A 144,179-nucleotide genomic window follows, 5' to 3' on the forward strand; every position below is an offset into this window, starting at 1 on the left:
CTATTCTAGGGACAACTGGGATCATACTGGCAGGAACTGGGAACAACTGGAACAATTCTGGCAGCAACTGGGATCATTCTGGGATCACAGTGGGAGCAGCTGAGTCCATGCTGGCTTTGACTGGGATCACACTGAGGGTGACTGGAATCATACTGGGATTCACTGGGAGTGGCTGTGAGCAACTAGAATCATGCTGAAAGCAACTGAGAGGAAGTAGGAGTGACTGGGGACATGCTGGAGGTAACAGGGAGAGTCTGGGAGTCACAGGGATCATACTGGACACTACTGGTGTCCTGCTGGCATTGACAGGGAGAAACTGGGATCACACTGGGGGATCACTGGGATCATACTGGGAGTGACTGGGATACTAGTGGGATTATAGTGAGTGTCAGTAGACCCAGACTGAGTGTTACTGGCATCTACCAGGCCCATGCTGGGAGACAACTGCGCACATACTGGGAGCAACTAGGAATGACAGGATACATGCTAGTGACAACTGGGATGTCCTGGCAGTGACTGGGATAAAACTGGGGGCAGCTGAACCCCACTGAGGTAACTGGGAGTGCCTGGCAATGACTACGATAATGTTCAGGGCAACTGGGGTATACTGGGAGTGCCTGAGACCTTGCAGGTGGTGACCGGGAAAACACTGGGAGCCACTGGAAATGTGCTGGGGATGACTGGGACCATGCTGGGGGAACTGGCGAAAAGTGAGAGTGACTGGGGGCCTGCTGAGGGAGACTGGGATCATACTGGGAGTTACTTGGACTATACTAGGGACAATTGGTAGAACTGGGAACACACTGGATGAAAGTGGGAGCAACTGGGACCATGTTGGGAACAAATTGCATCATAATGGGGAATGACTGGGAGTGCCTGGGCTCATACTGGGAAGAAGAAAGATCCTGCTAGGAGTGAGGGGAAGTGATGAGGATCATCCTGGGAGTGACAAGGAAACTGGAAGCACACAGGGGCAGCAACTGTGTTCATACTGGGAGCAGGGCTCCTTGACAGGACGGATGCAGGGGCCAAACCCAACAAGGTGAGGTTTAACAACTCCAAGTGCCAGGTCCTGCCCTTTGGCCACAACAAGCCCTGCACCACTACAGGCTGGGGACAGAGTGGCTGGGGAGCAGGCAGGCAGAAAGGGACCTGCAGGGACTGATGGACAGCAGGTGAGACATGAGCCAGCAGTGTGCCCAGGTGGCCAAAAAGGCCAATGGCTCCTGCCTGGATCAGGAATGGTGTGGCCAGCAGGAGCAGGGCAGGGATTCTTCCCCTGTGCAGAGTACTGCTTGGGCAGAATCTCAAGTGCTGAGTCCAGTTCTGGGGCCCCCAATTTAGGAAGGACATGGAGGGGCTGGAGCGTGTCCAGAGAAGGGCAACAAGGCTGGGGAGGGGTCTGGAACACAAGAGCTTTCAGGACCAGCTGAGGGAGCAGAGGTTGTTTATCCTGGAGAAGAGAAGGCTCAGGGGAGAAAAGGCAGTGTCAGGGCACAGGCTGGACTTCATGATCTCCAAGGTCTTTTCCAACTTTGTAGATTCTGGGATTCTCTGAAAGCAGCCTTGGAGCAGTTGCAGGAGGAGCCCTGGGCCTCCTCTTGAGAAGTTCCAGCAGCCCAGGGGTCCCTCAGCTTCTCCTGCGAGCCCCAAAGCCCATGCTGTCAGTCCTGCAGAGCCTCTGCAGGTCCTCCTTACTGCCCAGAACAGGGAGCCCCAGAGGCAGACACAGCAGCCCAGATGTGCCCCCCTGGCCTGGGGTGCCTCTGGCAAGGGAGCAGCACCAGGCACTGCAGGAGCCTGCAGACAATTCCTGCAGCACTTGTAGGATGATCCTGCTCCCCAAGGGACATTCCCATGGGGGCAAGTTGGGAACTGCAATGGGGAGTGGCACCAGAGAGGAAGGGGCAAATAGGGAGGGGCTGTTTGCAGGGGAGGGAACAAGCCTAGGCAATAGGAAGAAATTTGTGCCAGAAAGAGTAAAGAAAGCAAAGGTGAAGCAAAGGAAATGCTCAGGACAGTTTGGAGGTGGCTGTCAGGCAGCCCTGGCTCTGACCAACAGCATCTGCAGTGGGACAGGAAAGTCCCAGCTGATGGGAACAAACTTTCTGGCTGACTGCAGAGGCCAGGACAAAGCTGAGTGGTTTCCCTGGTGTCCCCCAGCCCTTGCTGGCCCCAGGGACTGATGGCATTTGTGCTCCCTCAAGTTCATGTCCCCACACCAACAGCATGGGGGTGCTCCCACCTGCTGTGTGCAATGCAAACAGGGGCTCCTGATCCAGTGCTGCCATGTCTGTGCCTGCAAGGATGGGGCACCTGCGTGAGCTGGGGGAGAGGCCAGGGCTGCAGAGGGGGGATGTTGTTGGCAGGTGCATGAGGACGCTCTGGGACGCTGTCCTGGGCTGTGCAGCGCACTGGGGATGGATCAGCCCCTGCTCTGCTGCTCCTTCCCATCTGCCCCAGGGCCCTTGCAGAGCCCCAGCTGTGCTGTTTTCCCCCAGCCTGCCCACGGCCAGCCTGGGGCTGCTCACGGGGGGGTTAATGTATTGAGCATTTGCCTGGGTGTGTTCTTGAGAGAGCCTGGGCAAGGAGCCTGGAGCCCCCAGGGCCTGGCCTGAGGTGTCAGCACTGCCCCAGCAGTGCCCATGGCCTGTCCCTGCTTCAGCCCCGGCACTGCCACCCCCAGGGCTGCGCCCAGCCCCGAGAGCACTCAGGCCCTGCAGCAACACCAGGGCCACCAGGTCAGCGGGGCAGGGCCACGGCAGCAGCACTGGCAACACCAAGTGCTGCAGCTGCTGCTGGGCACAGCTGCTGTGCCAGCACTGATCTGCCCCCCAGCTCTGCACACAGACATTGCTGCTGCAGCTCCAGAGAAGGCAACAAAAGGGAGATGTCTGGTGAAAACTCTTCTCAGAGATCCTTTAGTTCCTCTAAAGCCACCAAGAGCACAGCCCCTCATTGACACAGTCTGTGGCCACTTGGAAGTTGGAGAGAAACAAAATGGGAAATTGCACAAACAATGACATTTCTTTGTGGAAAATATGAAATGCCTAAAGAAAGAAATAGAACCTCTGAAACCAAGAAGTATCAAAGATTCCCTTTATTACAACTGAATTTCAGATACTGGCCTGCAGTTTAATGTCCATGAAAGCATCCATCATTAGTCTCCACACTGTAGCTTTGAGCTCCTGGTTCCTCAGGCTGTAGATGAGGGGGTTCAGGGCTGGAGGCACCACCGAGTACAGAACTGTAAGTGCAAGATCCAGGGATGGAGAGAACATAGAGGGCGGCTTCAGGTGAGAAAATGTGCCAGTGCTAAGGAACAGGGAGACCACGGCCAGGTGAGGGCGGCAGGTAGAAAAGGATTTGTGCCATCCTTGGTCAGAGGGGATCCTAAGCACGACCCTGAAAATCTGCACATACGAGAAAACAATGAACACAAATCATCCAAATCCTAAACAGCCACTAACAGCAATAACCCCAAGTTCCCTGAGTTGGGATTTGGAGGAGGAGAGCTTGAGAAGAGGGAGGATTTCACAGAAGAACTGGTCCAGGACATTGCCCTGACACAGGGGCAGGGAAAATGTATTGGCCATGAGCAAGAGAGCATAGAGAAAGGCACTGGCCCAGGCAGCTGCTGCCATGTGGGCACAAGCCCTGCTGCCCAGGAAGGTCTTGTAGTGCAGGGGTTTGCAGATGGACACATAGCGGTCATAGCACATGATGGTCAGGAGAAAATATTCTGCTGAGATGAAGAAATACAAAAAAAAGACCTGTGCAACACATCCTTTGTAGGAGATGTTCCTGGTGTCGCAGAGGGAATTGTGCATGGCTTTGGGGACAGTGGTGCAGATCATGCCCAGGTCGCTGAGGGCCAGGTTGAGCAGGAAGAAGAACATGGGCGTGTGCCAGTGGTGGCTGCAGGCTACGGCACTGATGATGAGGCCGTTGCCCAGGAGGGCAGCCAGGGAGATGCCCAGCAAGAGGCAGAAGTGCAGGAGCTGCAGCTGCCGTGTGTCTGCCAGTGCCAGCAGGAGGAAGTGCCTGATGGAGCAGCTGTTGGACATTTGCTGGGGCTGCACATGGGGACCTGTTCATGAGGAAAGGACAGTAAAGAGTTAGAGGAGATGTCTATAACCAAAATCAAAGCCATTTCCCGTACACCCTCTTCTGTAAAATGCATGGACACGCTTCTCTGTTTAAGAGTTCTGAGGTTTTCTTTTTAAGCTGCCTTCAAGCCTCTCCTGCTATTTCAGGATATCAGAAACCCTTGGCATTTCTGCTACCCTTGGTATAACAGAGTGAATTCCCTGAGGCAAGATAATGAGTGGAGACAGGAGGGAGAAGGTCTCACTTGATTGTGTTTGGAGTTTCTCTGGGCTTTCAATTTCCTCAAATGGAGAGCCCAGCTCCACATTTATAGCCAATGTCTCACATTGCTCATTTCACCAACCCAGCAGCATTTTCAGTGTCACAACACCTCTGCCTTTCCCATCAATCTTATAACTCAAGAGATGCTCTAGGACAGGTTTGCATCCTGGATTGAAGCTCCCAGCTTGGACTGAAATCTCAGGGAGACTTCCAAGTGTCCTTATGATGGCACTGGATTGAGAGAGATGCAGCTCCTTCCCTGGCTGCACTGACAGCATTGCCCAGAGCCAGGCACTGGGGACAGCGTCACCCTGAGCCAGCTGTGTCCCCTGCCAGAGCCCCCAGGGCCGGTCAGCTGCTCCCAGCCCTGTGCTCTGCAGAGGGAACTCGGCCTGGGGCTGCAGAGCTGCCCCACAGCTCTGCTGCAGCTCTGCCTGCACAGGAGGGGCTGCACGCCTTGGAGCCCTGGCCCTGAGGGCAGAGGCTTGGCTGGGGGCACAGGAGGGAGGGGGCTTGCTCAGAGGGAGAGGCTGCACTGGAGGGGATCCTGTGGGCATCTCTCAGTTCTCCCTTCCACAGCATTGCTGGGTTTTATTTTCTCTCATTGCCTGGTCTTCTCTCTGCTTCCTGCAGATTTTCCTCCTGCAGGTGTTTCCCTGTGCCTGATCTCTCCCTGCCAGCACTCACAGACCCCAAATCTCTGGGCAGTCTCCTTGGCCTGACAGAACCCTGCCTGTTTGCAGGGCACTGGCTGGGGGCAGGTTCTGTTTGCAGCTTGGAGAAAGGACAGCTCAGGCTGAGCCTGATTGGTCCAGCAAAGGTGATGCTCATGCTGTCCATGGGCAGAGTGGAAGAAAGCACATTAGGGATCGCCTAATGAACACTAAAGAGAACAGTTGGGATGTCTCAGGCACATTTAAAATTTCATAATTAATCATTCATAATCAATATTTAATATTTATTCCCTCCATCCCTGGATTACCGAATATTAGGAAACTGAAGTCTTTGGAAATGTCCTCATTTTTTACACTCCTTGTCTTGCAAATAGTCTATGACTAATCAGAATCGCTCAGCATGTAAGAGTTTGATGAGTATTTCACCTCCCCAGCACCAGAAGTACTCAGAGTTGTACTCACCGAGTCTGTAGGCATTGGGATGTTCCAGCTTGAGGAGATGGCTCCAGGAGATGCAGCTTCATTGTCCTGCAGCCAGAGGTTCCTGTGCCAAGGGCCGGCAGTGATTCTGCCCCAGGCCCTTCTCAGCACCTTCCCAGCCCTGATTGATTGAAGCTCTCTGTGCCTCTGTGCTGTACCCAGGGTGGCTGCAGGCAGTGCCCCAGCCCTGCTGGTCTGGCAGAAAAGCTGCTCATCAAGAGAAATGTGCTTTTGAAGCTCTTCTTGGTTACCAGGAGCTGCCTCTGTGCCAGGAGCCCAGCCCAGCTCAGCAGCACACACACAGCACCAGGATTTTAATGAGCCTCTGGGGCTTTGTGCTCAGGCCCTGACCATCAGTCCCTGAGAAGAAGCTGAAGAAACCTCTCCAGAACTCCAAGTCAGAATCCAACTCCAAAGTTTCTTGGACTTTTAATGGGTCCCACTGAGGGACACGACTGAGAAAGTGTCCCCAGGCCCCAGGCAGAGCAGAGAACTGGAGGCAGTAATGACAAGTGAGAACAAAGAGAAGCCAAGTCTTGGTGCCCTGGGCCACAGCAGGGTCTGTGCCACCAAGGGCTGTGAGGAGACACCTTGTCCTGAGGCACTGGGGCCTCCTGGCACAGCCCCAGCCAGGCTGGGCACTGTCAGCCCCTTGTCCTGCCCTCAGCATCCCCCCCTAGCCCACATCCACGTGGCCTCAGGGATCTGCTGGAAGGGGTCCCTGGGGAGCCTTGCTCAGGAATGGCCCTGGGGGCTCCTGAATGCTCCCTGCAGGGACTGCAGGTTTTTCAAAGGACTTTGGGTTTGGCTTTTGCCTTGGAGTCTCTGAGAGGTTTGTGCAATCATGGCCTCCAATTCTCTGCTTTAATTAGTCCCTGGAGAGGCTTTGTCAGTAACAACACTCAATGGGGCTCATTAATGCTTTAAGGTACTCACTTTTTTTAAGGTACTTGGTGTTTCCTTTTTGATACAGACTCTGTGAGAGGTTTGTGCAATCATGGCCCCAGTTATCTGCTTTAATGAGTCCCTGGAGAGCTTTGTACTGACACTCAGTGGGGCTCATTAACGCCTTGAGATACTCAAGGTCTTCAGGTACTTTATAGATTTAGGAATACTTTTAGGTACTTTTAGAAATTTTCCTTTCCACACTGAGTGCCCAAGCGTTTTTTGTGCCATCCTGGCCTCTAGTTCTCTCCTCCAAGGAGTCCATGAAGATCCTCTGTTGGGTATCTTCCCCCTTTCTGTTTTACAGCAAAGATGGAACAGAAAGAATTTTGTAAGACTTTCTAAAAGCATCCAAAGAAACATGGGACAATTAACAAGAAAACAACAACAACTAAGAGAATTAATAGTCCTGTTTTAGCTCGACATCATCCAACCGTTGAGTCCCTTGGATTGGAAGAGTTTTTTGAACCCGTCTTTGTTTTCCACTTGAAGCTTCTTGAACCCTTCCTTCAGTACCTGAATGCTCTTATGGATTGTCTCGTTGTGGCTAGAGAGGTTCATGTAACACATCCCTCAGAGTCTACACTGCCATACCCATGTGCCCAGAGTAAAAACTCTATCGCTGTTCTGCAAGGTGACATGTCTGATGGTCTCTATGTCTGAGAGCAGGCCACTCAATGTGAGGGAGGTAGCATTGGTTTGCTTACTTAACAGGCACCCAGGATGGTCTGATTGTCCTAAAGCTTTAGCTGCAGCCACCCAAGGTAGTCGAAATTGGGGGTGCTACCATCCAATACCTGGATTAAAGTTTTCAAAGTCATCTCTTTGATATCATCCAGTACTTCTCTGGGGATACCTGCTGCTTGATCATCTGGTAGGCTGTGTTGTCCTTCTCCAGCTAAATGGTTGATTGTCAATTCCACCCTTGCCTCATTATTAGCATAGTCTGCTATTAATTGATTTAGTAAACACTTCCATCTCCCTTCCAACAGGGTGTGTTCTGTAGGTGACAACAACATGGTCATAATATATTTTAAATGATAGGGGGTTAAGGCATGTGCTGTAAACATGGCCCTCATTAGGCCATTAAAACAAGGTAAGTCCTTCCTATGGTCTTTAGCTGCCCTACACAGATCCTTGATTTTCCTGTAAACCAGTGGCTGAAACCTGGGATTCTGCCCCCTTCTTTCATAACATACGGGGGCAACGAGGAATTTCGAGACTATTTTCCGGTCTCCTTCCTTAACTGCTTTTTTCCAGATCCTTTCCTAGGGATGTTCAGGGGTTGAGGGGTGAGGTGGCTCTGGGGAATCCAAACTGTCTTCTGGGGAGGAAGAATAGCTTGGAGCAGAAACATTCAGATTAGAAATAGTGTTACAGTTGGGCTTAGTATCTTTGATCATGGGGGTATATTGTTGCCGGAGAATGGAGCAAAGGACACTGCTATTTTGTCAGGTGTTGGGAGGAAGGGCCTTGATCTAGGATGGCGGACTTCCAGGCTGGCCTTCTGGAGGCATGGGCCAGGTGGAGGTGGAATGAATGAAAGTGGGGTCGTGACCTGCAGTCATGGGGGTGGAATCTGGACGTTCATTCAGAGTGGAAGAGAAAGTTGTGGTACGCGGAAGTGGAGGAGCCAAGATGGAGGGAGGACAGCCAGGCTCAGGGGCATCTGGAAAAATTTTTAATTATCCACTTCATGATTGATTTTTATTTGTTCTTTGAAGAGATTTAGTGATGATCAGTGAGAATTAACTTAAAGCATCCATATATGCACCTTTCTACTTTGGACATCCAGCTGCCCATTTTTTCTCCGCCTTAGGAGGAACAGCCACTGGAACACCCCAAATCAGTTATGGGATGTGGATGTGTATTGTAAAAACACAGTGGCAAAATGGGCAGTAATTGTCCTGCGTTTCCCCAAACCTACCTGCAATCCTACGCAGGTGAAACTGTCGTTGTGTCTGTGGATCCTTGCCAAGGTCCCTCAAATCAATGATGACTCTGCTGGCACAACACAATCCAAAGTCCCAGGGAGCACTGGCCTATCCATCAGCTTAACCCCAGCTGACATGACTGAATGTCAGAGTCCCTGTTCGGGCACCAAATGTCTCCATGAGGGTGGCTGTGACAAACCTTTCTGGTTCCCCAACTTAAAGGCTAGGGTGGTGAAAATGAAAATAAGCAGATGCTGGGGAAGACGAAACAGGAAAGCCTAAAATATATGATTGCCTGGCAATACGTTTCGAAAATATGGAAACTATAAGTGAGATTGAAATGAAAGCAAGCTTTAAGATACCTTAGTTACTGAACGGCTGGAAAACAATGGCATGGCTGGCTGCAGGTAATCCCCTTTTGATGAAACAACTCCCTCTGCTTGCAGACAGGTCCAAGGGTCAGAGCAGACCCTAGTAGTTTGGCAGAAGGGGTCCAAAGAGTACTTTCTAGGGTTTAAAATGTAACACAGTATGGTAATGTAATTATTCTTATAGGCCGTATGTAAATGCTATAAGATTTGTATCTTGTACTAGATCGGTTAGTGAAAATTAGAACATGCAGCACAGAAGAAGATTTATTGTATTGTAATGGGAACTCCCCTCCTCTTTTGGGCACAAAATTTGCGCGCCTCTTTCAAGCTCTTCTTCTGGACCTGCTCTGAGCTGTGGCTGGCAGCTCCAAACAAGGCCCCTGCACCCACATCCTTTGCAATAAACCACAAGTTCCAAGACCTGGCTTCAGAGATTGCTCATCTTCATCCATCCCAACCATCCTAGCCCTTGACACTCCTAGAAGCAGGATCAATGGAGTTGCCCAAAAAAGAACTTTAGTAACAGGGTGAAAAACAATAAACATGGAGAAGTTGAGCACAGTATGAGGGGTGGGATTCAAAGACCTGAGATAAAGGTGAAGCAGCAATATATACAGTTGAGGGTAGAACACTCTAGAACAATCACCATATAGGGGAAACAAGTAACCAATAGGGGAGGAGAACTTGGACAACTTAGCATAACAACACTAAAGGCTTATGAGGGAACTCTCAAGCTCACCCTAAGTTAAACAAATGGTTCCCAGGGCTTGAAACTCACACCCCGTTCTTCTGGGGTAAAATCTGACTGACTCTGAGTTACAGCTGGGCCAACTCCCACACTGCTGCTTTGCACTGGTCCTTTGGGACCATGCGGCCCAACAGAGCCACAATGATGTCCTTGGTTCCATGAGGCTCCAAAGTGTCACATTGGTCCCTTGGATCCATGGTGTTCTGCAGTGTCACAATGGCCCCTTCATTTCACAAGGCTCCCAAGTGTCACATTGGTCTCCATAGGAAGGAAACCACAGAGGCCCCGTGTTTCAGAAGCTGATGAACAGCAGCCACCAGAGGCCAAGGCAAGCCTGACCTGTCTGTCCAGGCAGGTCTGCTTGGAGCAACCCTTGGATATTTGAAATTATGAATGTGGAGTCCTAATTTAAAACATTTGTGCCTGGAAAAGAGGGATGGGGTTTTTTCACAAAAGAAAAGCACAAAGCCCTTTCTATTGTTTGGAAAACAGGTGAGTACTGCCCCTCAGGAGTCAAAGACCAGCCAGACTTGTCTGTCCTGGCAACTTTTGTCTGGCAGCAATCCTTGGATACACAGAAATTTAGAGGTGGAATCCTTATTTTGGCCATGGATATCTGGAAAAAATGGACAGTTGTTTTCCATAAAAAGAAAAGCCCAGAGCCCCAGTATTTCAGGGACAGATGAGAGTGGCCTTCCACATTCCAAGGTCAGTCATACCTGTCAGGTGACCCCTGGAAGGTCAAGGCAGCCACACCTATTTCATGTTCCCTTGGTGCCACAGGGCCCTGCAGTGTCACAATGGTTCTCTTGCTTCCATGAGGGTTTGCAGTGCCACAGTGGTTCTCTGCTTCCATGATGCCCTCAGGTGTCATAATGGCCCCTTGGTTACACAAGTCCTTAAGGATCTTAATGGTCTCCATGGTTCCACAAAGCTCCACAGTGTCACAATGGTCTATTGGTTCCATGAAGCCTTGCTATGTTCAATGTCCCCCCCCCCAAAGCTTCCACAAGTTCCCACAGTGTCACAAAGGCCCCTTCCCTCCATGAGGCCCCGCAGTGTCATAATGGTCTCCATGATTCCATGAGGCCTTGCAATGCCACAATGCTCCCCATGGATCCACAGTGCCTCGCAGGATCACAATGGCCCTTTAGCTCCACAAGGCCCTGAAATGCAGCAATGGCCTCTTTGTTCCACAAAGCCCCGGTGCTTCACACTGGACCCTTGGGACCATGCGGCCCAACAGAGCCACAAAGATGTCCTTGGTTCCACAAAATCCCACAGTGTCACAGTGGCCCCTTGGATCCATGGTACCCTGCAGGGTCTCACTGTTCCCGTTGGTTCCACAAGTTCTTACAGTGGAACAGGGTCCACAAGGGCCTGCAGTGTCACCATGGCACATTGGTTCCACAATGCTCCCCAGTGTCACAATGGTCTCCCTAGGAAGGAAACAAGTGAGCCCCAGTGGTGCAGGGTTATAGGTGGCATTTGAGTCATAGTAAAATATATGTATTGTATAGGTGGTCTTGCCCTGAAAAGTCCCGGATGTTCTAATTGGGCTACTTCCGAGCTGCCCATGGCTCTCCAGATCAGCGCGGCGGCTCTGTGGGACCAGAGCTGTGCGTCAGCACCATGCCCCGTGCAGCTGCACCAGGCTCAGGAAACAGAGGGGCTCGAGGGTGCCGGTGCTCTCCGCCTGTCTGGAAGAGACCGGCGGACAGACTACAGGGCAAGGGGCCCTACGGGCCGGTGAGCTCTGAGCTCTCGAGGCAGTTGTGCCCCATACCCGTCACATGCTGGGGCAGAGCGCAGGAGGCTCATCACCACGGGGGCAGGGTGATCTTCAGTCAGGCTGACAATGGCCATTTGCAGCCCAGCGTCCACAGGCTCACAGGATGTGAGTCTCTGCAGCATGGCACTCACCACGGCTTGCACCTGGAGGAAGTGGCATGGGGAAGACTTGGAGTGCTGTCCAAGGGAGCACCTTGCCCAGCTTCCCCCAAGAAGTGCTTGCCTTCCCAGCCCACTGTGATGGGGCTGAGGGGGCCAGTGGACATGGCTTGAGGGGTCACGTGATCCTGGGAGGCCTTCAGCCCTGGCCTCAGGCTGCTGCAGAGAATAAAAACCCTTCTGGAAAAACTCCAGAGTAAGTCTAGGACTCGCAGTGAGTGTGGGCATGGCCTAAAGTCTCTGGGATGCTCTGTGGGATGGTGTTGGTGGTGGCCATGCCCTCCGTCAGGGCCATGTCAGCCTCCTCGCGGCCCTCATCCGTTCCCCATTCAGAGCTGGCGGCCAGGACAGAGGACGCTGTGCTGGCAGCAGCCTCTGCCCGCAGCTGGCAAGGCCTGGAGTGGGGCTCGGCCGTGCCCTTGGGTGCGAGGCCGCTGGGCTTTTTGCGCTGAAGGTGCAGAAACCTCCACAGTGTCTGCAGCAGAAGGACAGGCGGGAAGAGAGGGACGTTCCATGGCCTGCTCCAAGTGCGGGGCCCAGCCGAGCAGTGCCAGCAGCCCGGCCCAGGTGTGGATGGCCGCAGGTACCTGCGCTACTTGGTGGAAGCGGCCATGGGTGGGCTCCTGCTCTTGAGTCCAGTCCTTGACTGCATCTGCCAAAGAGCGAGCACAGCCAGAGCTGAGGGGCTGCGGAAGAAGCTGGAGAACACAGCCCAGTCCTGCGCTCCCCAGGCAGGGAGAGACCCCAGGAGCCCAGAGGATGGAGCACAGCCATCGGGGGGGCAGCCCCGTCCCCTGTGCCATCCCGTCCATTGGCGTGTCCACAGGGATGGCATGGCATGGCATGGCATGGCATGGCATGGCATGGCATGGCATGGCATGGCATGGCATGGACCAGCTGCAGGCACTGGCCCTGCGGCCCAGCTCCACCACTCACCGTCCTGCAGTGGCTGCAACTGCTGCGGCTCTGCAGGCTGCTGCACTGGGGCACCTTCAGGGACTTTGCTGTTCTTGCCCTGAAGCCCCTTGAACAGGCTGAGCAGTCTGCCCGCCATCCTGCTGTCTGACCTCAAGGGCACCTTCGAGACAGATGCCTTGGCAAAGGCCCGAGTCAGCAAGGGCTGCAGTCCTGCCTTGCAGGCACCTGCAACAGAGGAGCCTCAGGAAGGCTACCGGAAAGCAAGTCCTGCACTCGAGGCCTCCTGCCACAATGACAGGAGACTCCTCATGAAAGACGGAGGTTCCCATGGCCTGGCCTCGAGGCTCCGGGCACAGGGATGGAAGATGTCTCAGAAAAGCTCCGAGTCACAGAATCCTGAGGTCTGGCCGCAAGGCCAGCCACAGGAGCAACACCTCAGAAAAGCTCTGGGTCAGCAACAGTGAACCGCCTGTGCAGGGACACCTCACAGCACCGCTCTGTCACCTCCTGTCCCGTCATGTGCACCGAGCACAGTGGCGTGGCCTTGTCACCGCCAGCACCCATGTCACCACGTGTCACAAAGGGTCCGGTTCCATTCCGTTCTATGGTAACAGTGCTGTGCAGTGTCAGCAAGGGCCCTTGGACATGCTGTCAAGTGCTCTGGGGCCACCCTCACCCCGCCCAAAATGCCTCTGATTGGAAGAAATCCATTGCCTCAAGTGTCTAAGACAGTCCAGTACACCCCAAGCCCAGCCAAGTGCTCGGGGAAGGACTCTCCACGGTACCAGCCCAGCACAGACAAGCTCGGTGCTGGCTCTAGAGCAGAGCAGCCTCCAGCAAGCACGGGGCAAACGCATCTTGCCAAGAGTTAAAACACACCAGATAGGGGAGGTGGCATGAATGTGTGCATCAAGGCCTTTGAATTCACAGCTCCCCAAGAGAGCTTTGGGGCACTCGGCTGGACAAACAGGATCTGGCTCAGACCTGTGCTCAAAGGCGGGCAACAAACCCTGCCGCAGGTGCCTGGCTTGGTCTCTGCAGGCCCAGGCAGATGCCAAAGCTGCTCTTCACATCCTTGCCCTGCCCCTCTGCCAAGTCCAAGGGGCCTCAAGGACTGAAGGAAACACAGGGAGTCAAATGGAGACACTTGCACCTGTCTCACTGGGGGCTCCTGGAGAAGCAGTTTCCTTAGGAATCAAGCCCCTCTCTTCCAAGGGCACTTCCCCAAATGTGTACATTTCCTGGGCAACACCAACACACTCTTAAGTGCGGGGTGCGGAAGTTCATGGACATCACACCATGACCAATATGATCCAGTGAAGCTAAATTTATTATTCCTAAAAAGACTCTATTTATAATAAATCTCTATTGTCCTCACGTCTCTAGCTAATACATGATTGGTTAATCCTAGCTGTTCACGTGTCTAAAATAGAATGCTGATTGGATCAGCTAATTTTTCACATGTCTTACTGTGGTTGTCTGGCCCACCCATGGCTCACTTTCCCAAGCTTGCTGACAAACTTGCCGAGTCCTGATGACTCTTCTTCTTGTATCTTTTCCAAGGATATACCAAGCCCATTTCTGAATATGTCCATAATTCATTCTTTGTGAACGTGTTCATTGTCCATTATTACAAGCAGGCTGGATTCAGTGCATTGGCTGAATATGGCCCTTGTCTTGCCAAAACTCCTCAACCTCTAAAATATCTTCAACAGTTCCCTGCTTTTGTTTTTGCACAAGCCAGACTGATTTAAAAGCATGGTCAATTACTTTTTGCACACAGCATATTAAGCAAGGCACTATAGGCAGAATTGAAAAAAGAATACAAAGACAATACCTAGAATTATTTATTAATTACATAGCCAAGAATACATAATACAGGCAATGATACATAATGCCAAAGCATACTAAGTCCTTGAGCCAGCCTGTCATTCCCCAGGATTTTAGCCACTCATCAAAAGAATTCTAAACAACTGTCAGCTTTTTCATATTCTCCTTAAGCAATGACAGTTTCTTGTCAACAGATTCAGAGTGGTCAGAGAGATTCATGCAACACATCCCTTCAAAATCTTCACACCCATGTCCTTGTGCTAGCAACAAAAAATCTATAGCAGCCCTATCCTGTAATACAGCATGGTGTATGCTGCCTACATCAGTGGTGAGTTCTTTCAGTATTGCAGATGTAATGTTAATTTGTTTTCCTGTCCAACAAGCCAATTGTTTGAATTATGTAAGGGCCTTTGACGAAGCTAATGCTGGTGTAAAAAGTGATGCCAATTTAACTGAAGGCCAATTCCACAATTCTACATTATCCTTGCAGTCTGAGCCTAATAGATGCACACTACGTTTTGGACGTTGGAATTTGTGCCTGATGTCAAGCATCTGTTGAATGCTAGGGGCAAAGAGTGTCCATTTCCCAAAATAGCACAGTCCTCCTAATGCTTTCTGAGGAATTGGAGGCTGAGCTTTATCTCCACAAAAGAGAAATAAAAGTAGAAAAAAGTTATTCCAGAAGCTATGGTAGAAGGGACTTTTCTCTCAAATGATGTAGAAGCTTTTCCTGTAGTAACTAATGCTGCAAGTAGAGTTTGAAAACCTTTCGACTGGAAGATTTTAGAAAAGTTGAGAGCAGCAATTTCACAATTTGGTTGAAAATCCCAACTTGCACAGTCACTTCTGCAGTATATTTTTCCAGCTAACATATTAATTCCAGTTGATGTGCATACCCTAATAAGACTTAGAATGCCACCCCATCAGCAGGCGATGTTTCATAAAATCTGCGAGCAAAAGTGTGCTCAAGAAGCAGCAAGACCTAGAGTACAGGGTGATCCTCTGTATGGTTTAACATCACAACAGTTATACTTGGCAAAGGGCCCTGGGCTACTGCCACTGCCCAGGCTAGGAGCATTGATCAAGTCTTACAGATGAGCCAACAACCAACATATAATGCTATCCTTGCACTTCCAGATAAGTTACACACCATGTCTTTTGCACAGATTCGTCAAAGAAAGAATGAAGACTTTGATAAATTTTTAGACAAATTGCATGAAGCTATCTATAATCATTCTGATTTAAATTCAGACACAAAGATACAATTGTATGGACTTTGGGATCATTACTCCATTCCAAATAGCTTTCCCTTGAGTCACAAGAGCCTTCCATCTCTTCCAAAAATTGCCTGCTGAAACTCTTCTGCTCCCTTGCAAATCAGTTCACTACTCCAGCATAACCCTTAAAGCATGGACAGATGACTCTTCAACAAATTATAGTAGAAAAGAAGGGTATTTATTACACCGCTGGACACATGTGAACTAGTTTCCAAAGACACGTGCAAGGAGTTGCAGGCTCCTCTCTCTATTTCTACAGAAAAGGTTTTACATTAGGTTTCTAAGGACCCATAATACATAATTATTACCTGCCTGCTTCGCATTTTTATCAGCTGACTATCTATTACAGCTGCGCAATTGTATTCCCTTAACTGGGTCGGTGGGATTTTGATATGAGGGAATGATTGTATGCAAGGAAGAAAGCCGTTTTCCTCATGGTGAACTCTTCTCCCATGGCCAGTTGGCATGACCTTTTGACTTGCTCATGGTCCAAGCATCTCCTAACTGTTCAATTATTCTTAAGGAAACATACTTCTATGGTCTCAGCTTCTTCACAATTGCTTCCTCTATCCCTGTCACTCCTAGCTTTATGTTCCTAATATATTTGGTACTCTTTACCTAAGGTATGTGATTTCTGCTAGCTGTATTACTTACTTAGCTTCTTATCTCATTTTAAAATATTAACTAAAATATGCAGTCTTCTACTATCCCAATTATATTCCCAGGTGGCCCCTCGACCCATCTGCACTTTTCAATTATCCTCATTACATTTTCAGCTAACCCCTTGACACACCTCAGGCACATCCCTGACTGCCTCTCTCCCAGGAGCTCCAAGCTGCATTACACAGCGCTTGCTGTGCGCCACAGAGCACCAAGCAGGCTGGCCTGGTGGGCCTGAATATTTCTGCCAAACACTCTGCATCTCACACCTTTGCTCTGACTCAGTGCAGAACTGCAGGGTTGCAGGCGCTTCCTCCCAGAGCTGCGTGAGGCGCTGGCTCCTGCAGATGGGCCCTGCCAAGCTGTCCCTGCCTCACGCTGGCCTCACTTCCCCTGGCACAAGTGCCGGGCCTGAAGGTGGCTGCCCTGTGCTCCAGCCTGCTGAGCAGCACGGCTCCCTGCCCCGGTGCCCAGAGTGCTGCACACACTGCTGGCCTTTGCCAGGAGTTGCAGGGGAGCCAGCAGAAGAGGAGGAATCCTCAGCCAGCCCAGCGGCCCGTGGCTGTCCTTGGCCTTTCCCTGCTCCTGGGCACACTCCAGACGGCCAATGCCTCCAGGCCGGGCTGTGCCCAGCATGGATGCGCTTCCCCTCAGCAGCAGCCAGCTGCCACCTGGGCTCTGAGAGCAGATGATTCACCCGCTCCCAGCAAGAGGCACCCAGGGCCCGGCTGCTGCCTCTTGCAGCTCCAAGGGCCTCCTTCCAGCCTGCCTCTGCCGGGGCTCAGGCTGCTCCGGCCTCTGCCAGGGCTCTGCTGGGGCTCCAGCCCGGGCAAGGCCGGGCCCGCTCTCACCTCACAGGCGCTGACAGCTCTGCACCACAGGAGACCTTCCCGAGCACCCTCTCTGATCTTTCTGCTTTCTCACTTGAGCAAGGCTCTCCTCCAGCCAAAGAGATTATTGCATTTAGGGATACAAATCCAAGTGGCAGGAACCCCAATGCTCTCCAGTCACAGCTGAAGGCTTGCATCTGCACAGGGTGTTTGGGCTGCCTCATTCTTCCTTTGGTTTTTCCTTCAAATGCCATTGCCCTTTCTGCCTCAACTAGAAATACCACAGCTGTGCCATAACCAGCCAGTGGCTCATATTCCAAAGGCAGTGTGGTCTGGAGAGGATGAATGAAGAAGAGCCCTCCTCACTTATGAAACCATACAAAAGAAGCCATATGTGTGACTTAGCACCAATAAAAAACAATTGGTAATTCAGAAGGAAATGTTGAATTTTCTGAAGGGGTCAGAAGGAGGAGAATCTTCCAAATGAGTTGATGTTTCAGAAACTTTATTAATTACAACTCTAATCTATAATTCTATGCTACAAATCTCTTTAGCAACCCTACTCTACAGTCCTACTCAAAATTGGTAACAGAAATAACATCTTCACATGATTGCTATGTTCTAGTCTCCCAGGGTTAGGGTTAGAGTTAGGCTTAGGCTTAGGCTTAGGTTTAGGCTTAGGCTTAGGCTTAGGTTTAGGCTTAGGTTTAGGCTTAAGTTTGGGTTTAGGTTTAGGCTTAGGTTTAGGCTTAGGCTTAGGTTTAGGCTTAGGTTTGGGCTTAGGCTTAGGGTTAGGGTAAGGGTTAGAGATACGGATAGGGTTAGGGTTTGGGTTTAGGTTAGCATTTAAGGTTAGGATTAGGGGTTAGGGTTAGGGTTTAGGGTTAGGGTTATTCATCTTCTTCACTGAGTTGATGAGTTGTGCCAGGATGAATGGTGGCTTGGCTGAAGTTACAAATGGATGCTGTCCACCGGAAAAAAAAATACAACAAAGAACAGTGAACCATTACTTTCCAAGCTCATTGCTTCAGGGACTCAATCAGGATACATCAAATTCCTGGAAAGACCCAGAAAGAGGAGCAATGGGACCATCTGCTCCCCAGTCATCCCCAATGTGCAAGACCTTGCCATCACAGGCAAACCTGGCCCAGAATCCCACTCATCTGTTTATTGTGATGTCTTCATCATGCTGGGATTTTTGCCCTGCCAGTGCTCTAGAAATGGCGCTTTCTGTCCCTGGGTTTTCTTCCTTTCAGGAAACTCCAGTAACTCACATAGGCCCCTGCCTTTGAAAGACAGGCACTGTGCTGATTGCCACAGACACAGAAAGCAGCGTGTACCGTTCCATGCCCTACCCATCGTGTGCTGGATGGCACCTTCCTTCCCAGCAGGGCCAGCCCAGTGGCACTGGGCCCTGCAGTTCCCTCTCTGCCACACAACCTGGCAGTAACCCTGGCACAGTTCCCGTCTGCTTGAGCATGCCAGGCAGCAGATGGGGCTGGGACAACTCCCTCCAAGCTGTCACTGTTTGCATGGCAGAAACCTCTAAGGGTGGGCTGGGGGGGCAAAACCAGGGCCCCTCAGAGGATCACAGTGAGCCCCCCACAGCCCCTCCTGCCCACAGCCAAATCTCTGACCCCTAGGCTGGGACTGGCTTCATTGGGCTCCTCCACCACCATTTCATGTCTCTGTACCCCGCATTGCTCTACTTCAATTCTTTTGCCATTAGATAAAACTGAACACTCCACCAAATCACAAAAGAGGGCAACAGAAACAGTCAGAGGACAGAGCACCTCTCCTCACAGGAAATGCAGAGGGAGCTGGAGTTATTCAGTTTTGTGAAGGACAGGCCCCAGGGAGACTTTATTGCCACTTTCCAAGACGTCACAGTGGCTTTGAAGAAAGTGGGGGACATCTTTTTTGACAGGGCCAGTTACAATAGGATGTGGACAAATATTTTTAAACACAAAGGGCATCTAATCAGAGTAGGTCTAAGGAAGAACTTGTTTACTCGGAGCATGGTGCCACCCTGGCACAGCTTGCCCCAAGAGCTTGTAGGAGCCCCATCCCTGCAACCTGCAACCATTCCGGCTCCGGTGGCAAAGGGCTCTGAGCAACCTGATCTCTTTAAAGAGGTCCCTGCTCATTGCAGGACACTTGCACCACAGGACATTTACAGGGCCCTGCCAGCCCAGCCCAGTCTAGGATTCCTCACCATTTTCATTTGAAGAGCAGCAAGAGTGGAGGTGAGGAGGAAGGGGGCTCATCTGCTGCCTTGGAATTGAGTGGAAGAGGAGCCCATCCCTCAGAGCCTGTTTCACCTGCAGCCCCTTCACATTTTACCTGCAGGAGCTCCTTGGCAGACCAGCGCTGCTCCTCGTCTCTCTGCAGGCAGCAGCTCAGGAAGTCACGCAGCAAAGCCGAGAGGAGCTTGGGCTGCCGCAGCTGTGGAGTCCCTACTGTGGCTATCAGGTGTGTAGCCTGGAGAAAAAGGAGACACCAGGCTCCACCTCCTGCTTTCACATCTCTAAGGCTCTCCCAGATCTCTTTGTTTAACCTCTGTTCTGCAGTGGCAGTTTCTGCCCTGGCACAGACCCAGAGATGACTTTCCTTTACCAACCAAAAACCCAAACCCCGATGCAGCCACAGCTTTTCCACCATCCCTCAGATCTTGCCTTGGCAGCTGATTTCATTGCCTGACCTAGTTAGTGGGAACTACATCAGCAAAAGGACATTTGCATCTCTGAGGATTCATGCCAGCTTGAGAGGCTTTTTGGAAGAGGGACTTTGCTATACTAACTAATTTCAAGGGTTAGTACATGAAAGGCATCTCTGCAGTGCTTGTTGGTCCTTTAAGCGCACGTGCCCTAGAACAAAACTCATCAGGCTTTTTGTGCTGTTCTTGAAAACAATGGTAATTGTAAGAAAAGAAAGGAAATCCATCAGTTAATACCCAGGTAGGGAAACAAACATTTACAATCTCCTCTTCAACACAGACACATTAAGATGCCTGCACAAATGTATTGGGATGAAAATGCCTGCTTGGGCACACAGGAGCCACCTGCAGCTCTGTCTCTCAGCAGTCTGAAAATTGCAGCTTCCCATTTTTGCAGCAAAAGAAAAATTGTCTAGGTCAGAAGAAGGAGAGGTTCCATCCCTATGGCCACCCTCTAGTCATTTGGCTACTCCAGTCAATGCATGAATGGTAGGCCTATCCCAGAAAGTGCCAGGAATCACTGGGAGGTTTTGGCAGGCTTTCTGCATCACCAGGCTCTGGCTTGGTGACGTGCAGAATGTTGCTTGGGCTAGGAGGGAAACACGGTCACTGAGTGTTTCAGCAGCACTGCACAAGAAGCAGAAGAGACTCTGTGGCCTTTACACCCTCATGCCCATGTTTCCCAATGAGAAGAAACTGCACACAGGGTTAGGTTCCTCTCTAAAGACCACAGTTTTAGAAACTTTGTTGGGTTTGGGTTTCCTTCCTTCATTTCTGGAAAGATAACGACACTCTTAAGATGCTTTTTTCCTGTTATTAAGGCCATCTACACAGACAAAAGAACTGGAACCACTAACTCAAATGAAAGTGTTGCCTGAGAACACTTTGTTTGTTTGGAGTTTGTTTGCATGTGGTAAGGCTTGAATTCCCCCATTGATGCAACCAAAAGTACAGCAGATGCTGATGTGTTGCAGGGACATTTGTAGGAAGGGACCTTGGTGGAAGTAATTCCAGCAGATGGCAATGGGATTTTGTCCAGTGGCACACAGGACATGGGACAAGTGAGAATGACAGTGGGATCAGTGAGTATTTGCTCCTTACCGTGCCAGAACTTTCACTCAAGTAAGGAGGTTCTTGTTCTATCATTTCAATTCCCACAATTCCAAAAGACCATATGTCCACTTTGGGGCCATATGGTTGACCTGTCACCACTTCAGGCGCCATCCACCACGGAGTCCCGGTTAGCGAGCACCGTCTGCTCTGCTCAGGGGTGAGCTGAGTAGCGAGGCCAAAATCAGCTGAGGAGAAAACAAAATACTGGTTTTATTTGAATTCTGTGCAATTAGGAAAGCAAGCAAAAGAATTCCCCAGTAGAAGTTTGAAATTGTGCTGTTGAATCTCCTGGCATTGGTGACTTCCAAAAAATCCCCCCAATTTTTACACTGCCTCTAGCAGTAGTTTTTGTTCTTTGGAAACTTTGGACTTGTAACTCCCTCCCTCTGGAAGGGACACACACAGAGCAAGGCCACTCTTGACTGCTTGTGGTTCCTTCTACCTCTGTGCATGTTGCAACTGTGCCCTCAGCTCGCAGCAGGGGTCCCTGCACTGCCACCAACACCATTTTTGGGGAACTGGCTGTCACTCCAAGCAGCCCCACACCCACATCCCTGGAATGCTGCACCTGACCAAGAATATACTGACCCAGTTTGACAGAACCATCACTTTTGAGAAGGATGTTGTCACTCTTCACATCTCGATGGATCACATTGTTTGAATGAAGAAAATCCAGTCCTTGCAGGCACTGAGCGAGAAAACAGAAACAGAAGGGCAAAAATGAGTGATGTGATTTCATCACACAAGAAAGGAAGCAAAGAATCTAAAAGATTCCCTCTCCAGGGGAATGGGGAGTAATGACAGAACAGTAATGGTCACTGAGAGGAAGAGCTTGCTGCTCCAACACCGGCAGAGCAGGACCTTTCTGAGGAAAGGCATGTCAGCTTTTGAAAGAGCAACAGCACCTGCTGTTGTAGGCTGTCCCCTGCCAACCAGCCAGGATGACTCCTGCTGCAGTGCATGTGCTCAGAAGCAAAGAGCATTCTGGCTGCACTCCTATCCTTTTTAGGTGAGGACTGAGAGAAACGAGTCTCTCTCTTTTTTCTTTGCTGTTTGTTTCAAATCCTGCCACCAGCACATTTGCTTTTACAGGCAAGGAATGCAGTGAAGACAGACTCCAGGAAAACATTTAGAGAGGCAAGGTGGAGAACAGCAAATACAAATACAAGAGACAGAGCGAGAATACAACAGCAGGAGATAAGAGTACTGGCACTGAGTACAGGGAGTGCAGGGGCACTGGCAGGCCTTCCACTTGAGATGCTTTTACTTGCCCATAGCATACCAGCAACACAGAAACAAAGCTTGGCACAGGAAACCTCTCCTGTTCTGAGCCCCTATTTCCCAGACAATCCTGCCCAAGCCCTTGGAAACACAGATGGGATTGCTGACCTCCCGACTGATGGCTGCTGTCTCATCTTCAGACAGGCAGGTCTGGCTGACGATATCGCTCAGGACACCTCCATCCATGTACTCTATAACCAGCAAGAGTTCCTCGCCCAGAAGGTAGCTGAAAGAAGGAAACAAGGGGGTAGAGATGAACATGCATGGCTACATTGATTTTTGCTTCCAGGTTTCTTATTTCCAGATGCCTTTGTGACAAGGACAGAATCAAAGGAATAGATATTCCCTCTTGGCTGTGCATTGTTTGCAATCTGCGCAGTCTCAAAGAGAAAGACACATCTGTGAAAAAGGAGATGTCTTAGATGGGCAGCAAATGAAAAGTGCAGTTTAGAAACAGCCCAGATAAAAAACATGCCAGGCATGGTGTTTCTGGAAATAAGCACCTAGTCTTCCTGGCATGCACAGCAATGGCAAAGAGGGGCAACAATCCAAGGGTAATCCACTTTAGGATGGTTCATCTGCACTTAAGAAACTTTAAAAAATCAATCCCAAATAAATGTGGAGGCAGTGAACTTTGAGGCTGTTGAGTTAGGAAAATACAGCTGATCCAGGTATTGAGTAATTTTGGAGTAATTATCAAACTAGGTGTGCCAGGGAAGACTGATGCAGACAAGATGCACTCTCTTCTTATCCATTGGAGATGAGTAGAGAAATATGAATAAATAAAAATTAACAGCTTTACTTGCTGCCACTGACCAAAGTGGGTTTTTAACCTCTCATGTTTGCTTTATGTAAACACACATCCATGGGATAAGACCATGACCTCTCACCTGTCTAAATAATTCACAACATTGGGACTCCTATACCTCTTCATGATCATTATTTCATTAAAGGTTAGCTCCTTCCTCCTCACTCCTTGAAGATTTATTTTTTTTATTGCCACCTAAAATGACATTGAAAATCAGTAACTTGGGAGGTTGGTGGCACGAGACCACAAGGCATGTGGAGCGAGTGATTTTGCAATGACACGGCTGAGCTGTGCCAAACTGCCTTGTGATTAGGTGCTGCAGTAATTAGGAACTGACATTCCAACAGCCCATTTCTCTGCTCCCTTGGGAGCCACTTACAGGACACGTGGGGGCACTGACATTTTGCCTTGACCACTTGGTAACAGCGGTGTCTCAGTTATCACCCACAAACCTCTGACCACACTCTCTGCTGCTTTGTTTGGGACTCAGAAGAAGTAATCCATGCCTTAATACTCTGTGGATACCTCTTGGGATACAGGCAGGGCTTAGGGCTTTCAGGGACGCCTTGCAGATCTCTCCCTACGTGCAGTTCCCAAGTGCAGCACTGCAGGTGGCCAAGGAACTACCAGTAACTTTCAGATGGATTTGCCAGCAGCCAGAAATGAGAATCCAGGACTCTGAAGCTGTAGCCCCAAAGAGCAGTGAGGTGCTCAAAGGCACCGCCTTTGTTTTAGCAATGGAGAGCGAGTGAGCGCGTCCTTCTCTGAAAGGAACCGCTGCCCTCTGTGCCTTCCTTCTGGCAGCTGAGGAGGACAAAGTCCCACATGTGTTTTGTGGACTGGCACCAGTCTGTGCTTCTTGTGCTTTTTCAGCACAGCTCTGCCCAAAGCTCCAGCCACAGCTCACACCAGAGGGGAAAGCCCTCGAGTGCAGCAGAGCCTGCAGGGGCTGTTCACATTTACCTCTCCTCCTGTGGCAGTGTCGAGTGCTCTATAAACATCTCCAAAAGTCCTAGAAACAAAACAGAAGCAGAGAAAGGAGAAGCCATTTAGATCTTGCAGTGAAAGCCAGCCCACACAGCAGATCTCTGCTGGAAATGTCAAAACCTGCAGGATGCAGGAGGGCTCTGCCAGAAGGCAGATGATGCATTTTCCTCTCAAGTGCATGGGCACTGGGCCTGTTCCTGAAGCACTGGGGTTCAGTTTCTAAAGGGAGGTTAGTATTTCCTCTTGGGTTTCACTGTCTAAACGGTGTGGTTCCTATCCTGACCACAGTGTTTCCTTCTTCAAACCAGGGGAAAGAATTGTTCCTGGGAACTGTTATCTCACAGCTTTGATAGGGCGTAGGTTGCTCTTTCAGGGAAGCAAGTTTCTTCTCTTTTCATTAGTGTGCCAGTATGATTTTGAGACATACAAAAAATGCTAAAGAAATTAACACAGAGCTGTCCCACACTTGAGAGACAAGGAGACCTTCCAGGTCCTGTTCCTTGATTCAGGCAAGACCTCGGTAGCAAGGCATCTCTGACAATGCCTTCTGAGCCCACTCACAAATTCTGAGCAGCATTGAGAGATAGGACAGTCTATCCCCAGTGTGTGAACATCTTTGCAACTGGCCTGACTTCACATTGGATAGACATTCCACCAGAAAAACACCTGGCCCATGGTTGTGCAGGAGTAACTGCTGTTGGACTCACCCACTGCCAATATAATTCACATGCATGTATTTCATCAGGGGATTTTCAGTGGGGTTCACCATTCTCCCTGAGGGAAACAAAATGCAAGATGCTGACTTTAAAGCAGAGATCCCAGCTTCCAGGAGATAGAAAAGGCAGCCCCAGCGCCTGGGGCTCTGAGCCCTTTGTGGTCGGCGGGGTAACAACGACCACAACTAGACAGACAGCTCTGCAGCACAAGTGGCCAGAACAGAGACTGATTTGTACAGTCTTTTGAAGAGTTCTCTTGACAGGAAACAAAGCACAGGGACCTGCAATCCCAGGAGAGGAGGACATCTTCCCCACCTTTCAGCAGTTTGTCAAAGGAATGCCTTCCCATTTGTAAACCAGAGCAGCTCAAGCTGTAAGCGATCCTGACGGGGCTTTCAGCATCAGGACCCTGACCTGTTTATGAGCAGGCTGAGCTCCAAGATGCCCCTCTCCCAGCTAAGGAAGGCTCCAGCCTCTGCAGTCCCTCCAGCCCTCAGGGACAGGGCAGCGACCACAACAAGGCTGGCAAAGCCCAAGCATGAGCACTGACAGGCACTGATGGGAAGAAGCCAGAGTGAGCCTGAGCCCCGGACAAGCTGTTGCCCCCATTCAGGACACACCAGGATGGGCTTTGAGATCAGCCACACCAAGGCGCAGATCAGTGCCCTTTTTCTCCCAACAGGTGATGGCAGACACAGCATCCACTGGGCTCTGGTCTCAGCCCCACCATGTCTCTTATCTGAGAGCACAGCACTGGCGGCTGTTACGGGCAAGAAGCAGATTCATTGGGTTGTGCTGCAGAATCACAAAGGGCTTGATGTGTTTTCCTAGAGCAGGGCCTGGGCCAATGGGTAGGATTCTAACAGTCATGGGAAAGAGTGGGAATCAGGTATGGAAAAGTGCCATGGATCTGAGGAATATACTATGGCTGAGCTGGAGGCTCTCTCCTGAGAAATGCCTGCAGTACAGTTTTATCTGATCACACCACTTGGATGTGTCTCCTGGACACATCTTGACAAGCATAAAACTAGAAGATTAAATAAAGTTTGTTATCAAAGTCTCTGTTTTTTCTTTGGGGCACAGGGAAAATACCTCGCGCTCTCTATTTGTCCTGTAATCTGATGTTCTTTCAAAGTAGTTCTTATTGACAAAAAGATAGCATTCTCTTATTGACAAAAAGATAGCATTCTCATGAAAATAAACTGCAGATGTAGTAGTGGTAACAGTAACAGTCATAAAAATGACATCAGTAAGACGTGGGGTAGAAGGGCTCCTTCAGGATGGAGAAAAATACAACAAAAAACCCCCACCAAAAATGAACAACACAAAAGCAATCCCACCCCCCCTCCCCCCAAAAAAGAATCCCCAACCAAAAAGACAAAACTCCAAAGCCAGTCCATTTCTGTGAAGTTTTTTTGCTCTGATGACTGGTTGGAAGTCAGGAGTCTAAGGAGAATTTAGGAAGCTAAAAATTCTGTTCAGTTTGGCCACTAGCACACAGGACTTGCCTAGATCATTTGCTAGGTCACAGCCTTCTGCTGATCCAAGAACAATCCCTGCTTCAGCCTTTAGCAGAGAGGGAAGCTCAGGCAAACCCAAGCCAGTCCCAGGTGCCCTCAGAGGCAGCAGGAACACCCAGAGCTCTCTCGCTGCCTCGGAGCACAGCACTTCCCTGGGGAGTCCTAAATGGCCCTGTGACACCAAGCTCAGGAGGAGCATTTGGTACAGCTCTGCTGACACCTGCACACAACACACTGTCCCTCAGATAAGAAACACCCCAGACGTACCCAGCAGCTCCAGGTACTCCTCCTCAATCTCCTGATCCCAGGATCTGCCCGAGCTTGAGTTCCCGGGTTTCACAAAAGGGCTTCCTCGAGGTGATGCTGCTGCGGCAGCAGGTTCAGAGCCCAGGATGTGCTGGACCTGGAGCATTTCTGGTGGGCACTGCTCCTGTGCCTCACTTCTAACTTGGGGTCCTTCATTGCCACACATTCCCTGCAAGTCTTCGCAGGCTGCCTGGTGAGATGTCAACACTTGCACCTCAAGTCAAACAGAACAAAGCAGTCAGACACTACAGCTTGTCCCTGTCAGCCAGGAGTCATCGACTGTGAGGAAAGGCAAAGAACAGATTGACAGGGGATACATCAGCTTGTTTCAATCCTCCATCTGGGTCACCAAGTTCCACTGTAAAAACACCTTAAGAAAAAAGGAGAGCAGGAACAGGCCAGCAGGAATCAATTTGGATGACTGCTGGCCAAAAGGCCAAAGGACAAGTTTCACTGTCCAGGGCAGCAGCTGAGATTCAGCACACCAGGAAATGTCCTTCAGAGTGACTGTGATACACACACTACAGCAGGATGGCACTCAGAGGCATGGCCCCACTCCCTGCTGCTCTGCACTGGAAAGGCAAGAAGGGCAGAAACCACCAGATTGGTGACTGCAGTGGCTGCATCCCTCTTTCACTCACTAGGTTTTGCAGAGACTGATGGAAGCGATTAAGTTTCTCTCTGATGATTTTCATTTCTTCCTCCAGCTGCTTATGCCTTGCCTTGGTCATACTGTGAGCTATCTGAAGCTCTGCATCCAGCTGTTCCTTCATGTTCTCTAACAAACAAAGGAGAGAACATTTCATGAGTGGAGTGGCTGCCACTCTTTCATTCACCTGGTTTTGTTGATCGCCCCTCTGCTGATGGAGATTCTCCTCTTGAATTCTTCCCATGTCTTCCTTGTTCTTTCTCTTCACTGCCATGATGTCACTCTGAGCGTCAGGCAGCTCTGCTTGTGGCTCTGCCTTGATGTCCTGTACACACAAAAGCAGAGCAAGGGACTGAGAGCTGCCATCAGGCTCAGTTTTTTCCTCTTGCAGCCTCAAAATCACATTTATTCAGCCATTTCTTTCTGCTTCCCTCTCCACATCAGCCTCCATTGCAAACCTCCTGTCCCAGGGCTGACCTCTGCAGATTGCAAGGCTCTGTCCTTCCAGTGCCTGTGGGACTCCTGGCCTCCTCAGTCCCAGGAGCTCTGGTTTATCCCCCTCTTCCTGCCCTTCCCTCTGTCCCCTGGCCAGTCAGGCTCACCTGGCCATTCTCCTGTGGCTCTTCCACCTGCTGCCTGAGCTGCTCTTCCTGCCCTCGGGCAGGGAACAGCTCTCCCTGAGTCTGGCATGGCATCTCAGATGAGGCAGTGTGCTCCTGCTCTTTCTCTAGAAGCACCTGCACAGAAAGCAAGAGAAGATCTGTTTCAACTTCCCACACGCCCTTTGTGGGCCAAGACTCAAAGGCTGCTGGGCTCACACGTTCCCAAAGCACCGTGCTGCTGCTCTCCTGGGTCATTCTCTGCCCGAGGGGAGGCACAGATTCCAATGTGACCCTGGCCCTACAATCAGGGGCCATCTGGGACTGAAGCCCCAACAGCCTCTCAGGCAGCTGACAGGGAAGGGGTGGCATTTCTCAAGGGTCTGGTGAGGGCCTCCCTCTGCTTCTGCCATGTCCTGTTTGTCTTTCAGTAGTGACTGACACCCCGCCCCATCCCACAGCTCCATCCTGGCTCTGCAGGGGCTTCCTGGGTGAGCTCACTCCTTGTGAGAGACACTTCTGGAGTTCACCTTCTCTTCAGGCCTGCACCAGCTTTGTGACTTCCTGACATCTACACTCTTGCTAGAAAACCGGGTCATTTAGGAGATGAGGATGCATGCAAAGATCTCTGATGGAAGTCAGAGAACCTCTATGGCCATCTCAGTATATGGAGGAGGACCAAGGTGTTTCTTCTCCCTCTTTTGTCAACTGAGAATTCTGACCAGCAGTAACAGAGTTTCTCATAAGGCCCCATTAACGAATGCACTTACACAGCCCTGGAGATGCCAGTGAAGGAAACCATGTGTCATGTAATGCATGTATGAGCAAAGTCACCAGACCCCAGCTACAGCATGGGATAGTTCCACTCCCTTAGGACATGCAAAAATTTAAAGGATAAAAAGAAGGCTTCAGGGCACAAGAGGCTGGAGTAGGAAAACAGGAGGGGAAAAAACAACCATCTCTGAAGGGGGAAACATCTCTGCCTGCTCAGGATCAGTCAATGGAACTTGTCTCTACCCCTCTCCTGAAGGGATGCCTTTAGGTGAGCTTTGCATCTTCCACTGCTTTGGAGCAGAGCCAGGAAGATTCAAATAGACAGATAGACAGATCTCACTTTTATAATCTCTCTTTACTGTACTGTGGTATTTACATTCTTTGTACACAAAGAGATATAGTTCTCTCTCCTAGGTTTTTTTTTTAAGAGAAGGTAGTGAGAAACTTAAAGAACAAGAGAAAGCAATTATTATCTCTACTTGCTGTTCTTGTTGTTTAGTACATGTAGAATGCGTTCTAGTGATTGTTTACTGATAGTGATTTGTTAATTGGATTTTAGTGTAGTTGTTTAGCTTGATTAGCTAATTAGATAAAAGATGTGTTGTGACTGTCTGGAGACAGTCACGAGTTTTTCTTTAGTAGCTTTTTAGTATAGTATCTCTGTAGTATAGTTTTAATACCATACTAGTGTAATATAACATAGCTTAAAAAAGCATTTGTTTAACATTCTAAATCATAGAGTCAAAGCACATTATTCACCACGTGGGGGTCACCCTGAATCAACACTGTCATTTCTGTCGCTACACACATCAGCACTCGGTAGCAGTGCCCCGATCAGCAGCCATCCTGAACTTGCTCTCCTGTTGCTTCAGTAACCCACACTCTTGGGGAATCTGGAGCGTGTGGGTCCTTATGGAATGCAACCAGACCCAGAGCATTGCACTGAGAACTGCACTCTTTGTGCATCTGTGCTCGGGCAAGTTCTTCTCTTGGACTCGGCCACACTGATGGTGCTGAAGTGGCTGGAGTCAGAAATGCAGCCGAGCCCCTCCAGCTCCTCTAATCTCTGAGCACCAGCTGGAATGCAAGGGCATTGATTTCCTGCTCAATTCCCAAACACAACACACACTGATTCCCTGGGCTGCCAAAAGACATGGGAGCCGTTACCCTGAAAGTGATGTGTTTCTGCCAGTGCTGGAAAAGGGCAGGAAAGATTGAGAAAAAGCTCCCTTGCTCCCTGGCGAAGGAGAAATTACAGGCTAGAAGGCTTCTCCTTCTAGCAAACAAACAAACAAATAAACAAACAAAATATGAAAGTGTTACCTACTCCAGTGTCTAAAGCACTTGGATGCAGTGAAGGGATGTTTGGCAGGGAAGCAGCCCCTGTCCTGAGCATTGGCTCTATGGATCTAAGGCAGGGATCTATGGAAGTCTGCCTGAAGGTCCCTCAGGAGCCCCCATTGTCCAGGCTAAAGCTCCCTCAGCACCTCCTCCCTGGCCTTGTGCTGCCCCCCCTTGCCCAGCTCCCCTGTCCTTCTGTGCACACGCTGCAGCCCCTCCATGACTTTCTGCTTCCCAGGGCCCACAGCTGCACACAGCACTCCAGCTGTGGCCGCAGCGCTGCCCAGCACAGGGCCACGCTCACTGCCCTGCTCCTGTTGCCCCACTGCTGCTGGCACAGCCACCGTGCCCTTGGCCTTCTTGGCCCCCTGGCCCCACGCTGCCTCATCTTCAGCTGCTCAAGGCCGCCAGCCCTGCGTCCTTTTGGCTCACGCAGCTCCCCAGCTACAAAGGTGCCCATTTCACTTCAGATACTGCAGGCACCATTGCAAGATGGCCTTCCTGTTCTACCACCTCATGTTCCAAGTAGATATCATAAAATTTTATAGGAATAGGATTCTAAGTCACTCTGTTTAAATTAAAATTATCTAATTCAACTGTACAGCAAAGCGGTCTTAATTAAATTTTTCCTATCTGCTGTCTGCAAGCATTGTTCTCTTTTCAAAACTAGGTTTTAGTTCTTCAAACTCTGAGAAGGAAATTTAAAAATATCTATAGCTGCCTTTGTTACTTTTGTTTCAGGCATGGAAATGGATTTCTTTCAGCCTTCCTAGCTGGCCCTCTACACTCTACTGCTACTGGCCAAGCTCCCAGCTTGCTCTACAATTCCTAAACACCAGGAACATGAAATGTTCCTTTCTCACTCACCTCAGGATCTTTAGCACTGCTGAATACACGCTTCAGTTGTCCTGTAGTGGGAAGGGAAAATGTACCAGATGCTGTCAGAAAACTGCCTGGGCTGCTGAATCCCACAGAACAAGTCAACCCAAACAGGTACGATTTCCCGTTTCACAACATCCCTCCAGGAGACACATTTTATTCACACAGCCAGCAAGGGATCAGGACAATATTCTTGGCTGTTCCTACACTTCAGCCTGTTTAGCCAGTAAATGAATACAAAGATGATCAAGAAAATGCAAATTGTTCTTTAACACTCAATGTTCCTGTTCTACCAGACACATAAAACGGCTTCTGAAATCCTCTCCTTCAGGTACTCTTTTTTTTTTCCAATCAGATACATGCACTAATTCTCATTAACTTGCAGGAAACAGTTGCCCAGAAAAGCTTCCCAAAATTCCCCTGAGCTGTGGCAGTTCTATTGTGGAAGAGCACAGCAGCACCTCTAGGGTTCAGGAGGAGACACTCACTGCTTTAGAGTTAGCACTTCCTTTCAAAGGGAATAACTATTTTAGCACTCAGTAAAAGGTTATTAAGTTAGACAGTCAAATCCTTTAATGACAAAATTTAAAAAGAAAGAAGCTTTCTCTGAATTCTGGGAACAACTGCAGAGTTTTTAGAAGGCCTTCCCTGAAGCTCTGCCAGTCTAAATTTTCAAAGCTGTCTTGCTTGTCCCAGCAACCTGAGTAAATGACAGACTCTTCTGCCACAGACTCCCCTGTGGAGGGAACGGATGTCCTGCAGGTTCCCCTGTAAATGCTGCCCCTGTGGCTACACACACCCCCTTTTTAGCTGAACCTCTTGACAGGAGCTTTACCAAACCACTGGCACTCTAATGCTCTTTCTGTTTCAAAATCAGAAACTCAGCCACCAAGAAAGAGCAGGAAGACATACAAAAGCCAGGTTAGGATACACCCTTACCGAAGTAGAATGGAAAACTCTACTTACGAACAAAGTGTGCAACGTAATATGTGGAAAAACAAACACCATAGGCAGCAAAAGCTGCTGTGGCCAGATGGTGGATCATTGTCCCAGTGCTGTGCAAGTTTTCTCCAACACTAGAAAAACAAGTGTCCTGTCAGAGTGCAGCTGCCCACTGACCAATGCTCAAACCAGGAGGGTTCTCCTGATGCGAGCAAGGCCTAGGGCTGCTCTGACACTCAGGCCTTCCGTGCACCAAGACAACCTTCTGATGCCACTATGACGATGTGACAACCATGCCCTGACATCACAAAGCAAACGCTCCATGTTGGTCTGTGAATTTATGCAAAGCAATAACCAACCTTCCCTACAGCAAACACAAAAGAGCCTGGGAAGTTCTTCTCTGTCACAAAGCAGCAAAAAATCCCCTCATGGGCCAAACCCTGTTGTTCAGGGATCCAAGAGGAACTCCAAGAGTGCCCCAAGGACCTACAGCCTGTACCCCAGCTAAGCCCTCAGATGGGCCTCAAGCAAAGGAAACCAGGCCAAGAAAATGGTCCACAGCATTGCACATGTGAGAAATGACTCTCACTTTTAAAGGTTTAGTAAACCTTAACAAAGGACTGACTAAGGAAAAATTGCAGCATTGGGAGTCTCTGTGACTAGCAGCCATGTGCTCATCTACAAAAAGGATGCTCTGCCTTTTATACCCTTAGCCCCTCCAAAAGTTTTGTCAGTCAACTCTTTCTCTGCTGTCCATTGGTGGAGATTACTTCCTTGCATCCTGACTGGAGTCAGGTGTTGTTACACCCTGCCTGCTGGTCACAAGCCAGCCCTCCCCAAATGCCCTGACTACCAAGGCTATTACAAGGGAGACAGGAAAGAGGACTATGGGAGGATATATTACAATACCATCACTACACATTTGAACATCCACATAACATCTACTTCTTAATTGTCAGAGCCAACCATTGCATTACTTGTCTAGAACACACAGAACCAGGAGAGAAGCCACTGTTGGCATCACTGCTGAAATCCTTCCTAACAAATCTCCCCACATATTTGCACCTTTACTGGACATGCCCAGGGCTCTGGTGTGTGTACATCTCTGCCTTTCTTCCCCTTTGGCCGCAGTCAAACTGGCAGCGTCTGCCCGCCAGCATCAGCTGCTCCAAGCTGGGAACGCCACAGGCGGTGCTGATTTCCAGAGGCTTCTGTGTGCCAGGGGAAGCCAAGGCAGGAGAGGGTTGAATGGCGCTGGCGCTGCTGCTGTTCTGTGCCAGAGAGCCCTGGCTGGGCAGGGCACGGTGCCCACTGCGCTGCGGGCTCCTTCTCCTGCCACAGCTGGGCACACCTGGCAACAAGGCATGACAACTTGTGGGCAAGCCAAGGGGTTTCTGGGGCTGCACTGCTCTGCACACACCCAGCACACCTGCAGCACAGAATTTGAACCCTCAAACAGGTAAACCAAAGGGAAACAGCTAGAAAAGATTTCATTTCAACCATTTTTTATGCTTCAATAGAAATGACCAAAATGAAAGTTACCGAGCAGGGCCAATCCACACTGCCAGCTCAGTGTGAGAAAAGAGGCATTACTTTATTTCAGTGCTGGGTGCGTGGGAATAACTTCCCTGAAACATGCACACCCATGTGTTAGTATCCACGGAACTAAGACATTACTTTCATTACTTTTATTCAGTACTTTGCTCAAAATCACAGGCTAAATATTCTCACAAAGTATTTGACATGTTTAAATAACTTGCCCAAAATTACTGACATTTAGAGTAGGGGTCTCTTGAGGGTCTCTGGTGGTCATGTGGTGAACATCCCATTCCTCAAATTCTCCTCCCCTGGTTAAGAGCCTTCTTCTCCTTGAATGCATTGCAGCCATCTCCTCAGTAGTCCCACTGTCTTTATTCTCAAGGCTAAGACATCCACTTGCACACATTAACCATTGGTGTGAGGGAAGGTATGACTAAGCACTGCCTGTTAAAGCTTAACAAATTCACAATTTGTTGCAGGTCAACACTTCCCCAATATCTCTCGTTCCTTCTCTGGGAACCAAACACAAGCATTTTGTGATCCCTGAGCCCAAGGCCGCCTCCAACCCTCCTGTCACCCAGCAGCCCTTCTCTCCTCACAAACAGCAGGCCCAGCAGTGCCTTCCCTCACTGGCTAAGTCACCAGCTGTGTCAGGAGTTCTCTGTCACACACTCCAGGACCATCCTGGACTGTTTGCTCTCCGCTGCACTCTGCTGCCAGCAGACATCCCCACCCTGTTCCATGCCCCTTGCAGAACCCTGCACCTGCTGTCCATGGGCACCTGGCAAGGGGAGGCACTCACAGCAGAGATGCACCAGCTGCACTGGGCAGGAACCAAAACCCTCTGGCGGCACAGCTGCTGGCCTGGGTCTGGCACAGCTCTGCACACCCCACTCCTCACGGGCTTTGGGCTGGAAATGCAATTGCACTTTCTGCCTCGTGGAGAAACACCAGGGCTGCACAAACAACGGCCAGTAGGCCACATCCCAAAGGCAATGCAGCATGGAGCTGAGAAGGAAGAAGACCCTTCCCCAGTTCCTAACCATACCAAAACCACCATCATTGGGACTTCTAATCTTCTGAATGTAAAGTTGATTCACAGGGTGACAAGGGAATCTTCCAATGGAGTTGAAGTTTGGTAGAGTTTTTATTCTGAGTCTTACTCAGACTGTTGATTTGAAAATTCATTTTAAAATAGTTTTTAAAAGGCTGTGCAGTCATATGGTTTTGTTCTAATACCAAAATGGCTAGATGAAATGTACTGGCATTTTAATTGCATCCAAACTGATTATTCTGTAAAAGCTTTCCGGCAGAATAGCCACTAAACAAGAAATGAAAATCTGTGGACTGTTGGCTTTGCAAATTTCTCCTAAACTTATCAGACAATGAGGCATTTTTAGGTAGATCATAGAGCAAATTAATTCCTGTGGATAACTTGATTTGGATAAACCTGTTGATTTCAAATTAAAACTGCCAGCACGTACTAAGTGGAAATCTGAATACTCAGTTCTATGAGCTCTGAATTATTACATAGTCATTGTCTGCCATATTAACAAAAATTATCATTCTGGCTATTTTTTTTACTTACAGCCAGCTCTTCAACACTCTTTGTAACAGCAGAAAGACAGTTTGTAGCAATGTGAACCATGGGTTGGTGGAGCATTGCAGAAGGCTCCTATGCCAGCACTAAACATTCACATTTACCATGGCATCACTTCTTGCCTTTAATTCCAAGCTACAGCTCAGTTCCTGCAGTACAGATTCACACTTGTAGTCTGTATTTGCAGCTGGTTCTTACTTCCCTGTCCAGAAATAAATCATGCTTGTAGCTCAATTCAAAATAAAATGAGGAGAGAATCAGGTTCTGGATAGGTATAGCAAGAACTAAGACATTTTTTCACAAATATGTTGAAAAGTTGTTTGTACCTGCTGCAAAACAGCAGATTAAAGACGTGCACTCTAACTTGCAAGCTGAGGTTTGCCTGTTCTTTCTGGACTGATTTCTTGAGGCCAGACACTGAACCTAATCAGTAAGAAAATCCAAACCACAGGTGTAGTTTGGAGAATATTGTAAATTATTCTGTCATGATGCTTTTTGCCTACAAGTTATGGCCATCATCCAATTGGAGTAATTAGAGGAGATCGAAGCCATCACACTGTGCCTGTGCACACAATTCCTTCCCAGGAGTAATCCATGAAGCAACGCTGACAAATCCACACCAGCAGCTGTTGCCACACAGTCATGAAGCAGAGAATATGTATTTCTGCTACACTTGGACAGCTGAAGATGCCTCTGCTGAGCTTAATTTAGTGACTGCCCAGCACAGATTAGACCTTGTGGTCAGTCTCCAGCAAGTCAGGGCAGGTAATATTCTGCCTAAATGAAGTAAGTCTAGCAATACATAGACCATGGGGCCTGAGGAAAGCCAACAGCTGTGGGAGACTTAATTTGTTTCCGTATCTTTCTTTTTACTAATTTATTGCAGTCAATTAGTTAAAGAATGGAAACTTTTGGCATACCATTGGCTGAAAGGTTGGTCAATCTTCCATTCATGACTCCTCTGAAAGCATCACCCCAGTGTTTTTATCAGTAGCTCTTCCGTCATCATGGCTCACACAGCATTTCCTGCAGCCCTTCCTGGAGTCAGGGAAAGGCACCAGGAGAAGGGGGAGAAAGCTGTGTGCAGAGACTGCGTCACCTGAAGAGACATTTGTTTCCTCTGATTTGACTGAATGGCTGAAGGAACCTTGCTAGCACTGCTGGTGGGGTGGCCTTTTGCAGGGCTGGGCAGAGTCTGGGGCCCAGGATCCCTCCTCTCAGTGGGACACCAGGGTGAGCAGCCCCTGTCCCAAGCAGGAGCAGAGGTTCTGTGGCTCTGCCCTGGGCACAGGGACCTGCCACTGCCATGAGCTCCTGCCGCGGCTCCTCTGGGGCAGCTCCTGCTCTGCAGTGATGATGGGCGCAGCTGGGGGTGGCTGCAATGGAGGTGGCTTCCAGTGGGCTCTGTTGGTCTGCCACTCTGGAGCCAGCAGAGCTTCTGGAAGGAGTCTCCTCTTGTGAGCTGCTGGAGCTGGAGCTGGCACTGGCCACAGAGCCACTGTGCGCATCCCTGACAGGACCAGAGCACAGCAGCCTCTGGGCCTCCTTGCTGCACGATGGCAGTGAGGAGGCCATGGACCAGAGGTTCAGTATGGATGACTCAGTTTCCTGATAAACTGTGCTAAGAAAACCCTGCATCCCTCCTGCCAGATCTAAGACACTCCAAGAAATCTGTTGGCACATTGGGAACTCAGAATTGTTTGCATTTTGAACAATTGTCTTATGAGTGCTTTTGATTGTTTTTGTCATTTTGTGTTGATTCAGCTGATCCTTCAGAGAAGCTTTCCTAATAATATAAAACACGGGGAAGACCCTGGGGGGGCATTCCCTGGTCTAGGGAGACACAAGAAACTTCCCTCAAAAAGCTGTTAGACCCCATTGGCTCCTTCCCCTGTTCCTATGTCTGTTCCTGTGTTCCTGAGCCACACCTTCCCTATTCCCTGATTGGCCCCCTTATCTTTGTACTGCCCCGAGATCAGGGTCAGCCCCCAGGCCCCTGTGGAGACAAAGTGAGACCCTCTGTGTGTGGGTGCTGGGAGCTGAACATTTCCCTGCACAGCTGAATAGAACATCTGTGGAGATTATGCAAAGGTCCTTTTGGCTTCTTTACCCTGGACTATGCTAGCAGCAATTCAGACTGCTACAGAGGAGAAACTGCAGTACTGGCACCAAGGTATTGGCAACTTGACTATAGGCACAGAGGGCGTGCAGGATGCTGCTGTATGAATTCCTTAACCAGCCATCTCTGGTGCTGGCATATTCCCTCCAGCTTCTGGTGCAGCCAGGGCCACCTTTCGTCCAGCAGATGACATTGTTATTTGAAAAATTCGGCCCACTCCTTGGGCAGGAGGCCATGCACAGACTCTGGTCCTGCAGCCCCCTGCTCAGCTGGGGACAGTGTTCCCTGTGGGGAAGATGGAGCAGCCATCACAGGGTCTGGGGGGCTGTTTTCAGCAAGGTGGCCAGGCTCACTCACTGCTGGACTCTAGCAATTGTTTGGGGGAGCTGATGGCACATTGTATGTAGTCCTGTTCATCCTACTCAGAAAACCTGACAGCTTCTATCATTCTTCTGCAGAGTGGGCACGCTGGATTTCTCTTTGTCCACTGCAGGATGCAGCCCAGGCAGAACTGGTGGTGACAGGGCAGAGAAAAATTCACATCCTTCTTAGTGACCTGGAAGATGGGGCAGCTCCATTCTGTCCCCATGGCCATGTCTGTCTGTTTCAGCAGCAGGGAAGAGCTGAGGACCATGAGCAGCTCTCATTTGCAATCTTGCTTGGCCAGAGCCCAAGCTCGAGCCACAGTGGTCCAGGCTCTGTCAGTGCCCAAAGAGAAGCAGAAAGGGATGTTGTATCACAATCCATTCCTTGGGGAAGGAGGTCCATAGCAGCCTCAAGAGGCACCTCAGACACTCAACAGTCAGGGCAGTAACATATGGACAGGACACAGATGGCAGTTCAAGGCTGGGAGAGCATTCCTAGACATATCCAAGGACAAATTTCCCAGGAACTCTCCACAGCTCTGGGATCTGCCCATCAGCTCTGTCAGAAGCTTCAGCAGAAACACCAAAGTCCTAAAAAGCAGCTTCCAGACGCTTTTCCTACCATCCTGCCTGAGTAGCCAGGTTGCTTGCTGCAAAACACTCTTTTTCTCCTCTTCCCCAATGCCCTGTGGACACTTGCAGCCAAAATAAAAAGCTCCTGGTCCTCTGTGTGATGTGATAGTACAGTTTTTATATTTCCATGCTGGGATGAAAGAAAGCTGTGCTGTGGGTCAGGAGAGGCCAGGACCCACTTGGCCTTCCTGCAGGCTGAGGTGGTCCCAGCAGACATCCTGCTGCTTTTTTGGGGAATGTGTGAGGGGGAATGGAGGGGGTGACAGAGAGGCCGAGATCATAGAGTGGAAACTCAGCTCTAGAGAGCCAGTGCAGACTCTCCCTGCTGAATGCCTGCTGGGGCTGGCAAAGAAGGAAAATGCCCCAATAACAGCCTGGTGGCACTGTGTCTCAGGGACAGGTACAGGGAGGTGACAACAAACAGCAGCATGGGCCGGTCTCACAACTCCTAGGAAGCAGTGAGAGAGGGGCCTCATGTGCCAGAGATTTCAGAAAGGCTGTCTTCTCAAAAGGCCACTCTGAAACCCCTCTCTTTGCCTCTTGGGTTTGTGTGTGCTTTTGACAGCCACAGCATCCTGGGGCAACGCGTTCCACGATTTCATTAAGCACTCCTTGAAAAGCACCTCCCATTGTTCAACTGAGCTGCCAGCCTGGTCATTTCAGAGGGTGCTGCCTTGGTGGAGAGAAAAATCAATCTTCTGCCTTTCAGGGAGCTGAAGGAGAAGGGACTCTTCACCATCCAACACCTGGCTGGGTCCCACTCAGAGGTCCTGCTCTGTAGACTTGGTGAGGTTTGCTTGGCTGTTACCAGAGAGGTGAGAATATTGTTCGGAATTGTCCCCCATACTTCATACACAGTGTGTAGAGTAGGTATGAGCTTGTTCATCTCCATGTGTGATCAGGGTCTGCCTTCATTTCTGGTTTTAGACCTGAGATTTCCAATGTCTGTCAGCTATCTGTAGGATCTGTGGGTACATGCAGCTGTATTTACTGGCAGGTCGGGTATCTGACACTCATCCTTGAGTGTGGTGCCTTTATAATGCAATGTGCAAATGCAGAAACTGAGACACTAATCATGTTATTTACCAGAGTCCCAATCTCTGCCCAAGCTGTAATTGAACACTGCAAATTATTCTGTAGACCTGAGCCTTTGTTTTCTGTTTCCTGGCTGAGTGCTTCAGCTGCTGGTGTTGCTTTTTTGAACAGGAGCACCTGACTCTTTTATCTTTATCACTTGTGCCTTTATGATTTGAAAGCCGCTCTTGCTTTAATTTTCTAGTAAAAGGGCCTAAAATCAAAGCTGTGGACATTTTATAAGGGTTAAGTAGAACACTTAATGAAATTTTTATTTTAGGCATTCAGTAAAGAGGTCTGAGGCCAGAAATTGGTGCCTTTCTGTGCTTGTGCTCTCCTGCTCTTCCTGTACTTGTATGTTCCTCTGGACACAGTGGGACATGTTGTCATTTTCTGGGACTTCTGTTGAAGGCAACTGGTTTTCTTTCCAAGGTGATTCTTATGTTTCCCCTCATGGCTTCCCCAGGTGACCAGTCTCCGTTCCCAGGTGTCCTGCTCTGCCATTGTCACTCTAGGAGAGCTCTTTGTGACCTTGAAGAAGGACATGGACTCTGAGGTGGATGAGGTTGCTCGGGTCCCTCTCCAGATGGTGTCCAGCTCCCCAGAATTTGTTCAGAAAGCAGCCAGTCAAAGCCTGGGGATCATGGTGGAGAATGTGACTCCTGCACGAGCAATGACTGCTCTCATGTGTGGAGAGTTTTGTTGAAGAGTGGCTTGAGGAAAGGGGACACAGCCTAATCAATTTGGTAAAGAAGTCTTAACTAGAGCCGAGGCCCCTTCAAGGCTAGGGTGTCCTTGTGGATAAGAAGAATGCAGAAGTTGCTGTGCTTGCTAACCACAGGAATGTGGCTAAAGGCTAACTTAAGCGAGGCAGACATGTAGCTGAATAGCCAATCCTGAGCTCAGCTTTTGCAATATGTATGAGACTCATTAGACACTGGATTTAAGTTGCTGAATCAATCAATAAATCGGACCTGTGATGAACCGTCTGGTGTCCTGGTCTCCTTCCTTCGACACTCATGGACATGGGAGTCAAGTAGGTTCTTTTTCTTTTAGTGATATTCTTCACCTTCGTGTGTGTGGGAGGGAGAAGGGATGAGACAGAGAATGGGAATGGTGGGAGGGAAGGGTCCTGTATCCTGCATCTTCTGTGAACTCAGTGACTTGATTCTCTGACCAACCTCACTTCTCTCCTCTTGTCACCAATTTCTGCCCTCCTGCAGCCCATTAGTTCTCAGAATCACAGAAGTGTAGAATACAGGGAGTTGGAAGGGGCCCATCAGGACCATCGAGTCCAGCTCCTGGCCTTGCCCAGAACAGCCCAAGGGTCACACCAAGTGCCTGAGATTGTTGTCCAAATGCTCCTTCAACCCTGTCGGGCTTGGTGCTGTGACCACTGCCCTGGGGAGCCTGTTCCAGTGCCCAACCACCCTCTTGGTGAAAAACCCTTTTTCCTGATATCCAAACTAAAGCTCCTCTGACTCAGCTTCCTGCTGCTTCCTGGGGTTCTCCCAGCCTGTCAGATTTTCCTAGATGTGGTGACTGATGGGGAAGGGAAAGTGCATGCAAAGGCCAAGGATAGAGCCTGTGCTTTTGTGGGAAGAGGGACAATTGCAATTGCAGATGTGAGCAGTGTTTGGTATTTCACAGCGCTAAGCACAGAGGCCCTGGGAAAACCATGTCTCCTTATGATGCCATTAACTTGAGAAATGAGGAGGATCCTTGCTGGGGCATGGAGCACATGGGGGGCAATCTGCTGGGTGTGGCACAGCCTGCACAGCAGGTGCAGCTCCTGCCAAAGGACTCTTGTATGACTGTGCTGGCCTTAGAGCTCGACTTTCCATTCAAAGTGATGTTTCATGTTAGCCTTGAGATGATGAATCACTTTACAGGCACCTCCACAGGCTGACTGCCATGGGACAGTTGGAGCAAATGCTGCCTTAAATGTTGGTGCTGGGCCTGCTAGTTCCCAAGAGACACTCTCTAGAACAGGACAGCCTGGCTAAACTGCCTGCCACCCTTTCCTCAGCTTTGGAATAGGGTAAAACATTCAGATGGATCCATTGGTAAGCCCCACAGAAGAAACAGGCTGCATTGCTGGATATTCTGTAACTTCACAGCCCACAATGTGTTTTCCCTGCATTTGTTGTTTTCCAAAGGTCTGCAGATTCGGGGATAAATGGGTGGAAAGAGCCTCAATCCTCTGCAGCTCTGTGTAGTGAGTGCCCTCTGATGGGTCAGCATCAATTGTCCTTAATTTCTAAATTATTCATATGTCATCTATTTCTTTAATCTTTCTCAGAGTAAGTACTGTGAAAGAAACTGAGCATCAGACAGAGCAGGGAGACTGAATTCCTCCCTCTTCCGTGCAGGCAGGCCTTGTGTGCAGTGCTACCTTTGTGTTTAGCTGAGGGCAGAACCTTCTGCAGGTGTCTGAAGGTGCAGGGAGAGCCCAGGCTCCTTCCCCCAGCAAGGGCAGGGAGCAGGCTCTGGCCAAGGCCGGCGCTGCTGCTGCTCCTTGTCCCTGTGCCCAGGGTTTGCTCTCTCCTCCCCAGCAGCCGCCACGCCCCGGTGCGCGAGTGTGCGGCCCAACTCCTCCTGTCCCTGATGGAGAGAATTGGAGTCACCCAGCTCGCAGGCACACCCAGGGCTGAGAGGCTGCCGCACGTGGCAGGGAAGCTTGCTCAGGACTGTCACCAGGACACAAGTAATGATCTTCATTTCACCTCCCAAAACAGGAAAACCATTTTGTGTCTGGCTATAAAGGTGAAACCACACAAGAGTGGAAACTAAAGGGAATATGAAGTTACCTCACGGTGTGAATAAGGGTCATAGAATCATGGAATATGCTGAGTTGGAAGGGACCCATTAGGGTCATCGAGTCCATCTCCTGGCAATGTGCAGGACACCCCAAGAGTCACTCCATGTGCTTTAGAGCATTGTCCAAACTCTTCTTGAGCTCTGTCAGCCTTGGCACTGTGACCACTGCTCTGGGTTGCCTGGGCAAATGGCTCTACTGGGAAACCTGAAAATGGCCATCAAAAAGGAACATTGTCAACTTTTTGCTGTGGCTTGAAGGATTCTTTGCTGAGATCAAAAGAGCTCAGATCAGCCAGTCCCAACACTTTTGTTTGGCCTTAGGTGCACAACACAAAGCCAAAGCGTTGGCTAATGTTCATCACTGAAGGATCCCAAACATCCCTTTCTCATTAGCTTCAGACTATCCTAGAAATATTTCAGGGGTCTTTAGCCAACATATTCAGTCTTTCTAAACCTGTTCTCCAGATTTCTAGAATGCTGTTATCTGTGGCTTAGTGAGCTCCACATGTCTTCTTGAAAAAAACTGTGGTTTCCTGCTGGCAAAATCAATCCAAACCACCAAAATCCCCTTCCTTTGATGATGAAATTCCCATTAATAGCTGCCAAGAACACCAGAGCAACTAGCTGCCCCTGTGCATACACATAGTATAGAATAATCAAGAGGAGCATGAGGTGTTTTGTCCTGGCTTCCCTGACAGTTAAAGAAAGGAAAATTATTGTGCAATGGCAGCAAGATACTGCAAACAGGCTCTGACAACAAAGCAGATGTGTTTTGCTTGTTCCCTGGGATCCTTTGATGCCACAGAAGCACACCCACAGTTTCAGAGTGAAATGGTATTTTTCTGTCGCCCCACATTCTCCTCTTGCCTCTTGTGTTCAGCTGACAGCACTGTGCAGTGTCAAGTGAGGTAAATCTCCCTCTTTGTGAGTAGGTAATGCCTTCTCATGCAAGCATTGCACCTGATGAGTTTAAGTTATCAGCCTCTTCTGTTAACACTCTTCCTTTGTTTGTTCACTTTTCTTTCATTTCTTTCCTGCCTTCCTTCCTTCCTTAGGCATTTTGGACAGGAGATGGTGAAGATGTTGCTGAGGCATCAAAAATTTAAAATGCTTTTGGAACAATCTCTTTCCCCCTGTGACCTGGAAGATATTCTGACAAGAATTCAGAAGAAAGTAAGTGCTTGGCAGGAGAAATGTCTCCTTTGTGCAAGTATTGCCACCGCTAATATGAAATCAAACATACCCCATCTGTTTTCAGCTCATTCCTCTTTTGCTGAATCATTTTGCTCCTGGGAATGAGCTGTTAAACCTTAGCATGTTCATCTGCAGACCACAAAGGAACTGATAATATTAGGGGAAAAGTGGGGTTTTGAATATTTTCAATATCGGTCACAAAGAGGAAAGGCAAAGAGGAGAAAATGGTTTTACATTTAAGCATAAGCCCCCACCATGCTCTCCCTACTCTGCCCCCTGGAAAGCAATTAAGTGAGAATTGTGCTTCTGAAGATAACAGACTCTTTGCAAAGGACACTGGAAGTAGCAGTGCCAAGAAAATTTCTAAATTTACAAAAGATGTCCAAGTCAATCCTAGTTACTACAATGACTGTCTGTCTTTTGGGAATACTGCCCTGCTGTCCAGCCCTGTGGAGCTGGAAGAAGCTTGGTGAATTCAGCAGCATCCACTGGAAAATCCTTTGCTTGTTTGAGGAAGGATTTTATATTTTTTATCAACATTACAGAAGGGAGCCTGCCTTTGTGCAGGCACAGGGAGAGTGAGTGTTGAACCAAATCAACTTCCAACACAATGGGCCAACCCCCTCAGAGTCCAGTTTGTTCTGCTGCTTCCTTCACAAACACTCATTGCCTGCCAGTTTGCATTATTCCCATTTCTGCTCAAGATTAAGGAATTTGGGATTTTAGACTGCTGCTCAGTCTGGTAGCACCCATAACCTGCCTTGGGCTATTGAAAACAAAGAGTTGGCATCACTGAATCTCTGGTCTGTTTCCATCTGTAAGTTAGGAAATGTTTCCTAAGCCTTGCTAGCAGTGATCCTGGTTGTAACTTGTGTTTTCAACAGGGAATTTCCTGGTTTATACTCTAAAGATTGATGGGGTTTCTCTGTGTCTTTGTAGGGCATGGAAAACCAGAAGGCTGAAGGCCCATCTGTCAAGGAGCCGGTGAAGGAGAGAAAGGATGGCTCAAAGGAGCCCCATGCCACATTGTCTGCTAGCAAACGGTACTGAGCACTTTTGTCAGATGTGACAAAGCACATGACAAGCTTTACATGCCTCTTCCTCAGGAAAAACTGTCTGGCAGAAATAACCAATGCCACAGGTTGTTTCCTTTCCCAACAAATGCTCTAGGATAAAAAATGTCTACTTTTGCATTGTGCTGAACACAACTTCTCTGGAGGGGTTTCCACAAAAATGGAGAGACAAACAGACACCCATTTGTTGCAGCTCAGACAATCCAGTGCAGTGGCAAGGGCAGCGCTGTGGAGGCTGGGAGAGGGCCAGGTTTCTGCTGCCTGACTTGGCACAAGTAAATTCAAACAGGGCTTTTCTTTCATCTGAGTGGAGTCTTTTTCAGATGAGTGTTTTGATGAGAAATCTCAGTCTGGAAGCAAGATGCCATTCCACAAAGATGCAGTTCTTATCTGTGAGGTTTGGCCTGGCCAAGTCATGGTTTTCTTTCCCTCAAACAGTACCAAGTTTGAGTAGTAAGTAGCAAGGCAATTCCTGAACAACTTCAGTCAACAGGTGTCTCAATGTGGACTTTTTGTCCAGATATTCCTGTCCTTCATGTAATTTGCTTGGTGGACAGCATGTTTGGTTTATTTCCCCCTGTGCTGCAATCAGCATTTAAGACAGGAATTTGCTCCTTGCTGTCTCTTCATGGCAGTTGCAGAGCTACTTGTACCTGTTCTCCTCTGATAGCAGAGGGGATTTTTTTAGCTCTGTCCTGCTCAGCAGCACATGCCTCAGTAGCACAGCTGGCATCTTCCTGTGCTCATGGAAGAGACAGGTTGATCCAGGAGAATTGTTCCCAGTGGGGTTATTAAGCTGTGCATCTGGTCTCTAGGGAATCAAATGAAATGTGAGTGTAGTTCTGGGATGTCTGGCTTCTGTTTTTATCTCTCTTACTGATTTTCTGAATCTTTCAAATATGGCCCTGTTCATCTGTTCAGATGCATCTGAGCTACTTTTCCAGATTGTCATGTCTGATCTTAGAGACACTTCTCCAGAGTGATGAGTTTCCTTATTCTAAGACACACACATCCCATATGAGGAGGCATTTAAACGTGGCAGTAGTGTCTCTCTTTCTCCACAAAGCAATGTGACCTGGCTGCCCTGGCAGCCATCTGAAGATAGATCAGATGCATCTCATCCTTGGTTTTCCTGAGTGAGCAGTGGTGAGAATGTCACTGGCAGATTGTCTCCCATAATGATTGTCATGATGTCCATCTTGTTTTTCAGACCCTCATGACTTTCCAGCTTGAAATCACATAATTAGGAAAGCTGCTCAAGATGTTTTGCTCACAATTAACTGCAGGTATTTTCTGTGGCTGCAGCTCTCTCCATAGAGAGCAGCAGGCACAACTTTGCCAGGCATTGTCCTGGGGAAGGCTGTGAGAAGATCAGAGAAAAGAGTGAGAAACAATTCTTATCTTCACTTGCTGCACCTATTGTTGTGAACATGTGGAATGTGTTATGGAGATTTATTTACCAAAGGGTAATTTCTTAATTGGCCACTGGTGATGGTGTTTTGGATTCAATTGACCAATCTGGTCTGTCTGTATCAGACTGTCTGTAAGGGCAATGAGTTTCAGTATAGTATAGTATAGTATAGTATAGTATAGTATAGTATAATAAAGTGATTGATCAGCCTTCTGGAATCATGGAGTCAATGCTAATTATTTCCACTATAGGGATGCCATGCTACGATATAATTATAACCACCAGGTCCTCATTTGGTTTTATTTCCCAGGGTGAAATCTCCCTCTGATGGACACCTCCTACCCCGTGGAAAAGCCCAGGTCACGTCACCTCCAGCTGTGGAAGAAATGGAGCTGCTCCAGAAGCTTTACCATCTCCTGGAAGCCAAGGGGTTTCAGACAAGAATGGAAGGAGTGGAACTCCTCCGAGACCTGTGCAAAACCAGCCCCCAGCTCATCTCCACTAACATTGCCCAAGTATGTAGGGTATCTTCGCTGCTCCTTTCCTTTAGCTCCTTTCCTAAGCCTGTAGCAGCAAAGTTAATTCAGTGTGTCTTGGCACTCTGTCCTGGCTGTTTGGGACATGCTGGTCCCTCTTGCCCAGACAAATGTAATTCAGGTCCAGGCTTCAGGACAAGTTATTTCAGTCCAGCTGTATTTGTCTGGCAGGTGCCTATTGATGCTGTTCATCAGATGATGGCAGAATTTTCTGCTGGTGTAACTTCTGCTCTCTCCTACTCCCAGATGGGTGAAGTGAAAGGAATCCAGCCCCTGAAAGCATGGCAATTGTTCTCTAGACCAAAAATGGGTTTGCATAGGGAAGAGATGTATCAGGCTGGGTTGGTTTACACCCAGTTGTTTTTTTTAAGAATACTTCTATATACTCCATCTTGTCTTACACAGGCACAGCTCTGGCTACTCATTTCCATCCTTGTTCCTATTCCTCTTGGTAAAGACAGTGCTCACCCTTCTTGGGGGATCTTTTTTTCTCTTTGGAAAAGGAGTAAAATAGCTAAGGGCTCATCTCTGCCTTCTCCTCCCAGTAGCTGCTTTTTCCCTTCTTCCAGGAAAAGGTGCCCGATAATGTGGCTGTCAAGGGACTGAACTTGCTCTAATGAGAACTGTACAGCACATTACATTTCAGAAGTCCACCTGTTACTTAGAGAAATGGTCTGGATCCTGGAAGAGTTGATCCGAGCCCTGCACTTCTCCAGCCACTGCCTCTGAGACAAACAAAAGAAAACTTAGATCTCCTCCAGCCATAGTTTTGGCAAAATCATAACTGCCCTCAGTACTTGAGGTAACTGTATAGAAAACCAGGCATTGTAAACATCTGCTTCCATTCAAAGCAAAGGTGGTCTTTAGCATTAATAAATGGAATTGATTTAATGATTTACAGATGGAGAGAAATACCATAGGAACTATTCAGTCCCCAGCCAAACCTCTTAGAAACAGAAGAAAATCCTTTAACCAGCATGAGGTTGCACCACCATTCCAGTGAGTGGCCCACAGGAAAACAGTGAAATTGTGCAAGCGAGTGCTGACCTGACAGAAAGAATCACTTTCATCTTTGACATTGCTGACTGCTACATCTACTCTTCAAACAAGGACATTTTAATCCAGCTTTCACATTGCTTGTTCTCTTCAGATTTTTGATTATTTTGTCCTGAGAATATCTTACAGCCACAAGAAAGTGAAGCAGAGGGCACTGGACATGCTGGCTGAAATCACAGGAGCCCTGAAAGATGCCTTGAACCCGGTGATCATTGGTTTGGTGGAAGGAATAACAAAGAACCTGAACTCAAAGGATCCCAGGGTTCGTGGGGCAGCTGTGAAAGCACTGGAAGAATCCATTGCTTATTTGGGTAAGGGTGAGCCCGGGCAGGGACTCTTCTCACCTTCGTCTCTGTCTCTCCTGCACAAGAGAGCGCTGAGTGCCTTGACAGCTGCTCTTGTCTGTGGAACACTCCAGCTGACACCCACCAGAGGCTGTGCAGGTGCAGTCCTTATGCACCATCCCCAACAGGCTGGAATGGGATCAGCATTTCCCAACAGTCCCAGGAGCCCTTGGCTCTGTGCTGCTTGTCTGAAGAGCAAGTCCTGGGCTACAGCTCTGCTACAGTTCAGAGGCAAAGGGGGTTTGGAGTTTGCTTGGGCCCCGTCTGACTTCCCAAATGGCATGAAGGGACACTGACCATCAGAGCTTCTGCAGGGCAGCCACCTGGGAGGCTCTACATTAGAGGCATTAGCTGCCTATTTTCCACTTTTCTTCTTTGTCTTCTATGTTCAAAGGGGAACTTGTGATTCATTTCTTTAGAACAAACAGGTATGAACCCAGCTGTCAGTGATGCCTTGTTCCACATGTTGTTTTGCATGGGGCAAGATGGCCACAGCAATAACTACATAGGAAAGGGCTGCTCTAAATTCCTTTGCCACACAGATTTATGTCAGCTCTGAGAATGCTGCACTGGGGGAATATGCCTGAAAAAAGGAGTGTTGAAGAGGCGGGTCTTCAAGGGGGGTTTCCACTTTCTCCTCCCCAGCTGCTTTGTGAACTCAGGAACTGCCTGACTCAGTGCCTTTCTGTGTCCCAAGTATGGGGCTCTTTCTTTTTGCTCTGGGATGCAAAACCTCTTCACTGCTTCCATGTGACTGAACGCCTGAGGTCCCTGATGTGAAATGTTTTAACACAGTGCCTGCTACAGCAGACATGTTTGGATTTACAAATGTGAAAGGAGAGCTTTTCTTTTGGAATTTAAAGCCCTGACAAGTAGGCTGGAAGGAAAGAAGAAAAGGATTCAAACATCTGCAGAAATGTACTTTATTTTATAAAATGGGGTTGGCCCTGCCTTTCCCTCCCCACTGTCCTTTCTCCTATGACCTGAGGAAAGTGAGCAGAAATGTGTGTTTCCCTTGTAGATAAAGTGTCACTGCTGAAAGAGTTCAGCCACCAATGGAATCACCTGAGTGGCCAAGCCCTGCTGGATGTCACCGAGCGTATCACAGGTATGGCCTCCCCTTCTGAGCCAAGAGCTCTTCCCAGGGAGCATTTACAGGGAATGCCTGTGAGCAGACAGCAGAGCAGCTCCTCCAAACCAGGAGGTGCTGAGCGTGTCTCTGCTGCCCCATAGCCAAGGCAGGTGGGTTTGGCAGGTTTTCCCTGGCTGCTGCAGAGTTGGGCAGCATCTGAGATGGGGGCAGCGCTCGGCCTGGGGCTGAGCTCTCACTGGGGCACCTCAGGACCACCTCCAGCAAAGGGAGGGCTAAAAATGCCCCAGCTGGCTCCTCTCTGGGGAGCTCAGGGACATCTGTAATCTTTGAGGGAAATGGTGGCAAATGCTGTTTCAGGGCATCAGTTTGTTTTGTCCTCACAGAATTCTTGTTTTTCTCTTGGAAAGTTTTGAGGCTGAACTGTGCAAAGCCTGGGGGTCACAGCTTAGGCCAGAACTCAACGGAGGTATCAGAGGCACGGATTTAGTGCAAGGCAGCCTCTGGGTGATAGTGGAGCCCTGGAAAAAGTTAAAGCTTTGTGCTTTGTGCTCTCCCAGATCTACTGCACCTGCGTAAGCAGTATGATAATTTATATAATTGTTAGATGTGATGATTGTTTAGTAATTAAATGTAATTATTATATAACCATAAGAAGAATAGTGAGAAACTATGTTGGAAATTCAGGGATTTCAGAGAGGGGCTAAATTTATGTATACAATAGAACAATTTAAGTTTAATAATTAACATGAAAGTTATGTAACGATAGAGTATAAAACATGATCATTTCAGATGTATGGTCGGAATCAGATTTGGGTTCAATATACCCCGATTCCCAGAGCTCTTAATAAAAGCATCGCATATAGTCCCCGTGATTATGTGTTTTTGAACGCTAACATTTTGGCGACCCGCAGATGGGACCCTTGTGAGTGCTGCTGAGCAAGTTCGCGACTCGATCACGCTCCAGCTGGCACCGAGGGATTCTCGGGGAGCCCACCGGCCAAGACCACTTCCGCCGCTCACAACGTGCCCGGGAGAAAGGTAAGGTGCTTTTTTTACTTTGGTTGGGATGCCTGCCAATAAGACGCAGCGAAAGCTACGCTTGGTTGGTCTGAAGGAATTCCTGTTGGTACAAGCTTAGGCGCCGTTCCGTAAGACAATCGCGAAAGCGTTGCGGGTTCGGTATTTGAGGTGTATTTGAAATGGAGAAACTTAAAGGGATTTTGGGCAGTAACACCCCTATCCTGCAAAATTATCCTTTGGGGTGCTTATTAGCACATTGGAAACAAGGTAACTTTGGGGAAGAATTACGTAAAACTAAGTTGATTGATTATTGTAATTCATGGTGGCCAGAATATACCTTGGAGAACGGCGAAAAATGGCCAAAATACAGTACTCTGCAATATAACACTATTTTGAGGTTAATGTCATTTTGTAAACAAGAAGGAAAATGGGATGAATTCCCATATGTTGATATGTTTTTCTACTTACGGGGAAAGCCAGAATGGCAGGATGAATGTGGATTATTAGTGGTTAAAACATCTGCAAAGTGTGGGGTTTGTGAGGAATGTTGTTTAAAACACTTGGCATTAAGAGAAAGCTTGAGTAGGGAAAATTATACAGATATTGATTTACAAGTAGCTCCAATAGGAACAAGAGAACCTAACCCTATCCCACCTGTTTCATCTGTCCCTATCCCACTACCTGCTCCTCACCCACCTAGCCCTGAACCTGTCTCATCTAGTACACCTTTCCCTCTTTATCCTCCCCTCCCATCATCACTTGGTCCCTCTTCCTCGGAAGATGAGCAAAACCTAACTGTGATAGAAAGGGGAAAGAGGTATGCGAGTGAAAAAGATAGCAATGGTAATGAATCAGTTACCCCAATAGCTCATAGAACCCGGGGTCGGGCAAAGATTGCTCCAGTTGTGCATAGAGATGGCATAAGCAAACAAAAACGGACTGTGATTGCCCCCTTGTGACAAGGTGTCAGAGTGGAAGGGCCAGTATTTGTGAAAGTGCCTTTTTCCCGGCAGACTTAGTTATTTGGAAACAGTCAGCCGGAACTTATAGAGAAAATCCTGATAAAGTGGCACGCATAGTAAAAATGGTTATGAAAACTCAAAATCCTGACTGGGATGACATACAAGTAATATTAGATACTCTGATGGATTCTACTGATAAAGAAATGGTACTTAAGGCAGCCAAAGAGAGGGCAAGAGAAGATATTAGAAATGGGCTAGTAACAGGGAATTTAGATGTGAATTTCCCAATTGAGTGTCCAAATTGGGACCCTAATTTATTGTGCGATATGAGGAAATTACGTAAATATCAAGAGTGGATCCAAACAGGAGTTCAGAACGCTGTGCCCAAAACTATAAATTGGTCCAAACTATATGAGGTTTGACAGGAAAAGAAGGAATCTCCCACTGCGTTTTTGGAGAGGCTTAAGGAGGTAGCAAGGAAATATACAGACCTCCAAATGGATACAGAGCAAGCAAAGGTTCAGCTCGCTCTCATATTCTTGGGCCAATCACAGGATGACATTCGTAGAAAATTGGAAAAATTAGAGGGGGTAGAATTAAGGAATTTGGATAAGTTACTTGAGGTTGCTTGGATGGCATATAGCAATCAGGAAAAAGAAGCTAGTAACAGACAGCAGCAGAATCTATTGGCAGTAATACAAGGAGAAGGTGACCCAAATTTCAGGGGATGTAACAGGAATATCCGCGGTAAGAGACCAGTCACACAAAGGTTAAGCCTGAATCAATGTGCATATTGTAAGTGGGAGGGGCATTGGAAGCGAAATTGTCCAAGCTTGAATAACCAGTTTGACGAGGGCAATCAGTTCCAGCAGGGAAACGCTGCCAAAGCCATGGTGTTAGGAGAATATAACTAGCTGAACCTGTGGAACAGGTTCAAGAACTCACCACAAATATAGAATAGAATTTATTCCACCAATATTTCCAGTAAAGAAAACAAATATCTGAATAGAGGTTAGCACAGGATTTGAGAGCAATAAATAAAAAGGACATTTATCCAGTGGTAACAAATTCTCACAAATTGCTAACATCTGTAAAGGGGATTTATAAGTGGCTTACTGTAATTGATTTAAAAGATGCCTTTCTCTGCACACCCTTTGAGAAAGAAAGTAGGAAACTGTTTGTTTTTGAGTGGGAAAACCCAGGGAACGGAAGAAAGACCCAGCTCACCTGGACATGACAAGAACTCGCCGACCCTATTTGGAAACTAACTGGCAAAGGAACTGGAGATTTGGACCGAAAATGGGCTGGTACCAAGAGACCAATAATTATTGTTGCAGTATGTTGATGATATACTAATAGCTACAGAAGAAAAAGTAACCTGTATAAAGGTAACCATTGAGATTTAAATTTCACAAGGGCAACAAAAACTAGGTACTAACCATATCCAAGCTATTTGTGCTATTCCAGAGCCCCAGAAATTTACATGACCTGTGAGTCTTCCTCGGGATGGCAGGATGATGTCGCTTGTGGATCATGGACTATGGACTGATTGCGAAACCCCTGTATGAAGCTCAGAAGATGCAGCCATTCACCTGGGGCAAACCACAGAAAGAAGCCTTCCTAAAATTAAAGGAAGCACTGACAACTGCTCCAGCATAAGGGTTACCTGATCTGTCTAAAGATTTTCAGCTGTTTGTACATGAAAGGCTGCGCCTAGCACTGGGAGTCCTGACCCAACGTCTGGGAAGCTGGAAAAGGCTGGTGGGCTACTTTTCTGAACAACTCGACAACATAAGTGCCGGGTGGCCCCCATGTCCGCCGGCAGTCGCAGCTACTGTGATCCTGATACAAGAAGCCAGGAAACTTACTATGGGAAGGCACATAGATACCTATGTACCACACACGGTAACCACTGTCTTAGAACAAAAGGGGGGCCATTGGCTATCTCCCAGCAGGATGATGAAATTCCATGTAGTCCTGACTGAGCAGGATGATGTCACATTAAGAACAACTAACCTTTTGAATCCAGCTTTCTTCCTAGGTACCACAACTGAAGAAGGCCCATTAGAACACGACTGTGTAGAAGTAATAGAGTACACCCATTCAGCAAGAGAAGACCTGAAAGACGTCCCACTAGAGCAGCCGGAGTGGGAGCTGTTTACAGATGGGAGCAGCTTTGTGGAAAACGGAACCAGATACGCTGGATATGCGGTAACAACAGTCAATACAGCAGTGGAGGCAAAGGCATTACCACCAAATACATCTGCCCTGAAGGCAGAACTGGTTGCTTTAACCAGAGCACTAGAATTAAGTGAAGGGAAAAAGGTAAATATCTGGACTCTGGACTGACTCAAAATACGCCTTTGGAGTGGTGCATGTACACGGAGCACTGTGGAAAGAAAGAGGACTGTTATCTTCTCGGGGTACACACATTAAACATCAGGATGCAGTCCTGCAATTGATAAAAGCAGTACAAAAACCTGAACAAGTGGCAATCATACACTGCAAAGCACACCAATCAGGAAACTCCAAAATCTGTGAGGGAAATCGAAAGGCAGACTGGGCAGCCCGACAGGTTGCTCAAGAGGTACAAACAACAATGGCATTGATACCTTTGAAGCTTAATGTATCCCAATTCAATTTGCCTCCAAAACCAAAATATTCAGTAGAAGATGAGAGACTGGCACATTTGCTAAATGCACAAAAGAATTCACAGGGATGGTATGTGACTGCACAAGGACAAATAGTGGTACCCCCTTTGATTATGAGAGAAGTTCTATAAATTAAACATAATGAATGTCACTGAGGGGCAGAGGCATTGGTAAAATTGCTAAAGCAGAGTTTAATTTCAGTACGGATGTTAACAATGGCAAAATCAGTAATGACAAAATGTGATATCTGCTTGAAAAACAACCCAGTTGCCAGGCGACAGGCACAGCTAGGAAGAATTTGGATAGGAATAAAACCAGGACACTATTGGCAGGTAGATTTTGTAGAGCTACCAAGGACTTGAGGATACAAATACCTGTTAGTGGGGGTTGACACATTCTCTGGGTGGCCAGAAGCCCTTCCCTGTCGCACGAACCAAGCAAAGGAAACAGTTAAGTGGTTACTACAGGAGATTATTCCCAGATTCAGGGTACTCCTAGGGGTATCATCACATAGGGGACCCCATTTCATAGCTACAGTAGTAAGAGAGGTAAGTAGATTGCTGGGGATAACTTGGGACCGACACACACCGTGGAGATCCCAGTCAAGTGGACAGGTAGAGAGGATGAATCAGACACTAAAAAGGCAAATCAGTAAAATATGCCAAGAAGCCAAATTGCAGTGGCCCCAGGCTTTGCCAATAGCACTGTGGAGGATTCGGATAAAGCCTAGGAATGGGATGTCAGTCAGTCCTTATGAGATATTGTATGGGAAACCATATGAATCTCCTGAACCCTAATGTACACGTCACAGGAAAGCAGGAAGTGTATAATTATGTTCTGTCTCTTGGGAAAACTTTAGCTCGGCTCCGGAGTATCCTCGTGTGGAATAGACCACTGACTCTCGAGAACCCAGTTCATAACATACATCCAGGAGACGAGGTGTACATCAAGAACTGGAACGAGGAACCGCTGAAAGAAAAGTGGAGTGGACCCCATCAGGTACTACTGACCACCTTTACAGCAGTCAAAGTAGCCGGTGTGGACCCCTGGATTCACTATACCCGAGTGAAGAAAGTCCATCCTGGATCACAGACTGTATAAACTCTGGAATGAACAAAGGCTGCAGATAAGATGTGTTTAATTGCTTTCAGAATGCTATCAGTAATTGTGCTAACGTTATGGTTATTAATATCTTTGGGATGTGGAGTGCAAAATGATCGACTAAGCACTCTTCATTCTAGAATGAAGAGAGAGGTACAAACAGAAACACAGGTGATAAAGGTTTCTAATGCAGTTCGGGCTGAGAATGTAATGATTGGATTAGTCAAAGATTTTGCCAAAATGCAAAACACCAGTCGAATAACTGCCTGTCTGCCAATGCCAAAGGCAGCAGGAGACCCAGTAAATTGGAGAATCATAACATCAAAACTACCTGAAATACAAAAGAACAAAACAATTACATGTAAACAGGTACCCGAATCGAGGCAAGTTACAGAAACCACTCTGGTATGGAAATGTGAGGCCAAGGATAGGAAAGATCAGATAGAACCTTGGGACAGTGTGTGGTCTGTGAGTATTCTTCAAAGATTCCAATATATGGCAAACACCCCTTGGTGTATTAAGTGGGAAGGCCCCGAGAATGAAACAGATCCAGCAATAACGAACACTGACACTAGTAGCAGAACGAGGGCATACAAAGTAAGTTGGTGGACATGTAATAAAGCTTAAAACTGCACTTCAGATGATGTAGAGATAAAGCAGATGCCACCCTTGGCAATAGCCCTACAAATTGGTTCTGCTTGCAAAGAGATCAAACATAAACAAGGCAGAGTGAATTATAGAGTAATTATAGGGTATACCAGGGTTACAGTCTGAGGTCCAGGACAAATTGTATGGGCAGCAAGTGATGGTACCTGGACAACATATCTGCCTGTAGACAGGAAAGTAAAGGAGATTACTTTAGGCCTGCCAACCTTATGTCCAATTTGGAAAAAGTCCCCATTTAATGGAAAACATGAACTTCTGCAGATAAGAGCAAGACGAGAAGTTCTAGACGATGAAAATCCAGATGACACTTGGCAAGAACCCTCTAGTGGAGTGAAATTTGGATGGGCCCTAGAGTCATTGCTTGGTCCTATAGCAAACTATAAGAGCAGAGAGATGCTGTACAAACTTACAGGTCAGGTAGGTAGACTGGCAAGAGTCACCCGGGAAGGATTTAAAGAACTAAATATACAATTACAAGCCACCACAAAAATGACTTTACAAAATCGATTGGCCCTAGATATGTTACTACTGAAAGAGCATGGAGTATGTGGATTCTTAAAGGGACAAATTGGTCATTGCTGCATTCATATCCCAAATGTAACTGCAGATGTTGAATATGACATCAATCAGTTGAAACAAATAGAGCATGAAGCACAAGAAGAGTAAAAGGATTTGGCTACAAGCTGGTTAGGAAAAATCTTTAATAGATTAGGGTGGAATGTGAGTTCATGGATTCAAATCTATCATTGAGAGTGTGATAAGCTTACTAATTGTATTCTTAGCAATTTGGTTCGTTTACAGCATCTTAAAGGGAGAGATACAGAAGAAAACGTCCTGGAACCAGAGGATAATAAAGGCACTAACACAAGATCCACGCCCACCATCTTCTGGTTCTCCAGTTCGTAACAGCATCCACGACAATGTTTACATCAACCCTGGATTTGAAGAACCAAGTACGAACTGAGGAATAAAGGACTGTATCAAGTGAAAACATTTACACCTATAGTGAAGTGAAAATGCTTTCAAAGGGGGGAGAATGATAGTGGAGCCCTGGAAAAAGTTAAAGATAGAATCTAAAATGTTAGGCTTTGTGCTTTCCCAGATCAACTGCACCTGCGTAAGCAGTATGATATATTATATAATTGTTAGATGTGATGATTGTTTAGTAATTAAATGTAATTCTTATATAACCAAAAGAAGAATATTGAGAAACTATGCTGGAAATTCAGAGAGGGGCTAAATATATGTATACAATAGAACAATATAAGTTTAATAATTAACATGGAAGTTATATAAAGATAAAGTATAAAACACGATCCTTTCGGATGTATGGTCGGAATCAGATTTGGGTTGAATATACCCCGATTCTCAGAGCTCTTGAATACTAAAGCACCGCATATAATCCCTATGTGATTATGTGTTTTGAATGCTAACATTGCCAGCAGTTGCTCCAGGTGCTCCTGCCATCAGCCCCTGCAGGAAGGAGCACAGCCCCTAATGCACATGGGCTTTGGCTCCCTGTGGCACAGAAGCCCCCGGGGGCACAGGTCTCTGGGGCAGGAGATGGGCACCAGCGCTGCCAGGGCTCGGGGGGTGGCAGCTCTGCTTGGGCAGGGACTCTGCTCCAGCTGCTGATGGCAGCGCTGCCCGGGCCCCGGGGCTCAGAGCAGCATTGGTGCCCGGGCCCACACGTTCCTTGTGCGAGTCACACCTGTGGGTTTAGGATGGCCACGGGCCGGGACGTGTCCCAAGGAGGCTGTGCCAGCTTCCCTGGAAGGCCCCGTGCCTTTCCCAGCGTGGCTGCGTTGGCAGCCCTGGGGGCTCCTTCTGCTGCCCTGGGCCCGCAGAGCAGGGCAGCGTTTGCTGATGCTCTGAGCCCTTCCTAAAGATCCTGTCAGGCTGCCTTAGACACCTGGGGCCAGGCATTTCTTCCAGCTTGGGCCACTTTGGCTGGGCTGGGGGCGGCCCCAGGGCAGGCGGCAGTATGTGCAAGGGCCCTTGGTGACACACTGCAGCACGGTCACTGTGACATGGAATGGAACCCGGTGTCCAAGGTCCCTTTGTGACACGTGAGAAATAGAAGCGTGCCCGGGTGCTGGGAGAACGCAATGGGACAGGACGGGACAGAGCAGTGCTGTGAGGAGCCCCCGCACAGCGCACTCATTCGTGTCCCACCTGGAAGTTTTCTGAGGCGTTGTTCTTTTATCTGAGCTCGAGGCCAGACCACAGGACTTGCTGACCCGTGGTCTCCCCGAGGCTTCTCTTTCGCAGCTGCCCTTGAGGGCAGCGTGTGGGACTTGGTGCCCTTAGAGCATTTCCAAGGTATCTCTTCTGCAAGAAGCTAGTGTCACTGACATGAAGCACAGAACCCCAGGAGTGCCCAATCTGGCCTGGGGGGAAGAGGAGGAAGAAGGCCCTGGAGCTGCTTCACCACTGGTGACTAAACAGTTGGAGCCATTCCAGCCACCACAGGAGGGTGAGTGGCAGAGCTAGGCCACAGGACTGGTGCCTGCAGCCAACCTGACCCTATGCCATGCCATGCCATGCCATGCCATGCCATACCATGCCATGCCATGCCATCCCCTGGGGACATGCCCAAGGACAGGACGGAAGAGGGGCCGGGCAGACACCCCGCAGTGGCCGTGCTCCATCCCCTGGGCCATCCCGGGGCTCTCCCTGCCTGGGCAGAGCAGGGCTGGACTGTGTTCTCCGGCCTCTCCCACAGCCTCTCAGCTCTGGCTGTGCTCGCTCTTTGCCAGATGGAGCCTGGAGCGCACGCAAGAGCAGGAATCCAGCCGTGGCCACTTCCACAGCACAGCGCAGGTACCTGCAGCCACCCCCACCTGGGTTGGGCCTGCTGTCCCTGCTCAGCCCAGCACCATGTGTGCAGCACTCCATGCAACATCCCCGGCTTCCTGCCCTTCTCTTACAATTGGTCTGCAAATTCATGAAAAGAATTCGGCAGGAAGAGGGCATCGCCATGGGCACTGGGCTCAGAGCACATTCAGAGCTCCTCGAACATGAGACCAGCGCGGCCCTCCTGTGTATGCTTGTAGAGGAAGTTTTTTACAATCCAAAGCAAGTAAGGAGCCTGTGGCCAAGGTTTGATCCTCCCAGGAATTGCTTGGCCTCCCAAGCCACGCGTGCTGGTTGCTGTGAGCCTTTGGGTCCACATGGCAGTGCGCTGGGAAGGGAAGCACTTCTCTGGGGAAGCTGGGAACATTGCTCCCTCTGGCAGCTTTCCAAGTCTCCCTGTGCCTTCTCCAGGTGCCCGCCATGGTGAGGTTCATCCACCAGAGGATCATGGCCAATGATTGTGATGAGCACAGGCTGGACAAGGCCCTGCTGGACCTCACCGAAGCACAGCCAAATGACGCAGTCATCACACTCCTGCGTGTGGCCCCGTCCTGTGACAGGTATGGGGCTCACCTGCCCACAGGGCTCAGGCCTCCCCAGCCCATCACCCTGTACAGCCTGCCCCAGGTGTCTGAGCAACAGAGAGTTCCAGGGCCCTCTGGCTGCTGCCTTTCCCAGCCCTGGCACGTCAGCCCCTGAGTCTGCTGCCATGCTTCCTCCCCGCCCCTCAGGGCTCTGTCCCCACAGGGCTGGGCTGCCTGGCTGCTGCTGGCCAGGGCCAGTGGGCAGAGGGAGAAATGGCAGCCAGCTCAGCTCCCCTCGTTGCTGTGTCTGAGATGCCCCTGAGACATTGCTCTGACCCCACAGAGCTGCCATGGCCATGTGGAAGACCATCATGGGCTCAGCCAGGACTGCAGAGCTGGCACAGCTGATACTCCTGGATGTGCTGGAGAGCTGGCCAGAGTACAGCACGTGCACCTCCGATGGGGACGAAACGGGTGTCTTTGTCCTGGCTGTGAGTTTCTGACACTGGCCTTTGCTGGCCCCAAGGCCGCCTCTCCATCAGCTCTCCATTCTCCTTCCCCCACTGCATCTCCCTGCCTCAGGCGCTGGCCTGAAACCTTGCCCAGTGGCAGCTTCAGGCCCACCAGGCCCCGTGCTCCCCCTGCCTCTCTCCGGGCCTCTCCCTGCCACGCTGGGGCCCTGCCACACGGACACCTCGGCACTGAGTGCTGTCTTGGGGGCTTTGCCCTTTGCAGGCAACCGTGGTGATGTGGAAGATCCTCCAGGAGCCCCATTTTCCATGTATATTGAAAGTGTATTTCCCCTGCCTGTTTGTGCATCTGCTCTTCCAAGTGTTTCTCAGCGCAGAAGAGATGACAGAGGAGGTTGATACATTCTGGAAAGGATGCCAGGAAGAGCACAGCCTTGCCACCAGCCCCAACAGGTGCTCCATCCCACTCCTCCTGTCTCTGCCACATGGCCTGGGAAGGAGCCAGTGCTGCCAGTGTGACCTGGGCTTTGCTGTGCACACAGGTTTGCAGTGCAGACCCTGAAGTCCCTGCTTTGCTGAAAGCAGTACAACGTTGTGGTGGTGGCAATGGAACGCAGGTGTGGCTGGGACACACTGCTCTCTGTTGACACCCGCCACTATGCTGTGGGTCTGCTGGCCAGGTGAGACCCCCTTCTCCCCACTGCCTCTGACAATTGTGCCCTGTGCCCTGAGTGACCCACACAGTCCCCGTGGTCATGGGCCAGAGGGCCTTGTTACTGAGGGACGGCCAAGCAAACTGGAAAGGCTGGGGGAGGAAGGTGGCCAAAAGAGCTGCCTCTGAAGTAGCCCAAGGGCGCTTGCAGGCTGCTGGAGAAAGACCTGACTGTGTGAGTCACTCCTGTGAGAGGTTTTATTCTCCTGGCTCACAGTCTTGCTGACTTTTTCTCCTGCCAGGGAGATGTCCTGTGTCTCCATACCCTCCTGTTCCCCGATCCTTCACTACCTGCTCCGGCTGCTCAGAACACGGGAGCCACGCTGGGATCTGCCTGCCCTGGCATTCCTTGTGGAGGTGAACCTCAAGGCCAGCGCTGCCTGGCTGAGCTGCCTCCCAGCTCTCTGCCATCTCACAGCAACAGCTGCCAGGACAGTGCCCGTGCCCTGTGCTGCTGCCTGGGCCCAGCCCTGTGCGGCTCCTGGCTCCTGCCGGCCGGCTCCCTGTCACTGCCCTGTGCCTTTCAGGTCCTCGAGTCCCTGGACTTGAGGGAACGTGATGCTGAGAGAGTCCTGAGAATCTTCTCAAGGTACCTGCAAAGCGAGTGCAGCGAGAGGCGTCGCCTGGCATTCAAGGCCCTTCTCAAACTCACTGACGACCCCTCGATGGTGAGAAGGGGGCAGTGGCTGAAGCCATGCAGGCAGCGTGGGGCTGGGCAACGCAGTCGCTTGGCCTTGCCTGGGCTTTGGGCGCTGGGGCAGCTGCTCCCAGCTCTCCTTCCTCCCGCTTCAGCTGCCCCAGTGCTTCGGGACAGGCCTTTGGCCTCTGGGCCCTGCAGCAGCAGGGTGGTGTTTCACAAAATTGTGTTCCACACAGACCAAAAAAATTTGGAGCCTGACTAAAAGACTTGTGGGGCTCCTGCGGGATGAAGATGGAGAGATAGCTAAGATAAGAGTCATGGTGCTCAGCTTTATAATCTTGGAGAAGGACACACCAATACCCAGCCCCATCGCCCTGCAGCTGGCTGAAGGGCTCCTGCCACTCTTTGACCATGTAAGGCTCTGTGCCCACAGCCATGGCCACTGGCTGCTGCCCTGACACTTGGTGCCCTGTGCAAATGCAGGCCTGCACCCAGGTGAGCCCCTCACAGCCCATGCTAAGATCTTCTTTTCTTCTCTTCCTACAGGATAATAGCCAGGTGAAGCAGCTCTCCATATTGCTCTTCCAAACATTGCTGAGTCTTCCACTGGAAAAGAAAACAAAGGACCTGAAGACACAAGTGCGCCACAGGCTGCTCCCACTTTTCTTCCACTGCCATGATGGGAATCGGCGTGTGGCACAGGTGAGGACTTGTGGGCTGCTGGTGTGCCCCTGGGAGGGGACTCAGCTGCCTCCTGCTCTGGTCACCTCCCAGGCTGCATGCTCCCCCAGGCTGTGGCACTGGGACATGGGTCCTGCACCCTGGGCTGTGTGGCCATATCTGGGACTCTGCTGCTCTCCAGGTTTCTCGGGAAACGCTACATCGTGTGGTCAAGTTCCTGAAGAGGAAAGATCTAGAAAAACTGGTTAAGAAGGAGAAACTCTGGATTTTCGCCAATTGCCTAGTAAGGACAGCCTGTAAGCCCCAGCCTCAGCCTGTAGAAGGCCCCTGAGGGCGGTGCTCAGTGTGTGGGCTGAGCAGCTGTGCCCCTGCCCACTGCTGCAGCCAGAGACCACACGGGCTCTTCTCCAGGCTCCCGTGGGCTCGAGTCAGGTGCCCATGGAGTCCCGGCCCGGCGGGGCTGCGGGGCGGCACCACGGCTCCCCGGGCAGCAGCCGGCCCTCTGCCCCCTGCCCCCGAGAGCCCTTGGCCAGCGGCTGCTGGCCGCACCTCAGGGCTCTGCGGCCAGGGGAGGCCGGCGCTGGGCGCAGGCAGCGTCTGGCCCAGGGGCTGAGCCCGCGCCAACCCTTCCCTCCTGCCGCTCTCTGCAGCTGACAGACGACGAGTGGCCGAGTACCTGCACCAGGCACTGCCCTACCTCGAGAGCCCACAGGAGCCCCTGCAAGAGGCGGCCATCAGGTTCATGGGTGAGCCACCAGCCTGGGCTTCCTCCCCGGCCTGGCCCACCACAGCTTGGCCCCAGCCCCGCCTGGTGCCCCCGCAGCGCCAGCCGGGCCCGGCGCCGTGGAGCCCCGCCTGGCCTGGGCATTGCTGCCGCCGCCCTCTGGCAGCCGTGCCCTGGGGTGGCAGCGTGCGGCAAGGGCCGGGCTGAGCCCTGCCGGGCCAGCAGCCCGTGTGGCCACAGCGCCGGCAGCGCCGCTGGCAGGGAGCTGTGCCGCTGGGGCTGTGACAGGCTCTGTGTTCACAGGCATGGCCGGGCGGCACCTGAAGGGGAAGCAGCGAGAGTTCCAGCTGATCTGCACTGGTGAGTGAGGGCAGCAGGCTGCCAGCGTGGGCTGCCGGGGGAGCTGCAAGCCCTGCCCCGGCTGCACACACACAGAGAGATTTCAGGGCCACGTGGGGGATTCGTGGCTGCTCTTCGGGCTGATCCCCTTTGCTCCCAGCTCCCTCCTGGCCATGGCAAGAGCCGGCTGTTATGGCCCTGGCAGGGGGCTCTCCTCAGCTCCCCACAGATCTGGGATCTGACCTTGGCTCTGTTCCTCTGTCTTGCAGCCCTGGAAGACATGGCAAATGACATCTCTCTGTGAGAAGCCCGACAATTCAAATTTTGCATATTCTCAGGGCACTACACAGAACTCAATATTTCACTTTTACGAATCTGCCCGACCTACTTTGCAGGGTGTGGAAGACAGGGCCACAACTGCTGGGGCTCAGCTGGCTGTGCTGCTGGAGCTCTGCAGAGAGATGATCCCTGCTGGTGCCACCAGAGCCAGCATGGATTTTTTCAGTTTGTTCAAGACTGTTCTTTTCTTCTTTTATTTTTTCTTTTGTATGTAAATATAGAATGTGTTATTTTAGAGAGAATCCCAGGATCTTTCTTTTGCTACCCAGGGTCCGTAGGGCATAGAAGAAGAAGGGAAAAAGGTGCTTGTGCTCAGCCAGCTGCCCAGGCGTGCAGTGCTGCAGGGAAAATGGCCAGAAGCCCCTTGGCCTTTGGTGGTTCTGCTGAATTCTTTGTGCTGCCCACAGAGCGGCTGGGCAGGGGCCAGAGCTGTGGGGATCCATGCCAGAGCCGTGCCTGGAGATGGCCACAAGCCCAGGGCCAGGCAGAAAGCGCCATCCGTGTCCTCCTGCCTGTGTGCTGCTGGCTGCCTTGCTGAGGGCTCCCAGGTGCCTCTGGATGGGGCTGCTCTGGAGCTGCTGTGGGGCTGTGGTGCTGCTGCCAGGCAACTTGGCTGGGCTGGGGCAGCCCCTGAGGGGCTGGGGCGCTGGCAAGCCCTGAGCAATGGGCTGTCAGAGGCCACAAGCAGACCCCTGGCAGCAGCCTTGATCCTGACAGCCGCCTGCTCTGGCGCTTCCTCAGTGGGAGGCTGGAGGGACCCCCTGGAATCAGGCATGGAACCCTGGTCCCGGCCTTTCAGGGCTGTGAGGCCAGGAGTTGTGGGGCTGGGCGTGTGCCCTCCCTGTGCTCCAGACTGGAGCCCCTGGCCCCTCAGCCTTAGGCATTGAGCACCACTGCCTGCCTGCCGAGTCTTGTTCCTGTTGCCATGGGGGAGGCCAAGCTTTGTGGTTTTAGGCCCCATTGAGCCAGAAGAGCAGCAGCTTTGAGCTCAGAGGGGCCACAGAAAGGCCCTCTGCACAAAGGGCATTCCTGGCTTTCCCAGGGCAGGGACACATGAGATTGTGGCAGGTACCTTCAGGGTGCCACGCTGCCTTTTGCACTGGGCCACCTCCCTGTGTGCAGGGCTGGCTCTTTGCTTTGCTGTCCTCGGCCTGTTGCCGTCATGCTCCTTTGGCTGCCTGCAGAGAGGGGCAGCCCTATAAGGAGGGTGAAAGGCCCTGTCTCCAACATCTCAAGGGGGAAATGGAGCTCTCCCGGTCCTCAGCCCGTGCTGTAAGCAGAGCAGAGCCTTTTCCCCAGCTCTCATGGATTTCTGCCTGCTGCTGACCCCTGGCCCCCATGAGCCACTGCACTCGCTCTGAGTCACCTACAGGATGGCTGGTGCCTCTTCATTTACTGATGGGACGTGAGGGGCACTGAGACAAAGGTGGGTGTCCCAATGCTGAGGGCACACTGAGCAGATTTGAGGCTTCCCCAGCAGGTTGCAGGTGCCTTCTGCGTCACTGAAGGGAGAGCAGAAGCCCTGCATGCCACTGAGGCCAGCGAGAGTCCCTGAGGGGAGGCGGGTGTCTGTCGTGTCCCTCAGGGTACGGCGGTTTCACTGAGGGAATGGGAGCGTCACTTGAGGGGGACACAGGCACGCCACGCGTGGCTGAGCGCACATGCCGCTGGCTGAAGGGACGCCACGGCCGCTGAGGGGCCGTGGGCTCACCCTGAGGGACACGGCAGGGCCGGGCCGGTCCCCGCTGCGCCGCCGCCGCCCGCTCCCCTCAGCCACAGGGAGCGTTTCCCACCCAGGCGTGGGCAGCCCCGCCCCACCGCTCCCCTCAGCCGCGGGCGGCAACTCGAACCCACTGGGGCCGCCCCGCAGGGCCGGGCACCGGGCGACCTTCCAGAAGTCCTGCGGGAGCTGCCCCGGGGCTGCCCTGCACTCAGACACACCGAGGAACATGGGGCAGCCTTGGCTCAGCGCCAGGGAGTGTTTCACTTTGCCAGGGGTGAAGCTGCAGTAGCTTAGAGGGACAGAACTTCCTAGCACAGGACTGCTGGAATTTCCTGGTGTCACCTGTAGGGCACAGAATGAACGTTTGGGCTTTCAAGTTGAGGTAATCATTGGACTGTGACAATAATGAAATCGGAGGTGATATGTCGAGTACGTGTAGTGGATATTTGAGCAGGAAGATCTGAGGTGATCTCCAGGGGAATAAATTTCTTTTCAGGCAAAGTCTGAGTAATTTGTAGAGGGCACATATAGATCATTTTGTGACAAAACCTGAGGTAAAAGTTATGGCAAAGCCAGAACATTTGGGGATAAAATCTCAGGTTCTCTGCCTTCCCACTGCCTCACGCCATGCCCCACCAGGGCAGCTTTGCCCTCCCTGTGCCCAGCCTGGGCACCTCAGGGGTGTCCCCACCCTCCTGGTGAGGCCCGGCCTCGAGGGCTTCTGCCGCAGGCCTGGGAGACGCTCTGGGCAAGCGCCAGAGCAGCCGGGTGCCAGGGACAAGGCGGCTGCCTGGGGGCTGCTTGTGCCCTCTGACACCCAATTCCTCAGGGCTTCCCAACACCCCGGCTCCTCGGGGGCTTCCTGGTGTTCTGCCAATTGACTGAGGTGATAAAAAGGACACATCACTGGAAATAATGTTCTTCTTTTACTGTGAATATGAAGGAACCACAATGTAAGATGATACATTCAATAAAAAATAGGCTTTTGGTTTAAGTGGCAAGCAGTAACTAGCAAGGTAATGCACCTAATACAGTAGTATAAGAGAGAAATGAGAGCGATTCAGAAAGATGCATCACCAGTTGCCTAAATTGTTTATCATCTTGCAGATCTGCACTTGCTGGTGAGTCCCATTTTACACCAAGGACCTGGGGAACCATTCCCCGTAATTGGGAAAATCCTAGGTCATCTGTTCACACAGAGATGAGATCTCCAAATTTGCCCCAAAAGTGGGTCCAGCTTTTATAGACCAAAGAGAGCAAGTCAATTATATTTTTAGCCCAGAAACACCTGCAGCTGATGGCACACTTCACAATCAGCAGGACACACAGCCAGGCCAAAGCCCAGACCTCTGCTGGGAGGGTTTCCCCTCAAATACCCTTCAAACGAACCTCTCTTCAAGTCAGTTGGGAATGTTTCTTCAAATGATCTATTCCTGGCACCTAGCCCCACAGTGTTATGTGAAAGTTTCTAAAGCAGCTGCTTTGGAGTCAAAGAGCCACCATTAAGAGTCCTTGTCATCTATTTCCAGCTAAATCACACTTAGGAGCATTTAAAGGGTTTGGACCGAGCAAGAAACCAGACCTCTGAGCTTTTTAGATGATGCCATTTCTTTTTCTTATCTTCTACATTGACAGGAAGGATGAGTTTGGCTCACATCTGCACTACAAGGCTCAGAAGGTCACAAGACTTCTAGTTCAAAGGCCTTTTAAGGATTTATTGGCCAATAAAACATTGCCAACAAGGATATGTATGTTTCTGACCCAATCCTTCAATATTTCATTCTATGGACTCATGCTCCAGTGTAAGCTTTCTTAGGAAATCATGTTCTGACACACAAACCTACAGCACTGCAGTCTAAACTTCGTTTTTACTGATTCAACTACTTTTATTTTTTCTACATCTTAAACTCTAAAATGCTAAACTTTCCTCCACTTAGCTTAAGGTTTCTGTGCCTTATACTAGAAATCTACATTCTCGCTTCTAGCACCTGAATTTGGAAGCCCTTTGCAAGGCCTTAGCTCAAATCCTGTGTTTAACTGTAGGCCTTGGCTAACAGGCCCAAAGATCTGAGAACTCCCTGCATTTCTGTTTCCAAGAACACTAATGCTGTCAGTTCCAGAGTGCCCAGGAACCGCCTTGCAAGTCAACTCTGTCAGGATCAAGGCAGCTGCCAGGGGGCTGCTTGTGGCCTCTGACAGCCCATTGCTCAGGGCTTGCCAGCGCCCCAGCCCCTCAGGGGCTGCCCCAGCCCGGCCAAGCCACCCGGCAGCAGCGCCGCAGTCCCACAGCAGCTCCAGAGCAGCCCCATCCAGAGGCACCTGGGAGCCCTCAGCAAGGCAGCCAGCAGCACACAGGCAGGAAGACACGGATGGCGCTTTCTGCCTGGCCCTGGGCTTGTGGCCATCTCCAGGCACGGCTCTGGCATGGATCCCCACAGCTCTGGCCCCTGCCCAGCCGCTCTGTCACCAGCCCAAAGGCTTCAGCAGAACCACCAAAGGCCAAGGGGCTTCTGGCCATTTTCCCTGCAACACTGCACGCCTGGGCAGCTAGCTGAGCACAAGCACCCTTTTCATCCTCCTCCCCTAAGCCCTGCCGATCCTCACAAGGAAAAGATCCTGGGAGTCTGTCTACTATACATATTTTTATTTACATACAAAAGAAAAATAAAAATATGAAAACTAAAATCTTGAATAAAAAGAAAATCCCTGCTGGCTCAAGTGGCCCCAGCAGACAAGAGTCTTCCAGATCAACTTTACATAGAGTTCCAGCAGATAAGCAAGGCTCTGTGGCACAGACGAGGCCGTTTCCTCCATGCGCTGCGGAACTCATCTCGCAGCTTACGCCACGTGGAGTAGGGAGCCCTCTGTATAGCCCAGAGAACGAACCCAGCTTCAGCTGACAGATTTCTGATGGCAGGACTGCTGTCATATGCCATTTCTTCCAGGGCTTCAAGAGAGAGGAACAGAGTCAAGGTCAGGTGCCATATCTGCGAGGAGCTGAGGAGAGGCCCCTGCAAGGGTCATCCCAGCCGGCTCTTGCCATGGCCAGGAGGGAGCAGGGAGCAAGGGGATCAGCCCGAAGTTGCAACCAACAAATCCCCCATGTTGCCCTGAAATTTCAGTGTGCTCTGCCCACGGGAGCAGAGCCCTCCACAGCCGGGACAGGGCTTGCAGCTCCCCCCGGCAGCCCATGCTGGCAGCACGCTGCCCTCACTCACCAGTGCAGATCAGCTGCAGCTCTTGCTGCTGCCCCCTCAGGTACCACCCAGCCATGCCTGTGAACACAGAGCCTGTCACAGCCCCAGCGGCACAGCTCCCTGCCAGCGGCGCTGCCGGCGCTGTGGCCACACGGGCTGCTGGCCCGGCAGAGCTCAGCCTGGCCTTTGCCGCACGCTGCCGCCCCAGGGCACGGCGGCCAGAGGGCGGCAGCAGCAATGCCCAGGCCAGGCGGGGCTCCACGGCGCCGGGCCCGACTGGCGCTGCCAGGGCAGCAGGCGGGGCTGGGGCCAAGCTGCGGCGGGCCAGGCCGGGGAGGAAGCCCCGGCTTGGGACTCACCCATGAACCTGATGGCCGCCTCTCTCAGAGGCTCCTGTGGGCTCCGCAGGTAGTGCAGGGCCCGGCGCAGGTGCTCGGCCACTCGGCTCCTGTCCTCTGCCAGCTGCAGAGAGCGGCAGGAGGGAAGGGTTGGCGCGGGCTCAGCCCCTGGGCCAGACGCTGCCTGCGCCCAGCCCTGGCCTCCCCTGGCCGCAGAGCCCTGAGGCGCGGCCAGCAGCCGCTGGCCAAGGGCTCCCGGGGGCAGGGGGCAGAGGGCCGGCTGCTGCCCGGGGAGCCGTGGTGCTGGCCCGCCCCGCAGCCCCGTCGGGCCGGGGCTCCATGGGCACCCAGCTCGGGCCCACAGGAGCCGGGAGCAGAGCCCGTGAAGCCTTTGGCTGCAGCAGCGGGCGGGTGCACAGCTGCCAGCCCCGCACACTGAGCACCGCCCTCAGGGGCCTTCTACAGGCTGAGGCTGGGGATTTGTGGCAGCTCTTACCAGGCCCTCGCCGAACCTCCATGTCTGATCCACCTGGAGCATTTGTTCAATATCTCTCCTTTTCAGGAATCTGGCTGCAGAATGCAGCGTTTCCCGAGAGGCCTGGAGAGCACCAGAGAGGCACAGTTGGCCCCACAGTCCAGGGCACAGGAGCATCCCAGTGGCACAGCCTGCAGGAGGCTGCAGCCCGCAAGGTGCCAGGGCAGGAGGCAGCCCAGCCCCCTGCCAGGGGGACAGCAGGTGGCCACAAGTGCTCACCTCAGCAACAATCTGATTCTCATCATGGCAGTGGAAGGACAGTGAGACCAGGCTCTGGTGCACATGGGACTTCAAGGCCTTTCTTCCATCTTCTGTTAATAACTCCAGCATCTCTTGAAAGACACACATGCAGCTCAGCTGCACCTGGATATCATCCTGGATGAAAGGAAAGGCCAAAGACCTCAGCATCAGCGCTTCAGGCCCCCAGGGCACAGGCGTGCATCTCCACAGGGCACGAAGTGTCAGGGCAGCAGCCAGTGGCCGTGGCTGTGGGCACAGAGCCTTACATGGTCAAAGAGTGGCAGGAGCACCTCAGCCAGCTGCAGGGCGATGGGGGTGGGTATTGGGGCACCATTATCCAGCAGCAAATATCTCAGTAGAAAGATGGTCATCCTGATCACATTGCTTTCATTTTCCTGCAGGAGCTCCACAAGACTTTCAGTCAGGCTCCACATTTTTTCAGCCTGTGTGGAACACAAGTTTGTGAAAGGCCACCCTGCTGCTGCAGGGCCCAGAGGCCAAAGGCCTGTCCCGAAGCACTGGGGCAGCTGAAGCGGGAGGCAGGATAGCTGGGAGCAGCTGCCACAGCGCCCAAAGCCCAGGCAAGGCCAAGCAACTGTGTTGCCCAGCTCCACGCTGCCTGCACGGCTTCAGCCACTGCCCTCTTCTCACCACGGAGGGATTCTTGCCCAGCACTACGAAGCCTCTGAGTGCCAAGGGATGCCTCTCCCTGTGCTCACTCTGCAAGTTCTCTGACATGATGTCCAGAACACTGTCACTGCATTCGTTCAAGTCCAGGCACTCAAGGACCTGAAAGGCACAGGGCAGTGACAGGGAGCCGGCCGGCAGGAGCCAGGAGCCGCACAGGGCTGGGCCCAGGCAGCAGCACAGGGCACGGGCACCGGTCTGGCAGCTGTGGCTGTGAGAGGGTAGAGAGCTGGGAGACAGCTCAGGGAGGTAGTGCACCTGGAGAAGGCATGAGGAGACTTGGAAAGCTGCCAGATGGAGCAAAGTTTCCAGCTTCCCCAGAGAAATGCTTCCCTTCCCAGTGCACTGCCATGGCCTCAAAGCACCCAGTGACCAGCAGGCGTGGCTCGGGAAGCCATGTGATTGATGGGGGAATTGAAGCCTGGCCACAGGCTGCTTACTTGTTCTGGCCTGAAAACACCCTTCTCCACAAGCAAATGCATCAGGGTGACGCTGGTCTTAAGTTTGAGGAGCTCAGAGTGTGCTCTGAGCCCAGTGCCCATAGTGCGGGTGTCTTCCTGCTGAATGCTCTTGGTGAATTTGCAAATGAGCTGTAAGAGAAGGGCAGGAAGCCGGGGATGTTGCATGGAGTGCTGCACACATGGTGCTGGGCTGAGCAGGGACAGCAGGCCCAGCCCAGGTGGGGGTGGCTGCAGGTACCTGCGCTGTGCTGTGGAAGCGGCCACGGCTGGACTCCTGCTCTTGTGTGCGCTCCAGGGCTGCATCTGGCAAAGAGCAAGCACAGCCAGAGCTGAGAGGCTGTGGGAGAGGCCGGAGAACACAGCCCAGCCCTGCTCTGCCCAGGCAGGGAGAGCCCCGGGATGGCCCAGGGGATGGAGCACGGCCACTGCGGGGTGTCTGCCCGGCCCCTCTTCCGTCCTGTCCTTGGGCATGTCCCCAGGGGATGGCATGGCATGGCATGGCATGGCATGGCATGGCATGGCATGGCATGGCATGGCATGGGGTCAAGCCGGCTGCAGGCACCATTCCTGTGGCCCAGCTCTGCCACTCACCCTCCTGTGGTGGCTGGAATGGCACCACCTCCTTGGTCTCCAGTGCTGGAGCAGCTCCAGGGCCTTCTTCCTCCTCCTCCTCCTCCACCCAGGCCAAGTTTGGCACTCTCAGGAATCTCTGCTCCATATCTCTGATTGGATTTGTGGCAACTTGCAGGAGAGATGCCTTGGAAAACTCCAAGTCACGAAGTCCTACAGTTGTGCCTGGGAGCCACCTTCAAGAGAGAAGCCTCAGGAAGGCTGCAGGACAGCAAGTCCTGCTCTTGGTCTAAAGGGCTCCTGCCACAAGGACAGGAGACTCCTGTCAAGGACTGTGATCTGGCCTCGAGGGCACCAGATGCAGGGATGGGAGATGCTTCAGAGAAGTTCTGAGTCACCAAGTCCCACAGTCTGGCCTCATAGGCTCCTGCAAAAGAGAACCTTGGGAAGGCCACAGATCAGCAAGGCCTGCAGTCTTTCCACAAGGTCACCTGTGGAAGTAACGCCTCGGAAAAGCTCCGGGTAGGAGACGAACGAGCGTGCTGTGCGGGGGCTCCTCACAGCACCACTCTGTCCCGTCCTGTCCCGTCACGTGCTCTGGGCACTGTGGCCTGCTCCTGTCACCACCAGCTCCTTTGTCTCCACGTGTCACAAAGGGACCTTGGACACCGGGTTCCATGTCACAGTGACTGTGCTGCACCACGTCACCAAGGGCCCTTGCACACACTGCCGCCTGCCCTGGAGCCGCCCCCAGCCCAGCCAAAGCGGCCCAAGCTGGAAGAAATGCCTGGCCCCAGGTGTCTAAGGCAGCCTGACAGGATCTTTAGGAAGGGCTCAGAGCATCAGCAAACGCTGCCCTGCTCTGCGGGCCCAGGGCAGCAGAAGGAGCCCCCAGGGCTGCCAACGCAGCCACGCTGGGAAAGGCACGGGGCCTTCCAGGGAAGCTGGCACAGCCTCCTTGGGACACGTCCCGGCCCGTGGTCATCCTAAACCCACAGGTGTGACTCGCACAAGGAACGTGTGGGCCCGGGCACCAATGCTGCTCTGAGCCCCAGGGCCCGGGCAGCGCTGACATCAGCAGGTGTGGCAGAGTCCCTGCCCAAGCAGAGCTGCTGCCCCCGAGCCCTGGCAGCACTGGTGCCCGTCTCCTGCCCCAGAGACCTGTGCCCCCGGGAGGCTTCTGTGCCAGAGGGAGCCAAAGCCCATGTGCATTAGGGGCTGTGCTCCTTCCTGCAGGGGCTGATGGCAGAAGCACCTGGAGCAACTGCTGTCCACACTTGCTGTCTGTCAGAAGGCAGAAGCTGTTAGTCAGTCCTGAAAGGATTTTCTCATGGAAGGGATTGGCAATAGCAGCACAACACCATCAGCTTCTGAGCTTCCCAGGACAATCAGATTTCAGTGGAACGCTGTGCTTTCCTCACTCTCTTTTCCGCATTCTGGAAAAAACAGAATCTGCGCAGCCTCTGATATTCTTGGCTTCAGTTGCTGTCTGTCTGGCAGAGGCAGCTCATGTCCAAACAAAACTGTGTCCCTGCTGAACACAGCAATGGACAGCCACAAATAGAGAGGTTCCACAGTGAGTATGAAGGCAGACACATGGAAGTGCAGAGGATAAGGATAACTCTGAGAGGAAAAGCTGTTCTGTGTCTCTGATTATGGTGGCCACACCCTGAAGCAGCAGCCAAGAGAAGTGCTGTAAGCAGACAGGTGCAGTTTTTGGCACCACAATATACAAATATATTAAGCCATTATTCAGAATGCAAAGGAGGACTGCAAGGATGAAGCATGGTCTGGAGGGGAAGCCCTAGATGGAGCTGAGGCCACTCTAGTCTGTTCAGCCTGGAGGAGAGTAAAGGGCATCATTGTGGTCTTCAACATCCTCCTGAGGGGAATCAGAGGGGCTGCTGCAGCTCTCATCACTGTTGGGACCAGTGACAGGACTGGAGAAAAGGGCAGGGAGCTGGGACAGGGCAAGTTTCATTCCCATATCAGGAAAAGGTTTTTCACCCAGAGCACGGTCAGGCACTGGCACAGGTTCCCCATTGACGCAGCCCAGCGGAGCCCGGGCTGGCGCTTGAGAAAACTGCGGCGCTGCGCCAGGAGTGGGGAACGGCCAAGGCATGGGTTCTGCCCGCAGCTGACCCTGGTGAGCCACTGCTCAGTGGTTCAGGATCTACTAACTGCAGCACAGAGCAGGCAAAACAGAAGGAAGAGGCTCCTCAAATGTGAAGGTTTATTCTAAGGGAAGGATTCAGCAGCAAAGAGCCACAAGCACTTCTGTGCATGGGATTTTATAGGGGTACAGCTCAGGGGGTGGATACAAACGATTGAGCAAGAAGGAATCTGCAGGGGAGGAGCAAGGGGATTCCATCAGTTGCTTGGGACTAATTAGGACAGATGGGAGGAGAGGGTAGGTCCCATGGGCCAGTGGGGTTCCCTGCAATAGGGGAATTCCAAAGGCGTGGTGCAGTCAGGGATTGGTCCAAGACAAAACTGACAGGGAAAGTTCAGGAATAAAGAGCTGGGTCATCTTGACAGGCAGGGAAGGAGCTGCAACAAAGAGTGGGGCATGGCATGAGGGACAGCTTTGAGGGAGGGAAAAACCTAGGGGTAAACCAACTTGGGGAAAACATGAGGTACATGAAAAAAAACTATTATACCATAACTGATAAATAAACACGAACTGCAACACCCCAGGGAAACAGGCACAGCACCAAGCCCATCTGAGGTTGAGAAGTGTTTGAGCAACATTGAGCAGTCACCCAAGCTTTTAGACACTACATAAGAAGTCAAGGGTTGTGACCTCTAGGTTTACATGAGATCTATTCCTGAATATTATTTTAGAAACTTGTTAGGACTATAAAAAAGAATTTTGGTGCTGGGTGATTCGGAGACACCCAGTGTGTGTTAGGTGCAGTATACAGGGCAGAAGGAGAAGGAAAAGAGAAGTACTAACACATACTGATATGTTTTGAGATTTAGATAGCATTAAGAATGAGTAACACAAGAAGTAAAAATGTTATTGAAAAGAGCCCACTAGAATGTATTTTAGCACATGAGAAAGATTTGGGAGGAATCCCAGAGGGTAATTTTTCAAAGAAAGCTAATCTGATTAAATACTCTACCTAATGGTAGCCTTGGTATCAGTTAGAAAGTGGTGAAAAGTGACCCCCTAATGGAACTTTAAATTATCATACATTCTGACAGTTGATGTGATTTTTAAGAAAAGAAGAAAAATGAGATCAAGTGATATATGCAGACATGTTTTTTTTTCCCTGAAGAATAAACCTGAGTGGCAGAAAGAATGTGGCTTTTATTTGGCCCCACAGGACCCTTTAGTCCTAACTTTGGAAAGAGATAACAGGCAGGAAATGAAGCGATGTTGTTCTGCATGTAGCATAGGGCAGAGATGTTTGAAATTGACTAAAAAGCACGAGGAAATTGATTTCTAGGTGTCCAAGACTTACAGCTGAGTTACCCCAGGCCAGCTCGGGTACATTCCCCCTCACAAAACCACTCCGCCCCCTGAATTAAACCCAAATGGCAGTGAGGATGAGATGATTAATCCTGGTGAGGGGACAATTTCAGAGACCCCAGGGACAACCAACACAAGGAATCAAACCAACAAAGCTGTGCCTTTAGTCTCCCCCTTAAGGCAATTAGTGGGTCCCCCAGGTGAAGCCATGTGGGTGAACTTCTGCTTTTCTACTAATGACCTGAATCATTGGCAGGAAAAAGTTAAAATGGATATTGAAAACCTCAGCAAAGTAGCAAAATTATTTGAGTTCATAGTCAAAAATCAAGACCCAGACTGAGGTGATAGTGATTTCATGCTGAAGAGCTAAGAAAACCAGCAAAAGAGTTGGTGATAAAGACAGCCTGAGCCCATGTGCAGGGACAAATTGCTAGTGGAGCCTGACAAGGTACAGTGCACCAGTTGTTTCCTATTGTAAATCCTTTGTGGGACACGAATGATACAGGCAGCTGTGCAATGTAAACCAGATACCAAGAACTAGTCAAATTTGAATTAAAAAATGCCATTCCAAAAGCAATAAATTGGTTAGTAATATACAATGTTACACAGGGACAGCACGAGTCACCCACTGACTTTGTGGACAGGCTCTGAGCAGCTGCACGTAAACACAGAGCCCTGGATCCCTGGTTGGATATGGGAAAGCAGCAGTTCATTTCCCTGATGTTTGGGCAATCTAGCCCAGATGTCAGGCAGAAACTTCAGAAGCAGAAAGAGCCTGCAAAGAGAGAGTTAAAGGCATTAATGAAAAAAGCAGAGAAGGTGTATGATAAAAAAGACAGAGAAAAAGGAAAAGAACTCCCTGCAGCCATGGTGGCAGCTCTGGATCAGCACCAGGGAGAGGACGTGGGCGTGGATGAAGCAGAGGCAGGGGCCAAAATAGCAGAGGCAGAGGAGGTTCAAAGCAGCCACAGACCAAGCTGGAGCCAAATCAAGGAGGAGGAGAGGGGACTCCAGCTGGGGGCAAAGTTCAGCTTTATTAGAGAGCTCCAAGGACATCTGCAATCCCAGAGATCCAGCCAACTGCAGACAGAGAACTGGGCTGTGCAAGGTGTTATAAAGGGGCAAGTGAACAGGGGAGGGGATCGCCCATCTGCCAATGGAATTACAGGAGGGCATGGGCAGCAGGAAAACAGACATATAAGGGAACCAATTTGGGTAAACCAGGGGAGGGGTCCCAGTGCCTGAACCTATCACTCGACGCCCTTGGAAGAAGTTTCTGGAGGGAAGGGATGGGCTGTGGAGTGACAGACAGGACACAGGAGAGGAGTTGAGGGGATGACAAGGCAGTTTTCAGGGAACCAGGGGAGGAGGCAGCGAGATTGACATTAAAAAGGAAGGAGGAGGCAACGGGGGCAGAACCACTCTAACAGGGAGGAACTGCAGCAAACCAAAGTACAGCTTAATGCAAGTACAACAGATCAGAACACAATACAACAAGCAACAAATGGATATGGGGTCTCGGGAGGATAACGGTCTTTGGGAACTGCCTGGAAGGAAGCAATTTGAAGACACCTCAACCACAAACTTTAAGATAACTCCCTGCTTTCCTTGGAATGACAGCTGGGTGCCAACTGTGCATATACAGCTACAGATTGATCATGAAACCTTTATACAAATTGGTGAAAATCTCTAAAAATACCGTGATATGGACGCCTGAATTGAACAGGGCCTTTGAAGAACTGAAGCGTGAACTCATGAGGGCCCCTGCTGTGGGGCTGCCTGATGAGAGCAAGCCGTTTTGGTTATTCCCAGTGAGAGAGAGAATAACTTTAGGGGTTCTGGCACAACACCTGGGTCCTTACAAATGGGCAGTGGCCTGATTTCTAAGCGATTTGATACTGTGAGAAAGGGCTGGCCTGCCTGCCTCAGGGCAGTAGCAGCAGTGATCATGAACATTGAAGAAGCATAAAAGTTTATCTCGGACAAAAGATGAGTGTCTCAGTGTCACACACAGTGTTGGCTGTTTTAGATCAGAAAGGGAGCCATTGGCTGTCTTCCTCGAGGTTCCTGAGCTACCAAGCAGTCCTGGCCAAATCTGATGATACTGGAATCAAGTGACCAATATTGTTAACCCCGCCTCTTTTCTGCAGTGCAAGTCCAAAGCTGAAGCTGTAGTACTCGACTGCCTAGAGGCTATGGAAGCTATGCACTCCAGCTGCCAAAATCCAGAGGAACAGCTGCTCCCAGATGCCATGAACTGGTTCAGTCATGAACTGCTGCTGTGATGGCAGCAGTTTTGGGAGACAGGGAGTGCGAATGGTGCGCTACACTGTGAGCACAGTCTTAGAGTAATCGAGTCAAAGCCATTTCCAGCAGGAACGTCAGCACAGGAGGCTGAGCTGATAGCCCTCCCTCTGGCATTAGAAGCGGCAAAAGGAAGGGAAGTTAATGTTTGGACTGATTCCAAACATGCCTATGGAATTGTTCATGCCCACGGAGCCATATGGAGAGAAAGAGAACTCCTGACTGCACAAGAGAAGATGGTCAAATATGCAGCTGAAATCCTCAGGCTCCCCGAGGTGGTGGAGCTTTCATTGCAAGTGGCAACTGTGCATTGCTGAGGGCACTCTAAAGGTAACACCCTCCTGGAAGCAGGTGACAGATTTGTAGATTATGAAGCTCAAATCGCTGCTGAAAGAAATGAACCACTTGTGGCAGCTCTAATACCTACTGCAGTATCAATTAGGTAGCCATAAGATACCAACCTTCTCATTATAAATGGATTAACGAAAGTAAAGGAAAACATTCAGAAAATGGTTGGGGACAATTAGAAACAGGTCAACTCATAATACCAGGAAAGTAAATGAGACAGTATGTGAAATCTGAACATGATAAGACTGGCTGGGGAGCAGAAACCAATACCTACAGGTAAGAACTGCAGGCCCAGACATGCAGAACACTGTTAAAGAAGGATTGTCACAATGTGTGACTTGTTTGAAGAATAATGCAAATCCAACAGTCAGGCTAGAACAAGGGGTTTTGAGCAGAGGAGCTTTTCCTGGAGACTTGTGGCAGATAGACTTTGCTGGACTCCCAAGAAAGTGAGGTTTCCAATATTTGCTGGTACTTCCTGATACTTTCTCTGGGTGGGCAGAAGCGTTCCCTTATAGGACAAAGACAGCTAGTGAATTGATACGAAAAGTATTGCTGAATGAGGTCATACCTAGGTTTGGTGCACCTGGAGAAATATCCTCTGACAGAGGATCTCATTCCTGTGCCATCTCAAATGGTGCAAGCTGTCAGCAATGCATTAGAAATCCAATGGCAGCTTCACATGCCCTACAGAACACAAGCTAATGGTCAAGTAAAAAGGCTGAATCATATGATCAAAGAACAGATAGCTAAAATTTGGCAGTCTTCTATTGTATTTTTTATGAGATTTTAATTATCCTTTTAAATTTTTGGAAGTGAGCATAATTTCTCACAAATGGGGACTCGTCTGGGAAATACACCTGATGGCTTTAGGAGTTTTCAAAAGGGGCACCCCTGCCACAGATTGGGCAGAGTCTGTTGGACTCTCCCAGTTCCACCAATGGTTGCGGGTTGGAAGCCCAAAGACACCAGGAGACTGGATAAAGAAAAGAGAGGAAGGGGGGTGAACACCATCCACATAACTATTTTTGGCCAGATTGTGACTCCATAATTCCAGTGTATGAACGTGAGCTTCACCCTAGTAATATACTGGATCCATCCTGGTCCCTTAAGTGTCAGGATATTGGATGGTAGAAAGAAAAAAGGAACAGCGGGATGCATGGGAGGGAGGAAAGCGGGGATCCCATAGACAAGGACCCCATGGCCAGTGGGACATGTAGGATTGAAGGGTTTGTGGGGACTTGGGAGCAGGGTTCACCCATCAGGGACCCACAGCAGGATTCCTATCCAGCACGCACCAAGGGAGCCGGTGAGCTCCACATGGCTCTGTGGCTCGCGCGGTGCTCAGAGTGGGGGCAGCATTTGGGGTGCAGCCAGTGCTGTAATTTCCAGGGCCAGCCAAAGCTGGGCTGGAAGTGGGGTGACCACTGAGGGGTTTGCTGCAGGGGGTCACCCAGGAGCCGGTGCAGCAGTTTGTGTGCTGCTGAGCCAAGGGGGTCAGGGCAGTCTGGCCAAGCCAAGTCACGTTAGGGCAGAGCTGCCAAACCAAGGGGGTCAGGCTGGGCTGGCTGCTGAGCCAAGCCAAATCGGGGCAGGCAGAGCTGCTGAGGCTGAGGCGAGTCAGGCCAGGGACAGGACTGCAACGGCTGAGCCGAACTGGGGTGGGCAGAGCCTCCAAGTTGAATTGGAGTGAGCGGAGCTACCGAAGCCAAACCAAGTTTGGTTTGAAGTGGGATGGAAGCCACTGCGTCGAATCAATAATCGATACTTATACATGGCGGAGTTGCCGAAGCCGAGCCAGGTTGAGCCAGGAGTGGGACTGCAGCTGCCAAGGTGAATTGGGCCAGGGGCAGGCCACAGCCGAACTGAGCCAGGTGGGACAGGGAGCAGAGTGTGACCGTGGGACCAGAGCATTGAACCAAGGAGGAGAGGAAGGGCAGGGACCAATCCGGTGATACGGAAGCCCCTGGACTGTAAGAATTTTTTTTATTTTTACTTGTCAAAAGAGAAGTCCAGTTTTTTGGGTTTTTCCTCTCTCTTCCCTTTCCTTCTCTTTCCTCCTTTCTTGGTTTCTTTTTTTCCCTGCCCCCCTTTCCTTTTCCCTTCTGAGTGAGGCAGGCTCTGTCTGGAGGGCCTATGGTTGGAAAGGTGGGCTCTGTCAGAGGAGGGCCTGTGATCAGCCAGTCAGGATGGGACTGTGGGCAAATAGGGAATCCCCAAGGGGAGGAGTAGAAATTGAGGCAGTACCAATAGGTATACTCCCAGATGGCCCAATGGGAAGGAAACTAGACCTGTGGAAATATGACCCAAATACCAGAGATAAGGATGAGCTCAAAATGATTCAGTATTGCATGGTAGAATGGACCAGAAGGGAAATTAGGAGCAATCATGTACACTGACTGAGATATGGGTCATATGGGTCAAAGGATGGATGCGTCAGGCATTAAACATCCATGTAAGAGCTAAGAAACCATTCAATCAGGAAGAGAGTGACTATGCTGCCTGCTGTGGGAGGGAGAGTTCACCCTCAAAGGTGAGCATGTTTAAGCTATCAGAAAATAAAGAATGGGACCCATTAGAACACTTAGCCCCTCCACCTCCAATAGCCCCAGATGCACCTCCCCTACCCCCTGATGGGCCTAGTCAAAACACCAGAAAGAGAGTGGCACAATGAGAGGAAAGCAGATCAGGGGATGGGAACCAAGCAGTGGGATTGTATCCCCTGAGGAAAGTACCCTTGTGTAGGGTGCTGGAAGGAATTAAATTTGTAACCGTGCCTCTTAGTTCTTCCTATGTGAGAATGTTCAAGAAATAACTGAAAGGATTACTAGAGGACCTCACTGGATTAGTGGAACAGTTAGATCAGTTTCTGGGGCCCAATATTTATACATGGGAAGAGATGCAATCAATAATGACCATGCTATTCACACCAGAAGAAAGACAGATGATCCAAGTGGCTGAGATATGGATATGGGAAAGGGAGCATGTGCAAGGACCTCCTGGGAATCTGAAAATGCCCATAGTGCACCCCACCAGGAATCACAACAGCATTAGGGAGAGGCAAGACATGGAGGAATACAGAACATTGATTATAAGAGGTATCAAAGAGGCACCTCCATGTAATTAAAATGCTTGTAAAGCTTTCAATAAGCAGCAAACTAAGGAAGAAACCATGACAGAGTGGCTAGAAAGATTGAGAAGGAATATGAGGCAGTATTCAGGGGTTGACCGTGATACAGTGGCTGGACAGGTCTTACTAAAGATAAATTTTGTCAGTCACGCCTGGCCAGATATATGGAGAAAGTTAGAAAAGTTAGATGGTTGGCAAGAAAGGAGATTTAAAAATCTTTTAAGAGAGGCACAGAAGGAGTATGTAAAGAGGGACTAAGAGAAGACTAATACAAAAACCAAGGTAATGGTAAATGCCATTAGGGAAGGAAACGAACAGGTAAAGAGCAACCCATGAAAGGCAGAGGGATTCTGAGTGGGAGAAGGTAGAGGGAGGGGGGATGCAGCACCTTGGGACTGGACACAGCAAGGAGAGTTTGGGAAACACAGGAACCTAGGACCAGTTTGCTTTTACTGTAAAGAGAGTGGACATATCAGAAAGAATTTCCCCCAGAAGGGAAAGGAGCTGAGAGTCTATGAGACTAAGCAAAAAAGAGAAGTGGAAGACTAGGGGTTTCAGGGGCTCTCTTGGGGGACAGAATACCATCAGGAGCCCTTGATAGCTTTATAAATAGGTCCCAAGGAGGAAGAATTTGAGTTCGTAGTAGACATGGGGGCTGAAAGAACTTGTGTTTGTAGAATTGCGAAGGAGTGTAAAAATGATCAAGATACCATGCAAGCAGGAGATGCTAAAGGGGAAGGGTTCAAAGCCTCAGTTATAACACAAATGAAGTTTGAAGGAACAAATAAAATAGGAATTGGGGATGTTCTATTAGTTCCAGATGCAGGGTGAAATTTATTAGGATGGGATTTACAGGTGCAGTTTGACATTGTAGTGCTTCCAGTGGAAGGGAAAATGGTAGTTCAGCTTGTCCAATTAAGAGAAGAAGATGAAGACAAAATTAATGAGATGAATTCTGCGCAAAACCAAAAAACCGAGGTAAATTGAACATGAAACCTATAGTAATAGAATAGTTAATGAGAACCATCCAGTTCGGGTACGACAATATTCACTCTCCCTGGAAGGGAGACGAGGACTGCAGCCAATGATCCAGGACCTACTTGAGGACAGGACCTTAGAACCATGTATGTCCCCCCATAATACACCCATATTACCAGTAAAGAAGTCAGATGGGACTTACAGGCTTGTCCAAGATTAGAGAGAAGTGAACAAAATACCAGTGAATTGATACCCAGTAGTGCCTAACCCCTGTACACTACTGAGTAATATCCCCCCAGAACACCAGTGGTTTAGCATGATAGACCTAAAAGATACTTTTTGGGTGTGCCCACTGGCAGAGGAAAGTGGGATATATTTACCTTTGAATGGGAGGACCTCGATTCTGGGAGGAAGCCACAGCTTTGGTGGACTAGGGTAGCCCAAGGGTTTTCTGAATCCCCAAACCTATTTGGTCAAGCCGTAGGAGAAGTACTACACCCCTTCTCCATCAAACTTTAGATAAAGCTCATCCTATATGTAAATTATTTGCTCCTCTGAGGACAGGAAAAAAAGAAGCTCGGGAATCTACCATAGTGTTGTTAATTTTCTGGGGGACCAAGGACTTTGGGTATCAAAAGGGAAACTTGAATTTGTAGAAAGGGAAGTAAAATACCTAGGACATGTGATTTGTCAAGGGAGCTGGCTGCTGAACGCTGAGAAAATTGCAGGGATAATCTCACTCCCATGGCCAAAAACTAAGAGGAAAGTCAGAATGTTTTAGGCCTGTTGGGATATTTAGGCTATGGATAAAAGGATACAGGCAAGCCATCAAGCTCTTGTACGAAAAGTTAGTTGAAGAAGAGATTAGGCGGAAAAAAGACGATGAACAAAAGTTTGAAGCTTTAAAGCAAAAATTAGTCAGTGCACCAGAACTGAGTCTTCCTGCCTTAGACAAACCCTTCTATCTGTTTGTAGATGTAGGAAAACAGGCAGCTCACGGAGTACTAGCCCAGGACTGGGGAGGATCCAGGAAACCAGTGGCCTATTTATCAAAATTACTGCACCCTGTCAGCCAGGGGTGGCCAACCTGCATTCAGTCAGGGGTAGCGACTGCTGTACTCATAGAGGAAAGCAAAAAATTGGGAGAAAATTGAAAATATGTACCCCACACTCAGATAGAATTATCCTGAGCCCAAAGGCTGAGAAATGGCTCACTGATTCCCAAGTGCTAAATTATGAAGCCATCTTAATACATGATGGTTTAGAGCAACCAACTCAACCCTGCCCAGTTTTTGTGTGGAGAACCAGATGAGGAACTAATACATAATTGCCTAGAGGTTATAAACTATCAAACTAAAGTAAGACAGGACCTAAACAGATCGAACTCTCCAAGGTGGAAGACGATTGTACATCAATGGATCTTCACAGGTAATAAAGGGACACAGGGTATCAGGATACGCTATAGTGCATGAAGGTTTAGTGGCCATAGAAAAGAGAAAGTTACCTTCCAACTGGTCAGCCCAAGCATGTGAGTTGTATGCCCTAAAATGAGCCCTGGAAATATTAGCACAGAAAAGGGGAACAATAGATACAGACTGAAAATAGGCTTTTGGAGCAGTGCATATCTTTGGAAAAATTTGGGAAGAGAGGGGGCTATTAAATTCAAAGGCAAAGGGACTGATTCATAAAAAATTTATTTTAGAAGAGATAGAAACCTTACAATTACCAGAGGAAGTAGTGGTGGGATATGTTGAAGGAAATCAAAAAAGGGCGCAAGGGAACAATTTAGCTGATTGAGAAGCTAAAAATGCAACTGAATCAGAGACAGAAAAACTAATAATAGTATTAACACCCATGAGAGAAATGCAAAAAGTCCCTGTAGTCAGTGGGACAGAAGAGGTAGAACTCCTCAAAATAGGAGCCAAGAAAAATAGTGAAGGGAAGAGGAGATTAACAGATGGGAGATAAATGTTGAATAAATCCCCAGCCAAGAAAACATTAGAAGGCATACATGGAACAACACATTGGGGTACACAAGTGCTAAGTGATCAATTTCTAAGGGATTGGGGATGCATAGGAATTTTCAGAATAGCTAAGCAAGTAACTGAATGGTGTGTGATATGTCAACAAGTAAATAAGAAAATCACGAGGAAAACAATCAGAGGAGGACGAGAACTAGTCTTAAAGCCCTTTCAAAACATCCAAGTAGACTTTACTGAGCTTCCCCAGATACAATGGTGGAAGTTTTTGCCAGTGATACTAGATCACGTGGCTCATTGGGTAGAGGTGGTACCCACTGTGAAAGCCAATGCAAATGTTCTGAAAAAACCAATTCTAGAATCAATCATTCCCCAATATCGGATGGTAAACGGGATTGATTCAGACCAGGGAACTCATATCACATCGAAGATATTGCAGAAAGTTGTTCAGGCCCTGGGAGTAAAATGGGAATTACACACTCCATGGCATCCACAGAGTTCTTGTTGGGTTGAGAGAATGAATCAAACTCTTAAAAGAGCTCTAGTTAAGCTAATGATTCAAACCCAAATGTCATGGATAAAATGTCTCCCTTTGGCCTTATTAAGAATTAGAACCCAACCTCAGTCAGATCTGGGGCTGTCGCCCTATGAAATGATGTTTGGGTTACCCTTCCTGACCTTACCCCAGAACATTGCCACCTATGAGGAAGAGGAAACGAATGCCAAGAAATAAGTGAGGTCTATAGCACAAACATTAGAAGGGCTAAGACATAAAGGGGCAATTCTCAAACTACCACCCTGGATTTCAGAATCCATAATATTAATCCCAAGAATTGGGTGATGATCAAGCCATGGAGAGATCAGCCTCTAACTCCTCAGTGGGAAGGTCCCTTTCAGGTACTGCTCACCACCGAATCAGCCGTGCGAACTGCAGAGCGGGGATGGAGTCATGCCAACAAAGGCCCAGCAGGAGAACTTAAAGAGTGGACTATAACATCCAAGTCAGGTGAAACAAGATTGACTCTCAAGTAGAGACTGAGAGACAACCAGAAAAACATCAAGACGCCCAAAAAATAGAGTCAAGCTTCCACCAACCAGCTTGAGAACTCTTCCTGTTTTCATGGGTGAGAATTACCAGCATCTGTTGAGGAGAAGTACATAAGGGACAGTAAAAGGTAATGGGACAGCTTCTTCAGGAAAATACAACAAAGGAAGGAGTGCAAGACCAGGTTGGCCCCTTTGTTTGCTACCAAGAATGCTCCATAGCCCTGCTGCGAGCAGCAACCCCATAGGCATGGTAAGGTAGGGACAAAAGGCCATTCCAGACCTCTATCATTTCTCAGTTATCTTTTAATTCAACAGAGACTGGAGGGCAGGACTGAGTTGGCCCCTGTACTCACCCCTAAGATACACTGACTATGGGTGGCAGCCACAAAGTCACGGTAGATGGGAGTCAAAGCCATACTGGACCTCTGTGATGCCTTTTTGTCCATTCCAGATAAGTGTGTCTAGGGAAAACCCGAGATTTTTTTCTCCTGTTCGCGCTGTCCTTGACCACATCAACAGATGCTGGTATGACTCATTCAAATGAGAGAGAAATTTTTTTCTTAATTGTTCAAGCAAAACAACTGAGAGAAAAAGAAAAGGGAATAGTGTTATAGATGAGTAATCGTATGGTGGACTCTTACAATTAAGGGGTCAATATTAAATATATGTCAAAAGAAGTTTTGTAGATGTATAGCTATCCTTCCCCTCCCCCTTGCATTGTTATCACAGGATGGCCTCAGTAGTTGGGGCATGTGGGAGGGTTGGCTTGTTACTATGGCAGCACCTGACCTCCAATCAAGGTGTTAGACAGTGATGTCCACCACTGGACAGTGAACAAGGAATCAATTGACAAGACTTTGGGAGGGGCTAGAGGTATAAAAGACAGAACATCCATTTTGTAGATGAGCACATGGTGACTGAATTCTTTGGTCCCGGCACTGTATTCTTTTCTTTATTCAGTCTTTGGTTGTATTTTAACAGATATGAAAATCAACATCCTTCTGTTGTATTTTGATAAGGTCTTAATAAATCATTTATATTTTTGAAAGTGAAAATCGTTTCTCAGATAGGGTTGGGGAATGTGGGGCAAGGCTTTCCACACTGGGTCAGCTCCAAGGTACAACTTTTCTGATCTGGCCAGACCTCCTTAGGAGAGACAGTGGATCAATATCAATCACCGAATTCTGCAATCACCTCTTGTATAATAAGAACAGCAATAAAAGACACCCTTTAAGATAGGAATACAGATTTCTTAGAAGCTGTTTCAAATATTTCTCCACAACTGTAAAAGGAAATCCACCTAATGAATTGCTCCAGAGCCGAGAGAAATCAAGGCAGAGCTATGGTTTGTCAGGTATTGCTTGATCCTAATGAGCCCCGTGGTGCATTTGGAGATGAGCCCTGGAAACTCAGAGCCTTAGATTGCACAAACCTTTCCAAGAGTCAAAGTCAGAGAAAAAACTCAAAGTGTCTCAAAGCATGAATGGGTCCCACTGAGGTCCATCCCAAACACAGGCTCTTCATGGACTCTTTGGAGGAGAGAATTGGAGGCCAGAATTGGAAAAAACACTTCTCAGATATTCAGAGTGGAAAGGAACATCCAAAGTACCTCAAAAACCTTGAGTATCTCAAAGCATTAATGAGCCCCACTGAGTGTATATACGAAGCTCTCAAGGGACTCGTTAAAGCAGATAATTGAGGCCATGATTGAAAAAACCTTTCATAGAGTCGATATCAAAAGGGCAACACCAAGTACCTTAAAATAACTGAAGTACCCTGAAGCATTAATGAGCCCCAGTGAGTGTTGTTACTGACAAAGCCTCTCCAGGGACTAATTAAAGCAGAGAATTGGAGGACAAGATTGAACAGACCTTTCAGAGACTCCAAGGCAAAAGCCAAACCCAAAGTCCTTTGAAAAACCTGCAGTCCCTGCAGGGAGCATTCAGGAGCCCCCATGGCCATTGCTGAGCAAGGCTCCCCAGGGACTCCTTCCAGCAGATCCTCGAGGCCACTGGGATGTGGGCTAGGGGGGGATGCTGAGGGCAGGACAAGGGGCTGACAGTGCCCAGCCTGGCTGGGGCTGTGACAGGAGGCCCCAGGGCCTCAGGACAAGGGGTCTCCTCACAGCCCTTGGTGGCACAGACCCTGCTGTGGCCCAGGGCACCAAGACTTGTCTTCTCTTTCTCCCCAGCTGCCATCAGTGCCTCCAGTTCTCTGCTCTGCCTGGGGCCTGGGGACACTTTCTCAGTCATGTTCCTCAGTGGGACCCATTAAAAGTCCAAGAAACTTTGGAGTCGGATTCTGACTTGGAGTTCTGGGGAGGTTTCTTCAGCTCCCTCTAAGGGACTGATGTTCAAGGCCTGAGCACAAAGCCCCAGAGGCTCATTAAAGTCCTGGTGCTGTGTCTGTGCTGCTGAGCTGGGCTGGGCTCCTGGCACAGAGGCAGCTCCTGGTAACCAAGAAGAGCTTCAAAAGCACATTTCTCTTGATGAGCAGCTCTTCTGCCAGCCCAGCAGGGCTGAGGCACTGCCTGCAGCCAGCCCAGGCACATCACAATGGCACAGAGAGCTTTAATCAGTCAGGGCTGGGAAGGTGCTGAGAAGTGCCTGGGGCAGAATCACTGCCAGCCCTTGGCACAGGAACCTCTGGCTGCAGGACAATGAAGCTGCAGCTCCTGGAGCCATCTCCTAAAGCTGGAACATCCCAATGCCTACAGACCCTGCGAGTACATTCTCTGATTGTCTGTTGTACAGAGCAGCCAGGGGTGCCCAGGGCTGTCCTGCAGAGCAGGGTCCTGCAGCCCAGGGCGCTGTGCTGGGGCAGGGACTCTGCTGCCTGCCAGGGACAGCTCTCAGCCAGCCCTGGCAGCTGCTCCCAGCACTGGGGGACAAGAGCTGGGTGGGGGGTGAGAGCTGGTAAGGCTTGGAAATGTTCTCCTTGTGTGGGGAGGATGCTGCATTGTTCAGGACTGCTTCCAGCGTGCCATTTATCTGCAGAACATTTTCAAGTAGATTATGCAGGGGGAACAGCAAGGCAGGGGATGCATAAAAGGGAAAATCCTGTTTTTTTTAATCTCCTGCTCTGGGTTGCCTGGATGTGAAATTGCACATAGATGTTCCTCTCTCAGTTCAGGCAGTAAAAAATAAAACAAAATTTCCCTTATATCTGAATTAATTGGGCAGTTATTGAGATCAGCACAGGGCCTCTTAGAAGCAGGATCAGTGTTGCTTTTCCAGCCTCTTCAGGGTTGCTCTGACGTTGCAATCAGAGCCTGCAGAGCCGGAGCTGCCCCTGGGCAGTGCCTGAGCTGGGAGGGGTCTGCAGGGCAGAGCTGAGCCCCCAGGGCTGGGCTTGGCTCTGGCAGCACTGGCAGGGCCCAGCCCTGGGCACAGGGAAGCAGCTGCTGGCAGGGACAGCTCCAGGCAGAAGAGCTTTGGGCAGGCAGTGGGGGGAAAGTGCCCCCAAGCTGTTCTGGGATATTTGAAGTTCTCTCCAAACCCAACTATTCCATGATTACTTTCCTTACAGATCTCAATGCCAAGACATTGCAAATGTCCAACAGCAGCTCCATCAGGCACTTCCTCCTGCTGGCGTTGGCAGACACACGGCAGCTGCAGCTCCTGCACTTCTGCCTCTTGCTGGCCATCTCCCTGGCTGCCCTCCTGGGCAACGGCCTCATCATCAGCGCCGTAGCCTGCGGCCACCACCAGCACATGCCCATGTTCTTCTTCCTGCTCAACCTGGCTCTCACTGACCTGGGCTGCATCTGCACCACTGTCCCCAAAGCCATGCACAATTCCCTCTGCGACACCAGCAACATCTCCTACAAAGGATGTGCGGTCCAGCTATTTTTTTTTGTCTTTTTCATTGCAGCAGAGCTTTCCCTGCTGACCATCCTGTGCTATGACCGCTACATGTCCATCTGCAAACCCCTGCACTACGGGACCCTCCTGGGCAGCAGAGCTTGTGCCCACATGGCAGCAGCTGCCTGGGCCAGTGCCTTTCTCAATGCTCTGCTGCGCACAGCCAATACATTTTCCCTGCCCCTGTGCCATGGCAATGCCCTGGGCCAGTTCTTCTGTGAGGTGCCACAGATCCTCAAGCTCTCCTGCTCCTAATCCCACCTCAGAGAACTGGGACTCATTGCTATAAGTTCCTGTTTGGTATTTGTTTGTTTTATGTTCATTGTTTTCTCCTTTGTGCAGATTTTCAGGGCTGTGCTCAGGATTCCTTCAGACCCCCGTGAGCAGCCCCAGGCAGGCCATGGGCAGGCTGGGGGCAAACAGCATGGCTGGGGCTCTGCAAGGGCCCTGGGGCAGACGGGAAGGAGCAGCAGAGCAGGGGCTGATCCATCCCCAGTGGGCTGGACTGCCCAGGGCAGTGTCCCAGAGCGTCCTCATGCAGCTGCCAACAACATCCCCGCTCTGCAGCCTTGGCCTCTCCCCCAGCTCACACAGGTGCCCCATCCTTGCAGGCACAGACACGGCAGCACTGGCTCAGCAGCCCCTGTTTGCATTGCACAGAGCAGGGGGAGCACCCCCATGCTGTTGGTGTGGGGACATGAACCTGAGGGGGAGCAAATGCCATCAGCCCCTGGGGCCAGCAAGGGCTTGGGGACACGAGGGAAACCACTCAGCTTTGTCCTGGCCTCTGCAGTCAGCCAGAAAGTTGTTCCCATCAGCTGGGAGTTTCCTGTCCCACTGCAGACGCTGTTGCTCAGAGCCAGGGCTGCCTGGCAGCCACCCCGAAACTGCCCTGAGCATTTCCTCTGCTTCACCTTTGCTTTTTTTACTCTTCCCTGGTAGTAATTTCTTCCTTTTGCCCACCCCTGTTCCTGTCCTGGAAAAGGGCAAACAACCCATCCCTGTTTGCCCTTTCCTCTCCTCTCCCCAGCCTTTTTGCCCTTTTCTGGGACACACTCCAGCCCCTCCATGTCCTTCCTAAATTGGGGGACCCAGAACTGGACACAGCACTCAAGATGCTGCCCAAGCAGTGCTGAGCACAGTAGAAGAATCCCTGCCCTGCTCCTGCTGGCCATACCATTCTTGATCCATAGGAGTGCCAGGGGTTGGATAAAAGAAATGGTGGAGAGGGGGTGGGAATAAAGTGCAATTGATTGTCAGTCATGAAGGGTCCTGATATTTGTATATATCAGACTGCATTAGAAGGTGCTGGGGGTCAATATCAACCGGGGATTGTAGATATCAAACTATAAAAAGGAAAAGAAAATAGGACAAAAAGTTCTCTCTGTTTTTTTTTTTAAGATAGCAGATCGACTTTTGTTATGTTTGCTCAAGTATCTCATCATAAAAATAACCAAACAATATTAAAAGTAGCAGCAATTTTAAATGAATAGTTAAAATAAAAAAACTATAAATTGGATACAATATAATTCAAACTAAATAAGGGATAATTTGGTTCCAATAATAGTGCATAAGCAAAAGATAACCACGGGGTACAGAGGGCAGGGTTCTGGGACCCTTGCCACCTCACGTACAAGCTTGCTAAGTGAAAATCACCACTTATATTCCATGTGTCAATACCATCTCCTCCCATTTTCGGCTCGTCATATCTCTATCTCCACTTTCATTACCACCTTTACCACCCGTGCGCCACCACTCGGTTTGGTGGTCACACAAGTGTTTGGGGGTCGTCACTGATGAAGGCTCTGTAGTCTTCTTCTGTGTCCTTTAATTCACCTTTGGGTTACACATGCGCACCAAGCCAGTAAAATGTAAGCCAAGACTAACATATCACTATATCTACATATCAAGGCATTAAATCCCTTATAATTAGCATTTTCTGGGACCCAACCAGGTTTTTGCTCATTTTTAGCAATGACATCTTTGGCTTCTTTCCTGTGATCCTTGAAAACATCTGCTGGGAAGGGGGGGGGGGGGGGGGGGTGGAGCCCCTCCTCTCCCTCTTCTTTTGCATTGCAACTTTTAACTATTTTATTATTCTCAAATATCAATTACTGTATCAATATTGATTGCTGTTTCAATTTTTATCAGCATGAATCATACCTTTTTATCATATATGTACATTGCAGTTTAATGAACTTGACTTGAAATTCAGTTTTGACTTCTGAAGAATTAAAAATCCGAATGACAATGACACAGCCTCACCTTCCCTTAGTGATATGTGAAAGGCCAGAACAAGAAGAGAGAATCTGGTGCCTGCTGAAATCAACATGTACTGAGAAATTATTGTTATTATTGAAAGAACAGTTTAAATTACAGGAGGGTCTCTTGCCTTGGTGAGCCCTCATCCCTCTGTGATACACCTCACCTCAATGTAAACTTCAGGTGGTTTGGGGTTTTCTTTTTCTTTCTCCAAAACACGAAGAGATCAAAATTCTTGGTAAAAACAGGACTTCTACTTTCAGTCAAAGCTAAAGATAAGCTCTGCAGGGCTTCTTCCTAGATTCGGATAAAATACCCTGGTGATCTTATCACACCCTGTTCTCAAACTTTTGGGACCAGCTTCTACTCTGGAACACCATGACTTCCTTGTAATCTGAAAGAGGGAACAAATCAAACCTCAAGAGCTGGTTCTACTTTTAAAACCAGTGTTCCTCCCGCCAGAAACTTCTTTTCCTGTTGTGATAGATGAGTCATGTGATGATTGACTCTCACAATTAATAGAAAAATATCATGTATATAAGTTAAGAAAAGTTTTATAGATTTATAGTTACGCTGCACCCCATCCCATGGTTATCAAGGGACAGCTGGGGTTGGGACATCTGGGAGGGCTGGCTTGTCACTATGGCCACACTTGACCCCCAATCAGGATTTGAGGAAGAGATCTCCACCACTGGACAGCAAAGAAGGGGTTGATGGACAAAACTTTGGGAGGGGTTAAAGGGTTAAAAAGGGAAAGTCTCCAGTGTGAGGGGGCTGAGCACATGGCGAGGAAAATCTTTTGCTGCTGGTGCTGTAACCTTTTTTCTTTATTCAGTCTTCTGTTGTATTTTTGATAAGGTTTAATAAACCTTCCTAAACTATGAAGAGTAGCTATTTCTCACACTGTGGTCTGCAACCCTCACTCTTTATTACAATAAAATGCTTCTTTTTATTAGGTTTACATCAGTTCCATATGAGCTTTTATGAGCTTTTATGCCTTTTTGTCTATATATGTTTAATACCACTATCTGCTTATTGCAACATTCCAGAAATCCCTTTTGACTCTTCCTGCAGAAGGTCAGGTCACTGTGGGTTTTACACCAACAAAAATCCAGGTTGTTCAGATCCTAGGTGTGACGGGCAGGCACAATTTCCCTGCTGACACAGGAACTGAAGACAAACCCCTCTGTTGTTACTGAAAACAAAAGAAAGGAGGAAGTTTCTGCCCATTGGAAAGTCCCCGTTTGCCCTGAAGGACTGTGCCTCTTCTTTCTCAGCAGCAGCTCAGCAGCCGGACGCCAAGGACAAGAGAGGGAGGGGTGGTTGATTTGTGTGACAATTTAACAGCCCTTGCAAACAAGAGCTGAGTCTGTCAGTAACATCTCTGCAGAGGCAAGTCCTTGCTGAGGATGCAGAGCTGAGTCACTTGTGTTTAGTTTGCATCGAGTTAATGGCACGGTGGGTTTTCATGCTGCAGGTGTGGCCCCTGTGACAGCAGCCTGTTCATCCTTCAGGGGGTTTGCACCCACAGGGACAGTGCTGCTCCTGCCAGCTCACCACAGTTTGTCCTCATGCCAAAAAGTCCAGGCAGAACTTTTAAAAGGAGCATTTTCCTTTTGCTCTCAAACCAAAGATTTAGATGTAATGGTATAATAGAAACAAATCTTTTCCCCTGTTGTCTGTTGGGACAGGAGGAAAATCCTATCACATCCAGATAGCAAGGCACTGATTTCAATTCCACTCTGGAAATGATTTGCAGGAGCAAGTAAATAAAATTCTCTGCTAGAACAGTGAAGTCCTGCCACTCTAAATCAGTGTGGTACCTGAAGGGTTTTGTAGCAGGTTTGCACCTAAGTTGACGCTCAAGAAGTTTATGAGGTCCAACATAGACCTAAGGTTTGCGCAGCAGACTTTAGGCTGACAGCTAAGGGAGCATAAATTAAATGGTCTTTCCAACCCAGAAGGCTGATGAGAATTGTTGGTATTTGTGCTCTCCTTCCTTGTTTAAAGGATAGCAACATATTTGATGAGATTTTGGCATTGCAGCTAAAAATCATGGCCAGATAAAGTCACCTAAGTGGTTGTTGTGCATTTCTACTTGTGGAGGTCATTATCAATGTAGCTGCTTCTGGAAATACAAAAAGCTTATTCAAGACATTTCTTAAGAGAAATGTCCTTTTCCTTTTCACTCTTAACTGCAAAGCCCCTCCAGGATGTACAGCAAACAGGTTATCTAGATTGTCCTTTCACAATCACAGAAAACTTCCCCTTTAATTAGCCTGAATTGCACAATTCTCATCTGTATGAAGGGATTTCATTTAGTCTCTGCTGTAAAGAAGTGATTTCTATGCAAGAGGGTTGATAAATGGAAGACCCATATTAACAAGAGGGGTATTTGTAAGAGCTGCCATTACTCATCACACACTTTAAACAACCCATACCACCAAGCCCAAAGCGAATATGGCTCCGTGTTAAACATTTCTGATGGATTACACATCCTTGTGTGAAGATGGAATTAGGATTTAAAGCCAGTATTTCTGCATATACAAGCATTGTGCAAGAACATTGCATCTTCAAAATGGAAACCAAATATCACCTGTACAGGGTAAACGCTGCAATAACATGAATACACTTCTCCCATCAGGTTCACAGGCAGCTTAACCAATTCTGTGCTTGCAGATAATCTGTTCTGGCATCTTTTGGGGCCCTGAACCAGGAAATTCACACTGAAATACTGTGGGACCATGAAAATTTCTTCAGATCCAAACCAGACTCCAGGTGACACAAGTGACTGCAGCAACCTCCAATAATGCAGTGGAGGCCAGGTTTGCTGTGTTTTCTTTGTCATTGTGGGTTTGTAATTCAGACTCACAGAAGGGCTTGAGTTGGAAGGGGCTTTAAAGACCCTCTAGATCCAATCCCCTGCCATGGGCAGGGACACCTTCCACTAGACCAGGTGTCTCAGAGCCCCTGCGAGGTTTGGCAAATACCCAAAGACACCTTTTTCTCTGTTTTGCAAGGTCAGATTTCCATGCTCACTTTCACAGATGGCTCCAGTCTCACACAGAGAATTGCTGATTGGTCACTCTTATCTCCACAGCCCAGCAGAGATCCTGTTTTGGATGGCTCTCACTGCTCCCAAGGCCCCAGGGACCAGCCACTGCCTCTCTCCTTCTGCTTTCCCTTCCAGGATCAGAGATTTCCTGCTGCTTCCTCCACGTCTGAGACAACTGGAGGAGATGAGGGGCTGAGGATGTGGCTTCTGACAGAGAGTTGATAACACTCAGCTGAGTATTTTATTCTCCTGCCACTAAGCTGTCAGGCTGCTGCTGGAATTCCTCCTGCTTGGAAAGGGCTGGTGTGAGCAGCAGAAATTGTTGCTGGCTGGAACTTTTCCAAGAGCTGGACAAAAGAAGCATTTTGTGGAAGGCCACCAGCTGCCCTTGGTCAGCAGCACAAGGTGTGAGGTCCCCTTTGAAGGCCATCCCTGCACAAGGACAGCCTGGCCTTCTCCAGTGCCCAGAGCACCTTCCAAGCTTTCGGATGGGCCTCGTCCCTCACCCTGGAGAAGCAGGTTGCTGTTGGAACTCTCATATCCACAGTTTCTGGCTGGATTGCCGTGTCTTACCACAGACAGCCCTGGAGACACCAGTACAGGCTCCATCTGCAATAAAAGGGGACTTTGTTCCAGCTTTTCCCTTGGACCAGCGTGCAGCAAGCCCACCTGGGCCTCATTCAGGTCTGTCTGGGTGGTAGTCAGCTTCTGCTGGGAATTAAAAGCTTTTACCCTACTTTCCCCAGCAAATAGTGGAGCAAACCCAGCCACACCAACCCCCGAATTTCACTCTAAAAACCACAATTTTAATTTTCCTCTATTCAAGCCTTGAAGAAAACAAACTTTTCTTCAGTGAGCTGGAGGCACAGTGTCCTCCAAGATCATTCTTGAATAGGACAATATTGCAGGGGAAGACTGGCAAACCCAGAGTTTACTGGTGCTTAGGAAACTTTGCTAAACCTTCCCACATGCAGTGCTCTTGCTCCTGAGCTCCTGGAGCCCTCACTCAGCTCAGGCACAGTTTGGACAGAAGGGGATGGTTCCATCTGTCACATGTGGAGACAGGAGGAGGGAAGACTGCAAACACTGCCACGAGGGCAGGGCTGTTTTCATTGATGGTGCCAAGGTAGTACATCATCTTTGATTAAATGTGAGGTGCTGAAGGGTAAAAATTCTCACTGATAAGGAGAGAGTGTCTCCACTCACACAACAAGGTAAGTAAAGGGGAAAGAGCAATCTGTATTTTATGGGAGGTGTTCAGTTTTTAACAAAACCTTTTCGCAGAAGACATGCCTAGGCAGGGGTGATTCAGAGCATTTTATCAGCCTCACAGAGTATCCCCACATCTGCTTTGCCACATTTTCTCTCTTTTTTTCATTGTGAATGATTTCTCCTGTCAGGGTTGCCCCTGCTTGGAGTTCTACTCTCAGTGGAGCCCCGGAGTTTTCTCAGCTGCCTCTGCAGCGAGTTCTGAGCCAACGTGGGGCTCTGCTACCAGCCCAAATCTGCCCTTCCCCTGCCCAGCCTGAGTGCAGGTGGGGCATTGCTGGGCATAGCTGGAGATTTGCATGGCCAAAATCCTCCAGCATTTACACCTGCTCATGGCTTTGGGTAGCACAAATGTCAGAACACCCATCACAGCTGACAAATGGCATTTCTTGCAGATTGCCATGCTGCTGATCCACAAATACACGAGAATCAACTTCAGTTGAAAAATGTCATTTATTACAAAGTGCTACACCCTCGCTGACAATACAGAACTATACAAATCTCAATTTAGGTTAAAAACAGGAATTTATTAGATTATTACAACCTGTGTATGTAATAATATACAAATACCAACCTCAGTTAATTTCTTGCCAACTTCTACAAAAACTCACTATACACAAAGATCAATTAGGCGTTTAACAACTTAATTTATTACATATTACTACAAGGATTAAGCCCATCTAGGAATACAAAAATATGTCCATAGATATGTAAATAGAATTACATCCATAAACAGATAAATATACCTATACAAATAGACTTATATACCTATACAAATACAATATTCCTATTTTAAAAGCCATATAACAAAAATCATATCAAAAGAGATACCTACACCACTGTACCCATAAGAAATAGAAATTAACACAGATATAACAATATCCAGGTATACATAGATAAATTGATAGACATATATGTAATTTCAAACATATATGTATATATACAAATAGCATACATTCATAACAAAATAAATATACATAAATACAAGAATTTACACATGGAAATAAATCCATACAAATAGCAACCCACATACAGAAATACAGATGTAATAATCCCTGTCTATAATCAAGTCCATGTATCTGTAAAGAACACTCAAAGCAGAGCGATCCCAGCTGCCCCATCTTCAAATCCTCTCACTCGGTCTCCTCCTCCCGTGCAGAGCAGCTCTCCTGGACAGGGACAGGGACAGCAGATGGGACATCTGGCAAGCAAAGGGAACACTGAGTGAGTATGGGGACGTTTCCCTTGGCAGCAGCTGCACTTCCATTAGGGAAGAGGAAACGTCAGAGCCTCCCCAGGGGATCAGAAAGAGAAAGCAGCCGGGCGGGCCGGGCTGCGGTGAGCACAGCCGTGGCGGGACTGTCCCGCAGCCTGGCAGAGCCGGCACAGCTCCCGGGCCCTGCTGGCACAGCTGCCTTGCCCAAGGACAGGCCCTGTGCCAGCCGGGGCAGCTGCGCTGAGCAGCCCCAGCACGGGCAGGGCCCGCTCCTGCCCCGCCGGGCAGTGCCCACGGCCACAGCCCACGGCAGCCTCAGCCCCACCTGCCTCCCCGGGCCTGTGGCCTCAGCCGGGCTGTCTCCAGGCTGGCAGCAGCAGGGCCCCGTTCACTTCTCTCGCTGCTGGCCTTCAGCTCCTCCCTGCTGGCTCCCGTCAGTCTCCAGCTGTCCTCAAGGTCTTCATGGCAGCTGTGGCAAAAGTGGAGGCTCTGGAATTGCTTCCAAGGCCTGGCAGAGCTGCAGTCCTGGAGCCCTCTGTGCTCCCTGCTGGCCCCCTCCATCCCCTCAGCCCTGCCATGCTCTCGGTGAAGCCCCAGCCGCCTTCAGTTTCTTCAGCCCCTCACAGTCCTCTCACCTGCCTCAGTCCCTTCTGAGCCATCCCATCCCCTGAGACCCACCACCCTGCCAGCCTGTGCCACTTCCCTGTCACCTCAGTGCCACCAAGGCCCTTGGCCGCCCCACAGCCCTCAGCCCCAGCAGCAGCTCAGGGTCACTGTCCCTTCAGCACCACGGCCCCCTCAGCCCCCTCTGTCTCACCGTCCTTCAGCAGCTCCTCAGGGACAGTGCCTGGGGCCAGCGGCAGCTCCCACCACTCCAGGGACAGCTGGGGCTGGAAGTGCTGCTCCGCCCGGCCCGGCCGCCAGCTCAGACCCAGCACAGGGACAGGGGACACAGGGGGCACCGGGGGAAAAGCAAAAGGTGAAAAAGGCAGCTGAGGGGGGAAAGAGCTACAAATGCAGCCTAGGCCTACACAAACTGCAATCCTTCCATCAATCTCTCCATCTAAACATTCCTCTTACTATATAACTATACACATTCATAAATGTAACTTCATATATATATATAAATATTTTACTCTACACATAGAAAAATCTAACTCTGAAAATCTACAAATGTAAATATATTATAAAATATAATTATATCATATCTATACCTATATACATATCCACATTTAACTACACAGATCTATGAATATATGTCTATATAAATAGAACACTATCATCTGTAAATGGAACTATAACCACTTATAAATAACCATAGAAATCTATAAACATATCTACAAGCAGAGGAGTTCTACCTGCCTGATGGTCACAGGCTCTCCCCTGTCTCTTCCAGCACTCCTGGAGATATTGGTCAGATGGCATCTGGGAAGCAAAGAGAACGCTCAGTCAATATTGGCCCTTCTGCACCTTTCCCTTGGGCAGCAATTGTCCTTCTACCAGGGGCTGTCAAAGATGACCTGAAAGGCAGACTCTCACTTGGCAATTTGAAGCAATGTGCCCTTAAAAGAACAGGGACCATTCCAAGGGTTCAAAAGTGTGCTTCAAAATATTGAATTATCTCGATAAAGTCCCAGCCCCCGCAGTGCAAAGGGCACCCAGGAGAGCTTGAAACACAGACAGTCCCAGCTGCCACAAGGAAGCCCAGCCTTGTTCTTTCTCTGAGCTGACAGAGAGACCTCAGTCCTCACTGAAATGGCTGAAGCTGAAGGTGCTGGGAGCTGAGTCATGAACCAGCTCCATTACCTGCCATCTACAAACTGCCCTCTGCAGTGAGCAGCAGCTGCTCCAACTCGACCATCAGCTCTGGCAGCAAGGGCTGGGAGGGACAGAGCTCCCTAAGAGGTCTGCAGGCTGCACCAGCTGGGCTAAGGAATGGATCCAAAGTGCTCCTTCTCACCTCTTAGGCCTCCCTAATCAGGGGTCATTCAAGCTTTTCCTTCTGATACTGGAGTTACCGTGATTTTTCAATTGGTTGGCCTCTGATGTTGTGCTCCTTGTTTTTCTTGTGGGTCAGGACCAATACCAGCAGACTGGTACTACATTTAGTCAGTGACTGGGACTTCTACCCGGAATTTTTGCTCTTTTTTTTCCCCTGTTCCTTCAAGTGTCGCTCAGCCTGGCCTCCCCTGGCACCCTGCAGCAAATTTATCCACCAACTTCAGCACAAAATTGGGACACACGGCTTGGTGACACAACTCCCACAAGGTCAGGTTTATTCCCTGCTCTCTGCCCCAGCAGAGGACTCCGTGTCAGAGCCTCCGGAGAAGCGTGGAGGGCAGGGCTCAGAGAGGTTGTGCCAGCGCAGGATTTGAACTCAAGGCACCAGGAAGCACCAACCCTGCTCAGAGCAGCCATCTCACAGCTCTCTAAACCAGTGGGGGCTCTGTCCTTACCAGGCTCCTCGGGCTCCTGGGAACTGTTCCTGCAGCTCTCGGTGCCAGATGAAGCTTCCTCTGCTGCAGCTCTGTCCACAGGCTCCCCTCCTGAAGAATCAGGGGCAACACCAACATTGCCCTGAACAGAAAAACAGAAAGAAAGGAACCCAAAGATCACTCACTATTTTGCTGGAATCATATCAGGGATACAATAACTGTCCTTCTCCACTCCCAAAGGACATGGAGCACAGAGGAGGGAACACTGCCCACACAGTTCACATGACAAGCCTTTTAAACTCAGGATTCAGGGGGCCAAGGTGATGCCTGGAGGACACACATGGGGCAGCAGTAGAAGGCTCCAGGAAGCAGCAGCTGCAGCCCAGCCCTTGCTTTGCCTTGGCCTTCCCACCCAAAAGAGGCACAGCCCACATCTGCTGCAGCTGCAACAGAGGCACCTCTGGCATGCCCCTCCCTGCACAGGACACTTGGCCTTCAGTGCCACTTCTCCAAACACTCTTCTCCTCTTTCCCAGCAAGTAAAACCTCTTCTTCATTTATTTTTCATCCCCTCTTTTAGAAATCCAAGAACAATTCAATACCAAGAATAATTCAATAGCTACATAATAATGAAGTAAGTTCAATTAAAGAAGCCTTTGCTTCTCAACCGTGTAACAACGTTCAAAAGCTCTCAGTCCAGCCCTTTTATCCCCATCCAATGGAATTACCTGCACAGAGGGAGATCTTTCAGACAGGGACGTCCTGATCTCCCGAATCATTTTCTCTATGGCAAGGCCCAGATCTGCTGGTGGCCATTCCTCCTCCCCAGGTGCGTTCCGTACTGAGCTGGAGGCCGTCCATGCTGCACAAGCTGCACTGCTGGGTGGAGCGCTGGGCCCTGAAGTGCCCAAGGTGGCTGCAAGAATCCAAACACCTTGGTCAGCTTCCACAACGTGGCTGTGGGACGCAGAGCTCTAGTGCTGCTGTGGACCAAACATCACGGGAAGCACACAGCAAAACCAGGCAGAGAATCTTTTGGCCTCCTAGGTGCCCCTTCCTAGTAGGCTTGACAACTTCTGGCCGAGAATGGCAGAGCCTTGCGGCAAAATACTTCAAACGGTCACTTTTCAGGACCTTTTGGAAAAACAAGGCTCCAACTCTTTTCCTACCTCGTGCGTCATCAGCTGGGGGCTGCTGCTCCCTGTGGAGCTGCTGGAAGCTGCAGGGCTGGATGGCGAGCACCTCCCGCTCGGCCGGAGGCAGCTGCTCCCCGCAGAGCTCCTGCGAGCGGCTGCCGGGCCCCTCCCGCCCGAGCGGCAGCGGCCGCTCCCCGTGGAGCCCGAGCAAGTGGCAGGGCGGGATGCCGAGCACCTCCCGCTCGGCGGGCGGCGGCCGCTCCCCGTAGAGCTCCTGGAAGCGGCTCGGCCCCTCCCGCCGGGCCGGCAGCGGCTGCTCCCTGTGCAGCAGGTGGAAGCCGCAGGGCGGGCGCCGGGCGAGCAGCGGCCGCTCCCCGGGGTGCTGCTGGAGGCGGTCGGGCTGGGGGCTGCGCAGCTCCCGCCCGTCCGGCAGCGGCCGCTCCCTGTGCAGCAGGAGGAAGCCGCTGGGCGGGCGCCCGGCCGGCAGCGGCGGCCGCTCCCTGGGCAGCGGCGTGAAGCGACCGCGCCTGTGCCGCCCGACCGGCAGCGGCCGCGCCCCGGGGAGCCGCTGGGAGCAGCGGGGCGGGCGCCTGCGGCCATCCCGGCCCGCCGCCGGCCGCTGCCTGTTGGCCGCGCTCCGGCGCTTGATGCGGAGCAGGAGGTCGGGGCGGTCGCGGCGAAAGCAGGGGTTGCTGTAGTGGAGCCAGGCCCCGGCATCGCCCGGCGCAGCCGAGCCGAGCCAGCCCGGCACCTTGTGGAAGCTGTAGCGATAGAGCTGCCGCACGAAGCTGCGGAACTGCGTGGCCCTGAAGGTGTGCGGCACCGGGGCCGGCCCATGGCCACGATCCCTGTGGGCGCGGCCCGAGCTGAGCAGCTCCCGCTCCAAGAGGGAGCGGTCGATGAGCAGCCCCTGGGCGCGGCTGTCCCTGCGCACGGAGCGGACGCGGGGGCTGTTCACCAGGCGCCAGAGCTTGGCGGGGAAGGTGCGGGCGCTTAGCCCGGCGGGCAGCGGCAGCTCCGCCATGGCATCGATCGCCGACTGTGGTGCGCGGCCTGAGGGGGGCGCTGCGCTCGGGCCCGGGGGGCCGCGCGCGGCAGAGCCGGGGCTGCGGGCACAGCGCGGGCGGGGCGGCTCCGGGGCTGGCCGGGCTCGGCTCGGCTCAGCTCGGCACGGCACGACACAGGACGGCACGGCACGGCACAGCACAGCAGGTTATCCAAGCCTTGCAAGTTCATTCCTGTAAAGAAAGAAAGTATACGGATGCCAGGTAGAGAAACAAGGTGTATGGAGAGAGACGGGGAAAAGGAGAGGGGTAATAGAGAAAGGAGCCCTCCGGAGGCAGAGATCAATCTTCATGGAGGTAATGATAAATGCTCAGTTTATTGCAAATCTCAGGGTACATTTATATGCTAATGCAGGGTTCAGCAACGGGAGAATACATATAAGTGGTTACAAAGTGTTATGTGTAGGATAAAGAGCTAACATATCTTTGGTCAGGTACATAGATTGGCAAAAGTGTCAGCAGAACATTCTGCCCCGTATCTTCTCTTCACATCCCTAGAACATCTTGCTTCACATTTCTTTTCCATGGGTACATCTTGGCAAACTTCTTTATATTGTTTGCCCAAGGGCAGCATGTTTCTGCTCTAAGGCACATATGCAGGGTTGTGCACCTTGCTTCTATCCAGTGTCTGCTCAAAATGCTCTCTACATTCCTGAGCTTCCTAACACACCACAGAAACTTTGGGGTTGTCGTATTGGCAAACAAATTTCAGTCTGGGAACTTTTTGAAGTTCCCTGGTTTTTTTTGTTTTTTTTTTACTTTCCTCCAGAAATACTGTGATAATCTAATGCTTCCAGAGAATCTTTTCCTACTTTTTGGGGAATTCCTTTTGCTGCCCTCCCAGATCAGCCTAATTTCCAGGGCTCCTTCCCAAAGTGAGGTGCAGCCCATGGCCTCCACTCTCCAGCTGGAACAGAAGGAAGCACGGAGTTTGCTGTTGTGGGAGAGGAGCTTCTCATTCCTGCCTGCTTTCCCTTTGGGACAGATTGGTGTGTGCTCATTTGATAAAGGCAGGTTTAAACTCTGAAGCAGTTGTGTTTCAAACTGCTCCCTTCTCCAGCTCTTCTGTGGGTATCCTTGGACAAAAGGCCTTTTGATGGGAGCTCCCAATGGCAGGTTAAGGAAGGAGGTTGATATTTCAGGGTTGTGAAGGCTGAAAGCAGCTGGTTTCTGGAGGTGTCCAGAACTGGGAGTGGCTCCTTTTCTCACCTGCCTGCAGAAAAGGAAGTTGCAAAGTGGGAATTTCATTTGTGGAGATGGCCATCAGGAGTGTTAGCCAAGAGATGGGCTGGCAGAGAGGCAGGTCTCATGCTAAACTGGCTGTGTGTTTGTTTTGATGATGGGGAGGGTCGGAGATGCAGACACACCAGCTGAAGGAACAGTGTGATTTCCTGTAATGCAGAAGTCCAAAAAAGAGTCAGGAAAGGATAAGCTAAGCATTGGACCTCAGCATTATTACAAAAGGGTGCCTCTGGTGATTCAGGAAGATCCATCACCAGGTAGCCCAATGGTTTCCCCTTCATTCAGAGCTGCACATCAGCTGGGGGAAGCTGTCCCAGCCCAGCCCTGCAGAGCCACGGTCGGGAACTGGGAAATCCTGCGGTGCCTCCACCTTTGGCGGCCACGAGGCTCCCGAGTGCGCTGTGAGAGTAGCCCGGCTCCGACAGTGCTGGACAAGCAATGTGCCAGAGCTTCTGCTGGGGGCACAGCTGGTGTCATTCTCCTCTTGGTTTTCTCCCAGAGCCTGCCCAGGGCTCAAGGAGGAACCAAGGCCAGGTGTGGCCTTGTCCATTTTCCTCATGCAGAAAGGTGAAGACGTGTTTCACCAGTGAATGGATGTAACAATCCTTTTGATAATAACACTTGATTAAGGAGCAGATAGATTGAACATTGGGTTGGGAAGGTCACCTAGAGGGCAGCTTTGGCTCAGGTCCTGTTGTTGAGGCTTCAGTCAGGGTCTGTTGTTCAGGCCTTAGTCCTTCAGTATTTTGTGGTGCAAATCACACCTGTGCAGAGCTGCAAACAACCAGGTCTATCATTAGCACATTTGAGTCAGGGAACAGGATTAGCCCTGCAAGGCCAGGCTGGGGCCAAGAGCAGAAGGCCAGCACCCTGCTTTTGCCCCCAGGCAGCCCTGCAGAGCAAGCAGCCCCTCCTGCCCAGGGGCTGAGGTGCCCGAAGCTGCCTCCCCGCTGTGCAGCTCTGTAGAGCCCGCGGGGCGCAGGGTCCTGGGCAGCCAGGGCAGCCCGGCTGCCTTGGGGCACAAGGAGTGCCCCAGAGAGAAGCTGCTGCCCTTTGCTTTGGAACTGTTCCTCAGAGTCTTGTCAATAATCCACAGTGTCTGATGTGTTTTCCTTTCCTCTCCCAAGTTTAACACAGCTTTTTGAGAAAATTGACTGATGTAGCTGCTGCTGGTGGTGGTGATAGTACTTTTGTCTGCAGGTGAGGGCAGGTGATTTGGACCAAGGACAGAGTCCATTGTTAACACCCCAGCTTTGCCAAGTCAAGAAAACCATTCACAATTGGGCTACCAGTGCTCAGCAGTTTTCCTAGGTTTTGGAAAGCTACCACCTTAAGAAACCCAACAGATTTTCCTCCAGGAGGATACCAGCAGTAGCATGATGCCAATGTTTTCCACCCCTTTTCTGTGTCTTTTAAGAGTTCCACAGTGTCCAGCAGGAATGAAATGACCTGTGATAATGTGATTTGAGAGCTCTGTGTTGTTCGTTGCCACATGAGAGTTCATGACAAGCTGGACACCCCACTCGTGGCTCTGTTGAGTTAAATTCATCCCAATTCTGTGCAAACAGCAGCCCTGAGGTGATAAGAAGAGCAAGAACAGTGGGTGGGTGTGCATGCACGCACCCGGGAGCTGACTGCTCTGTGGGCAGATGGTTTTGCACTGTTGTAAATCTTCACTCTCCCAAGCTGAAAGACTATTTCAAATATACATCTTAAATGAAAATATATATCAAAAAATAAAATTGTCCAAAAATACATGTGCATTAAATTTCATGCATATTGTATATTATATATTTTGAATAATATAATATAATATAATATAATATAATATAATATAATATAATATGATGAATATATGAGGTCATTTTTGAAGCCATTGCTTGTGGGGGATATTAGATTATCTCCTAGTGTTTGTACATTTTAGTTTCTGCTACTGCTGATCCTAGCAGCAACACCCTGCCAGTTCTTAAAGGTAACTTCACACAAAGGGATTCCATCATTTCAGTGCCTGTGAGAGCTTGGCACTGAAATGCCAAGTTGATTCACAGCTCTCCAGCCTCCTTCTGGATTTTGGGGCATCTCAGCACTTGTGTCCATGGCCCTTCCTTCATCCCCAGCCTGCAGCAGTCACAGTCGCTGCTGCCTCCCCCTTGCTGCAGCTCATTTGCCAAAGTGCTGCCAAAGGCAGCAGAGCTGGCTCCGGATCCCTGCTGGCTTCTGCTCTAGGGGATGAGCTTCAGGGGGACACTTGGAGCACTTTCCTAAAGACCTGCCCGTGGGATGAGGGATTTGTCCTCCCAGGTGGCTCCTGCTTGGATTCTGTGCTCAGTGGAGCCCCGGAGTTTTCTCAGCAGCCTCTGCAGCGAGTTCTGAGCCAACGTGGGGCTCTGCTGCCAGCCCAAATCTGCGCCTTCCCTGCCCAGCCTGAGTGCAGGTGGGGCATGTGCTGGGCATGGCCGGAGATTTGCATGGCCAAAATCCTCCAGCATTTACACCTGCCCATGGCTTTGGGTAGCACAAATCTGCACTTACTTCAGTTGAAACATTGCATTTATTGCAGATAGTTACACCCGCACTACTAATGTACAAATACACAAACATTAACTTATGTTTAAAAATGAAATTTATTTTAAATTGCAACACCTGTGCTACCAATATAGAAACACAGAAATATCAATTTATGAATAAAATTTAATTTATTCTGAGAATTGTGCTATGTAAATATATACAGATATCAACTTCAGTGAAAAAAAAATTATTGCAACCCTCTGCAACAACTCACTGTACACAAATATTGAAGTTACTGAATTGAAGTTTAACAATTAAATTCATTACTTGTTACTACAAATGTACAGCCCATATACAAATACAGAAACAGCAATATCCCTCTGTAAAGGAACTCAGATCCAGAACTAAATAAATAAAATTTTAGAACTATACAACTCCATACATAATAAATAGAAGTAAATACATATATAGGCATAACAATATAGAGATGTAAACATGCATTACATATTTCATGACATGTAACATGACAGTATAATACAAACATAACAAACTTGTCTTAAATACACAAATATCAATGGACCAATAAAAAAATCCATACAACCCCAGCAATAGAAATGCACAACTACAGAGCTGTACAAGTATGTAAACAGATGAATATACACGCATCAATATAACAATATACACACATAATATCCCTATGCAAATATCAGTCAGTGTATGTAAATATCCCTATACTTGTAACTATCCAAATCCAACTACACATCCATAAACAGCACCAGATCAGGAGGGATTGCAGCCGCCGATGTTCCCAGGCTCTCGCTCGGGCTCCTCCTCCCGAGCAGAGCAGCTCTCCTGGACAGGGACAGCAGATGGGACATCTGGCAAGCAAAGGGAACACTGAGTGAGTGTGGGGATGTTTCCCTTGGCAGCAGCTGCGCTTCCATCAGGGAAGAAGAAATGTCAGAGCCTCCCCAGGGGGGTCAGAAGGAAAAGCAGCCGAGTGGGCCGGGCTGTGGTGAGCTGTTCACTTCTTTCTGGCATCCCAGTTGCTCTGAGGGAACTCCCTCATGTCACGTTATTGAACCACCTCTGCACTTAGCAAGACTGTGGCCCCCAAATCAATCAGCATTTATGTCTCCAGCTGCTTGCACCAATGACAGGGAATGTCCTCTAACGGTGCTGGGGCACAAAGTTACCTTGCACAGGTCATCTGACAGGGCCTTGTTCTTTCTCTGCTTCCTGTGTTTCTCCTTACCTTCCACTTGGAACTTTTACAGCATTTCTTTTTCTTTCCCCTTGATCAGTGCTGAAATGCATGTTTCTCTTCCAAGTTACAGTTTGTTCACTGATCCTGTCAAGCCTTTTCTCAGAAGCTTTTATCATGGAATTGAGAGTTAATTTCAGCAATTTTGGTGATTTTCTGTGAGATTTATGCGAGTGTCCTGTTCATTGGGCACCATTTAGGAAGGTACAAAAGAGAAAAAGGATGTTCTGTATGTCAGTTCACTAGTGGAACATTCATGGACAGAGAGAGTGATTAGCTGAATTTTACATCTACTCCTAACCTGAAAGTGCAACAGGTAATTTGGGGAGAAATTAAAGCCCGATTTCTGCTTCTACCAGCCTGTATTCAAATGTAAAATAAATAGAGCAGGGAGAGAATGTCAGTGTTCAGTTCCTGAAGTGCATTATTAAGGTGTTCTTAAAGTAAGGGAGATAAAATCTGGGTGGGCATTCCTAATTTCCAGCCACTCATTGTCAATTTCATTGACTCTGAAAACAGCAGAGATGTGCACATCATACCTTATCAATCCATTTGGGGATGGTTTAGGTTCAGATTCTCTGAGGCTTTAGATTTTTAGATCTCTAGACAATACTTCCAGGAATCTAAATAGCTTTCAGAAATTAAAGTTTTCTCCTTTTTTCCTCAGTCTTTGCACTCATATGCACCAGAGACCTTCAGTGAATGGATTCCACTCTAATCCATCTCCAAGCTGAATCTCCCAGCTGTGCTCACATTGGTGGTTCGTGTGTCTCTTCTGCACAGTGCAATTTTAAAATCTTCATTCCTTATTATCTCTGCCCTTCCTTTTCTGTTTTAGCTTGCAAATGCATGCAGATATATCAGAAATTATACATCTAATTTCTGATGCATCAGTTCCTGTCTAGCAATTTCATTTTATCCTGTTCTGATGTTATGCTAGCCTTATATGTTTTATTCTAAGTGGACTCCAGTTTTCTTGCATGTGGAAGTTTTACAATGCAATGCTCTCATTCACCTGCTTTCATGAAACCCTTCATTAACATTAGCACAAGTAACTGTGTGATTCCCTTCTGCTTTGTAGAAGATTTGGGAAACTCAAGTCCTGCTCAGCTACAGAAAAACATACATGGTGCTTGGTAATTCCCCTAAGAGCTTAAGTTAATGGTAAACAACTGCAGCTTATTAATTTCACAGAAATTGGGAGAAAAGACATTGCAAATATTGAGGAATGTAGTGCAATATTGATGGGCATCCCTCAGTTATCCAGACAGACTGATGTCACTGGCAAAATTCCCTCTTTTCCAAAGGTTTTCATTTGCTTTGGCTGTACTTCTTAAGGCTGCAGGTCACATTTCCCTTGATTTAAGGAAGTATCTTGGCAGTTACTCTTGGTGTTATATCTTGCTAATTCTGCCCTTGGAGGAATTACTCAGTTCTGCAGTCCTTATTACACGCCTGTTCTAAAAGACTTTTATATTGTTTTCCCTCTCTCTGTGTTTTCACACTTGTTCAACAAGGTTTTCTTTCTAAGAATATTAATCACAATATCCCAAAGGATTAAAAAATGCTTAGGTATTTTTTCCTAAGTATTTACTAAAGAAAAATAATAATTAAAAAAACCCTCTATGCATGCTGGATGTAAAATACAAACAGAAATAAACTTGTGAGATCTCCCAAAAACCCTTAAGAAAAAAACCCCACGCATTCAATAAAACCCAGAGTATTCATCTACAGCATACAAAAATGGGCATGTTCTAGAAGAGAAAATTTGTGCAACGGTTCTGCACAGAATTCTATGCTTTCAGGCTTTTTGCCCTTCAAGGGCAGTGCCATTCTCTGAACTGTAATGCTCTGAGCATGTTCTGCTCACCATGGCAGCTTTCTGCTCTGCCCTGGTACAGATCATCCTCCCAGCAAAAGGGGAGTGCAGCCACCACAACTCGCAGCACCTTCTCACACAGCAAGAACCTGAAGGAGAGAGATGGCTTTCACCAGCTGCTGCGGGTTCTAATAGTGCCACCTCTCAGCTGCTGAAAGCCTGAATTTCTGTGTTGCAGTGTGGCAGTTTACTGAGTCAAATGTTCTGTTATATAGTGGTATGCTCAAGTGTTCCCCGAGTTATTAGAGTTAGTCTCTCCCCTCTGTTATGCTCTCCTACCCAAGTGTCCCTCAAGGAATTCCCTCCCTCCACACCAGATTTTTCCCTGTCTGTCAAGACAACCCAGCCCCTTTGCCCCATCCCTCAGCCCAAACCCTACCCTTTGTTCCAGAAAGTTCCCTGTCCCTCACCTTAAGATCCAATCCCTATCCCAACGCTCTCTCTTCCCCTTGTTCTGCTTTGTTGTAGCCCTCAAAACCACACCCCAAGAGTCGCTTATTGGTTACTATATGGTGTCCCCCCCCTGTTTTGAAAGATTTTAAAAACTTGTGCACAGAGGTGCTGGGAGGTTCTTTCAACATTTGTTCCCTTTGGGAATTGCCTCCTGTGAACCTTCCCCGCGCCTCTCCTGATGAATTTGCTGCACTTTACACTGCAGAAGAGCCTCCTGTGCTTCCTTCACTCGGTCCTCCAGGGGTCTCTACTGCTCGGCATTTGGCCTAGAGGTTCTGGCTCAGACAAACCCTAACCTAGCCAGGTCCCCACTCTTGCCATTGTCCCTGGAGCATCACAGAGCTAGCCAGGGCTGCGGAGGGCAGTGACAGTGACCCATGCCCTGGCATGTCACAGCCCCCAGAGCCACACCTGCCAGGCCACAAGCCCCAGCCCTGGGCCCCACTGCCAGCCTCAGGGCTCCTGGGCATCCTCATCCTGAGTGCAAAGGCAGCCTCAGGAGCCCCCCAGGGCGCTCTGGATCCAGGCTGCAGACACCCTAAAGCCATCACTGAAAGGGACATGGATGGGGACTGCAGCTGGATCTTGCAGTGCTCACCAGCCCTGACTACTCTCTAAGTGAACCCAAACCTCATTTGCAGCACCTTGAGCACATTGACCCTGCTCACCTCTCCTGGAACCTGGTGTTCCCACATCCTACACCAGCCCTTTGCAGGGAGTGACCAGCTCCCAGCTGCTCTGCTACCCTGGCCTTACTTTCTGTTTGCCAGCAATGAACTTAACGGATACACTCCTGAGAAACCTAGCACAACATTTGCTTCTCAGGAGCTCTTTGGCAAAAAAACTCCACTATTCCCTAGTTTTTGCACAGAGAAGGAGGTCCTGACAAAGCATAAGGCACAGGCAGGGCTCTGGCATATGAATTCCTGAGCCACAGGATTCCACCCATTGTTGTTCCTAGCTACTTTGCTGATATTTTAGAGCCAGTTCTGGACAAGGGCTGCTGCTGACAGGGTAGGAAAATTTGGAGAAAAAAAGGTGCAGGAGACAACCAAAAAAAACCCAAGGGGGAAAACCCTTAGAAATACAGAGCACAACAGAAGTCCTTGGAGATGGTTCAATAGAAAATGCCAGCAGCAGTGAGCAGAGCCCGAGGTTGCTCACTGCCACCCCAGGGGCTCCTCAGTCCCCTGCTGGCTTGTGTCTGATGCAGCCCTGCCTGGAAAGGGCTCCAGGCTCTGGTGTTCCCAGCTTGCTCCAGGCTACATTCTTAGCAGCACTGAAAGAAGAGGGGAAACAAAGAGCCATTTTCTGTGCTGCCTGCAAACTCTTCTCCTTCAGTGCCACTGCCAGAGATCATCCCTCTGTCAGCTTGGCACTGTGCCTGCTGCATCCTTGTCCCTGTCCCTTGCATCAGCTCCTGCACATTGGCACTCACTGTCCCACATCATGAACAGAGAGAGCTGTGTCAGAAGAGCAAGGAGTGCATTTTCTTGGCTGCGAGATGCAAAGTTCTTTTTCATGTCAGGTACAAACAGGCGGTGTGTAGTTGTGAATGCGAAATGTGTGGACCCCGACAATGGGAGAGCTGTGAATTCTAATAATAACTGAGGAAAATAAAACAAGGAAAAAGGCCTTTGAACCTATCTTTTGTTTGTAAATTAGTCCTAGTTGATTTAGGAGCATTGGAATTAAAGTGTTAAAGATGTTGCTTTTTGCTTGCATTTAATCTATAAAGAGTTCTGCAATAATAACCTTTTGAAGTATAATTTTAGAATATTACTTGTATCCTTGAAACTGTAGCTTTCGAATATATATAAAGGAAATATGCTTATCTCACGCCTCATTGAAGCAGAGAAAAACAGCTTGAGAAAGGAAGATGAACATCACCTCAAGGATTTATGGTTTCGACCAAAGAGAAGCTGGACATCACTGTTATGAGATTTATAGTCTCTGCAATTAAAAAGTGGACACACATCTAGGGAGCTGGACTCCACCAGATGGGATTCGTCTTTCTTCTTTCGGAAACTGGACCTTCACCATCTGGGGATACTCCTTTGAGATACATCCTGAGAAATTAAAATCACAATAGTGTATAGAATTGTGATGTAATAATTTGAAATAAAAATTGCTGATGAGTAAAAAATTGGAAATAGAAACTGCTGAAAAAAACCTGATAAGTACCCCTATAAATAACCATCAATTATTGGTGTGCAGTTGGAGGGAAAACTTCCCCCAATGTACCCAGTGCTGTATTGCTCATACTTTACCATATTAAATAATAAATTGATTGCTGCTTGAATATTGGCCTAGTCAAGCTTCTTATTCATAACAATGCTGAGCAACCACATGACAAACTTCTCTCTCCAGCATATATGAAAGGGGTTCATGGGTGTTATGAGTAACACCTGTGAGCACAGGGAAAGCCTGGGGACCCCCTGGCAAAGCCACCGCACCTGCTGTGTCCTGGTCCTTGGGCCCCACAGGGACAAGAGGAGATGATTGACTGGGAGCCAGGTCAACACCACTCGCCCCTGCATCCCCTGCACCCTGCAGCACCGGCAGAGCCAGAGGAGCCCACTCTGTGATCCTGCACATGCCACAAGGACACAGGCTCATTCTTCTCATCGGTCTTACTTTTGGCGTCTCGCCAGAAACGCACGGGGTTCCTCAGACACACAGTCACCTGGCACAAGGGAAGCGTCCACAAATTCGATGAGGAAGCGCCACAGCCCTGGGAACCCACCAGCCTCCCGCCGGCCGTGTCAGCACTTGCACTAAAGGTAAATACCTCAGTGCCCTGTCACGCTGCAGCCCCGGCAGGGGGCGCCTGGGCAGGCACAGGTGCCAGCACGGCCTGCAAACCTGGTGTGGGCCAGAACGAGGCCGGTGCGGGGCCCCCGGCCCCCAACATGGGGGACGAGCGGGATGCTGAGGGAGGCGGGGCCCACGGAGCCACATCACTGCAGGGCAGCACCAGGGAGCCCGGCACAGCCTCTATGAGTGTCCATCCTGAGCTGCAAGACTCCACAGCAGGCACTGCCCTGGCCTAGAGGAGTGGGGTGGGCTGCCCACCCACTGGAGAGGGGCCGGATGGAACACTGACCACGACCCCACACCCGGCGGCTTCCACTGACTGCACATCCCCGGCAGACTGCACAGACTCAGAGATGGGCGAAGCAACCCCCCCACCAATGAGCCCAACTCGAAGGTGGGCAAACCTGCCCCTGCCGTGCTCAGGGGGAACTTTGTGGAAACGCTGCAATTCATACACAGAGTCATCACTGAATCAGACTCAATCCGAGGTGGAGGCGGATCCTCAAGCGCCAGGAAGGCACAAAGAGAGGGCAGCACGTCCCCCACAGGGCCCACACAGGGCGAGGCGAGGACGGCCTGCCGAATCCACAGGGCCCCCCCCAGGCTCGGGAACAGCTGGCCAAGAGCAAAATCCACCCCGGGGGAGCCATCGCCATCCCCCGAGTTGGATCCGTCTGCCAGCACACCATCCCAGGGCAGAGGAGAGCGCTCCACATCACACAGAAACTCAAACTCCCCCTCGTCCATGTCCGAGACCGAAGGGCTTCCCTGGGAACTCCAAGAGGTACAAGAAGCAGACCCCCACCAAAGCTCCTCACACTTTTTCGACTGCACCAGCAGTGATCCAAAGCCTACAGTGCAATCATCACAGAGGGCCTGCATGAAGCGGACTCTCATGAGAGACCACTCCTCCTTGGAGAATGCCTTAGCAGAGTCTGAAAAGAGCCCTCGCTCTCGGGCCCACAGAAACAATCTCTCAAAATCATCCCAGGAAATAGAAACCTGTTTCCACTCCTGGACCCCCTTCCAGATATCCAAAATGAGGGAATCCTCCTTGAAACCCACAGCTGTTGCCATTACCCCAAGAACAGCAGGCAAAGCACCAAAGAGAGGGGGAGAATTAAACCTCACCGGCAATCTGGACTCTCTGTCTCAGCCTTTGCTGCAGTACACGTTGGCGGTCACCAGATGTCACTAGAGGACAGGAAAGAACAGAAGCGCACACCGCTTCTCAAGGTGAAGGAAAAAAGAGAAGTTTATTTTCTGACTTCAATATTTACAGTTTTCCAAAAGCGACAGCAGATTGGAGGGTGACAGTGCCACCTCTCCAATGACACTGATCAAACCAACAGCTCTTCAACTCTCTCCTCCTCCATAAAGGAATGCAAAACAATGAGTTATTTACAGAAAGTGTGTGAGAAAGTTCACTACAAGAATGTCAACATCAGAAGGCCTAAAAAATCTTAAAAAACCAGGGTGACACAAGTCTGGCTAGACTTGGCCTCTGGTGATTGCCTCTCTGGTGACTGCCCCTGCACCACTGGGGCTCACTTTTTTCCTTCCTATGGAGACCATTGTGACACTGCGGAGCATTGTGGAACCAATGGGCCCTGGTGACACTGCAGGCCCTTGAGGAACCTGTTACACTGTAGGCCCTTAAGGAACCAAGAGGAACATTGTGACCCTGCAGGGTACCATGGATCCCAGGGGCCAATGTGACTCTGTGGAGCCCTGTGGAACCAAGGACATCTTTGTGTCTCTGTTGAGCCGCATGGTCCCAAGGGACCAGTGTGAAGCAGCAGGGCTTTGTGGAACCAAGAGGCCATTGCTGCAGTTCAGGGCCTCATGGAGCCAAAGGGCTGTTGTGATCCTGCAGGGCACCGGGGATCCATGGAGAGCATTGTGGCATTGCAAGGCCCCATTGAATCATGGAGAGTATTGTGACCCTGAAGGATCTCATGGAGGGAAGGGGTCATTGTGACACTATGGGAAGTTGTGGAAACAAGGGGATCATTGTTGCACTACCGGGCCCCAATGGAACCAAGGGGCCATTGGATACCCAAAGTCCATTATGGCACTGTGGGGCCTTGTGCTTGTGGAACCATGGAGACCATTAAGATCCTTAAGGACTTGTGTAGCCAAGGGGCCATTATGACACCTGAGGGCATCATGGAAGCAAGCAGCCATTGTGACACTGCAGGGCCCTGTGGAACCAAGGGAACATGAAAGAGGTATGGCTGCCTTGGTCTCCCAGGGGTCACCTGACAGATTTGGCAGACCTTGGAATGTGGAAGGCCACTCCCATCTGCCCCTGAAACACTGGGGCTCTGGGCTTTCCTTTGTATAGAAAAGAACTGTCTTTTCTAGGCATCCATGGCCAAAATTTGGATTCCACCTCCAAATTTCTGTGTATCCAAGCATTGCTGCCAGACAAAAGCTGCCAGGACAGATAGGTCTGACTGGTCTTTAACACCTTAGTGCCAGAACGCACCTGTTTACCAAACACTGGAAAGGGCTCTGTGCTTTTATTTGTATGGAAAAAATCATCCATCTCCAGGCACAAATGTCTGAAATTACGATTCCACATTCATAATTTTGAATATCCAAGGGCTGCTCCAAGCAAACCTGCCAGGACAGACAGGTCAGGCTTACCTTACCCTCAGGAGGCTGCCGTTCATCAGCTCCTGAAACATGGGGGCTCCATGGTTTCCTTCCTATGGAGACCCAAATGACACTTGGGAGCCTTGTGAAATGGAGGGGCCATTGTGACACTGCAGAGCACCATGGATCCAAGAGACCATTGTGACACTGTAGAGCCTTGTGGAACTAAGGACATCATTGTGGCTCTGTTGGGCTGCATGGTCCCAAGGGACCAGTGCAAATCAGTGGCATGGGATTTAGCCCAGCTGTAACTCATAGTCGGCCACATTTTACCCCAAAAAGATTGGGCATGAGTTTCAAGCTCTGGAATCATTTGTTTAACTTAGGGTGAGCTTGAGAGTTCTCCCATAAGCCTTTAGTGTTGCTATGCTAACTATTCTAAGTTCTACTCCCCTATTGGTTGTTTCCTCTATATGGTTATTGTTCTGGAGTGTTCTACCCCAAGTGTACATGTTGTTGCTTCCCCTTTGTCTCAGGTCTTTGGATCCTGCCCCTCATACTGTGCTCGACTTCTCCATGTTTATTGTTTTTCACTCTGTTATTAAAGTTCCTTTTAAACAACTCCATTGATCCTGCTTCTTTTTATTTTCACCACCCTTGCCCTGAAGTCAGGGAACCAGAGAGGTTTGTTGCAGCCACCTTCACTGTGAAATTTGGCACCCAAACAGGGACCATGACATTCAGGGCTCCCTGTTTCAGTCACATCAGCTGAGGTTAGCTGATGGATAGGCCAGTGATTCCCAGGATTTTGGATTGCGCCGGGCTCAGCGGATTCATTGTTGCTTCAATGGACCTTGCCCGGGATCGGCAGCGACAAAAACGGTTTCACCTGCATAGAAATGCAGGTGAGTTTGGGGAAATGCAAGACATTTATTGCCCATCTTGCTACTTTGTTTTTACAATATGCACCCAATTCCCATAATTGATTTGTTGTGCTCTGGTGGCTGTTCCCCCTAAGGTAGAGAAAGAGAAAAATGGGCAGCCAGATGTCCAAAGTACAAAGGAGCTTACATGGATGCTTTAAATTAATTCTCACTGATCATGGCGAAATATTTTCAAAGAACGAATTAAAATCAATAATGAGGTGGATCATTAAAAATTTTCCAGATGTCTCTGCCAATGAAACCCGTACCACTGAATTTTCAGGATTCAGCAGGATTTAAATGTGTAACCTTTTGATCAAAGCATCCCACATGCTCCCCATCTTCCACACTATTGCTGAGACCCTTCACCAGAAAGCAGCATGTTGAAAACACAATCCAGAGGTCACTCCTGACTCGGGACCTCTCCCCAAACCTGCCTTTATCAGACCTTCCACGATGGTCCAAGATGGCAATGGCCATGCTGTCTTGGAGTATCATGCCCTGGAGACTCAAGATGGAAGGAGCCTGAATGTGGCTTGGGAGCCGGATCATCCTCCCTCCATCTTGGCTCCTCCACTTCCTGCTACCACAACCTTCTCTTCCCTCTTGAATGACCTTCCAGACTCTACCCCCACAATTGCAGGTCATGCTCCACTGTCAATCATTCCACCTCCACCCTGGGCCATGCCTCCAGAACTCCACCCCAGAAGTCTGCCATCCTAAATCAAGGCCTTCCTCCCCAAAACCTGACAAAATGGCAGAGCCCTTTGCATCACCCTCCGTCAACAATATAACCCCCATGGTCTAAGATACTAAGCCCAACTGTCTGAATGTTTCTGCTCCAAGCTATTCTTCCTTCCCAGAAGACAGTCTGGACTCCTCACAGCCACTTCACCCATCAACCCCAGAAGATCCCTGGGAAAAGAAGAAGACAGGGAAATAGTCTCGAAATTCCTCATTGCCCCTGTATGTTATGAAAGAAAGAGGAAGAATCCCAGATATCAGCCATTGGTTTACGGGGAAATCAAGGATATGTGTAGGGCAGCTAAAGACCATAGGAAGGACTTACCTTCTTTTAATGGCCTAATGAGGGCCATGTTTACAGCACGTGTCTTAACCCCCTATGATTTAAAATACATTATGACCATGTTGCTGTCACCTACAGAATACATCCTGTGGGAAGGGAGATGGAAGTGTTTAGTAAATCAATTAATAGCAGACTATGCTAATAATGAGGCAAGGGCGGAATTGACAATCAACCATCTAGCTGGAGAAGAACTACACAGCCTACCCGATGATCAAGCAGCAGGTATCCCCTGAGAAGTATTGGATGATATCAAAGAGATGGCTTTGAAAGATTTAATCCAGGTATTGGATGGTAGCACCTCCAATGTGGACTACCTTGGGTGGCTGCAGCTAAAGCTTTAGGACAATTCAACCATCTTGGGTGCCTGTTAAGTAAGCAAACCAATGCTACCTCCCTCACATTGAGTGGCCTGCTCTCAGACATAGAGACCATCAGACATGCCACCTTGCAGAACAGTGATAGAATTTTCATTCTGGGCACATGGGCATGGCTGTGTAGACTCTGAGGGATGTGTTGCATGAACCTCTTCAGCCACAGTGAGTCAATCCACAAGAGCATTCAGGTCCAGAAGGAAGGGTTCAAGAAGCTTCAAGTCAAAAAGAAAGAGTGGGTCGAAAAACTCTTCCAATCCAGCGGACTAAAGGGTTCGATGATGTCGAGCTAAAACAGGATTATTCATTCTCTTAGTGGTTCTTGTCATTGTATTGTAAATTTTCCCATGTTTGTTTGGATGGTTTTAGAAAGTCTTACAAAATTCTTTCAGTTCCATCTTTGTTGTAAAACAGAAAGGGGAAAGATACCCAACACAGGATCCTCATGGATGCCTTGGAGGAGAGAACTGGCAGCCAGGATGGCACAAAAACTCTCAGAGACTCAGTGTGGGAAGGAGAATCCTTAAAAGTACCTAAAAGTATTCTTAAATCCATAAGTACCTTAAAAACCTTGAGTATCTCAAGGCATTAATGAGCCCCACTGAGTGTAAGTGCAAAGCTCTCCAGGGACTCGTTAAAGCAGATAATTGGGGCCATGATTGCACAAACCTCTCACAGAGTCTGTATCAAAAGGGAAACACCAAGTACCTTAAAATAACTAAAGTACCCTGAAGTATTAATGAGCCCCACTGAGTGTTGTTACTGACAAAGCCTCTCCAGGGACTAATTACAGCAGATAATTGGAGGCTATGATTGCACAAACCTCTCAGAGACTCCAAGGCAAAAGCCAAACCCAAAGTCCTTTGAAAAACCTGCAGTCCCTGCAGGGAGCATTAAGGAGCCTCCAGAGCAATTCCTGAGCAAGGCTCCCCAGGGACTCCTTCCAGCAGATCCCTGAGGCCACTGGGATGTGGGCTAGGGGGGAATGCTGAGGGCAGGACAAGGGGCTGAGAGTGCCCAGCCTGGCTGGGGCTGTGCCAGGAGGCCCCAGGGCCTCAGGACAAGGTGTCTCCTCACAGCCCTTGGTGGCACAGACCCTGCTGTGGCCCAGGGCACCAAGACTTGGCTTCTCTTTCTCCCCAGCTGTCATCACTGCCTGCAGTTCTCTGCTCTGCCTGGGGCCTGGGGACACTTTCTCAGTTGTGTCCCTCTCTGGGACCCATTAAAAGTCCAAGAAACTTTGGAGTTGGATTCTGACTTCGAACTCTTGTGAGCTTTCTTCAAATCCCTCTCAGGGACTGATGTTCAGGGCCTGAGCACAAAGCCCCAGAGGCTCATTAAAGTCCTGGTGCTGTGTCTGTGCTGCTGAGCTGGGCTGGGCTCCTGGCACAGAGACAGATCCTGGTAACCAAGAAGAGCTTCAAAAGCACATTTCTCTTGATGAGCAGCTCTTCTGCCAGACCAGCAGGACTGGGGCACTGCCTGCAGCCACCCCGGGCACAGCACAGAGGCACAGAGAGCTTCAATCAGCGAGGGCTGGGAAGGTGCTGAGAAGTGCCTGGGGCAGAATCACTGCCAGCCCTTGGCACAGGAACCTCTGGCTGCAGGACAATGCAGCTGCAGCTCCTGGAGCCATCTCTTAAAGCTGGAGCGTCCCATTACCTACAGACTCGGTGAGTGCAACTCTGGATATTTCTGGTGCAGGGAGGTGAAATGCTCATGAAAATCTGACATGCTGAGGGCTTCTGATTAGTCATAAAATATTTCCAAGTCAAGGATTTTGATAAAAATGAGGAAAATTTCTAAGACTATGTAGTCAGTTTCCTACTATTGCAAAATGAAAGGCAGTGGGGATGAATATTAAAGGTTGATTATGATGTATTAATTATGAATTTTGACAAGTGCCTGAGACATCTGAACTGTTACTTTTTGTGATCAATAGGTTCACAGGAATTTCCTAATGTGCTTTCAATACATTAACAGGAAATCCCTAATATGCTTTCAGCCACTGTGCCCAAGGACAGCACCAGCATCACCTTTTTGCTCTTAACCTTCAGGCTCAGTCTGAGCTGTCCTTTCTCCAAGCTGCAAACAGAACCTGCCCCCAGCCAGTGCCCTGCAAACAGGCAGGGTTCTGTCAGGCCAGGGAGAGTGCACAGAGATTTGGGGTCTGTGAGTGCTGGCAGGGAGAGATCAGGAACAGGGAAACACCTGCAGCAGGGAAATCTCCAGGAAGCAGAGAGATGATCAGGCAATGAGAGAAAACAAACCCCAGCAATGCTGTGGCAGGGAGAGTTTAGAGATGTCCACAGGATCCCCTCCAGTGCAGCCCCTGCCTCTGCACAAGCAATCTCCCTCCTGTGCCCCCAGCCAAGCCTCTGCCCTCAGGGCCGGGGCTCCAAGGCGTGCAGCCCCTCCTGTGCAGGCAGAGCTGCAGCAGAGCCATGGAGCAGCTCTGCAGCCCCGGGCTCAGTTCCCTCTGCAGAGCACAGGGCTGGGAGCAGCTGCCTGGCACTGGGGGCTCTGGAGGGGCACAGCTGGCTCAGGGTGAAGCTGTCCCCAGTGCCTGGCTCTGAGCAATGCTGTCAGTGCAGCCAGGGAAGAAGCTGCATCTTCCTCAATCCAGTGCCATCATAAGGACACTTGGAAGTCTCCCTGAGATTTCAGTCCAAGCTGGGAGCTTCAATCCAGGATGCAAACCTGTCCTAGAACAACGTTGAGTTATAGGATTGATGGGGAAAGGCAGAGGTGTTCTGACACTGAAAGTGCTGCTGGGTTGGTAGAATGAGCAATGTGAGTCCGTGGCTACAAATGTGGAGCTGGGCTGTGGTGGATCCATCTGCTCTCAGCAGTACCTGGGGCTTGGTAAGAGAAACTTGGGAGTGTGAACATTCTCCATTTAAGAAATTAAAAGCCCAGAGAAACTCAAAACAGAATGAAGTGACAGATCATCTGCCCCCAGTGTGCACTCACCATCTGGCTGCAGGGAACTCACTGTGTTCTACCAGAGGGCGGAAGAAATGCTGAGTGTATCTGATATTGAAGAAGAGCAGGACAGACATGGGGGGAGCTCAAAAAGAAAACCTCACAACTCTTAAACACAAAAAAGTGTCTGTGTATGTTACAGTGGAGGCTGTATGGGAAATGGCTTTGATTTTGGTTACAGATATCTCCTCCGACTCTTCACTGTCCCTTTCTCCATGAACAGATCCCAATGTCAAGGAACAGCAAATGTCCAACAGCAGCTCCATCAGGCACTTCCTCCTGCTGGCATTGGCAGACACACGGCAGCTGCAGCTCCTGCACTTCTGCCTCTTGCTGGGCATCTCCCTGGCTGCCCTCCTGGGCAACGGCCTCATCATCAGCACCATAGCCTGCGGCCACCACCAGCACACGCCCATGTTCTTCTTCCTGCTCAACCTGGCCCTTAGCGACCTGGGCATGATCTGCACCACTGTCCCCAAAGCCATGCACAATTCCCTCTGGGACACCAGGAACATCTCCGACACTGGATGTGCTGCTCAGCTCTTTTTCTTTATGTTCTTCATCTCAGCAGAGTTTTCCCTCCTGACCATCATGTGCTATGACCGCTACGTGTCCATCTGCAAGCCCCTGCACTACGGGACCCTCCTGGGCATCAGAGCTTGTGCCCACATGGCAGCAGCTGCCTGGGCCAGTGCTTTTCTCTATTCACTGCTGCACACAGCCAATACATTTTCCCTGCCCCTGTGCCATGGCAATGCCCTGGGTCAGTTCTTCTGTGAAATCCCACAGATCCTCAAGCTCTCCTCCTCCAAATCCCTCCTCAGGGAAGTTGGACTCATTGCTGTCAGTGCCTGTTTAGCACTTGGCTGTTTTGTGTTCATTGTTTTCTCCTATGTGCAGATCTTCAGGGCTGTGCTGAGTATCCCATCTGAGCAAGGACGGCACAAAGCCTTTTCCACCTGCCTCCCTCACCTGGCTGTGGTCTCCCTATTTATCAGCACTTGCACATTTGCCTACCTGAAGCCCCCCTCCATCTCTTCCCCATCCCTGGATCTGGCCCTGTCAGTTCTGTACTCGGTGGTGCCTCCAGCCCTGAACCCCCTCATCTACAGCCTGAGAAACCAGGAGCTCAAGGCTGCAGTATGGAGACTGATGACTGGATGGTTTCAGGAACATTAAACTACAGGCCAGTGTTTGCAAATCACTTGTAATAAAAGTAATCTTTGATACTTCTTCTTGGCTCCATTTTAGAGTTCCTTTACTTTGTTTTACTTTTTTCCCATTGTCCAAAAAAAAATGTCATTGTTTGTTCCATTGGTCATTTTGTTTCTCTCCACCATCCCTGTGGCCACAGACTGTGGCAATGAGGGGCTGTGCTGTTGGTGCCTTTAAATGAAATGATGATCTCTCCCAACAAAGTTTTCAGCAGAAAACTGCAGAACTTTTCTGCCCTTTTGTTGCCTTCTCTGGAGCTGCAGCAGCAATGTCTGTGTGCAGAGCTGGTGGCAGATCAGTGCTGGCCCAGCAGCTGTGCCCAGCAGCAGCAGCACTTGGTGTTGCCAGTGCTGCTGCCGTGGCCCTGCCCCACTGCCCTGGTGGCCCTGGTGTTGCTGCAGGGCCTGAGTGCTTTTGGGGCCAGGCACAGTCCTGGGGGTGGCAGTGCCAGGGCTGCAGCAGGGACAGGCCATGGGCACTGCTGGGGCAGCGCTGACACCTCAGGCCAGGCCCTGGGGACTCCAGTCTCCTTGCCCAGGCTCTCTCCAGAACACATCCAGGCCGATGCTGAGCACAGAAAAGCCCCGTGAGCAGCCCCAGGCTGGCCATGGGCAGGCTGGGGGGCAAACGGCAGGGCTGGGGCTCTTCAAGGGCCCTGAGGGAGACGGGAAGGAGCAGCAGAGCAGGGGCTGATCCATCCCCAGTGTGCTGCACAGCGCAGGGCAGCGTCCCAGAGCATCCTCATGGAGCTGCCAACAACATCCCCCCTCTGCAGCCCTGGCCTCTCCCCCAGCTCACACAGGTGCCCCATCCTTGCAGGCACAGACACGGCAGCACTGGCTCAGCAGCCCCTGTTTGCATTGCACAGAGCAGGGGAAGCACCCCCATGCTGTTGGTGTGGGGACATGAACCTGAGGGAGCACAAATGCCATCAGCCCCTGGGGCCAGCAAGGGCTGGGGGACACCAGGGAAACCACTCAGCTTTGTCCTGGCCTCTGCAGTCAGCCAGAAAGTTTGTTCCCATCAGCTGGGAGTTTCCTGTCCCACTGCAGACGCTGTTGCTCAGAGCCAGGGCTGCCTGACAGCCACCTCCAAACTGTCCTGAGCATTTCCTTTGCTTCACCTTTGCTTTCTTTACTCTTCATGGTTTAGATTTCTTCCTATTGCCCACCCCTGTTCCCTCGCCTGCAAACAGCCCATCCCCGTTTGCCCTTTCCTCTCTGGGCCCACTCCCCATTGCAGTTCCTGACTTGGCCCCATGGGAACGTCCCTTGGGTGAGCAGGATCATCCTACAAGTGCTGCAGGAATTGTCTGCAGGCACCTGCAGTGCCTGGTGCTTCTCCCTTGCCAGAGGCACCCCAGGCCAGGGGGGCACATCTGGGCTGCTGTGTCTGCCTCTGGGGCTCCCTGTTCTGGGCAGTGAGGAGGAGCTGCAGAGGCTCTGCAGGACTGACAGGATGGGCTTTGGGGCTGGCAGGAGAAGCTGAGGGACCTGGGCTGCTGGAGCTTCTGAAGAGGAAGCCCAGGGCTCATCCTGCAACTGCTCCAAGGCTGGTTCCAGAGAATCACAGAATCAGCAAGGGTGGAAAAGTCTTTGGAGATCATCAAGTCCAGCCTGTGCCCTGACACTGCCTTGTCTGCCCTGGGCGTCCTCTTCTGCAGGATAAACAAGCCCAGCTGCTCCCTCAGCTGCTCCTCACAGGACGTGCGTTCCAGACCCCTCACCAGCCTTGTTGCCCTTCTCTGGACATGCTCCAGCCCCTCCATGTTCTTCCTAAATTTGGGGCTCAGAATTGCAAACACCCCTCGAGGTGCTGCCCCACCAGTGCTGAGCACAGGGGAAGAATCACTGCCCTGCTCCTGCTGGCCACACCACTCCTGATCCAGGCCAGGAGCCATTGGCCTTCTTTGTCGCCTGGGCACACTGCTGGCTCATGTCCAGCCTGCTGTCCATCAGTCCCTGCAGGTCCCTTTCTGCCTGGCTGCTCTCCAGCCCCTCTGTCCCCAGCCTGTAGTCCTGCAGGGGTTATTGTGGCCAAAGTGCAGGACCTGGCACTTGGACTTGTTTAACCTCACCTTGTTGGATTTGGGCCCTGGATTCACCCTGTCCAGGGCCCTGTGCAGAGCCCTCCTACTCTCCAGCAGATCAACGCTCCCAGACATCTTGGTGTCATCATGGTTCCATTGGGCCCCAGAGTGTCTCAATGGTCTCCATGATTCCATGGGGCCTCCCAGTGTCACAATATCTCTTTGGTTCCATGGAACCTCCTGATGTCAAAAAGTCCCTTGGATCCTTGCACCCTGCCATGTCACAATGGTGCCATCATCCCCCAAGGCCCTGCAGTGCCACAATGGATCCTTGGTTCCATGAGGTCTGGCAGTGCAGCAATGCTCTCCTTGGTTCCACAGTGTCACAATAGCCTCTTGGTCCCAAGGGCCACCATGGTGTCAAGCATGTTTCCTTCATTCCAGGAGTCCCTGAGGAGCAGCCCCGGCCCCTTGGTTCCATGGGGCCCTGCAGTGTCACAATGGTCCCATCCTGATACCAGCTCCTGCTCTGTCACAATGCCCTGCATGGTTCCACAAGGCCCTGCAGGGTCACAGTGGCCTCTTGGTTCCATGAGGCCTCAGAGTGCCACAATGAATTCCTTGGTGCTGCAGTGTCACAATAGAACCTTGTTGACACAAGATCCTGCAGTGTCATCAGGGGCTCTTGGTTCCATGGCACACCACAGGGTCACAATTTTTTCCTTCATTTCCCAGAGTCCATGAAATGGAGCAATGGCCCCTTGATTTCATTGCCCCCAGGCTCTCCCAAGGGTCTCCTTGGTTCTGCAGTGGCACAAAGGCCCCTTGGTTCCACAAGGCCCTGCAGTGTCACAGTGGCCTCTGTGGTTCTACCAGGATGCAGACTGTCACCAAGAAGAGTTTTGTCATTAATATCTTGTCCCCAAGGTGCTGGGGCCAATGGCTTCCCAGTCAGGCTCCTGGTGCAGAAGTGGCTTTTCAGAGCCCAGCCAGGAATGAGCCCTGAGGCAGCAGCTCTGCAGTGGTTCCTACCAGGCCGAGCTGCCAAGGGAGGCTTCCGGCCATGGCCTGCAAGCAGCTGCTGCTGCCAAGGGGCCTTTGGTGCCTCAGGCTCTCCCTGGCACAGCTCCCAGCACGGCACTCTGCCCTTGTGCCCGAGGCCTTCCCTGTGCTGGGGCTGGCCTGGGGCTTTTCCTGCAGCGGGACCTGTCCTGCTCATGGCACAGGAAAGGCAGTTCCTGCTGGAGCAGGAGGCTCTGCCTGCCATGGACTCCAACAACTCCAGCAGGGCCCTATTTGCAAAGCCCCCATTGGGAAATGAAGGAGGCGGGTCACTCTGTTTTTGGGGTGAATAATGCTGAAACCAACCTGACTCCTCCACCCCACAGTTCAACATTCTCAGAGGGAGTTGAAGATGTGGCAGAGCTGGAAAAATCCCCAGAGAAAGGAACAACCAAGTGACACCACTGAGAGCTTCTGCAGAGCGTCTGAGCTGGCCCAGCCTGGGCACATCTGACTGACAGGGCAGCACCTCAGACTAGAAAAGCCCCGTCCCAAATTTTAATGGCAACATCTCCTGACATTTCCCTTCTTGGGAGGTGTGGAAATTCCTCCCTGCAGTGGGGACACCCCTCAAGGTCACTGCTCCAGCCTGAGTCGAAGGGATTTGCCCACAGTCATTGGTCTGCAGGAGTAACATCAATCTCTGCATAATTACAGATTTTGCTTTAATGTAGTTCCTTTGAAATAATTTCTTAGTGCTCTATATAATATATTATACATCTCTTACATCCTGGTTAAATGTTTATGATTTAGGCAATTTTCTCTAATCATTACCATAATATATCATACATATTTATACAAAAATATCTGGTTTGAGATCCCTAATCCTGTGGGACAAATTCTACAAAGATTTAATTCCAACTTTATAATTCTTTACACACAAACTCTGTAAAAATCAGAAACTGGGATTGGAAACTGCTGCTCCAAGGCTACTCTCACAGAAGGCATTGAGAAAGCCTGGAGGTCCTTGGCGGTATCTGTGGGTTTGTGGGGGCTATTGGGGCTCCTTTCTGCACCTTGTGACTCAAGAGGAGCTTCTCCAATAAACGTTGCCTGAAGCTGCCACTGTGCCCATGACAGGAACCCCTGTGAGTGTCTGGGACATCCTGGCCCTTTGGCAGCCTGGGGACTCCTGGGATGTCACCGTGGAGCCCCCGTGAGTGCCTGTGACAAATCAGTGCCTTTGCAGCCCAATGGCTGTGACTGCCTCTGTCCACACAGCTCTTTACCATCCCCAGAAAGCCCTGAGAGGTCTCCATGGAGCCCTTGTCTCTGCCTGTGACATTCCAGCTCTGGAACAGCCTGGAGACTCCTGGAAAGTCCCCATGGAACTGCTCTGAGGGCCTGTGACAAATCTGATCCTTAGTAGGCAAACATCACCAGACTCCCTGTTGCTATGGTCAGTTTCCATGGCAACAATCACCAGGCTCCCTGTTGCTGTGGTCAGTCCCTTGGCAGCTCCATGGATACCCCATGCTGGGGTGGTTGCCATGGACACCAGCTCAGGCCTGCAGCCAGAGCCCGTTGCCATGGCAACCATTGGCAGCCACATCCCCAGGTTCATGGGATCCCAGAACCACAGAATTGGCTGAGCTGGGAGGGACCCATCAGGATCCTCCAGTCCAACTGCTGGCCCTGCACAGGACACCCCAACAATGCCAGCCTGGGCCTGGCAGCGCTGTCCAAATGCTGCTGCAGCTCAGAGAGCCCTGGAGCTGGGACCCTTCCCTGGGGAGCCTGGGCAGGGCCCCAGCAGCCTCTGGGCAAAAACCTTTTCCTGACATCCAACCTGAGCCTGCCCCAACTCAGCTGCAGCCGTTCCCTCCACTCCTGTCCCTGGGCACCAGAGGGAAGAGGTTCCCACAGCCCCAGCCATGGACCCACTCCCAAGGCTGCTGCCTTGGAAGGGCTGGGACCAGCTGGGATGCTCGGTTTCCACGGGCCGGGGTTCAGGAATGGGATTCCCCAATTTCCTGCTCCCCCGAAAAGTGCCCTGCCTTTGCTGCCCTCCCGCCTCCCATGGAAAGCACAAAAGGCAAAGATTCCGGGCTGGGATAAGAACAATTTACTGGAAACGCCAACGAGATAAGGAACAAACAGGAACAAAAACAATATTGATAACAGAAGGGATAAATAAAACTGTTTACAGGGAAAACTCAACAAAAGTCACTGGGTCTTCCTGGCCACAATTTCCCCTGCCTGGAAATTTCACCCTTCTCTTCAAGGAGAGAGACAGTCCCTTTCCTGCCCCTAGCAATGACCTGAAGTGGGAGTAAATGTAATGACAGGGCCATGGCCAGACGCTCATGTTCTTCCATCCCACATCATATCATTGGCAGGGACAGGAGAAGGTACAGGTGTCTTCCCAGCATGGATCACAGGGAAAATGGGTCCCCAGGGCTCTTCCCCATGTGGGTTCTCCCATGGGGGATAAAGCTGGAGCAGTGCATGAACTCTTCCTGCAGTTGGGGCATGTGCAGGGTTTCTTTTACTGGTGACTCCGTTGGTGTCTGATCAAGTGAGACCTGCTGGTGAACATCTTCCCACACTGGGGACACTCGTAGGGCCTCTCCCCAGTGTGGATGCGCCGGTGGGTGATGAGGGTGGAGTTGTGCTTGAAGCCCTTCCCGCAGTCAGGGCCTTTCAACCGTGTGAATCCGCTGGTGTTGGATGAGATGAGAACTGGTGTGAAACTTCTTCTGACACTCAGGGCACTTGTAGGGCTTCTCCCCATGTGGTCATTTGGTGGATGATCAGTTGGGGCCTCCTACTAAAGGTCATCCCACATTCACCACACTTGTATGGCCTTTCCCCAGTGTGGATCCTCTAGTGACAGCTCAAGAGAGACTTCAGACTGAAGCTCTTCCCACATTCCCCACATTCATAGGGCCGTTCTCTGGTGTGGGTCTTCTGGTGGGAGATCAGGTTAGAGTTCTGGCTAAAGCTCATCCCACATTCCCCACACTCATAGGGCCTCTCCCCAGTGTGGGTCCGCTTGTGCCTGATGAGGTGGGAGTTAGGCTTGAAGCCCTTCCCACAGTCAGGGCAGCGGAAGGGTCTCTCATTCATGTGAATCCGCTCATGCAGGAGGAGATCAGAGCTGGTGTGAAACCTCTTCTGACACTCAGGACACTCGTAGGGCCTCTCCCCAGTGTGGATGTGCCGGTGGCTGATGAGGGTGGAGTTGCGCTTGAAGCCCTTCCCACAGTCAGGGCAGCAGAAGGGCCTCTCCTCAGTGTGAATCTGCTGGTGCTGGAGGAGACTGGAGCTGGTCCGAAACCTCTTCTGACACTGGGGACACTCGTAGGGCCTCTCCCCAGTGTGGATGCGTTGGTGGGTGATGAGGGCAGAGCTGCAGTTGAAGCCCTTCCCACATTCCCCACACTCGTAGGGCCATTCCCCAGTGTGGATCATCTGGTGGCTCATCAGAGTGCTGCTGTGCCTGAAGCTCTTCTCACACTCTGAGCACTTGTAGGGCTTCTTCTGATCATGAAGCTGCTCATGGACCACCAGCTCTGAGCTTTGGCTGAAGCTTGTCCCCCTTCCTGGCACAGGGTGGGTCTTTCCTCCTGAGAGCACCCTGGGCTGGCTTTGGAGCCCCTCTTCCTGTGGGATCTCTGAGTCATTTCCTCCTAGATGGAATTCTGCACCATGGCACTGCTCAAAATGGCCTCTTCCACAAGGTTCTGTTGGGGGAATTTGTCCTTCTTGGTCTCCATCCTCAGCTCCTTCCCTGGGAAAGGAAGGACAAGGAGAGGATGGGATTTGGCTCCGTGCCACAGGGAAGGGGAAGGAGATTCCCCCAGTGCATCCCCAGCAGGACGGTGTTGGCAGCAGGGTTGTCCTGCAGCTGGGGGCCATGCTGGGGTGGGAGATGGAGCAGGAGAGAGGGGGAAAGGGGCGCTGACTTCCTCCTCACCTGCCTGGGTGTCCTGGGGCATCTTCCTCTTCCTCGCAGTCTCTCCCTCCGTCTGGCTAAGTGTTAGGAATGGGAAATCCTTTTTTGGGAGGAAAACAAGGAATGAGCACACTAAATTTTGCACCAGATTGAAGGCAAAACTGGGGGAGAGTCTAAGTCAGAATTACAATTCAAAAACAAAATTAGGATCAAGGCAATGATAAAGAAACACTGCCTTAAACTGACAGAGTCAGGATATAACCTGACACCATGTTGGTCAGGGTGGTGGCTGCAGCCCCATTAAATGGTGGCTGCAGTCCTGTTGGAGTGATGAACATGATTCTGTCCAAGCAGTGATGCTGTAGAAGGGTCTGGTCTTCTTCTGAAGGTCCACTGGTGGTTATGGAGCTCTTGTCCCCTGGGAATCCAGTAGGCAAGCTGCTCCTGGTGTTGCCAGCCTCAGCTTATATCCAGGTAGGAATGCTTGGTTCCTCACTCTGGGTGGAGCATCCCACAATGGGATGATGGAATTTTATCAGTCCTGCAGTGACACTCAATGGCCCATTAGCAGAAGATATCTCCCCTGCAGGGTGTTATCAGGGGTGAGTCATGGAAGAGATAAAGAACACTGCCCCACCTGTTTATAGCAGTTGATGAAGATGGTGATTGAAAACATGCACTTGGTTACATCTTGCATTGCAACCTTAAACAGTGGGGTAATCCCTGCTCAGAGGTGAACACCACCCCCCTTACCCAAACTGGCTCAGGTGTAAAACCCCCACCCTGGGAAGGGCACACACACAGGGGACAATGTCACACTTGGTCCTGCTCCAGGTGAGGTCTCTGTCCCTGTCACTCCCTTGCTCTCTCAATTTTTCTTTCTTTTCGTCTCTCTCTCTACCTCACATTTACTGTTCAATAAAGTACTCTTTGGATGTGGCCTCACTAGCACCTTAATTGAGCAGAGGAATCTCTATAACAATTTGAGTAACCAGACTGTGACATTATTTTGGCACAGTGAGTTCAGGGCACTGTTCTCTGACCCCAAGTGCCTTTGACAACAGCATGATTCCCTCCTCTGAGGAGGTTGTGGCTCTCTCTGGAGGAACTGTTGGAAACTTGGACACAGCTTCCTCTGAGCACCTTATGGGAGAACTGATGAGGAAAATGGCTGTTGTAGGTGGCCAGTGAAAAAGAAATATTTTGTTGTCCTTCCTTGAAAAGTTTGTTAAAACCACTGGAGGAAAGGGAGCAAATGTCACCAGCGAGACTGACAAGGTTCATTCACCCCATGGTGAGGAACACAAGGCTGCTAAAAGTCCAACAAAAAGCGCAATTCAAGTAGCTAAATTCCCAAATAACTCTGGAATTCACAGGCTTGGGTTCTTTGCCAAATGTGAGAATCATTATTCTCTTCATCCCTCTCACCTTTGTGACAGCTACACTGAGTTTCCCCTTCCTTTTAATAATCTGTATTGGGCCTAATTTCCACTTTTCTTTTATTGGAACCTGCCAGCAGCTGAGCTGGAGCTGTGCAGGAACCAATGAAACTTGAAATTGCCACAGAATTTTTTTTATTGTCAGTTTATTCCTGTTTGGGATTTGTTTGCATTTCCTTCACATGTGACTCTTGGGAAAATCAAATATTCATCAAAGTATTTTATGTAGGATTCAGTTTGATTTCTGCCTCGTTTATTTTGTCAAGTGCCCTGGGGATGCTTAAGGGGTCTCTGTGCCTCTTGCCCTCGGGGATGCTCAGGAGGAATTTGTTGCGATTGTCCCTGTCCCTGTCACCCTAGCCTATGCCCTGGGGGTGTCCTTGTCCGTGTCACCCAAGGCCATTCCCCAGGGGATCTCCATCATTCTCACCCCAGGAAATGCCTGGGGGGGTCTCCCTCCCTCTCACCCCTGTGCCAGGGGGTGCTCGGGGCAGTCTCTGTCCCTCTCAGCCCAGGGGATGCTCAGAGCTCTCTGTCCCCTCACCCTGGGGGATGCTCAGGGGGTCTCCATCCCTCTGGCCTCAGGCAATGCCTGTGCAGAGCTGGGGACCAGGGGCTCTGTGTCCCTCTCACGGCTGAGGGTGCTCAGGGCTGGGGGGGCTCTCCGACCTTCTCACACCTGGGGAGGTCGGGGCGGTCTCTGTCCCTCTCAGCCCTGCTGTGACCCCACCCAAACATCATCGGGGTCAGAGGGACAGAGACACCCCCAAAGCCCCAGGAGGGCTGAACCTGGGATTTGGTTTGTTGCTGAGGATTTAGGAAGGGGCTGGAATTGGGGCTGGGTTGGAGTTAGGGCTGAGATTTGGATTAGAGCTGGGATTGGGGTTAAGGCTAGACATGGGATTGGCTTTAGGGTTGGGGTTGGGATTGGGTCTGGGGATAGATGAGTTTGGCACTGGGATGAGATTAAATACAGAACTGTGAGTGTGTCTAAACATGGAGTGAGACTGAGACCAGGATCATTGTCAGGTTTGGGACTGAGCTCACCCAGAGCGGGACAGGGGGGATGTCACAGTGGGAAGGTTTGGGGAAAATCCTGGTTTGGGGTAAAACAAGGTGTGAATGCCTTGGGTTGGGGATTTCTCCTACCCACGTCCATTTCCAGATGTCCAAAAATCAAGAGTGAATCAAAAAAAGCCACCAGGAGTTTCCCATTTCCAGTCTCGTCCCTCTTGGGTTATGGTTGATCTCCCATCTCAGGGCTGGTGGGGATTCCATCGGTCCTGGGGATCCCTCCTCTCCAAGGTCCTGCTTTTGGATTCTGGGAGGTCTGGGGTCCCAAGGCCCCCCTCTCCAGCCTCCCCTCAATCCAGCCACTTGGGGTTCCCCCTTCTTTCCACCACCCTGTCCTGGTTTAGGGCAAATTTGGTTTAAACCCTCCAAAAGGAGTTTCCTCTAGAATGCCAATTCAGCAGCCCCACCCTCAGTCAGTCTGGAAAAATATTTCCGGGGAGAAAAGTCTAAAAAAACTTTATTTTACAGGCAAAGCATTCACTAGCACAAAAATTGAACAATATTAAGCAATAAAACCTCCTGCTGCTCAAAAATAGATGACCAACTCAGAAAGTCCCTCCATGGGCTGTAGCTCCATGCACTCAGTGTCTTATCAGTGTCTTATCAGTCTCTTATCAGTGTCTTATCAGTCTCTTATCAGTCCTTCCAGCGCTGGAAATGCCTAGGCCTGTTGGAAAAGAAATGAAATTTAGCAAAATGTGTAATTATAGTTTAGTTATGAGTTGTGTGTGAATTGGTTTGTTAAAAGCAGTTTTGCAGTTTTGTAGCCGTTGATAGTGTGTGTGTTGGGTTTGTGTGTAACCTAGCAGGTAGTCTTAGGAATTTGATAAATAATTAAACTAGTGCAGGAAAGTAAGAATGCTAACCTGTCTGGAGGCAGCATACAATGCTCTTAGAATAAGATAAGCAGAAGATTTATGATCTTGCTTGTGAACTAAGGAATGTATCACAAGGGGACTGTGACTAGGCAAGAGAAACTGTTTCTTGGAGACTTTGTTGTGAATCGCATGTATAAGAGGGAAGCACCCATACGTGAAATCGGGGGCTCGGGTTTTTTTGGGACGTGAGTCCCCCCAGCTCCCAGGGCCCTTAATAAAGCACCCACAAAACTTATTCGAGTTTTGTGTCATTTATCAATCGGGCAACAGTTTTTCTGGAGACCGCGGCAGGACTCCAAGGGCAGCCGGGGCGGTTCCGCGTCTCGATCCACTCCAAGCCGGCACCGAGCATTTCTCGGGGAGTCATCGGTCGTGCCCGACCCCCGCGCCTGTCGGACAAACTGCATCAAGGTAAGCCCGAAGGTGCTTTATATTGGAAAAAGGTGATAATTGGATTTGGATTTGGTGGTTGGTAAAAAGCCTAGGCTCTGGCCATAAGACGTCTAAGGACGCAGGACCGGAACTCACCTCCTGGTTTTTTTTTGGGAAGGACGGCGAGAAGGTATATTGGTTTAAGGTGTATTGGTTTACTGGGACTAAAGGTGGAATTAAAGGCTGTAATATGATGTCTTTTAAAACTTTCAAAACCTTAGTGCAAGCCAATGGTAAAATACCTGGAAATACGCCATTAGGTTGTATATTGAAACGGTGGAAAAGTGAGGGGTATTATCAAGAATTGGATAAAAGTAAAATGATAGATTATTGTAATCATTGATGGCCTGAATATGAGATTGGGCAAGCGGGATGGCCGGTGAATGGTACACTGGAATTGGGGATAATGGAATCTTTGATGCAATTTTTAAGGAGAAATGAGAAATGGGATGAAATACCATATTTGGATTTGTTTTTCGTTTTGTACTGGAGAGATGAATGGCAAAAGGAGTGTGGTATTTTGGTTTTAGAAGTGAATGATGAAAGGGAGTGTGTGGGATGTAAAGAAAGAAAGGAGCGTAATTTGTATCCTTCAGTTGAGGAAGATTTGTCTTATTGTATAGCACTCGCGAGGGCTCCAGTTGCTCCTAATCTGCCCCCTGCCCCCCCTGTGGATATAGCTATAAAAACGGGATCTAGTGAGAGTGATAGTGATGGTGGTGATGGTGAAAAGAATGAGAGTGTTAAAAGAACTCCGTTAGCAGGGCAGACTCGCAAGGGAAGGAAAGGGCAGAAGGGGCCACAGTTAATTGCGCCGTCAAGGGAAGCTGTGGGACCACAGGAAGAAAGGATACTTATAAAGGTGCCTTTCTCTCCTGGGGATTTGGTAATATGGAAGCAAACAGCGGGGAGTTATCAGGAGGATCCTGAAAGGGTGGCAAGGGTGGTTAAAATGGTAATAAAGACTCAGAATCCGGACTGGAATGATTTACAGGTATTATTAGATACTATAACGGATTCCACGGAAAAGGAAATGGTTATTAGAGCCACTAGAGAAAAGGCTCGTGAGGAAATTCGGTTGAGACAACTAAATGAAACAGTTGACGAATTGGTACCTAGTGAGGAACCAAGGTGGGACTCAAATTCTACGGGGGGAATAAGGGCTGTAAAACGATATCAGGAATTGTTGGTGGAAGGAATTAGGACAGGAATACCTAAGACTATGAACTGGTCTAAGTTGTATTCGGTCAAGCAGGACAAGAATGAGTCTCTGTCTGCCTTTTTAGAACGATTAAAAGACATGGCTTGGAAGTTTACTAATTTAGATGTAGAGGATCAATCAGGAAAACTTCAATTGGCATTGTTGTTTATGGGGCAATCACAAGAGGATATTAGGAAAAAATTACAAAAGCTGGAAGGAGAGGATACCCGGAGTTTGGATAAAATGTTGGAGGTAGCGTGGAAGGTATACAACAACAGGGAAACAGAAACTGCAAAAAGACAACAAGCTAGTATTCTGGCTGTAATGCAACAGACAGGGGCAGGAGGAAGACCCATTAGGGGTCAAGGTTGGGGAGGAGCTAATCGCGGACAGAGGGGGCTGGCAAGAGGTCGGGGAGGATTTGGGTTTGCACCTAACATGGGGAGGTTGGATCCAAACCAGTGTGCGTTTTGCCGACAATTGGGACACTGGAAAAATGAATGCCCGGTTAGAGGAAGTATGGGCATGGGAAACATAGGATTAAGGACAGGTCCAATGGGGAATGCTCCTGTGGGAGGATTCACGGGAGGACCAGCAGAAGTCGCTCAAGCACTAGTTTTGGGAAACTATCAGAATCAAAGCTGACTAGAAAAGGATCTTAGGGTAGTTTTGGAGATAGATGGAAAGGATCAAGAATTTATGGTAGACATTGGAGCAACATATTCTGTACTTAATAGACGATTGGGACCTTTGAGTGACACAACAGTACAGGTGGTGGGGGCAACAGGGAAGCTAGAGGAACAATCATTTTTACAACCTTTAAATCTTAGGTTCCGAGGGAAGGAATTAGATCACCAATTCTTGTATATGCCAAACTGCCCCACACCCCTTCTTGGCAGAGACCTGTTGTCCCGACTTAATGTGAAAATAATATTTGAGGGGGGAAGGGTGAAATTGGAAATACCTGAGGAACAAATAGCAGGCATTTTTGTGATCAAAGAAGTGGATGCCTCTCCTATTCCAGAAGAAATGGAGCAGGCTGTATTACCCTGGGTACGGGAGTCAGGGGTCCCCGGAAAATCTAAAGCTGCGCAGCCAGTAAAGGTGGAACTAAATGAAGGGGCCCAACCAGTGAGGGTAAAGCAATACCCCTTGAAGCTTGAGGCAAGGAGGGGAGTAGCCCCGTTAATTAAACAATTTTTGGCTCAAGGAATATTACAGGAATGTGAATCGCAGTATAATACTCCAATTTTTCCAGTAAAAAAACCTAATAGTAAGTACCGTTTGGTACAGGACTTAAGGGCTATTAATGAAATAGTGAAAGACATACATCCAGTTGTTGCTAATCCTTATACCTTGTTAACATCTGTATCGGAGGAGTTTAAATGGTTCTCAGTGATTGACCTTAAAGATGCCTTCTTCTGCATCCCACTGGCAGTAGAGAGTAGGAAATATTTTGCCTTGGAGTGGGAGAGTCCTGATTTTGCGAGAAAGAAGCAGCTTACGTGGACCAGAATTCCACAAGGATTTAAAAACTCCCCTACTATTTTTGGAAATCAACTGGCCAAGGAGCTGGAGGAATGGAAGATAACCCAGGTAACAATATCCCCATCCTTGTATGTAGTCCTGCAGTATGTGGACGACATTTTTCTGGCTACTAAGGAAAGGGAAATGTGTGTGGAATTAACAATTAAATTACTCAACATGCTTGGCCAAGCAGGGTATCGGGTTTCTAAGGAAAAAGCTCAATTGGTCAAAAATAGCGTTATTTATCTCGGTTGTGAGATCACGCAAGGGCAGAGACGTTTGGGAGTAAACCGAATAGAGGCAATATGTGCTATTCCTTTGCCTCGTAACCATCAGGAATTGAGATCTTTTCTAGGAATGGTGGGATGGTGTCAACTGTGGATCATGAATTTCGGTCTCCTAGCCAAGCCACTGTATGAGGCCTTGAAGCAGCATTGGTTGGAGTGGACGACACAGCAAAAGAAGGCCTTCCAGGAATTGAAGCAGGCACTAAAGGAGGCCCCAGCCCTAGGACTCCCTGACCTGACCAAGGAATTCCAGTTGTACGTGAATGAGAGGCAAAAACTGGCATTGGGGGTCCTCACCCAGAAGGTGGGATCCTGGAAGAGGCCAGTGGGATACTTCTCTAAACAACTGGATTTGGTAAGTTCTGGGTGGCCCTCGTGTTTACGAGCCGTGGCGGCAACAATAATTCTTATTCAAGAGGCCTGGAAATTGACTTTGGGGGCAAAAATGAAAGTGTTTGTTCCCCATATGGTCATGGCCGTTTTGCAGCAAAAGGGGGGTCACTGGCTATCATCCAGTCGAATGTTGCAGTACCAGGCTATCCTGAGAGAACAGGATGATATTGAAATAAAGACTACTAATCATGTTAATCCAACAGAGTTTTTACGCAGTGACCAGGAGGCTGGGGGACTGGTGCACGATTGCGTAGAGGTAATTGAACAAGTATATGCCAGCAGACCCAACCTAAAGGATGAACCATTGGAAGACCCTGAATGGGAACTATACACTGATGGATCCAGTTTTGTCGAGAATGGGACTCGCTATGCCGGGTATGCAGTGGTAACATTGGATCAGGTAATAGAGGCAAAGGCTTTGTTACCTGGAACTTCGGCCCAGAACGCAGAGGTGATTGGACTCACCAGAGCCCTGTATTTGAGCAAGGACAAAAGGGTTAATATCTGGACGGATTCTAAATATGCCTGTGGTGTGGTTCATGTACATGGGGCGTTGTGGAAAGAAAGGGGGCTTTTGAATTCACAGGGAACCAACATCAAGCACCGGGAAGAAGTGCTACAGCTACTGGATGCAGTACATAGTCCCAAAGCAGTTGCAGTAATGCATGTTAGAGGACATCAGACTGCGGAAGGAGATGTTTAGAGAGGAAACCGATTTGCTGATGTTACAGCATGGCAAGTGGCACGGGAAATATGGACTCCAATGGCATTGGTACTGGTAAGAACGAATCCGGCTACCCCATACCTGAATCAGGAGCCCAAATATTCAATAGCAGATGGAAAACTAATAAACTTGCTAGGGGCACAGAGGAATCAATTTGGGTTGTATGTTACACCAATGGGACAAATAGTGGTACCTACTCGCATAATGAAATTTATTTTGGAGTCAGAACATAATAAATGTCATTGGGGGGCAGAAGTATTGGTAAAATTTTTGAAGAATGAGATAATCTCTAATCAGATGTTAACAATGGCAAAAAGAGTTAATGCAGTGTGCCCGGTATGTTTGAAAAATAATCCAGTAGTTAGGAGACAAATACAAATGGGAAAGTTGCAAGTCGGGCCACAACCAGGAGATTACTGGCAAGCTGATTTTTCTGAATTGCCTAGGGCACAGGGATACAGATACTTGTTAGTGTACGTATGTACGTTTTCAGGGTGGCCGGAAGCTTTTCCATGTAGAACTAATCAGGCTAAGGAGGTGGTAAAAACCTTGTTAAAAGAAATAATACCAAGATTTGGAGTACCTTTAGGATTGTCATCAGATAGGGGTCCGCATTTTATAGCCGGGGTAGTACAGGAATTAGCACGACTGTTAGATATAACCTGGAATTTGCATACCCCCTGGAGACCTCAGTCTAGTGGGCAGGTGGAAAGGATGAATCAAACCCTGAAAGGACAAATCAAAAAGATTTGCCAGGAAGCTAAACTGCACTGGCCTCAAGCTTTGCCTTTGGCCCTACTCAGGATTCGAATTAAACCAAGGGAAAAGGTAGGCGTAAGTCCATATGAGATACTATATGGCAAACCATATCATGCAACTGTATTAAAGGGGGAGGTACACGTGAGTGGGGACCAGGCGATTGCAGAGTGTGTTATGTCACTTAATAAGATCTTGAATTCTTTAAGAAATACGTTGCAGTGGAATAGACCGCTCATGCTGGAGAATTCTGTCCACAACTTTCAGCCTGGGGACCAGGTGTACGTCGAGAAGTGGATCACGGATCTGCTGCGGGAATCATGGAGCGGACCCCACCAGGTGATGATGACGACCTACACGGTGGTGAAGGTCCAGGGGATGGATGCTTGGATTCATTGCACCAGGGTAAAGAAGGCACCGTTCCAATGGGAAACCCAGATAGTGTCTCCAACCCGGATGATCTTCCGCGCAAAGCCACCTTCTTAATTATATTACTGCTAGTGATCATGAGACTAGTACCCGTTCAAGGGTTTACTCTAGTACAGGTTGAAGAAACAAAGGTTACAGTCATGGAAGGGATGGATGTTCAATTAACTTGTGTTATATTTGACAGCCAGAGAGTTGAGGCCGATGAAGTTACTGCAATATGGCAACGGGGGGCTGAAAGAAGCCGAGGCAAGATCGGAGTCGGTTGGGATCAGGATAAACAACAAGGAAACACGGTACTGAATCTTACTAAGGTAACCACAAACGATACAGGAGAATATACATGTTTGGTCAAGATACGGGATAGTTTTGATTACAAAAGAGTGAGTATGAGGGTTTTGCCAGGGACAGGGGATCGTGCTGAAAACATAAAGGTTAATCCAGTATCAATGGCAGTGGACATGTGGGATGGGCCACCCCTCAGAATAAATAGTTCCTTCCTAGTAAGATCAAGATATCAAAGGAACTTTCGGGTCAAATGGTGGAAGCAAAATAGGGAACTGACCCGGGACAGAATAGAGGACGGGACCAGTTGGTGGGAGAAGGAAGGCAAAGGTTGTGGGTGGTCGAATGTCACTAATCCTAGAATAGGAAATGCATGGTGGAGGCATGACAGAATGATGTTATCCTTACAGAGACACGGTAGAAGGAGTAGACGGGAGGCTAATGATACAATAGAACGGAATGCTGAGCAGGAAAACTTAGTGGTAGGATTAATTAGATATTTTGGGATCATGCAGAATGTGACTAAAATAACAGCTTGCCTGCCATTACCACAGGCTGCAGGTGAACCAATTCCCTGGGGAATAATACCGGTAACCAAAATGCCTGAAACATTCAAGAATGTTTCATGGTCCTGCCAGTCAGTTCCCAAACCAGTAGATGTATGGAGGGATTTGTGTATGACCATTGGGGCTATGACTAGAGAGGAATGTGAAAAGAAACCCAATCATTACGGTTGGATTCAAAATACCAGGAGGTGTTTAATTGCAACCCCAATAGATGAGCCATGCAATACAGTACAAATAAGAACGAAATCCCACCGAAATGAGATGAGTTGTCAGAATGTCACCCAGAATTTTGACACCTGGAAGAGTTGGAAGACATTACGGGGACCCAGTGTTTTAGAACACTATAATTACCTTGGGGAAGTACAATGGTGCATCCAATGGTCAGGAGTAAAGAATCAGTCACATTATAGGGCCCTTATCACGTCTACATCTTCCCGAGAGTTCAGACCGCAGAAGGAGGATTGGAATTGTACTGAGATTTTTACATGTGATACACCGGAAGACCGAATTGGATTGGTACCGGTGAAAATGGCATTAAAGTGGGGATGCGAGTGTAGGGGGTATGATCACACGGTTAGCCGAGAGTCTATTGATGGACCTATAGATTGCAGATATACTACTGTGCATAGCCCTGGAAATCTAGTCTGGGTGTTGGGACATGGACAGTGGACCACACATTTACCTCTAGATGAATCAGTAACACAAATCACCCTAGGGGTTCCCACATTGTGTCCATACTGGAAACAGAATAGATTGATCCAAAGGAAAGGACTCAAAAAGAGGGAAGAATCCCTAGAGGAGCAGTGGCATGAACCTGGCTCAAGAGTACAATTTGGATGGATATTGGAGTCATTATTCCCTCCGGTAGCGACATATCGAAATAGGGAGATGCTCAACAATTTGTTAGGACAGACAGAAAGGTTGGCAGCAGCTACTAAGAAGGGATTTAAAGATCTAAATTTGCAATTGCAAGCTACATCAAGAATGACCTTACAAAATAGAATGGCATTGGAGTTGCTACTGTTAAAAGAACATGGAGTTTGTGGTTACCTGAGTAGGAGAATAGATCATTGCTGTGTACACATTCCAAATGTTACACTTGAAGTTGAGAAAGATATTTCTCAACTGGCAGAAGTGGAAACAAAAACCAAGGAAATTGAAAAGGAAGCACAGCATAACTGGATAGGAGCAGTATTTGATTCTTTGGGGCTTCACCTGTCTGGCTGGATTACATCTGCTATACAGTATGCACTAATGTTTTTAGTATTTTTAGTGACTATACGGATTGTATATAGATGCCTCTTAGGTGTGATCGAAAAGGAAAAGAAGCGATCTCTCCGGTTGCTGAAGGCGATGACCCGCGGGCGGCAGAATGAAGAACACTCCCCACCTCGTTATGAAGATGTTACTGTCAATACTGTTGATTGAGCATCCTTGCAGCAGGACTGAAGGATGCTCAAAAGGGGGGAAATGTTGGAAAAGAAATGAAATTTAGCAAAATGTGTAATTATAGTTTAGTTATGAGTTGTGTGTGAATTGGTTTGTTAAAAGCAGTTTTGTAGCCGTTGATAGTGTGTGTGTTGGGTTTGTGTGTAACCTAGCAGGTAGTCTTAGGAATTTAATAAATATTTAAACTAGTGCAGGAAAGTAAGAATGCTAACCTGTCTGGAGGCAGCATACAATGCTCTTAGAATAAGATAAGCAGAAGATTTATGATCTTGCTTGTGAACTAAGGAATGTATCACAAGGGGACTGTGACTAAGCAAGGGGAACTGTTTCTTGGAGACCTTGTTATGAATCACATGTATAAAAAGGGAAGCACCCATATGTGAAATTGGGGGCTCGGATTTGGGACGTTAGTCCGCCGGCACCCCCGGGCCCTTAATAAAGCACCCACAAAACTTATCCAAGTTTGGTGTCATTTATCAATCGGGCAACAGGAAGAGGGGAGAGCCCCTAGTGGCTGGACTGAGGTGAGGCTGGAGTGGAGGACCCTGAAATCCCCCCAGAATCCCTAAGCAGGACCCTGGAGAGGGGAGATCCCCAGTGCCCATGGGATCTCCAGCAGCCCTGAGACAGGGGACCACCAGAACCCCAGAGACTAGAAATGGGAAACTCCTGGTGGTTTTTATGATTCACTCTTGATTTCTGAAGGGTTTTATGGACACCAGATGACTTCTAGTGATGGACTTGGGTGGGAGGAATCCCCAACCCAAGGCATTCACACCTTGTTTTTCCCCAAACCAGGATTTCCTATTCCCAAACCTTGGCAATATGGAGGACGAGAAGGCTGCGAGGAAGAGGAAGATGCCCCGGGACACCCAGGCAGGTGAGGAGGAAGTCAGTGCCCCTTTCCCCCTCTCTCCTGCTCCATCTCCCAGCCCAGCACAGCCCCTGGCTGCAGGACAACCCCGCTGCCAACCCTGTCCTGCTGGGGATGCACTGGGGGGATCTCCTTCCCCTTCCCTCTGGCACGGAGGCAAATCCCATCCTCTCCTTGAACTTCCTACGCCAGGGAAGGACTTGAGGATGGAGACCAAGGAGGACAAATCCCCACAGAACTTTGTGGAAGAGGCTGTTATGAGTGACTCCAGGGCACAGGAATCCAATGGGGAAGAAAACCCTCAGAGATCCCACAGGAGGAGGGGCTGCAAACCCAGCCCAGGGTGTGTGAGAGTCTGTCCTAATTTTCCCTCATCTGCCTCACGATCTTCCTTGGGAGACCACTGAAGAGAAGACCCCCCCCATCTATATCTGGCTCTGAAGGAGAAAAGTCACACGCCACGGGCCCTGAGACCTGAAAGCTCAGTTTTGAGCTATTGTTTTCACAGGACTGTTTGCTGTGTGCTAAGAAGAGGGCACCATGCCCCATTTGCAACAATAGCAGCTCTGGAAGCTGTCCCAGCTCTCGGCCTGGCTGGACTTCTCCTGAGTTTCAGGTGGTCTCCACAAAAGACCCTCAACTGTATTACAACCACCATGACAGACAGACCGAGATGTAAGAAGCTTTTCCACCAAGGACTGGGACATGAAACTCCTAACAGGCCCCTCTGTTCCTTGCAAGGACTGGGACTGAAACCCCCAGCCCAGGGGAGGTATGTGGGGAGGCAAGCTGACCGAAACGAGATGATTGCCTGCAGATTGTGACCACTGGACCGAGAATACAATGGCTCTCGCTTACTGCTAAGAACACAGACTACCTGTTACATCTATCAAGCTCATTTACTGCTGAGAACATGGACTACCTGTTACATCTGTTCCCTATTGTATCTGTTTCCCCCCCTCACAATTTTCAGTAATAAAAACCTCTGAGTTAGCTAGAGCCTTTGAGATCTCCCCAGTGTAGCAGGCGAACCCTCGGCTGGACTGCACCAAAGGACTTCGACTCTGCGTTGGTAGCTATATCCCCTCTCTCTCTCTCTCTTCTGTCTCTTTCTCTATCTTTTCCTCTCCCTTAATCCCTCTATCGCATTTTTTGCTGTGGTTATTTCAATAAAATTGCATTTGATTTGATTATCACTGCAAACCCCCTTGTACCGTGTTGGTGTTTTGCACCCTGAGATCATTCCTACGAACCATCAGGTCATCTGTCCACTAGGACAGACCCTGACAGGCCAAAGGCTTTTCCCTCAGGAGGTTGGACTGTCCCTCTCTCTGTGGACTCAATTTCCATTTTGTGGGATGGGAGAAGCCGGCTCTACCTTGGAAAGGTCTGGAATGGTCTCTACACTGCAGTGGGAGCTGCTGGCTCGGTGCATTCCTGGTGTTCTGCTCACCAAAGGCGCTGCTGGGAATTCACCCCAGGAACAGGCAGGGGGAATTTCCTTGTCCAGAAGCTCTGAGGGGTCTTTAACCTTAGAAAATTTAGGAAATGGATTGGAAGTGGAAGCTAAAATCCCTTTGATCCACAGCTGATTCCTCTTCCCATTCTTTTCTTTCCGCTTTTCCCCTTTCCCCCCCCCCTTTTCCCTCCCGTCTCCTTTCCTTCCCTCTGGAATTTCTCAGATCCTTCATGCACTCCATCCATTCCCAGGGGTCTCCATCTCCAGGATGCTCCTTGCCCAGCTCCTCACAGTGAATTCCCCTGACAGACCCCAAGTCAGGGAATTTTCCCAAATCCTGGTGGAAAATGACTCAATCTCTGTCAGAACAGGAACCCGAGAAATTTTTCCATGTCATGGGGCCCTTGCTCATCCATGTTGGCCTGATGGGAATTCTGCTTCATTCTCATGCTTTGCCAGCAGCTCTGCTCTTCCCAATGGAAGATTCCCAGATCCCAGGATCTCCCAGCCTTTGCCAGAAGCTCTGCTCTTCCCAATCTAAGATTCCCAGATTCCAGGATCTCCCAGCCTTTGCCAGCAGCTCCGTTTTTCCCAATAGAAGAATTCCAGATCCCGGCCCAGCTGGTGGATGAGATGTTTTCCACACTGCCTCCATTATATCCAGGGAATATTGCACTGGGCTGAGGAGCTTCTTCCCAGCTCCCTGGAAAAGGGGTGGGAGAGGAATTCCGTGAGAAATCCAACCTCCAGCTTCCACCCACTGAATCCAAAGCTTTTCACATGGTAATTTCCCATGGAATGAAGGAAAAAGAGGCTATTCCATCCTGTATTGGGAAATGCCAGAACCTCCTGCTCTGGGTAGAGCCCCTTCCACATTCCCAAAAAAAGGGATTTATCAGAGGAAGTTGCTCCTGGAATGCTGCTGGGAATGGCTCTCCTCAATTTCCCATCCATCTCTAAAGCTGCCAGAATCAAAGGCAAGGGGGCAGGGGGGACCCTCGGGTGCTGGCTGCCACCTGGGGCTGGCCAGAGCAGGGCTGGGCAATGGCCATCCCTGTGCAGTGGGGCTGGGCCCCACACTTGAATGGCCACCCCAACAACATCGGCCACTCCACAATGCACATCACTGTCCCAACAACATCACAATATTTAATCAACTATATAATCAATAATATCATATCAATTTGTAAAATATCCAGCGAAAGTCAACTTCCGTTAACTTATTTCTCACAATACATACCAGTGAAGAACTGTTATTCCTGTTCCCACATCTTTGCCTAAAAGCCCCATAATTTCAAAGTTACAATAGTTCAGAGAGAAGGGGGTCATATTTTCCATTCCGAGGGAGGTTCCCACCTTGTTCAGCTTCCTTGACAGAGCTGAACAAAGAAACACCATTTCTGCCAGGTTAACCAAAGAGCTGCATTTTTGTCCCAGGAGCAAAGAACCACGTCCTGTGCCCCCTTGGAACTGGGATGGGCACCAGTAAGCCACCCTAGTGGGAGCATTGGGAGACGGATTGCTGAGCCACTAAGCACATGGGGGTTAAGAGGAACAAATCTGGTTTTGATTTATGTCTCAACATATGCTACACATGAGGTGGAAAATGACTCTGTGGATTGTACATGTGCTGGGAACCCTGTCCCTGGCTAGGCTTCACATAACAGAGAATCAGGGGAGAGAAAGCTTCAGTGATTGCGCTGTGAGTGACCCCCACTGGCTGGTGGGACAGATGGCCAGGAAAAATGTGTGGGGAAAAATGCCTGGGAAAATCGGGCTCTGGAAGGACCCTTTGCAAATAAAAGCAACAGACTGTGACACAACAGGAGCGTTTTGCTTTGGGTTTCTTGGAGGGATCAGGGGCTCGCTCAGAGGGTCAGCTTCACCCTCCTTCCCTGTGCGATTCACATTCTCTGAACCTGGGAGAAGTATTGAGAGAAGCAAAGAATGATCCAAACAATTCTTATCTCATTTACTGCTCCTGTGTTCTTCGCAAGTAGAATGAATTGTGGAAGATTGTTTACCTGAAGGGAATTAATAATTGGATTCTGGTGTGAGTGTTTTGATTCACTGACAAGTTGAATCCAGGTGTGTGTGTGTGGGGACTGTCGACTGAAAGTCATGAGATTGTGCGCAGTGGAGTGCAGTTGAGTGCTTGGCAGATTCCGTTTAAATGTAATGTAATGTCATATAGAATAATTTAGTATACTTTAATTATTAGCCTTCTGATAAGATGGAGTCAGATGCATCATTCCTCCTGGTCGTCAGGCAAAAATATCACTGGTACTCCCCCGCCTCAACTTTTCCTCCCGGTGGTCCTTCTTCCCTGTCCGCACCCGTTCTTCCCTGCTTTGCTGCTTCCCCGAGGCAGCTCATTCCTGTTCGTCCTGGATGTTCCTTCATTGCTTTCCCGGATGGAGCAGATGCTGCCTGCACCCACCTGCTGCCTCTGCCGCATTTCCCGTGCTGCCCACAGCACCGAGCCTGCTGCACCTGCCCACCGTAGCCCCAGCCCGCGGCAGCCAGCCCAGAGCCTCCAGTGTCGCAGCACCAGCCCGCAGCCAGCCCGCAGCAGCCAGCCTGCAGACATCGCTCGCCCATGCCAGAGACACGCAGGTGCTGTTGTTGGAAATCACACCCAGCCACTCACAAAAGCCATGTGGGCTCGCCCTGGCTTGCAGCATACACACTCCATCTGCCGAGCTGATGCCCACAGAGCGCTCGGGCTCCTTGCGGTAACGCTGTCCCTGTCTTCTGTTTCTCTCTCTATCCTTTTCCCTTTCTATTCCTTTCTATCCCCCTTCAGTATGAACACCTACCTTCCTTTACCAATAAACACTTCTCAGATATAATATTGCCACTTTTGTGTTTCATTTTCATATGAGAAACCTTTCAGCAAGAATCCTCCCCGACTTCCCCTTTTACAGCGGGATGGGACAGGGTGGTGAGAGGGGGAATGGGGAAGCTCTGGGTGTACTGCAAGCACTGTGGGGAGAGAATGGGGCAGTCCCTGAGGGTACTTGGGCACTTGGATGGGGCTGGGGAGTTTCTGCAGGTACCAGCAAAGGGATGGGGGAGCCCTTGGGGGTACCGGGAAAGGAAATGGGGAGCACAGGATGCCCTGTGTAGCCTCTGACTGACTCATGGCCACATCCCTTGGAAGGCTGGGCAACTAGAGCAGGCATGGAGGAAGCACCCCCAGTGTCACCCAGTGCCTCCCACATCGCAGAGCATCACAACTTTTGGTGTAGGTTGTCATAGATGTCGCTGGGTTCCCACGGTTGCCTTTGCAGCTCCATGTACATCGGCTGAGGATCCTCCACTGGGAGTGCCAGGGGGTCTGGGGGGGCCCTGTGGGAATAAGGGGGTGTGTGGAAGGGGATGGGAGGTGCTGGGGATTTGGGTAAAAGGTGTATCATGCCTGGAGGCTGCACTCACCTTTCCTGGTGCTTCCTGGCATCTGCAAAGAAAACTGGACAAGTGACTTTGGAGACCCAGGGGCCCCCATCCACCCTTGGCAATGCTGAACCACCACCAGACACACAATTCTCCCCAGGCCCCCCCAGTATCCCTGATGCACCCCCAGTATACCTGACCCACCACACTTGCACCAACACCCCGAGCCCCCAGAGCCCTGAGCCCGGCAGGGAGGGGGACCCCTGATAGAACCCCCAATATCCCTGCAGGACCCTCAAACAGCTCCCCAGGGCTCTGAGCCATGGTTACTGGGGGCTCAGCTCCTCCCAAGCCAGGGGCTGTGGGTGCAGCCCTATGGCCCCTCTCTCTGGGGGCCTTCCCAGTGATCTCCAGGGCCCCTGCCCCCCCATTGTCACCTACCCAGGCGGTGCCACTGGTACCAGGCCACAATGATACCCACAAGCAGGAGCAGGAACAAAAAGGCCCCACTGACCCCTGCAGCCACTGCAAGAAACATAGGGGGACACATCAGGGTCACCCATGACCCCAGGGGTCCTGCACTCCCTGGTGACATTGTGTGACCCCACCTGTGTCCCTGTGTGTCTCTGTCTCTCGCGGTGTCAGCTCCAGGACACCGGGTGTGATGGTGGCATTGTCCACAGGCACTGCGGGGACACAGACAGGGCTGAGGCCACAGCGAGGGGCTGGCAGCCGGTGTGAGGGGATAGGGATGGGGGGGATGGGTGTGGTGGGGGATGTCAGGGAGGGTGTGACCCCAGGGAGGGGTGAGGGGACACTGGGCAAAGGCGGGGTGACCCAACAATGTTTCTAGGGAACATGGAGGTGCCCAACCATGGCACTTGAGGAGGCTGTGGGGGCTCCCCGTGCCCATCCCCGCACTCACTGTGTACAATGACGCGGAGCCGGATGCTGCTCTTCCGCACAGCCCCCCCCCTCAGAGCACACCTGGTAGCTGTAATTCCCCAAGTGGGAGACCCCCATGGCGGGCACCAGCAGCTGCAGGGACCCCTCTGGGCCCCCCACCACCTGCCCAACCCAGGAGAACACGTGCAGGAGGGGGGCTCGGTGCCGCAGGGGGCTGGGGGCGCTGAGGCAGCTGAGAGTCAGGAGGGACCCCACTGTGGGTTTGGGGGATCCTCCAGCACTTCCACAGGGAAGAGCTCAG

This window comes from Melozone crissalis, unplaced genomic scaffold, assembly GCF_028551555.1.
Source record: "Melozone crissalis strain CALT ecotype California unplaced genomic scaffold, PUWL_Pcris_2 ptg000073l_1, whole genome shotgun sequence".
Lineage (NCBI taxonomy): Eukaryota > Metazoa > Chordata > Aves > Passeriformes > Passerellidae > Melozone > Melozone crissalis.